Here is a 144,179-nt window from a genome sequence, read left to right as displayed (position 1 = left end):
ATGTTCATTGCAGCATGATTCACAGTAGTCAAGTCATGGAAATTTGGTCAATAGGTGCCCTTCAACAAATGAATAGGTTATGAATATATGACAAATCTGGACAGTGGGATATTATTCACCCATAAAAAAGGAAATCCTGCCATTTTCAACAAGATAAATGAACTTTGAGGGCATTATACAAAGTGAAATAAGTCAGACAGAAAAAATACATGTTATATAATCTGTACTAGAAAGAAAAAAACACTAGTGGAAACAGAGTAGATGGTGATTGCCAGGGGCAAGAGGGTGAGACAGTGAGGGAAAGAAGTGAAGGTGGTCAAAGAGTACAAACCTGATGTTATAAGATGAATAAGTTCGGGGATCTAATGCATACATCAGTGATTATAGTTAACAATTTGGATTGTATACTTGAAAGTTGCTAAGAGAGCATATTTTAAAAGTTCTCACCACACACACCAGAAATGCCATGTGAGGTGGTAGATGTGTTCACTAACCTTATTGTGGTAATTACTTCACAATTTATATGTATATCAGATCAATACTTTGTACATCTTAGACTTGCACAATGTTATATGCCATTTATATCTCAATAATTCTGGAAAAAATGAAACACTCAAAAATGTTTTAAAAATAAAGCCACTTAAGGGACACCTGGGTGGCTCAGCAGTTGAGCATCTGCCTTCAGCTCCGGGTATGATCCTGGGTGTAGGGATCGAGTTCCACATGGGGCTCCCTGCGAGGAGCCTGCTTCTCCCTCTACCTATGTCTCTGCCTCTCTCTCTGTGTCTTTTATGAATAAATAATTAAAATATTAAAAAAATAAATAAAGCTGCTTATTGGCCCTAGATGAGGGAGAAAAATTGAACATACCCTGAAACACAAGTCAGGCATCAGGAATCCTGGAATTACTTACACCCAGACAGATGGATATCTAAAATGCTCATAGTAAGTAAGAATTTTAGTATCTTCTATTCAATAAAGTTTTAAGTTTATAATGGGACTAATGTATGTTTTTTTCTGAAGTCTGAGAGCCGGATTCTTAAATCCAGTTAAAGTACTTTGAAGTCTCCGGAGTATACATACTATGCAAGCACAAATGTCTTTCCCTGAGTAACAACATCTGCTCAGAAAGAGATAAATCATGTCATGTATAAGACCTTTAAATGAGTGGAAATTGATATAAACAGATATCATTGTAAAAACATAGAGCATTGCCATAATGTCACAATTTATTAGAATTGCTTTATGATTTATTCTCATAAAAACAATTGTAAACTTAAGGAAGATGTTAATTAACAAGACAGACTTAAATACATGTTAGATAACTAGATTAGAAAAAACAAATATGGAATCCTGAAAAAAATGCTTTTGATTGAATTATTTTATTTATTTGATTAAAAGTATTAGGACATGAAGTTTGAGGCAAGTGACATTAACCAGCAGAATCTTTCTCTATAGGACAAATGTGTTAACAGTACACTTATTTCTAGTCATTTTACTTTTGTTTTGACTTTTTATTTTTTAATACCTGGAAAATCTCAGGAGCACATTCATGCAACTGTGCAAATGGGAACTCAAATATAAGACTCAAAATGTAAAGAGGAAAAAACATAGATCTTATCTAGTTTCAGAAATGTTTTTCACTCATTTCAAAATACTTATTCCCAGCTTAGTGGAAGCCATTATCTCCCTGCTAAATATATTTTTAAGTTAAAAACAATAAGGAAAGAAAATATGGTTTCAATAATCTCGTATAGAATTGTGCCCAAGACTTTCTTTGTAGTTTATTCTAAATAACAATGAGGACAGTGTCCAGAGCCTGGGAATTATTTTGCCATCATTGACACATCATCACACCATGTGTAACTGGAAAATACTAACAATTTCAATGTGAGAATGTGAACATTTGTACTTTGAAACTTCTTTCCTTTTTTGTTTTATTTTTGTTTTGCTATTTTTTTGTTTCTTGTTAGAATCCTTAATATAAGATCTACTTTCTTAACAGATGTGTAAGTATACATTATTGTTATCTCCAGGCACAGTGTTACATATCAGATCTCTAGAACTTATTCATCTTGCCTAACTAAATTCTATACACATTGATTAATAAACCCATTTACTCCTTACCCCAACCCTTAGGAATCACCATTCCCTGCTTTTATGAGTTTGACTATTTTAGATATATCATAAAGTGGAATCAGAAATTGGATGTACACTTGGTGGGAGTGCAAAATGGCACAGCTGCCATGGAAAATAGTATGGGTTCCTTGGAAAATCAAAAATAGAACTAACATAGGATCCAAGAATCCTACTTCTAAGAATTTCTCCAAAAGAATTAAAATCAAGATCTCAAAAAAGATATTCAGATATTCAGTGTTCATTGCAGAATTACTTACAACAGCCAAGATGCGGAAACAACCATCACCAGATGAACGGATAAAGAAAATGTGGTGTATACATGAAATGCAATATTATCCAGCCTTAAAATAGAGGAAAATCCCGTACTGTGTGACAACATGGATGAACCCTGAAGATGTTATGCTAAGTAAAGTAAGCCAGTCATAAACTTCCCTTTTTTACAGAAAGTTTCCATCTCTTTCCCCTCCCTCTCCCCACCTCTACTCGTTTCTTTTCTACTTCTCTCTTCAGGTCCCAAGTCCTTCTCCTACAGGGCAATTAAAGTTTTGCTTAGAATGCAAGGCCAACAGATGCCCAAGTGCTAGCACTGTACTACCTGCCCCAATTCTGTTGTAACTTTCTCAAAGGCAGTGCAGTTGAACACAGGAGCAGTGCCTGGGAGTCAGGAGAAGTTCTTTTCATACCATCACTGCTCTGTGTTCCCTGAGTGACTTTAGCCATTTGAATACTAATGAGATTTAACAGGAGAATCAAAGACATCTTCCAGTTCCTAACATCTCAAAGTCCAGTGTTTCTAAGACCAACAGGACTTCACAATGTAGAAACCTAAAGCTTATGGTGGAGCTCCTAGGGCCAAGTAAAGTCTGGGACTTCGCATCCTAGTAAGGAAGGAAGAACTAGAAATGGAGGCAGAAAAGGGTAGAATGGCACCAAAGACACAAGCCAGCCTAACCACTTTGAATGAAGGAGGTCATGAGGGGAAGGGAAGAGAAGGAAACCAAAGACCCAGAGGGAAAGGAGGCAGTTAGAGACAGCTTGGCTTCTTTCCAGGTTCAGGAAATTCAGGAAACACAGTTAAGGTTTGTAAAGAGTTTCTAAATAAAAATGTGAGATATAGAAAGTGTAAGAGGAGGAATATGTGGAGAAGTTCAGAGACCCAGCCTGGAGAAAATACTTGTAGTGCAAGAGGGGATTAGCATGAGATGCCACCAATTTAATTCAAGTCACAGCCTGGAATTTTAAGTGTCTTGAACTCATGTATTCATTAAACAAATGATATCATGCATTCAGGGGTCACTCTGGATCCACCATTGTACATGGTCCAGGAACAGGATAGTGAACAGAGTCATGTGTGTTTACCCTGAAAATGTTCCCTAACAATGTCTCCTCACTTCTGTAAGGACCTCAGTAAAATGCTAAAGATTGCACAACACAGAAGGTTTTACTGGCTGAAGCCTAAGCCTAAACATAAGGACATTATTAACAACTAACAGAAACAATGAATAGGAAGGCATTTTCCTCCCCGCTCTGAGCCTTATACCTGGTGATACTCCGTGGGGCAGAAAGATGAATTATTGCGGTGTAGTCAGTTGTAACTGGGTAGAATTCATTCATGAGTGTGCCCAGAACACTTTCCCACAGAAAACAAGCCTCTCTGACTCTGTAAGCTTCCCTTTCTGGCATTAGAATCTTCCAGTGGCACAAACTGCACTTACAATACAATCACAGATGCTTGTGATTCTCTTATTACTTTCAGAACTTCTTTTTTTAACATATTTTATTTATTTATTCATGAGAGACACAGAGAGAGAGAGAGGCAGAGACACAGGCAGAAGGAGAAGCAGGCTCCATGCTCAACCTGGGGTCTCCAGGATCACGCCCTGGGCTGAAGGCAGAGCTAAACCGCTGAGCCACCGGGGCTGCCCTTTTCAGAACTTTTTAAAGGCTAAGACTAAATGACCAAATGCTAAAGAGAAGAAAGGAATTATTGGTGGCAGCTTGACATCTATAAATTCAACACAGGAAATTTTAATAATTTAAGATGTTTACTTGCAGAACTCTCAGGTTAAACTACTTCAAATTTGGCAACTTTAATTCCCTTTCCAAAAGAAAAGGGAAATATTTTACTTGTGGACTACCTCAGTGAAAACAAAAACCAAAAGACCCCACCACTCCCCAAGTCCCCACCCTCATTACCTATCATCCACACTAGCTGTTGGAAGAGACTCAAATGTTCAGTGAATTCTGTTAGCGATGCCCACCTCTTGAGATAATCATGGACATAATTCTCTTAAACCAATTTCTTTTAGATTTCAGAGACTGCATATCCTGGCACCTAACAACTGTGGGAGTCTCCTAAGCAGCCTTATCACTAATCCTAGCCACCTCTATCATAATACACTTACTAAACCCAATAGGTAAAAAGCAACTTTTACTACATCTCTACCTTAAAACATATGTGCACACCGGGTAACCATATTGATTTATGATTATGTGCTTATGCTTCAGACAAATAGTGCAGCTGCATCTTTCCATAAAAAACACTCAGGAATACAGAGAAAATTTTATTTCAGTCAGCATTGCCTTGAAAATCTCCAAAGGAGATTGATAACATATAACTTTGGAAGCTAAATTATTAATGGTTGACACAGGCTAAATAAAATGTGAAATCAGGGGGAAAGCCTACAGTGAAGTCAAGTTTATAGGAAGTATTATCAAATTAAGAGAAAAGTACAGTATCAATAATTCAACACCTGGTAGATTAAACATGCAACCCACACCTGCAAGAAAAATCATACCTGGTTTTTACGTTTTAGGGTTTTCGAAAATGATTTTTTTTATTTGAAAAAGCAGCAGGGATATGTCTGTCTTAATCTGTTCCTCCTACTCTGGAATTAAAGAGAATAAGAAGGGAGAAATGGTGAATTTCAGAGATACCAAGAAGGTCATTTTCTCTCTCAAGAGGGCACTAGCTTTGCTAAAAATCAGATAGAAAGATTGAAATGTACAGAAAATTCTGACTTTCTACCCTAAAATAGAAATAATCATTTTGTTAGAAATAGTACAATCATTTTTAGATCTTTAAAGAGTGGGCTCTGGAAGGAAAACATGAAAAGTGAAGTATAAACATTAAATATAAATATTACAACATTTTTGAAAAATTCCTTCCTAGACATCCAAGGCCAATACATACTATGCTCTCCTCCCACTCTGCTTACACTGGGACTGAGACCAGACAATGTACAAAAGTGAAGGCACAAGTGAGCAGCTTGGTCCTACTGCGTGGGCTAAACCCCCTCCACACACACACTGAGTCTTCACAGTAGGTTCCCCATGAACTGACGGTCACTCTATATTCTTCTGTGGACAGGGCCACCACAGCAAATGGCTTAGGGCCTCAGTGAAAACAGTTTTTTCCACTCTTCAGCCAGTACACACTGTGTAAATACCTGAATACCAGTTTCCTATCAATATGTGGCATAGTTGATCTCTCGGCCTGTCTGAATGACCAGGCCAGGAATGTTCACTGCCTTCCATCAGCTCTGATCAGAGTCACTAGCTTTATGCCCCCCTGGAATTAGGAATTCTGCTCCAGCTTCTTCTTGCTTTGTATTTGCCTAAGACGTGTCCCGTATCACCTCCATGACTCTAAACTCCTATATCAGAGCCATTGGGATTATATTCTTATTAAAATAAATGCTGAACGAATGACTATATTCCTTTCAGCAGCCTTATACCTACAACTGGAATATTTAGCAGTCACTCAAGGACCAAAATAAGAGAGGTGATTGGTATCTGCTTGTCCCTCTCTGGGCTTCAGTTTCCTTGTCTTAACAGGAAAGAGGTTGAATTGGACACTTGAATGTTCTGAGCATGGCTCCTCCCTTCTACTTGGTACCTCTCAGCCTTACACACCAGGAAGCCTCACCTGCTTGTAGCTCCCCAACTACATCACACTGCCCCATACTTCCAAGCAAATGCTAATGTGGCTCCCCTGCTGGATGCACCCCAGCCCACTGAAGATGCCATCCTCCACCTCTTATAGCCTTGTCCATAATCCATACTTTTATGACTCAGCTCAGACATCAAACCATTCTAGAAATTTAATCTCTTCCCCTCTTCCAGCGTTAGTGCTCTCAGTCTGGATTTTGGCTCCTCTTCCAAATTCTCATAATATACTGAGTATGTTTTAGTCATAACGTGTGCCATCTATGTAATTGCTTTCTTGTACACCTGCATTAGACTGTCATCTTCTGGGCAGCCGTCTTATTCATGTGTGCATTCTTGGCACTCAGAAAACTTCCTGGAGGAAGGTTAGAACCAATGTCAATTAGAGGAACTGAAAGGAAAGCAATAATGAGAAAAGATATAAATCACACTGTGTCTATTCAAATGCTTTACTTAACACTAGTCTCAGACTATGAGGATGGTTCTCATCTGTTAGAGCAGTGCCTGTTACATAGAAGGAACTCAATGGATATTTATTTAGTGGATGACAGAGGACTTTCTAATAGTTATCCTGGATGCTGGCATTGTCCTCTTCTTGGAGGAAAAACTGGTATTTAACAAAAACACATGCGCGCACACACACACACACACACACACACACACACACACACATCTTTTGCATGAATGAAGACTCTACCTTGGTAAGGATAAAACTCAACACTAAAATTTACCCTAAACAAAGTGAGGAAACTTCTGTATAGGTCAATTGTTCTAGAAAATCACCCCTGTTTCTGGAAAACCAGAAAGGGAAAACACAGCCGTTAGTTACAGATTATTAAGGAATTGAAGTATTACTCATCTGAGTGCAAAACACCATTAATAACTGTTATAATCGTTACACTCTGAAATTTTAATATGTTGATATACTGAGTTAAATAAAATATTTTGTTAAAGTTAATTGCACTTTTTATTTTACTTTTTTAAAAATTTTTTTTATTTTTTTATTTTTTAATTTTTATTTATTTATGATAGTCACACACAGAGAGGCAGAGACACAGGCAGAAGGGAGAAGCAGGCTCCATGCACCGGGAGCCCGACACGGGATTCGATCCCGGGTCTCCAGGATCGCGCCCTGAGCCAAAGGCAGGCGCCAAACCGCTGCGCCACCCAGGGATCCCTATTTTACTTTTTTAATTCGAAACGTTAGAAGTACCTGTGTCTCACATTCTTTTTCCATACGATAGCACTGGTCTAAGACCTGGTAAACATTTCTTATTCTTTATTTCCTTATACTATTTCATTTTTGGTAACAAAGCTTTGGAATTCATGACAACAGAATCCTCATTTAAAGAACTACTCTGTCACCTTTCCAAACTAACTCAACCAAATCCTATTCATTCAAAACCGTGCCATCTACAGTGAGAAAACAGTAACAGCTCTGGACGTAATTTTATTCTGTGAGCCTGGCACAGCTAGTTTCTCTCTGGCTCATATTTACAATGAAACAAACATGTAGGAAAGGCATCAACTGTTTTTGTAAGTGACACTAGCACTTTTCATTGGCTATATCTTAAAAGAGAATTATTAGTTAAGAATATCCTGCTTAATTGTTCTTAAGACACCAAAAGTTAATGCTGGCCATTTTGGTTAATTATGTATTGCCTGCATATGTATGTATGTAGTTGTGCATGTGCATGCATGACTCTGCATGCACGCATATACTCATACTCATTTTCACTCCAAACATAAAGCATTCTTTCTGTGAAATGTGATTCTAGACACTTTTGATAATATCCATCTTTTTGACTTTCCATATTTTCCAATTTTTCGGTAGAATAAGGAAAAGAAGGAAGAAGTAGAGAAAGAATAATAGGGAGGGGGGAACAGAGGAAAGGAAGGGGGAAGAGAGAAATGTCTCAGAGTTACTCCTTTTAGCAAAGAAATGTCAGTCAGGATAAAAGCCCTTCTGTCAGATAGCTTGGGGGAAGCATCTAGGAAAGTTCAGTAATGCACTTGCAGGATCACACATGCCCTGTCTCATACCTCTTACTAAAGACATTTTCCCCTGGAAGGAATGGATGGCATAGCATGCAGTAAAGGCCATGTTTCCCTTTACATTCATTCAATACAAAAGCTGTTTAGGAGTCCTCTAATATTGCCTAACCTAAAGTCCAGCTGGAGACTCCTTTTTGACACTGATTTTAAAGCTGATTCCTCAGGTCAGCCTTCAGATGCTCAAAGGCAATAATTTTAAAAAGAACAACAGAATTAATAACCGAGTTCTGCTTCATTTCTTCCTACCAGCAGGTACACAGAGATTATTTTATGGCCATTGAACATCACTGCTTTCAAGAATGATATTTGCATACATGTATTTCAGGTTTCAAAAAAACGCACTTGATGTCAGAGACCCCATTGTGCATGATGACCTATTTCTGGACTAACCATCTCAATACAAAAGACAGATTTACATTCTGAGGATCTTACCAACACAAGACCAGACCCGTGGGCTGAGTACTTCTTTAGGTTGATTGATGGCCTTTTGCCACTCTACCTTATAGGCCGTGACCATTTGAAACTTCAAAATAGATGCAGTCAAACATAACAGGCTCTCCTGTTCAATGAAGCAGAGAGACAGGACTGGAAGTCAACCATTTCTTTCAGAAAAAGAAAATGTTCTGTCCAGACTAATCCTTCAGATTTTCAAACCTTCTGACATGATGCATGCACAGTGCATACAAAAGTATCTGTGATGAATGCAGATAAAACAACTAACAACATTTCTTCTATACTAAAATATACAAATTGTAAAAATTAATAATCCAGTCTATTCTTTTAACTCGATAATTACTCATAATTAATTATTCTAAATAAAGAATTGTATTCCAAAATTCAGGGATTTGTTGCAATGTTGTTTACAATCTTTAAAAATAGAGAATTGGTTAGTAAATTATAACAAAGTAATGAAACACTATGAAATAATTAAAAATCACATTTTAGATTGGTTAAAACATATATGGATAATATGTCACATGAAAAGGGGTTTCCAATTTGTATATCAATTTCATATCAAATATATGTATCAAAAAAATATATGTATCAGTAGATTTACAGATTTAATGAGACTATGAATACAGACAGAAACGGATATAGCAAAACAGGACACTAAAATTCTACTCCTAAAAATGTTAGTAGTGGAATTATGAGAGGCTTTTTTTAGTTCTCATACATGTTACTATATTTTCTCCCAAATTCCTGAAGTAATATGCAAAGTTTATATAAGAAAAATATTCATAATTACAGTCTACATAAATTTCTATCTCAATATATACCTGTGTTTATTGAGTGTTAGCATCTTCTACTAATGTTTAAGAAATATTCAATCACAGTATTGTTTAATTCTATAATTAAGCACATGTATTACTATAATACATTTTTCATGTTTCAGGTGGCCTAAGCTCCAAAGGGCTAAGAGGTCAAGGCCTTGTTTGGATGAAGTATCAGCAGAGGGCTGCCTGGGGTTACAGAGCAGATGACAAAAGATGCCAGCCATGCTTTTTATTAAGCTTAGAAGTTCCTTAGGCTGCAGGGCTTATGAAAATTACAGTATCTAAATAAATTTAAGTTTTCAATTACCATTAACAAGCAGATAACTCTTAATCACAATTTGATGAAGGATGAATAAACTGGCCACTTCCAGGAATGTGCTTTTCAGCAGGCGTAGATTTAAAGAAGTAGAAGAAATGATGAAAGTTGTCCAGGAAGAAATTACTTCCCCGATGCATCTCTTTTTTCTCTCATCCCAGTAAGCATGTCAGAAATGGGAAATGGCTAAAAATGCCAGATTAACATCTTTCCAATATATCAGAAGATAGATCAGAAAGTTTATAGCTGCAGGATAACTTATCCTACCTTAGTAATGGCCATGAAGCAATAAGGGCCTTCCTTGGTTGGAGTGTAACTTTACAAGTCTTTGACAAATTCCAAACATATTTCATGTTTTACCAATGAGAATTATAATTTATGAGGCTCTAAAATTTAAACACAGGATATCTGGGTTTTTTTTTAATTATTTATACTTTTTAGAGAGAGAGAGAGAGAGTGCACAAGCAGGGGAGGGAGGTGCAAAGTGAGAAGGAGAGAGAGAATCCCAAGCAGGCTCCATACCCAGCAAAGAACCACATGAGGCACTGGATCCCATGACCCTGAGATCACGACCTGAGCAGAAATTGAGAGTTGGACCCTTAACCCACTCAGCCATCCAGGTGCCCCAGGACCTTTTATATTGACTTTGGGGCTTTTTGTAAGAATTGCTTGTCATTCTCCATTTGAATACCCCATTTCTGAAACATTCTACAACCTCTTCTATCCTGCTCCGTGCCCTGGGAGCAATCCACAGAGGACATCATCAGGGTTCCCTTGCTGACTTGTTTCCAAGTGGTTTCAGCCAGTGAATGACATCACCCAAAGGTCAAAAGACAGAGGAGAGAGATCAGGGTATTTACTTCCTATCTGTCCTGTACTCTAGAAGTAGCTATACACTTTTATAACTATAGCTGCCATAAGGTGGCCCTTCTCCCATGGTTTCAGCTCTTACAGCAATTCTCTGTGTCCCTTTGCTCTAGGATTGTCAGCAATTTTTTTCTAGTGCTAATTTCTCAGGGCCTAATCACGCCTTCTGGAAGTGGAAGGTCTTACTAATTTATACCAATAGATATTATATATAATAATATGCACATATATCAATATATATTCTTATAATATAAATGTATTATATTTATATATATAGATATATATATAAGGGAGTAAGCGAGGCCTATATTGTATATTATAAATATGATGTGTATTATATTACCTTATATTAATATCATATAAATCTCATATATTCTTATATTCATATAAAAAGCATTATGGAATATATTCTAATAGTGTTAGATCAAGGAGTGAACTCTTTGGGATTTATCATGTTAGCACACCTTGCAGGGGGAGTGGCTCTGTTTAATTAGTTGAAGCCTGTTTCCCATAGTGACCTGAAAGCAATGAGTTGAGACATGGAAACTTCTCTAGCATATTATAATTCCAGGAAACTGGAAGCTAAAATAGAAATGTGGAAGTGGACCTCTAATGTGCAAGATTTGTAGCTACTTCCTAACCTTACCCCATAACGAAGCAAAAAGAAACACATTGATAAAAGGCATCAGCATACCTGAACTTCTCTGTATGGCTGTCCTATGCAGCCTTGAGATAATGATGAGAGATTTTGCTATTGACTGGGGTGTTCTAATTTCAATGAGAATAATGACAGCACAGGGTGGCAGAGACCCAGTTGTAAAGCTAAGCTATCAGAGACAGGGGGATCCTGGGTGGCTCAGCGGTTTAGTGCCTGCCTTTGGCTCAGGGCATGATCCTGGAGTTCCAGGATCGAGTCCCACGTCAGGCTCCCTGCATGGAGCCTGTTTCTCTCTCTGCCTGTGTCTCTGCCTCTTTCTCTCTGTGTCTCTCATGAATAAATAAATTTTTAAAAAATCTTTAAACTATCAGAGACAAAGTTGGTCCCATTAGCATAACACACCACAATAAAGATGTGGCAGTCAGGGTATACTGACACTTGGAAAAGTGTTTGGATTTATTATTGGTTCTTTATTAATTAAAGAGATGGATGACTTTCTAAGGTATTCTTTGATTAATATAATCTGGAAATCACTATGTCTGATGACCAAAACAAAACAAAACAAAAAACTGAGGTGCTGGTATGAATCAACACCCAGATTCTAGACCAGTCAGTTAGCATATTGTCAGCCCCTTGAGTGAAGAGATAGTCAGGGAGCCGCTAAGGATAGACCCAAACATACTGTAAATTTTCTTCAGTTCTTTTTCAGAGAAACCTGCAGCCATTTAAAAGGGAGACTATGGGAGGAGAGATGCCCAGATCTTCAGGGTATTAGCTATTACCTCAGAAATGTTAGTCCTAGGGGACACAAACCACATGGTGATCAAAAGGTTCTAGTAGGGCTTTCAGAAATGGAGTCTTGCCCTAAATTTGTCTCACAGAGTGTTCTGCAGGCTCACAGACCCACTCTGTGTTCATTTCCCTCATTTCTGAACATGTAATTGGAATAAATATGCTTAGAACTGGCATAGTTACCACACTGAACACTTGACCTATGGAGTAAGGACTAGTGTGGTAGGAAGGACCAAGTGAAATCTTCTGGAAGCATCTGCTCCACCTCTGGACAAAATAATAAGCCAAAAGTAACACTGCATTTCTGAAGAAATAGCAGAGTTTAGTGTTACTATAAAAGACATTAAAGATGCAAGAATGATGAAACCTACTAGCACTTTAAAAAAGGACTGTGTTATTATAAATAATAATTTATATGTTTGTGATTACAGATATATTTATTAAGAAAACCCCTGGCACCTGTTATGCAGATATTGACTTGGTATATCCTCTTTTTATTCAATTCCAATAAATCAGAATAAATTAGAAGCAGTTTGCCTTCACCTGGTACAGACAGCAATACACCCTGATTGGTTATGACAACTCTCCTCTACCATTATATAGTTGACAGAGATCCTGATCATCTGATCCAGTATGTTAATAAATATGAATAGCAACAGGAAATAGTGTAATAGCCGAGGTACCATGGTGTAAGAATGAGAATGAGAACGAGAAAACCCATGAAATTCAGCCACCTTCTCTATTTCTTCATTTGACAAAAATATCAGAAGCCTGTCCGATTCTTGGACAAATGTGAAAAATATCACACACTGGCACAAAAAGCAAATGCAAAAAATACAAGACCCTGGAAATGTGTGGGAGGCACTATGGAAGTCAATGTGGGAAGTGCACATAGCACACACAGACCAATCTGGCCACTGATTGGCCCTGTGATCTTAGCAAGTTTCTTCCTTTCTCTGAGCCAAGTTATCCTCATCTTTATGGAGAGAATAAAAACCCCTGTAGTTTAATGCTGATGTCAGGATTAAATGGAATGGAAAAGCAACATCATATAGAGGGTAAGAGGGCAGGCCCCTGATATCAAACATCTGGACTTCTCTCCTGACTCCATCTCTTACTAGCTGTGTAACTCTGGGCAGATTACTCAACCTCTCATCATAGTTCCTTCATCTGTAAAATGGACAATGGTAGCATTTATCTTTAAGGTTCTGGTAAGGATTACATGAGTTGGTCCATGAGAACTCTGATTTCAATGCCTCACACATCCCTAATGTTCAATAAATGTCAGCTATGAAGTTGTCGATGATCTTGATAATGAACAAGAATAAAAATAAGGACTATTGAAGTGCTCAAAACATAAAAGAGGCTTTTTCATGTATAACTCTTCCCATAATTCAGTGATCCACATCCTCAACCGCCCTTTGAGATTAAGACTTCAACGTAAGAAAAATGATAGCACATACCAACAGAATTGTAAAGACATTCATATAGAAATTATACTCTCTGCCAGTCTAGTCAGAACCTAAGGTAATCAGATATGTTTATATTTTTTCAGGGTTCATCATGCCCTAAGCCAATTCATCTCAAATTTTTCCAGAAATAATGCAACTATTTCATTTTTTTGAGACTGTTAGAAGTCTATTCAATACTTTTACTATAAAACTCTGCCCTAAATATCAAATCCAGTAGCTAAAGCATCACCAAGCCTTTCTGTAGGGTTTGATGACAAGTGAGAAAGATCTGTCCAGACCCATGAAAAATCACTATTTTACTAAACAATATATTTCATATACCACCCTCAGACACTATGGAGGGAAGAAACTGACAGCTCTATGTAGCATGATTTAAGCATTCCAGAGATGTTGGCTTTATCATGAAACATAAATTTCTTGGCACTTTCATATTACTTTTTTATGTTGTAATATATTCAGAGAAAAATAACATGACAGACTGGACAATAATATATCATACACACAAAAACACACATATAAACACACTTCCTGCCCTCTCGTGTGTGTGTGTGTGTGTATTGTGTGTGTGTGTATATACTAGTATATACATATATATGTGTGTATATACACACTTGGAAGAGCTCATAGTCCATTATTGCACCTAGGTAATAATGCTGAAACTGAAAATATACTTTTATCTTTGTGATAAATCACAAGAGAAGAGTGGCTTTTTAAATAGTGATACCTCAAAATGAAAAAAATGAATACATATTTGTCCTAGGGAAAAAGTATGTATATGTGTATATATATCTGTCTCGATTATTACCAAAAGAGCCTTGTTCTTCTCTTCTTTTTGTATATTTCCTTATAATCAGGTTTTCCTTACATGCCTGCCTTGCTGTGCAAAAATATATGAGCCAAAGTAATACCAGTGGTTCTCAAATTAGAATGTCTTGGAGGAGAAGGTTGTTTTAACACAGATTCTTACACATGACTCCAAAAGATTCTGACTCAGCAGGTCTGGGGTCAAACCTGAGGATTTGGATTTCTAACCAGTTTCCATGTAATGCTGATGCCACTAGTCAAGGCACCACAATTTAAGAACCAGCAATGTAGAATGATCACCAGCCTTACTTAGAGTCATGGAATCAGGGTCCTGTCTCAGCTTTCCTGTGTGACCAGAGGCACATTACTTAATATTCTTGGAGCACAGTTTCTCAATAGTGAAATGATAAGTTTGCAGTAGATGAACATCAAGATCTCTTTCAACACCAAAGATCCATGAATGTTATACTTTCATTGTGGCCTCTGACCCAGGTAAGTTTCCACATCCTACTAGGGAAATGCTCCTCCATCACACTTCGGAATTGTTTTCTTGGGGGACACTTGGGTGGCTCAGCAGTTGAGCGTCTGTCTGGCTCAGGTCGTGATCCTGGGATTTCAGGATCGAGTCCCACATCAGGCTCCCTGTGAGGAGCCTGCTTCTCCCTCTGCCTGTGTCTCTGCTTCTCTCTGTGTCTCTCATGAATAAATAAATAAAATCTTTAGAAAAGGGGGGGGGATTGTTTTCTTGGGATCAGTCTCCAGCAGTGGCTTGCAAAGGTGTTCAGAAGGAACAAGAGCAATTAAATACACCTATTTCTATTTCCTATTTCTAAAAAGTAAAATGTTTTGCAACTCTCTGACTCCTTTTCATATACTTAGCAGAGAAGGGTATATACTGCAGGCTTTGGTTTCAAATGGCCAGTCCTTCTATTAACAATCAGAAGCAATATCCTAAAGATCCCCTTTTCTGTGCTGGGAGATGTTTGGTTTGAGAATAACAGACAAGCACTCTCTGTGCAGCAGCAAACCAGCTCAGGGAAGGTGTTCAGTTTCAGAGTCCCCAATTTCTTATACCTCATTGATTTCACATCCAGAGGGCACTCACGACTCTCCTGCATTGTCCAGTACAGCTGCACCCTATGCAGTCATAAATTACAAGTTTACCTATAATAATCCAATCAAATCAAGTAGTTCTGCTAAAGCATTTTTAGATAAGAATTTATCATATAGCATCCCTCAACAGTCTCTCTGGAATTATCCAGCTAGGAAATCCCACCAATGTGTTAATAGAGATTTGTTTCAGGTAAAAAAAAAAAAAAAAAAAAAAAAAAAAAAAGCTGCTGAGACAGGGACCTTGGGAACAAGCTTCTATGCACCCAGGGTATCCTTGATGTCTGCTACAGCTGTTCTTGCAGAGCAGAGTATGGACCAAGGAGGTAATCCAGACCAGTTCAAACTGATGGGAGACAGGATGGCACAGAATTTAACCTTTTATGGACCTTATTCCTCATTTTAATGCTAAAACACACACCCAGAGGTGGAGACTTAATATGCAAATGAGACTGAAGCACGTTCTGTCAACTGCACCTGCAGACCTATTTTTCTGGGACTCCCTGACCCTGCATGCTAAATCATCTCTCTTTCCTGGTCCCTTTAAAACTTGCCCTGGCTATTGTTCCATGAGCCAGTCTGATAACTTTGTGTGACTGTGTCACCATTCGGCTGCAGCTGTTATTACCCCAACAAAGCTTTGCCTGTGCCTTTAAATTTGGGGTCCAGCACCATCTTTGCCATTGCTGGGTCCAAGGACTCGAGTCCAGTAACACTATGAGAGTGGAGAGACTGAGTTACAGACCCACTACTGATTCTTTCCCACTACTTCCCACCATACGCAAAGATCAATTCCAGATGAATTGTAGATCTAAATGTGAAAAATAAAACAGAGAGCTTTAGATGACCTAGGCAAAGATTTCTCACCCAAGATACACACTGAAAAAAAACCCACTGATTATAAAAGAAAAACTAATAAATTAGTTTGCATTAAAATCGGTAACTTCCATTCATCTGGAAAGACACTGTTAAGACAATAAAAAAGCAAGCCACAGGGTTGGGAACAATATGGGCAGTACATATCTGCAACAAAAGATGTCAAATCCAGAATATATTTTTATTTTTACTTTGTAAAAGATTTTATTTATTTGAGAGAGAGTGATCAAGAAACAGGTAGAGGAGGAGGGAAAGGTACAGGCAGACTTGTGGGGCTTGATCTCAAGTCCCTAAGATCATGACCTGAGCAAAAGCAAGAGTTGGCTACTTAACCAACTAAGCCACTCAAATGCCCTCAGAATATATTTTTTAAATGAACTGTTAAAAAAATAAATAAATAAATAAATAAATAAATAAATAAATAAATAAACTGTTAATAATTTAATAGGAAAAAGAGAAACCGTTTTATAAGCCAAAAAAAGGGAGGGGGGCTGTTCTTAAAACAGACTCTTTTCCACAGAGGGTATCCAAATGGCCAATAACTATATATACAAAAGAGCTCAACTTCATTATCAGGGAAATGTAAATTAAACATAAAACATAAACATAAAATAGCTTTTCCACCCACCAGAATGGTCAGAATATAAAAGATGAAAAATACCATGAATTGGTGAGTCTTATATGGAGCAGCTAGAGCTCCTGAACATTGCTGGGAGTATATATGAAAGGACCACTATGGAAAATTGGCAGGATTTCATAAAGTAGAAAATATGCCTGTACTATAGCCCACCAAACCCACATCTATGTACACAGTTAACTTAAATAAATACATATGTGCACTAAAATAAGTGGACTGGACTATTCATAAAAGTGCTAGCACTATTTGTAGTAGGCATTAACTGAAAACAACCCAAAAGTCCAGACATGAACTGAATAACTACGTTTCAATATATTCATAGCATGGAATATAGTCAGAAATAAAAATGAACAAATTATAACTAAACACAACATAGAAGAACCCCCCCCAAATACAAACTGAGTGAAAGAAGGTAGACACAAAACCTGTCATCTATTTAATCTATTTTTATTTCAAAACCAGAAAAAAATCAATCTATGGTGTAAGAGTACAGAATGGTAGTTATGTTTTGGAGGTGGGAGCAACAAGACAGAGAGGATATGACTTGAAGGAGCTGAGAAAGACTTCTGAAATGCTAGTAATATTCTGTTTCTTGATCTGTATGTCAGTGACACTGAGACATTTCCTTTGAAATCCACTGAACTGTATACCTTTCAAAATTCTATAAAAATTTACTAAAGAATGCAAACACTGAATTTTAATGTATTTATTTTTTTAAAGATTTTATTTATGTATTCATGAGAGACACAGAGAGAGAGGCAAAGACATAGGCATAGGGAGAAGCAGGCTTCCTGCAGGCAGTCTGAAGCAGGACTCAATCCCAGGACCCTGGGATCACAACCTGAGCCAAAGGCAGATGCTCAACCACTGAGCCACCCAGGCATCCTAGAATTTTAATGTATTTAGATGAAGTCTATACTGTCTAGACCACTGTGATCCCCAACTCTGTTGTCCTGCCCTGGATCTGCCTCACAGTTAACTCCTGGTCCCTGAGGCATTTAAATTTGAGTCATGGGATAAGTTAGCTAAGGTATCTTGGCCCTTTCTCACCTCCTTAATCTTGTATTATATATCCAATACACAGATATTATTTTCACATCAACTTCTTAAAAACAAACAAACCAAAAGTACTTTTTTCATCTCTGGGTGGGCAAAGCTATGAAATGGGACATGGTCATCCTGTTGGCTGAAGCTTTGATTTAAATTTTGTGAGAGGTTATTCACATAAAATACCAACCCACTGTGTATATTCTTCTATCACATGATGCTGGAGAAAATTGCTGAAAATACAGCCCAAAGTTTCTCAGGTCACCAGGTGGTTCCTGAAATCCATGTGTACATTAACATTCATTTAGCAATTTCAAACAGACAAGATGAGAACAGAAGCAGACATGCCTTGGTTGACTAAGCAAACATCAACATCTGAAGTAGTAGCACAATGAGGCCCCAGAGTGAGCATCTGACTCCATATGAATGTTCCAGATATGATCTGTGACTTCATGGCCCATGCATGTCAAGCTTTCACTCTGGAGAAGGGGTCTGGACATCTTCCTATAACTGAGCATGTGTCTCTACCTGAACTATATTCCTGGCCTTAACGTTTCAGGGTCTTGGTTAAGAGTACAAATGGAGGCTCCTATATCAAAAGTCTAAATATTTCAAAATTATACATCAATCAGGCCTAGCCACATTTCTACATGGTTCTCATGGCTTGGTTCCTGAGGATTGTCCTTGTGACCTAGAAACCAGAGGAGCCATGGTGTCCCTCTGCTGCCTGAGAAGTTGAGGGTGGATGTGGAAGGGGTTACCTGGAGTGGAATGGATGAAAAGCCACCACAGGACCAGGACTCAATGACTGTACTAGCCTAGCTTAAGGATTAACAACATGGTGAACCTCCTCCATGAACCAGTCAGTAGATTTCCCTTCACCATGCCTCATTTTTCAGACGAGGAATTTCCAGGCAATTCTAAGTGCCACTCAAAACCACATGCTTTGAACAGTTGAAGGAAGGAACTCAATTATACAGGGTCCCAATCTCTCTAGACTTCCACTTAGTGTGATCTAGGATAGTCAAGTTTCAAAAATCTAGCAACTCTTTCTTAATTTCCAAAGAAAGAAGCTGCAATTTTCTCCTCCCACTGGAATCACTCAGGATCATCTAGCCCTGCATTCTGAGTTTGGAGGAATAATCTCAACCAGTTATCCAGCTTTCAAAATGTGTATTAACAAAAACAGGAAAAAAAATATCTAAGTATAAGAGGAATTTGCTCAGGGGCTGTCTGATGGCTTACAGAATGGATGGGAGGAACAAAGAAGGTGGCAAGAAAACAAAGTCATTCATAAGAACCATCTGATGAAAGTTTTAGTCTTTGTCCCATGCTGTTAATAATCCCATTAACAGAATAAAGGAGAAAAATATAAACATCCCTACAGCTGCATAAAAATAACGTGATGAAATTCAAAACCAATTCACAATTTAAAATAAAAATATTTCTAAGAATAAAAGGGAACTGGGTAACTTTATAAAGGATAACTACCAAAACTCAGAGGCAAGCAGCATTCATAAAAGAAAAATTTTGTATTTAAAATTAGTAATCAAAAACTTCCCAACAAAGAAAAGTCCAGGATTCACTGGTGAATACTACCAAACATTAAAAGGGGTAATTCTGGTGCACCTGGGTGGCTCAATAGTTGAGTGTCTGCCTTCAGCTCAGGTTATGATCCTAGGATCCTCCCCTTCAGGGAGCCTGCTTCTCCCTCTGCCTATGTCTCTGCCTGTCTCTGTGTGTCTTTCATGAATAAATAAATGAAATCTTTTTATAAATAAATAAATAAATAAATAAATAAATAAATAATAAATAAATAAATAAATAAGGTAATCCCAATCCTCCTCAAATTTTTCCAAAAAAAAAAAAGAAGAGGAGGGAGGAACATTTCCAAACTCATTTTACCAGGCCAGCACTACCCTAATACCAAAGCCAGAAAAGGACACTCTACCAGAATAGAAAATAACAGACCAAAATCCATAATAAATATAGATGCAAAAATTCTCAATAAAATACTTGCAAGCCAAATCCAGCAGCACATTTAGAGGATCATTCGCCATGATCATGTGGGATTTATCCCTGGGATGCAGAGATAGTTTAATATATGCAACAATCAATGTGAACACTATATTAATAAAATGAAAGAAAAAAAATCATATCATCTGAGTAGGTGCAGAAAAGCATTTGATAAAATTTAACATCCGTTCATGACAAAAACCCTTAACAAATTAGATATAGAAGGGATGTACCTCAACACAATAAAGGGAAGCCCACAGCTAACATCATAATCAGTGGTGAAAGACTGAAAACCCTTCCTCTAAGATCAGGAAGAGGACAAGAATGCCCATTCTCACCACTGTTATTCAACATAGGACTGGAAGTTCTCACCTCAACAATTGGGCAAGAGTAGGAAATAAAAGGCTGTCCTTGATATGAATGTTGGTGATGATTTTGGGGATATGATACCCAAAGTACAAGCAACAAAATCAAAAATAAATAAGTGAGACTATATCAAACTGAAATCTTCTGCACAGCAAAAATACACAATCTACAAAATGAAAAACAACCTACAGAATGGAGAAAATATTCACAAACCATATACCTAATAAGGGTTTAATATCCAAAATATGCAAAGAACTTCTACAATTCAATAGCAAATCATCATCATCATCCAACTGAAATGGGCAAGGAACATCAACAGATATTTTCCAAAGAAGATTTATAATTGCCAACAGGTACATGAAATGATGATGCTCAATATAGTTGATTATCAGGGAGATGCAAATCAAAATCACAATGAGATATCATTTCATATGTGTTGGACTACCTATCATCCTGATGAGGATGAGGAGAAAAAGGAAACTTCGTTGGTGGGAACATAAATTGATGCAGGCACTGTGGAAAACTAAAAATTAAAAATAAAACTACCATATGATCCAGTAATTTCACTTCTAAAAATATATCCAAAATACTATCTGCATCTCTGTGTTCTTAGCAGCATTACTGACAACAGCCAAGACACGGAAACAACCTAAGTATCTATCAACAGATGAATGGATAAAGAAGATGTAGTATATATATATTCACAAAATATTATTCAGTCAAAAAAAAAAAATCATGGGTGAGCTTTGAAGGCATTACATTAAGTAAAATAAATCACAGAGGGATCCCTGGGTGGCACAGCAGTTTGGCGCCTGCCTTTGGCCCAGGGCGCGATCCTGGAGACCTGGGATCGAATCCCACGTCGGGCTCCCGGTGCATGGAGCCTGCTTCTCCCTCTGCCTATGTCTCTGCCCCTCTCTCTCTCTCTCTCTCTCTCTGTGACTATCATAAATAAATAAAAATTTAAAAAAATAATAAATCACAGGAAAGACAAACACTGTATGATCTCGCTTGTTTGTGGACTCCAAACACAAACTCATAGAAAAAGAGATCAGGTTTGTAGTCACCAGGGCAAAGAGGGAGGAAATTTGGATGAGGTGGTCACAAGGTACAAACTTCCTGTTAGAAAATAAATAAAATCCTCAGGATGTAAATGCACAACATTATGACTATAGTTAGCACCACTGTATGGCATATATGAAAATTGTTAAGAGAATATGTCTGAAGAGTTCTCATCACAAGGAAAAAAACATTTTTTGTATCTATATGAGATGATAGGTGTTAACTGAACATGTGATCATTTCACAATATACTTAAATAAAATCATTATGTTGAACACCTTAAACTTACACAGTACTGTGTGGCAATTATAGCTCAATAAACTATTTTTTTAAAAAGACAACATTAGGGACATCTGAGTGGCTAAGTTGGTTAAGAGTCCAACTTTTGATTTCAGCTCAGATTTGATCTCAGGGTCATGAGATCAAGTGCTACATTGGGCACCACACTCATCACATCATAGAGTTTGCTTAAGATTCTCTCTCCTTCTCCCTATGCCCCTACTCCCACTCCTGCACTCTTTCTCTAAAAAAAAAAAAAAAAAAAGACAATATTAATATCTAGTGTGTATGTATATATATGTACATATGCCTATCTACAATGGTTTTATATATATATGCCTATAAATAATACTGATAGTTTGTCTTCAAAGGTAAATACTTCAAATGTCAAGTGCTTTGCAAATACTAGTTTATAATGTTTATGCTTCGGTTAGCATTCTAAGAACAATCACGGCATGTTGGTAGGTTCCTAAAATTAAGAGAAGCATCTTTCTCAGTGCAGATATTCTTAGTACAATAGGGTCTGTTAGCTTCTGATCAAAACGTTACTTTTTTTCTGCCTAATAGCTAGATGACTTTAATTGTTTAAATATCTGAATTACACACAGTTTGTTGGAGTTTATTTGAAGTTTCAATCTGCATGTGATAATTCTGCTCTTTGGAGATACTCAAGCAGATCCACTTCATCCTTCATATTATGGTTCTTTTTTTTTTGCAAACACAGGAGGGTTTATTTACAAGCTCGAGCTTGGGTCCAAGTATACCCGATACCTTGGACCCCCGAGGTGGGCTTCAGCTTACTTTTAAGGGCTGGTCTAGGAGACCTCCAGAAGGGGTGGAGGAATTTCTCAAGTTCTGTTTACATTCTGATATGGGGCTTTCCAGCGCATTGAGCTCTGTTCTCATTCTAATAGGGGCTTCCTGCCCTTGGCTTGGGCTCTGTTCTTATTCTAATATGGGGCTTTCTAGGGTGTTAAGCTGTAAGCTGTTTTCTTCCTGTAACTGAATAATGTAAACTTCAGCTCTTATTCACAGGGGCCTGGGATGGTTGTACTTGTGCTAACGCTGAACTTAAAGTGGAATGGCCTTAACTTTCTCAGCCTCCACATTTCCCCCTCTCAGAGGAACCTAAGGAAGGACCCAATCATGGGTCCAGATTGCTCTCAGAGTGAGCCAGGGGGAATGATTAAACCAGGATTCCACCAACCTTGTTGCTGTTCTCGCTCCCATTTACATTTCAGTGAAGAAGCAACATCCTACGTTTAAGGCAGCACATAACCCACCCCCCAACCTTTGTTGTAAGAAGACTAAGTCTAATCCCCTTCTTCTATTTTGAAGGACAACCTCAGACTAGGGAGTCTTGGAGGTGGGAAATAAGTGAGAACGGCGCAGTCTTAGCTTTAGGGGATTGTCCTTGTCCGGTTGACTTTTCCATTCTGGAACAAAGTCCCTGAGAACGAACGGGCATGTGGGTGTAGTGGACCCAGGGAGTAATCCCTTCGACCTTGAGAATGGTGGGAGTGGTCAGGATCACGATGGAAGGTCCCTTCCAGCGAGGTTGAAGTGTCTGGTGTTGGTATCTCCGCACGTACACCCAGTCACCTGGCCGATATCGATGGGGGTCCGGGGGTGGCCCAGTCTCATAGAGGGCCTCAGCTTAGGCCACACCTGCTCATGGGTTCATTGTAACATTTGGAGGGAGAAAAGAAGTTGGTGATCATCAAATTCAGCAAGCGCCTCAGATTTTAAATTGGGGATAACAGGTGGAGGAAGACCGAACATGATCTCGTAGGGAGTCAGTCCCATCTTATATGGGGAATTCCTCACCCTACATAGGGCGAAGGGGAGGAGAGTCACCCAGTCCCCGCCAGTCTCCAGGGCTAATTTAGTTAAGGTCTCCTTTAATGTTCTGTTCATCCTCTCTACCTGTCCTGAGCTCTGGGGCCTATATGCACAATGTAATTTCCAATCTGCCCCAAGTACTAGTGCCACTCCCTGTGTTACCTTAGAGACGAATCCTGGGCCGTTGTCTGATCCAATTTTAACAGGAAAACCATACCTCGGTAAGATGTCTTCCAGCAGTTTCTTGGTCACAGTCTGTGCCGTTTCCTGTTTGGTGGGAAATGCCTCCGTCCATCCTGAAAAAGTATCTACAAACACTACTAAATACCTGTATCTGTATTTTCCAGGTTTTACCTCAGTTAAGTCCACTTCCCAGTAGGATCCTGGCGGTCCCCTCAGAGCCGGGTGCCCAGGTTAGATCCATGGGTGGTGACATTAGTTAATTGGCATGCGTGGCAGCTTGCCACAATCTGCTCAATCTTTGCATGTCGTATGAGGTCTTCCACCTTCCTTGTCCCCATGTGAGTACTCCGATGTATTTTGGATAGGACTCGCCGTCCCAGTTCCTCTGGCAGGATGATGCTGGAGTCTGCGGCCCTCCACCAGCCACGCAAGCAATGGGTCATAGGCAAGTGTTTGATCCAGTGTAAGTCCGCATCAGTATAGTTGGGGGTGTTGGGCAGGGTCGGTGCCCCCAGATCGGGTAGCGTGGTTGTTAAGACCTGGGTCACCAAAAGGGTCGCCTCCTTTGCTTTTAAGTCAGCTAGCCAGTTTCCCCTGGCTACTGGTGTGTCTGCCTTTTGATGCCCCGGACAGTGGATGACGGCTGGGGCCTTGGGCAGCCAGAGGGCCCTCAGGAGTTCGAGAATCTCCGTTTGGTTTTTAACAGTCTTTCCCTCTGCGGTCAGGAGCCCTCTCTCCCTGTAAAGGGCTCCATGGATGTGAGCGGTGGCGAAGGCGTACCTGCTGTCGGTGTAGATGTTTATTCGTTTACCTTCCCCCATGGTCAGAGCCTTGGCCAGTGCGGTCAGTTCTGCCCATTGAGCCCACCTTCCAGCTGCCAGTGGCTCCGCCCAGATGGTCTCCGTTTCCATGGTTACAGCTGCTCCGGAGTATCTGACTCCTTCTTGGACAAAATTGCTGCCGACGTGTACCACCAGGTGACGTCTGCATTCGGCAGTGGCTGGTCCTGGAGATCAGCTCTGATTTCGTGCACCTGTGCCAAAATTTCTAGACAGTCATGCAGAGGGGTGTCCCAGTCTGGGTTAGGGAGACGAGAGGCATGGGGTATTGGCGGACCCTGACAGGGTCTGCCCCTAGCTTTAGTTCTATGTATATGGCCGGTCAGTGCCCGGACAACCCAGTTCCCCCAGCTTCTGCCCATGCTTGGGGAAATTCCTGCAGCCAACGGTCAATGTCAGTCATTGGGGTTGAGGGCATTTGGTGGAGACGATATTTGTCTCCTAAACTCAGGACAAGCACCTGAATCGGGTGCCCTTCCTTGTTTAGGACTTTTGCCCCTTAGGGGTAGAAGCAAATTTGTGCCCCCATCCTGGTGAGCAAATCCCAACCTAACAATGGGTAGGGACACTCAGGGATGACCATGAAGGAGTGGGATACCCAGCCCATGCCGAGATCCACAGTTCTTCGGGTAGTCCATGAGTACTGTTTGGTGCCCGTGGCCCCTTGCACCCATGAAGTCTTGTTTGGCAATTTCCCTTGGGGATGTAATAAAGCCAAATGTTTTGCCCCAGTGTCCACTAGGAATTCAACAGGTTGCCCCTCCGCTTTAAGAGTTACCCTGGGCTCGGGGAGGGGTGCCAAACCCCAAATCCCCTAATCGTCCCAAGTTCTCCATTTGCGAGATCTTGGCAGGGGCCTTAGATCTTTTGTTAGGGCAGTTTTTCACCCAATGGCCCTCTTCTTTGCAATAAGCACATTGGTTTTTGTTCAGCTTAGGGCACTCCCGACAGGGACCAGGGCCATCCTCCTTACCTGTCCCTGAAGCCAGCTTCTTGAGGTGACTCCGTCTTTCCTTCAGCCGAGTTGTGCACTTTGGGGGGTAAAAAGGGTTTTAGCCAAGGAGGGGAATTCTGGATCATGTCCTGCCAGGCCAGGATGTTGGGCACCAGGTCAGGATGGCCATCCAGTTTGTCCCTGAAGATCACGGCCTTAACCTGTAAGATAATAGGTAGGTGGAAAGTTCCTTCTCGGGGCCATCCCACATCAAAGGTTGGCCATTCTGATCTGCAATAAATTTGAAATCTCCCTCTCCTTATGTAAACAGTTATGACAGTTAACAAAGACACAGTAACACAGACAAATACACAAACAGTTAACAAGGACATAGTAGCACAGACAAACGTTCCAGTGCGGCCGTGGAGACAAAACAGACAATAACCCGAAGGGCAGGCAGCCGGCCCTCCTTACAGATGAGCACCTCCTTCCTCCTTACAGACGAGGACCTCGTCCCCCTTACAGACGAGGACCCCCACCCTCCTTACAGATGAGGACCTCGTCCTCCAGGCGGGGGCAAGGGACGTCTCCTCAAGACCCCTGGTCGATGGCCCGCCAGCACATCCGCCTAAGCCAATGCCTACCCAATACAGATTGGAATTCCTACAGGTAAAAGTACAGTTTAGAGCTCTCAGAAAATATGCACGCAAAACGTGGGAAAAGTTGAGTGCACTCACCACACATGAAACCCTCTGGATGGGGTCCTGGGGATTTCTCGGATCCCGGACAAGCCCCCAAATGTTGTGCCCAAGATTGAAACCACCGAGGAGCCGACACCAATGCAAACACACGAGGGTTTATTTACAAGCTCGAGCTTGGGTCCAAGTATACCCGACACAGCGGAGCAGGGACTTGGACCCATATTATGGTTCTTAAAATATTTGAAGATATTAAGTTCCCCCACTTGACCCCCTTCATCAGAGATTTTGCTTATAGCAACTTTGTTGCAGGTCAAGTCTATAAATTTGTTGTTCAGGCATAGTGCCAGCTTTTACTAATTATTGACCTTGTTACTCTGGACATGATCCTTGAATTCCCTGAACTAGAGAAAAGCAAAATGGTGTAGAGGCTGAAAACAGACACTGCAATGACAGGATCTGGATTTGAATCCTAACCCTACCTCTTGTTAGTTGAGAATTACTGAACACCACTCTACCTCTAAAGTTTCTTCACCAATAAAATATATGTAAGAATAACACCGATATCAAATACTTCTTGAGAGGCTTATCAGACATACCCATGTAAAATGTTTATCCAGTGACTGCAACATGAAAGCACTCACAATGACTTGCTGTCAAACATTTTATTCTTTTAACGATAATTATTTGTATGCAGAATTTTTAGTGACTGATTATTCATTTAACAATTCCTAACAATGAGATAATTTTGCAGTTTTGTGATTTTAATTTAACAGTGCAGTAAATACCTTTGTACATAAGCCTAAGTCTCTAAGGTTTGTTTCCAGATATGTAACAACCAGTTCAACGAGCTTAAACTCATTAAGTCTCATACTGCTCAATTGTTTTAAAAAATAAGACACCAATTTCCCCTGCCATCAGCAATGGGTGAGTTATGACCATTTAACTGCATCTTCAGTAGTATTCAGTTGCTAATTTTTTAAGTATTTGCTGAGATTTAGGAGCCTATCATTCTTTTTTAGATAGAAATAACTCAAATTTCTTGTAATACTTTAAATATATATTATATATATAAATATACATATGTGTATGTATGTACACACACACACATATTATACGGGTATATATCTTTGACCACCTGTAATCTCATACCCCAACCTTATTTAACTATATGGCAACTATTTGCCTTTAAAAAACCTTAAAAATCTGTTGAAATTCCTTTAGCAAATTCTTTTCTGGAGACATTCTTCTATATATTATCTAGAATTTAATTTATATAATTATATTATATAATTATATATATTTAATTTATATAATTTCTAGAATTCCTATCTTCTTTGGATTAAGGCAGAGGAACCCTTGAAATTACAGCTACAAGTGATGTGTATATATTGATAACCCTCTAAGATAATTCTGAAGTGATTTTACCTCTCCTTCCCTCAGACAACGTGGCCTAAATTAAACAGATTCTTATTAAAATACATATATTGCACATAGTATTAAATATACACATGACATACACTACATAAAAATACTTAACCATGCAAGTTACCAATTAAAACTCAGGCAGAGTATCATTATACATTGTGTGTCCTAAAAATGGATTAAAAGCAAAGTATATGTAAAATTTTTTATTGATTCATAGTATACTCATTGAAAAGTCAGTAGGGAAATGCAAATCAAAACTACATGACATACGACTTCACACTCACTAGGACAGCTATAATTTTTAGAATGGAAAATAACAAGTGTTGGCACAGATGTGGAGAAATTCGAACTCTTCTACATTGCTGCTGGGGAAGTAAAATGTGCAGCCACTATAGAAAATTGTTTGACAGTTCTTCAAAAAGTTTAGCACAAAATTACCTTATGATCTAGCCATTCCCTTCCTAGGCATATACCTAAAATACTTGAAAACAGGTACTCAAACAAATACTTCTTCGCAAATGTTTATACCAAACCTAGTCACTTAACCAAAAGGTACAAACGAAGCAAATGGCCATCAGTGGATGAATGCATAAACAAATGCTGCATATACATACAATGCAATATTTTTCAGCCATAAAAAGGAATAAAATACTGATACATATCATGATGTAAATAAACATCTAAAAACATTATGCTAAACAGAAGAAGCCAGACACAAAATATCACATAGAAGGACAATCATCATATGGTTTCACTCATACAGGGAATATAAGAAATAATGAAAGTGGGGATCCCTGGGTGGCTCAGTGGTTTAGCGCCTGCCTTTGGCCCAGGGCATAATCCTGGAGTCCTGGGATTGAATCCCGCATCAGTCTCCCTGCATGGAGCCTGCTTCTCCCTCTGCCTGTGTTTCTGCCTCTCTCTCTCTCTCTCTCTCTCTCTCTCTCGGTGTGTCTCTCATGAATGAATAAATAAATAAAATCTTTAAAAATAAATAAATAAATAAGTAAATAAATAAATAAATAGTGAAAGGGATTATAAGGGAAAGGAGGGAAAATGAGTTGGAAAAATTAGAGAGGGAGACAAAACATAAGAGACTCCTAACTCTGGGAAATGAACAAAGGGTTATGGAAGGGGAGGCAGATGGGAGGATGGGGTGACTGGGTGACTGGCATTGAGGAGGGCATTTGATGGGATGAGCACTGGGTGTTATACTATATGTTGGCAAATCAAACTTCAATAAAAAAAAAGAATTATATGATTCTAATTATATGAAATAGCTCAAGTAGTTAAATCTATACAGGCAGAAAGCAAATTGGAGGTTACCAGGAGCTGCTGGCAGAAGGGAATTGGGAATGACAGCTTATGTTGGGGGAGGTCATTGAAAGGACATGACCACGGGTTGACTGGTGAGCTGGCCCTCAGAGCTCCTCACGCCCTCCCCGTCCTTGGAATGTGGGTTCTGCTTGCCTTTTCCACTCCCAGAGGCTGCTCCAAGTACACAGCCTTGAGCTAGTGATATGGTGTTGAGAACACCTGCACAGTACATGTGACTGAACCTATTAAGGTTTCTATTTAACTTGTAAGATTCAGTAAGCAGGCAGGTGAGGGTATCCATTTGTCTTGCTGTTGCCCAAGGCAAACCTCTCTTGTAAGTCCCCTTTGCTTATTAAAACTGCCACCCACCAACCAACCTGGAGTGACCTGCCTCTTTCTTAGTTCTCTCCTTGCCCTCTGAGTATGGGGGCCAGTTTCAGATTATACACAGGAAGCTGCTAAAAGGGTTGGGAACAGACACCTGAATGGATATAGAGTTTCTTTTTGGAATGACAAAAGTGTTCTGAAATTAGATGGTAGTGATGGTTGCACAACATTGTAGAATGTACTAAATGCCACTGAATTGTTCACCTTAAAATGGTTCATTTTATGTCATGTGAATTTCAATTTAAAAATTTTTTATTTTAATTAAAAATAATTTTTATCAATTTCTTAAATTTAACCAAGGAGGTGAAAGACTCATACTCTGAAAACCATAAGACACTGATGAAAGAAACTGAAGATGGGACAAAAAGATATCCCATGTTCATAATTTTTAATTCAAAAAATTCAAAAATTACAGAGAAAAGATGATGTATGTCCTGTTAAAGGTAAACATGATTCTCAACAAAAAATATGGTGTCCCTTGTGACACCAGGATCTATATCTTCCCCCCATAGTTTGTCCTGTAATTCTATAATCTTAAAATTATTGAAAAGTCAAAAAAATAAATAATCCAATGTCAATTTCACACTTTTATTTTTCAGTGTTCAGTTAATTTATGGTAATAATTTGTAAAAAGTACAAAAAGAAGGGCATCCTGAAGCTTGCAGGGTGCGGAAGGGATAACACAATGACAAAAATTCCAATTTTGTTGAAAAAGAGAATACTCTTCCCAGAAATGCATTTCATCAGAAAAATTTATTCAGATACATACTTTTTCCTTAAACTGAATTACTCTAAAATGTTTCCCAATATGTAGAAGAGAAAGAAAGTCACTGGCAGAACAAAGATCCTACTCTACATTTGACAAACATACTGAGAAAATGTATTTATTATTTGGCATGATTTATAATGTTCTCAATGTTCAATTAGTAAATATATTTGGAGCTACATGCATATTTGTATCCTGTTCTGCTTCCGTGAATTTCTAATGACTGAAAAATGCATCAGGTGACACCACCCTCAGTAGGGGCAACTTTGCATATGATGTTACACCTTTGGAACTGGAGAGAAAACCGATTTGAAATGATCTCTTTCTCAATTATTTGTAGATTTCTGCAGATTATAATCATATATCTATATATTTGACAAAACCACAAATTTGTACATCTCAAAGTGTCAAATACATTGCCACAAAAATTAACATTTTTGTTAAATTAACAAAGTTAGTATTGTCCATACAATTTATTTAGCTGAACAGAATACATTGAGAGAATAATAAATTATTTCTCCAACATACTATATAACTATTAAGACTAGAGCTTTAGGAATCCATGAAAAGTAATTACATTTTCAATACCACAGTTGGACCAGAGATGCAGTAAATTAATAGTTCCCAAAAGCTAATCAGTGTTGAAGATACTATTTCCATTTCTTCAAGAAGATAATCAGTTTTCTCTTCCTATCTTAAAGTCTTTCATAATTTAATCCCTTCAGTAGACCATTAACTGAGCAAATATTCACGACAAATATTCATGCAAGTGTCTTAACTCATAACCTCTCCCCAAAAGAAGAAAGGAAAAGCAGTTCTTTTTTTTTTTAAGATTTATTTATTTATTTATTTATTTATTTATGATAGACATAGAGAGAAGAGAGAAAGAGAGGCAGAGACACAGGAGGAGGGAGAAGCAGGCTCCATGCTGAGAGCCCGACATCAGGACTCGATCCCGGGACTCCAGGATCGCGCCCTGGGCCAAAGGCAGGTGCTAAACCGCTGAGCCACCCAGGGATCCCCCAGGTGAAGCAGTTCTAACAGCAAAATCAACTGTTATGTTCCACAGGGGAAAGCTTTTTTACTTTTTTTTTTAAGATTTTTTATTATTTTAGAGAGAGCACAGCAGGGAGGGGCAGAGGGAGAGGAAGAGAGAGAATTCCAAGCAGATCCTGCAGACTGTGGAGCCCAACACAAGGCTCAATCTCACGACTCTGAGATCATGACCTAAGCCAGAATCCAGCATCCAGTTTAACTGACTGAGCCACCCAGACACCCCAAGGGGAAAGGTTTTTTACATCTTCAACAAACAGACCTAGGCAGACATCAACTTTATAACGACAAAATACGCAGTAAGTGTGCAGGTCTTAACTTTTGTTTTAACACCTGAATAATGTTTTTCTCTTTCTTGCTAATAAGTTAATAAGTCAGTGTTTGTGAGTCAAAGCCGCTCTGTCAACAGTATTAATCTGAGTTAGCCTTTAACAATTTACTGAATAATACAAGAAAGAATAGTAATAGGATTTGCAGGCTTTATTGAAAGCTTTGTAGTACCCCTAAAATAGATCATGTTTACAATGTACATAAAACAGGAGAGGGAACACAGACAGAGGATCTATCAGTTTCCTGAGCAGGTGATTATGGATTATATGAATAAAATACTGCTTTTTGAACTTTGGAGACTCAAAGCCATCAGTTCAGCACTCCAGGTAAAAATAATATTAATAAGCATATATATTGCTTACTTTGTTCTGGGCACTACTAGAAGTGTTTTACATATAAGTCACTTGACCCTTTGAAACAATTTGCCAAAAGTTGGTGTAAATCTTAACAAGAATCCATGACACTGAGCACAGAAAGACTAAGAAACCTCCCCAAGGTCTTAATTAATAAATGGAAGAGTAATCTGTGTACCCAGGGCACTTAGCTTCACAGATGGTGCTCTAATAGGCTTTGATCTACAGTTTCTTAATCAAGAGCTAAATTTTAGGGGCACCTGGGTGGCTCAGCAGTTAAGAGTCTGACTTCCACTCAGGTCATGATCCTGGAGTCCCAGGATCGAGTCCCACCTTGGGCTCCCTGCATGGAGCCTGCTTCTCCCTCTGTCTGTGTCTCTGCCTCTCTCTCTCTCTGTCTCTCATGAATAAATAAAATCTTAAAAAAAAAGAACTATATTTTAGAAAGAGATAAAGAAGCCATGACTCTGTCCCAAAGGTTTAACTGAAGTTGTGGTTTGGGATGGTATCCAGGAGTCTTGCAAAATAGAGGACTGAGAGACATATTCATATAGAATTTTAATAATTAACTCTGCACAATTTTTTTTTAAATACAGGATGCTAGGAAGCATTGGGTATAAAGAGTAAAATCAGCAATTAAACAGAAATTTAACTAAGAACCAGGTGAGGGGTACAACACCTGAAGCTCTAGAGACTGTTCTAACCTCCTCACCCTCAATGACAGCCATAAATTTGTCTCAACAAATTCCTGCCCACTGACTCCAATATTCTTTCCCTGGAAATATACGCACATACACAGGGAAATGGGGTACCTATGATTTTGGCACAGACCTTCTGATTCCCTAAAATAGACTTTCTCCTCAACCAGGTTGGGGAAGAAAGAGATGGATGTGTTTGCCTCAAGGGGCAGAGGACATGAGCTGCAATTGTTGCAAGTTCATGTCTGAGGGTGCCATTGAGGCCCTTTAGTACAATATGTGAGGCTCCCATCAAAGGTTGTCACTGTAATGAATAATGGATCGTTGGCTTTTATTTGCCCATTTATACCCACTCATTCACACTCTTACTAGTTGTTTGCAGAAGCCATGTGGGGAAGCAGGACCACTAAAATTTGTAGTCACCAAGGACAGCAGAGCTGGGACTTGTATTGTAGCTGGGGGCAAGTATCAGCATCTGGTGGAGGCAGAACAAAGCCATTTGATGCAAAGTGCTCCTCTGAATCCGTAGTTCCAGACTGTAAGCCAACCCAAGACACAGCCTCCATCTACCTTCAAAAGCTCTGAAGAATCAGGAGTATTCCTCACCTGTTCCCCACCCATTAGTCACATAAACACATGTGTCTAAGTCAGATTCTTTGTTTCTATAGCTGAAGCTCCATCTAGTGTACACCTGCTGTGCCCTTGCACAGTGTCCCCGGGACTTGGCTCTGGGTTCTACTGACTTGACTTTAACTGAGATCAATGTGCTGCCTCTTGTCCCTGATTCATCAGGGAAGCCTTCCAGATTTCAGAAATCTCTCTGGTACCTGCCCACCATGAGGACACAGGAATACGTGGGGATGCTCAATACACATTCATCACACACACACACACACACACACACACACACACACACACACACACAAATGGCTCAGTGTTTGGGATCTTCAGACTGAAGGCTCTAAATAAAGCGATTATTTCATAGAGTAGACACCCAGGTGAGATATGATCTGGAACACAATGTTCACCTTCACAAGTTCGTCAATAAAATCTAACTTGAAGTCTCCCCAGCGGAATAAAAGACATTTGAAGAATAGTTGTGTTCTATAATACTATTTTGCTGTGGCAGCAGACTACAGCTACTACCAGTGATGGAGAGCTTGACCTCAGGAGGGTGACAGACCAGGATTCAAATATCAGCCTTGTCTCTTTATTAGGTGAATGACTTAAGCTCTCTAAGTCATAGATTCATTGTAAAACAGGTACTTTTTACACTTGTTACTTAAGAATTAAGACAAGAACTTCTAAAAACCTCAGCACAGGTTATGCCATTAATAAATGATACCTACTGCATTGTTAATATCAATAAGCAAAGCAGCCTGATTTGGAGAAATTTCTATCATTTAGTGAAAACATCTAATTACAAAGTCCTCGTGTCAGGGCCATTGGGACACCTGATAGCAATAAAGGGAGAGCTAACTGTAGAGGCCTCTGAAGCTCTCAGCAGCTAGCAGGGCTACTGTGAATTACACAATTCCCATTGCAGCACCATTAGAAGACTCACAAAGGAAAGGTTGGATGGGGTAAATGCCCACAGAGCACAGCTGCATATTAACTTCACAATATAATTGAACTGAAAGGCTATTTAATTCAAGAACAAGTTTCAATGTCACATATATTGCATATATTAAAACAAACTAACAAACCTTGGCTTCTATTCTGTATAATAGCTTCCTGGGGTCCAGCTGGAGGGGTGGTTCCTGAACACTGACTCAGGACAAACCAGAAGGAGTCAAGGCTGTCAGGCAGCCCTGGACAAGGGCCAGAAACTAATATACCTAGGCAAGTTCTCATTCATCAGGGCTTTGTCCTGGGAGCTCAGGTTCATCCTGTTGGGTTGGCCCATCCTCCCATGCAGCTCTCTGGGCCTTGGAGCACCTTGGGGGGAAAGCGACCCAGGGGAGAAAGCTGTATTCAGAGTTTGGGCCAGCTGTGAGATGGATCTGACCCAGGGCAGGACAGGGCTCCACTTGCCAAAGCCCAGAGGTTCTGAGTCTCTGAGTATCTTCCTCAACTACAACATTGCAAGTCAGTGCTTTAGGACTGCCTCAACCCAATGTCTAACTCTAACTATGATTTTGATGGGTCATCTATCCTGACACTAACTTTATTTTAAAATCAATAAAACAGTGGTAACACTAGTATCTGTTTTGAATTTCAAACCAAATAAGACAAGAATGCTGGAAAATATTAACTATGTATGAAACATGATAATTATAATTACAGCTGTCAAGCACAGGAGGCCCCACACATCTCTGTATTGTCCAACAGGTTACCTATACTTTAAGATGCTTCTCCACACAGTAGCTCACCTCAACCTCACCTCACCTCAACCCTGAGAGTGTCCCAAGCAGGTCAGCATCCTCAACCTCACCAGTACTCTAACACTCTGGACTCTGCAAGAATGTGCAGGCTCCTCATAACTCCTCCTGACATGGCCTCCATGATCCCTCCTTCCTCCTCTCCTTTCTGTGATGGTCCTGGTAAGTGTCCTCTTTGGGCACCTTCATTCTCCTTATACTTCTTTCCTGATTCCCAGGAGACAACCACCTCCATCACTCCCATTCACCCTTGGGACTTATGAATCAGTGTCCCCAAAGCAAGGCACCTTCCTAACATCCAGAAAATGCCCCCTTCATGTGTCCACTTTTCTGAAGGCTCCTCACAATGACACACCCCCAACCCCAGCCCTCTCACACACCAGGATGCTTCATGGAGCCTCTCCATCCAGACCATTGTCTCCCACTTTCTAAACTTAGCTGACATATGCTTTTTCTCTCTAGCTGGAGAATTACCACCTCCAGCAGACACCCTTCAGGTCAGCTCTAACTGCCTTAGGATTTTTTCCATCATGTCATCGATATACCTTTCCATACATATCATTTATCACTTTTATACAATGTTGTAAAGTGTTTACTCCATTTTCATCTTAAAGAACTAGGAATAGAATTCAGGGAAATCTATCAAGATACATAGCAAAAGTTTTTTCTTTACTTGTGCTAATCCCTCACCAAAACATAGCATTTCCTTCATTCTATTATGAATGTATTACTAAAAGTATCTGTGACTTTGTCTTGAACAGAAAACGTTTTTCTTATTCCTTTACAGTTATAAAATATTATTTATGTTTATGACTACTTCTAAATGATGGTAGTTCTCATAGACCTGCATCTAGATCTTATTTAATATGTTAACAGAGAAGCATTTAGATTGCTATGTTCAGCACATTTGTTTTTGAAATATTTTTCCAGTTTTATTGAGACAAAATTGACATACAGAGAAATGGTTTGACTTACATATGTTGTGAAATTATTATCACAGTGAGGTTAGTTAACACCCATTATCTCATGGATACAAAAAAAAAAGGGAAAAAGGAAGACAGAAACAAAGAATGAAAGAAAGAAAGAAGAAAGGAAGGGAAAAAATATTTTGTCTTTGTGATAAGGACTTTTAGGATTCACTTGTTTAACAACTTTCATAAATACCATACCACAGTGTTAACTATAGTCACCATGCTGTATATTACATTCCTAGTACTTATTTATCATATAAATGGAAATTTGTACCTGTGACCACTTTCACCTAATGCTAAAGGTAGTTCTTTGAGTGGAAGCAAAGAGGTGCTACTTAACATCATAAAAACATAAGGTATCAATGAGATCACTTGTAATTGTATTTTCCTGTGTGACTTCTCTTACTTGTCATAATTCCCTCGAACACTTCTTATAAGGCAAGTCTAGAACTGATGAACTCCATCAGCTATTGTTTGTTCAGGAAAGTCCTTATCCTTCCTTTGTTTTGGAAGGACAGCTTTGCCTATTATATGATTCTTGATTGACGGGTTGTTTGGGGTCTTTAAATACCTTGAATACATGCTCCCATTCTCTCCTGGCCTGAAATGTTTCTGTTGAGGAATTTATCTTATGATAGATTATGGAAGTTCCCTTATATTTAATTTCTCTGTTTTCTCTTGCTGCTTTCAGAATTCATTCTTTTTGACCTTTGAGGATTTTCCTCTGATGTGTCCAATGTAGCCCTATTTTGGATTCAGCCTATTTGGAGTCCTTTGGACATCATGCGACTAGATATGCATTCTCTCCCCAGGTTTGGGAAATTTTCATCCAGTATTGCTTTAAATACAATTTCTGTCCCTTTTTCTTTCTCTTCTCCTTTTGAAATTCCCATACTACAAGTGTTGTTCCTTTCAATCATGTTCCATAAGGCCCATAGACATCCTTCAATCTTGGTCATTCCTTTTTCTTTTTGCTCCTTTAACTGAAAATTTCAAATGCCCTATCTTCTACATCACTGGTGCTTTCTTCTGCATCATTGAATCTGGATGTTGACACTCTCAGTTGAATTCTTCAGTTCACTCATTGTGTTTTCAGCTTTAAGATTTCTGTGAGGTTTTTTTTTTTTTAATTCTTTGTGAATCTCTCATTTTTTTCATGCATTGTTTTCCTAAATTTGTTTGGTGTGTTTCTGTAATTCACTGAATTTTAAGACGATAATTCTGAATTATTTGGCTAACAGTTCATATATCAAATTTCTTTAGGATCAGTTATTGGAACTTTGTTAGTTTCTTTTGATGCTGTCCTGTTTGTTTTATTTTTTTATTTTTTTTACTTTTTTAATAATAAATTTATTTTTTATTGGTGTTCAATTTGCCAACATACAGAATAACACCCAGTGCTCATCCCGTCAAGTGCTCCCCTCAGTGCCCGCCACCCAGTCACCCCCACCCCCCGCCCTCCTCCCCTTCCTCCACCCCTAGTTCATTTCCCAGAGTTAGGAGTCTCTCATGTTCTGTCTCCCTTTCTGATATTTCCTGCCCATTTCTTCTCCCTTCCCTTCTATTCCCTTTCACTATTATTTATATTCCCCAAATGAATGAGACCATATAATGTTTGTCCTTCTCCGATTGACTTATTTCACTCAGCATAATACCCTCCAGTTCCATCTACGTTGAAGCAAATGGTGGGTATTTGTCATTTCTAATGGCTGAGTAATATTCCATTGTATACATAAACCACATCTTCTTTATCCATTCATCTTTCGATGGACACTGAGGCTCCTTCCACAGTTTGGCTATTGTGGCCATTGCTGCTAGAAACATCGGGGTGCAGGTGTCCCGGCGTTTCACTGCACCTGTATCTTTGGGGTAAATCCCCAACAGGGCAATTGTTGGGTCGTAGGGCAGGTCTCTTTTTAACTCTTTGAGGAACCTCCACACAGTTTTCCAGAGTGGCTGCACCATTTCACATTCCCACCAACAGTGTAAGAGGCTTCCCTTTTCTCCACATCCTCTCAACATTTGTGGTTTCCTGCCTTGTTAATTTTCCCCATTCTCACTGGTGTGAGGTGGTATCTCATTGTGGTTTTGATCTGTATTTCCCTGATGGCAAGTGATGCAGAGCATTTTCTCATGTGCGTGTTGGTCATGTCTATGCCCCAAGATTGCTAGAACTCATACAGCAGTTTGGCAGTGTGACAGGATACAAAATCAATGCCCAGAAGTCAGTGGCATTTCTACACACTAACAGTGAGACTGAAGAAAGATAAATTAAGGAGTCAATCCCATTTACAATTGCAACCAAAAGCATAAGATACTTAGGAATAAACCTAACCAAAGAGGTAAAGAATCTATACCCTAAAAACTATAGAACACTTCTGAAAGAAATTGAGGAAGACACAAAGAGATGGAAAAATATTCCATGCTCATGGATTGGAAGAATTAATATTGTGAAAATGTCAATGTTACCCAGGGCAATTTACACATTCAATGCAATCCCTATCAAAATACCATGGACTTTCTTCAGAGAGTTAGAACAAATTATTTTAAGATTTGTGTGGAATCAGAAAAGACCCCGAATAGCCAGGGGAATTTTAAAAAAGAAAACCATATCTGGGGGCATCACAATGCCAGATTTCAGGTTGAACTACAAAGCTGTGGTCATCAAGACAGTGTGGTACTGGCACAAAAACAGACACATAGATCAATGGAACAGGATAGAGAATCCAGAAGTGGACCCTCAACTTTATGGTCAACTAATATTCGACAAAGGAGGAAAGACTACCCACTGGAAAAAAGGCAGTCTCTTCAATAAATGGTGCTGGAGAAATTGGACATCCACATGCAGAAGAATGAAACTGGAGCATTCTCTTACACCATAGTTGAAAGATCTAAATATGAGACAAGAATCCATCAAAATCCTAGAGGAGAACACAGGCAACACCTTTTTTGAACTTGGCCATAGTAACTTCTTGCAAGGTACATCTATGAAGGCAAGGGAAACAGAAGCAAAAATGAACTATTGTAATTTATCAGGATATAAACTTCTACACAGCAAAAGAAACTGTCAACAAAACCAAAAGACAGCCTACAGGATGGATATCTTCCTACAGGAAGATATTTGCAAATGACATATCAGAGAAAGGGCTAGTATCCAAGATCTATAAAGATCTTATTAAACTCAACATCCAAGGAACAAACAATCCAATCATGAAATGGGCAAAAGACATGAACAAAAATCTCACCAAAGAAGACATACACATAGCCAACAAGCACATGAGAAAATGCTCCACATCACTGGCCATCAGAGAAATACAAATCAAAACCACAATGAGATACCACCTCACACCAGTGAGAATGGGGAAAATTAACAAGACAGGAAACAATAAATGTTGGAGAGGATGTGGAGAAAGGGGAACCCTCTTGCACTGTTGGTGGGAATGCAAACTGGTGCAGCCACTCTGGAAAACTGTGTGGAGGTTCCTCAAAAAGTAAAAAATAGAGCTACCCTATGACCCAACAATTGCACTACTGGGTATTTACCCCAAAGATACAGAAGCAGTGAAAAACTGTGACACCTGCACTCCAATGTGTATAACAGCAATGTCCACAATAGCCAAACTGTGGAAGGAGCCTCCGTGTCCATCGAAAGATGAATGGATAAAGAAGCTGTGGTCTATGTATACAATGGAATGTTACTCAGCCATTAGAAAGGACGAAGACCCACCATTGGCTTTGACATGGATGGAACTGGAGGGTATTATGCTGAGTGAAGTAATTCAATTGGAAAAGGACAATCATCATATGGTTTCACTCATAGGTGGAATATAAGAAATAGTGAAAGGGATAAGGAGGGAAAATGGGTGGGAAGAATTAGAGAGGGAGACAAAACATGAGAGCCTCCTAATTCTGGAAAATAAACAAAGGGTTTTGGAAGAGGAAGTGGGAAGGGGGAAAGGGTTAGGGTAACTGGGTGATGGGCACTTGATGGGATGAGCACTGGGTGTTATACTTTATGTTGGCAAATTGAACTTCAATAAAAACAAAACAAAAAAAAAAGGCAAAAAATATAAAGTATACATATTGTGATTTCCTGAATGAGAAGGCATAAGCCACCCACACAGCACTGGCAGGCAGCTCCTTCAGCATCTGAGTTCCCACCCTGGGGAAATGAAAACCCTAGAGTCATTTAGATTGAAGGTGCAGTTCCAGTACACCTTCATGAAGGAAGTAAACCTAGAGATCTCAAAAATGAAGGAGCATAATGAGCCAGGAAGGGGCATTCCTCCATCCCAGGTTACTACCAAGCAGAAGATGGAAAGCAGGGTAGGAGGCTCTTATTACTTACAAGGTGGGTGGGGTGGAGGTCACTGACTTTTGTGGGTTAGTATTACTAATATAATACTAAGTATTTTGTATTTTATTTTATTTTATTTCATTTTATTCTTCTAAGTGTTTATTTTAAAAGGTGCTTTGGGAAAAATAAAGCAGGATTTAGGAATGGGATCCTAAACCCAGGTCCTTATCTGAATTTCAGACCCTAGGTGTATAAGCAGGTTGTCATACTGTGAAATGCCTGGGCAGCAACTCGAAAGAGCTGTTTTCTCATCACAGCAGGGCTGTTGGATGGGCTACCTGGTTCCTCTGTAGATCTGGTTAAGTTTCCTGGTCCAGCAGGCTGTAGGCTGTATTCATCAATGAGTGGGGCTATGAATTAGTTTCTCTGCCCACCCATAGTGGAAGAACCAGCTGCAGGGCCAAAAGGCTCTTTGTGGTGTTAAATCAGGGTGACCTGTGCCCAAGTTCCCTGAATGAACAGAGCCACTGACTTTGCTTTGCACATTATCGTGCCTATCTGCTTGATAGTCCATTTAAACATTGCTAGGCTATGTAGCTTTTCAAGTGTTCTGTTCTGTTCAGGCTTTGTAATTGGGAAGGGCTAGGAGCTTTACCTAGCAGTGAGCAGGGTTAAGACTCAGCTACTTTGCCTGGGCAGAGAAGGAGAACCTTCTGTTTCCAATACTGGCTTTGTTCTAGGGCAATCAACTGTATTTGCCATGCTTGAGCATTGCTGGGCTGCAGCACGTCCAGGTATTCTTGCCAGTCTTTCTGGTTGGATGCAGCCAAGAGCTACATCCATTAATGGGCTGGGCTATGACTCAGCTCCCTTTCTTGTATGGAGCATACCATGTTCCCAAGCTAGCAAGGTTCTGTTTGAAGACCTAAAACAGGCAGACCTGCAGCCTTCCAAGTTCCCTAGTCAGATGGAACCATTGACTTGATTCAGCAGATGAGAAAGAAGCTGGTTGAGATTATTCCTTAGGCTCTGTCGGTATGAACTTGGTCTACCAAGATCTGAGTACTAGTTGTTGTGAACCTCTGCCTTCTTCATAATAACCACATTCCAGTGATCAAACCCTGCCAATTCCTCTGCAAGCCTCATGAGGTAAAACCAAAGTAGGGGCTCCCAAGGAATGACTCACCATGCTGAGGGAGCTGGATATCCACCCTGGGCTATTTTTCCCCACTGGAGGACCAACAGGCTCAGGAAAGACCTCTCCCCATGATACAATGCCAACCTGGAGGAGGGGCTCTTACCCTTCTGATGTGGTCTGTCATGGTCTCTGTGGTGCAGGTGATGCTTCATCATCACCTTCATGCTGTAGAATTCTCTCCATGCTGTCTTGTCTGTGAATATTTGTTAGTTGTTCTTCTCATAAGGAAGTTGACATCAGGAACAATCTATGTTGCTATCTTGGTGATGTAGGCAGAATGCTCATGTACACATTTTAACAACTATTTCCAAAGGATGGGGGCTTGAAGGCCTCTGATCCCTTCACTTACTTGCCCAGAGCAAAAATTGTTGGTACATTAAACCCTAATCACTATTCCGTTTACTAAATAGAAGTATAGAAAACTAAGTCAGAGAATCTCTCAACAAATAAAATCCTTAAGAGATTGGCAAGCCACACATTCTCCGCCTGTTCTGCAGTACGTGACATATAGGAGAGGCATACAGATGGGGGTGTACCTTGTTTGTTTAATTATAATTATTATAGTCTGTTACCTTCATTTCCTTCCTGTGAAAAATGGGAACATAGTTATACACAATGGCAGAGGATCATGGGATGCTTACTAGTAGCCTGGCAAAGTGTAGATCCTCAGTAAATAAGAAGTTAGGAAATAAATCCTTAGGAAAAAGTAAGACTGACTTCTGGCTCCTAGATCTTGACAATCTAGATTATTTGATCAGCGCCCACTTTAAGTTCAGGGAAATTTATAACAAGTATCTCTGCAAATGAATAGCTAGACTCCTGGTTTCCAGTTCTGCCTGTAAGGAGTTTGGAAACTGCCACTCCCTTTTAACAAATAGAAACCTGAACAGACTGAACAATCAACAACTCTTCTTGGATCCATAAAATAGGCAAGGACACAGGGAAAACTTCTGCCTCAGGTGAGACTCACAGCAGTAACCACCGTGAGAATCAGTGCCAGAGTAGGAAAACTGGAATTGAAACTGGTAAGTTACTGGACGCTCAGTGTGGATAAGCCTGAGAGTTAAAAAGTCCAAAGACCCAGCTGGGGGGAAGGTGGAGTATGCAATATTGTGAGATTTACCACCAAGAGCTCAACCAAGTTCTCACAGTATAGATCAGAAAAAATCCCCTTGTGCTTTCAGCAGGAAAAGTGGAAATAGGAAACATTTTGAAATACATCAGAGTATTCTGTTCCTCTTAATAAGTTCTGTACTCAGGGGAAACTAGTGAACCAGAACCTAATCTGCTGGGATTACGGCAGAGCCTAACCTACCTAGGGAAAGAAAATACCCATATCTAGTCCACTCTGGCCACCAAGCCCCACTTAAGAGGGGAGGAAAACTGAGAAATGAATAATTAACCTCAAAGGGTTTATGTTCCAAGAATATAGAAAAAAAAAAAAAACCACAATGGCAACTGTACAATATGCTTCTGAATCTGCCCCAGTTGGGAGAAGAAGGGGGTGTGGAGAGGAGATTCAGAGTCACTACTTGTTTTCATCATCTAGACCAGCACTTCTCTAACTTTAAGGTGTGTTGAACCCCAAAGAATCTCATTAAAATGTGAGCTCTGATGTAGTAAATGAGACAGGTCAAGATTCTACATTTCCCAATAATCTCCAAAGTGGCTAACTTTGAGTAGCAAGGCTAAAGGCTTGGGTTTTAATCACTATACAGACAAAGGAGATGAGGCCTTAGGCCCAAGCAGTCCAGAGTTCAGAATTGAAACCCCTACATAGTACTAGAATTCTTTAAAAATGTGCACACTCAGTGAAAGGGTGGGCTAGTGGGAAAAAGTCTTACCAGCACAAAGAAATGGCTAACTATCTGTAGATTCCTTGTTATGTCTTTAACTTCTTTGATTTCTTGGCTTTCTCAATTTCAATCTTGATATCATTCCTCAATGATTAAGTTCTGAAATTCCAATAAGTGCCCCCTTGATTTTTACCCTAGTGATGTAAAATCTATCAACTATTTTTTTTTTGCCTCTCCTAACGGTCTAAGTTGCTTGCTAATTAAAGATTTTTATATCCATGACTTTTTGCATCTCCCTTTTGTTTAAAGTTAATATCATCAACAATAAGTTATTCAGCAAGTGATAAAGTTTGCTTAACATTTGCTATGTGCTGATATTGTCCTAATTTCCTTGTACAATTTACTCATTTTTAGCAACCCTATGAGAAACAATAAATATTAGTCCCATTTACAGATAAGAAAACCTAGCCTTGGAGAGCTATGGAGGACTTCAGTGTCCTGTTAAACATGGAAGCAGCTTGAAGGTTATCACTCCCATCAGCATAAAGACAAAGCTGAACAAACTAAAAATCTACCACTCTTCCTAGAATCATCAAAGAATTGAGGTCAGAGGGAAAAGTGCTACATCAAAACTGGACAGACAAGTCAATACCAACGATTATAGCTTAACGGCAACAAAGGCTCAGGAGCAGGAACTGCCGCAGGAGCCAAACTGAAGTGGAAAGCTTAAACAATAATTGCTCAATAACCAGAGGCTCAGTGTGGACAATAGCAATAGTTAAGACCTCAAGGAAGCCCAGGTTTAGAAAAATACCCCCAAACTCATATGAATTTTACCTCCAGGTACCAACATATCAGGTCTTCACAGTGAAGACTGCAGAAAAGCTCCTGTGGTTGGGGGGGCGGGGGGGGATGACTCTTTTGAAATATGCTTCTCAGAGCTCTCTGTTCTTTACAAAGTCCTGCCCTCATAGGAGACTATTTCTCCAGAGCCTACCCAGGATGGAAAGTTGAAAATACCCAGCTCCAGCCACTCCACCCATTCACATGGGGACAAAGAAATCCTTAGCTACAACCCCTATAGCCTTTCTGCCTCCTCTAAGGAAGTAAGGAGGAGGTTGAGAAGCACTTAAAAAGGTCACTGGAAGTTTCACAAAAAACTGAGACCTAATTATAGATATATAGAACACTTCCCCTCTTCCAACATTTCACTACCACCTTAGTTGGGTTTCTGTATAAACACAGGATATTAGAGCTAAAAGAACTACAAGCCTTAGACTCTATTCAAGGAGTCTCTAAGAAAAAGCAAAGACAATGGAAAAGATAGAAATGAAGACACTATATGAAACTGAAGTCTCCATTAAACTCAGCCACACTCCTAGCCAGATAAACATAAAACCTCACATTAACATGCTACTTACAATAGTTCCTTTTACCTAATACATCATGTCCAATTTTCAACAAAAATTTCCAAGGCATACAAAAGACAAAAACCACAGTCTGAAGAGAGTAAGTAAGTTTCAGAACCAGATCAGATATGGCAAAAATTCTGGAATTATCAGACTGAGAATTTAAAATAATTGTGGTTAAGGGGCTCCTAGCTGGCTCAGCCAGTTAAGCCTCCAACTCTTGATTTCAGGTCATAATCTTAGGGTTGTGAGATCAAGCCCCATGTCAGGCTCTGTGCTCAGTAGGGAGTCTGCTTGAGCTTTTCTCTCTCTCCCTCTCCCTCTACCTGCACCCACTCTGCTTGTTCTCTCACACACACAAATAAATAAATCTTTAAAAAATAAATAAAATAAAATAAAATAAAATAAAAGTGAGCAACATGCAAGAACAGATGGGCAATGTAAGCAGAGAGATGAAACTCTAAGAAAGAATCAAATACTAGAAATCTAAAATTAAAGATGAATAGCTAAGAGAAGTCAATCAGACATTTGAACACAAATCTGGCTAATTGTAAAGAAAAAACATAACCATCAAATGCTAGAGTCTAACCCTCTTTTGAAAGTTTAAGTGAAGGGTGCTCCATCTGCTGGCACCTGAAGAGATGACACAGTGCAGAACAACTGAAGGATCCCACTCTTGGTAAGTTTGCAGACTGCTATGATCTAGAATTTATCATTATATTTCTGCATAAGTTGCGTATTCTAATAACAAAATTTATACTGAATGACAGATGCCTTATTTTTCTGTTTCAGATGGCTCAAATCTCATAAACAAAAACCAGACAGATTTGGTTTTTTTTTTTTTTCCTTCTGTGCTAAGTGAAAGGTTCAGTTCATTGGTGTGGAAGATGCCTTCCAGAACCAAAGCCCAGTAACCATAGACCTAGCCCCAGTAGCAAGAGCTATTGTATCTGAGCACAGAGATCAAACAACTCTCCAGGCATCCAGAGATGCTCCACCCTCTCATTAGTGCCTTAGTAGAATCAGGTTCCAGCCTCTGTCCTGACAACATCTGAGAAAAGGCTTCCAAGTGAGAAAAATATAGAAGAAATCCAACTAATAGAACAAAAAAGAAGAGGAAGTGAACTGAAGGAATTTTAGGGCTTTAAGCATATACTTCTTCACCACAAGTCCTACTGTAGTGTCTTAAAAACCTCTTTACTAGCTCTGTGCAATTCAGCCCTTTTTCCTGTTTATTGTAAAAATTGTTTTTAAAAGAATTTTAAGCTCTTTTAGGGAATATGCATGCATTCATCCAAACCACTTTCCTTGTTCTAAGAAAATATTAAGATAGCATTGGCTCAGACTGTGCACATGGAATCCCCATGGTGTGTGGATGAGGTGCAAAGATCTTTCTGACCCAAACCTATCATTTTTGTAAAAAAAGCATGATAGCCACTTACACATAGCTCATGTTTCTTTGAGAAAAGGCAGGGACAAAGATGTGTTACAGGGACAGGAATTTCTTGGAAAATGCAAGGGCAAGAGGTCTCAAACAGCTGACTGTCCATGCCCTTCTCTGAAAAGCTGACAGTTATCTTTTTTATTTGTTTCTCACAGTTATTTACACTTTTTAATTGGATAAATTTTAATATATAAAAGTGTAGTTAAGAAATTTAAAATTCACCCACAATCCCCACACCTAAATATAAGCATCATCAATATTTGGCAACAATTATTCCAACAACTTCTCTAAGGATACAGAAAGCTAGCAGAAGAGCTACAAATAGATACAATCTTTATTCAACATTTAGTGAGTATCTATGATGAGGTAGTCACTGTGTTAGGCACTGGAGAAGAGATTTAGTAGAAAAGAGAGCCAAGAGTTTGCCCCAAATAGTTTACTTTAGCAATAATAAATTAACAAATGCATATGATATGTCAAGAGTTAATAAGGAAAAAAGAATAAGCAGAGATTAAAATAAATGAGGGTAAAGCAGTGTTCTAAGCCAAAACAAAAGACAAACAAAACATTTCATCCAGAAGTCCTAAGATTGGAGTGTGCAGTGTCCCAAAATAGCCAGAAGGCCAGGGTAGCTGGAGCAGAGCAAGCAGAGGGGAAAGATGTGTGAGGGAAGGTCAGGCAGCATAGCAGCTAGGCACACAATATCATGAGCACCCTGAGGGCCTTGACTTTTACTCAGAGTGAAAACAAAGTCACCAGAAGTTTTTAAGCAGAGGAAAGACATAAATTGACATATATTTTCACAATTATTTCTCTTGTTGCATGACAAATAGCTATAAGGAGCAAGGGTGGGGCAAGGTGATAGGTCTTGAGGCTATTCCAATTCAGGAGAGAAATACTGGAGACTTGATGGGAAGTGACCATGTGATCATTTGTAAATATATTCGGGCAATATTTTGGGAAGAAAAGAATCTACCAGGGAACACTAATATACCTCCAGCCTCAGAAACACCTGAGGATTTGACTAGCAGTTAAATTCTTTACAACACTAAATTAAAGAATGTAGAAAAGCTTAACAGATTCCAGACAAGTGAAAGTTTTGCTGCGATCACTATGTACTGAGCGCAATATCAGACTGCATTATACTGACTTCAGAACAGTTATTTGTATAACTGATAAATTTTGAGACACAGCTACACTGATGAATGGATATAAATCACATGCAAAGTATTAAAGCTAAGGAACCCCAGAACTTACGGCTTCACTGAGCTGAAGTAGAACACATCTACTTACTCAGTCTCATTTCTCATGACAACACACACCCATGCATAATGACTGGGATCCTTGGAAACTTCCCAGGAATACAAGACTTTACTATGTGGCATCTGTGTATACTCTGTCTGTCCTGTGTTGTTTCTTAAGGCTTAGAAAACTTGGTACTTGGAAAGTCTTTTGTGTCTTGTGACTTTCTCAGCCTGAATAAGAACTTCTTTGATTTTATAGGTAGACTGGACAGTTTGATGATGGATTGGATGCAGGGTATGAGCAAAGAAGAGGAGTCAAGAATGGCTCCAGGATGGAGAAACATTTTTCACTCAAGTGGATGTCAAAAGAAAGCCAGAGCAGCAATACTTAGATCAGACAAACTGAACTTTAAAACAAAGACTATAACAAGAGATAAAGAAAGCTACTATTTCATAATAAAAGAGACAATCCAACAAGAAGATATAACAATTGTAAATATTGTGCACCAAAAAAAGAAGCACCCAAATATATAAAACAATAATAAACAGAAAGAAACTCATTGATAATAATACAAAAATAATAGGGGACTTTAACATCCCACTTCAGCAATGGACAGATCATCTAAGCTGAAAATCAACAAGGAAACAATGACTTTGAGTGACACGCTGGATCTGATGGACTTAACATATATTCAGAATACTTCATTCCAAACCAGTAGAATACACCTTATTTTCAAGTACACATAGAACATTATCCAGAATAGATCATATACTGGGTCACAGCTCAGTCCTCAACCACTACAAAAAGACTAACACCATACCACACATATTTTCAGAACACAATGCTATGAAACTTGAAGTCAACTACAAAAAAAAACTTTGGAAAGACCACAAATACATGAAGGTTAAAAACATCTTACTAAAGAGTGAATGGATTAACCAGGAAATTAAAGAAGAAAGAAAAAATACATGGAAGCAAATGAAAATGAAAACAAGACAGTCCAGAACCTTTGGAATGCAGCAAAGGCAATCATTGGAGAAAAATATATTGCAACACAGGCTTATCTCAAAAAAACAAGAAAAGTCTCAAATACACAAATTAACCTTACACCTGAAGAAGCTAGAAAAAGAACAACAAATGAAGCCTAAAGCCAGCAGAACACAGGAAACAATAAAGATTAATTGCAGAAATAAATTATATAGAAACTTAAAAAAAAAAAAAACAATAGAACAGGTCAATGAAACTAGAAGCTGGTTCTTTAAAAATTTAACAAAATTAATAAACCTCTAGCCAGACTTAACAAAAAGAAAAGAGGAAGGATTCCAATAAATAAAATCATAAATAAGAGAGGGGAAATAATAATCTATACCACAGAAATACAATTATAAGAAAATATTATGAAAAATTATATGTCAACAAATTGAACAGCTTAGAAGAAATGGATAAATTCCTAGAAACATATAAACTACAAAACTGAAATGGAAAGAAATAGAACATTTGAACAGAACAATAACCACAAAAAAAATGGAATCAGTAATCAAAAAATTCCCAATACAAAAGTCCAGGACCAGATGACTTCACAGGTGAATTCTACCAAACATTTAAAGAAGGAGTAATACCTATTCTTCTCAAACTATTCCAAAAAAATAAAATAAGAAGGAAAACTTTCAAATTCATTCTGAGGCCAGTGTTACCCTGATACCAAAACCACTAAAAACAAGAACTACAGGCCAATATTTTTGATGAACATGGGTGCAAAATTTCTTAATGAAATACTAGCAAACCAAATCAAAAAATACATTTAAAAAAGTATTCACCACAGTCACCTGAGATTTATTCCTGGGTTGCAAGTGTGGTTCAATATTTACAGATCAATCAACATTATACACCATATTAATTTTTTAAGTATAAAAAAAACATATGATCCTCTCAGTTGATACAAAAAAAGCATTTAACAAAGCACAACATCTATTCATGTTAAAACCTTCAATAAAGAAGGTTTAGAGGGGACATACCTCAACATAATAAAGGCCATATATGAAAAACCCACAGCTAGTATCATCCTCAATGAGGAAAATCTGAGAGCTTTTCCTCTAAGGGATATCCACTCTCACACTGTTATTTAACACAATATTGGAAGTCCTATCCACAGCAATCAGATTACAAAAAGAAATAAAAGGCATCCACATCAGCAAGGAAGAAGTCAAACTTTTACTGTTTGCAGATGACATGTTATTCTGTATAGAAAACCCCAAGACTCCACCAAAAATGTACTAGAAGTGACGCATGAATTCAGTGAAGTCTCAGGATACAAAATCAACATACAGAAATCTGTTGCATTTCTATACACTAATAATGAAGCAGCAAAAAGAGAAATCAAGGAATCAATCTCACCTACAATTACACCAAATACAATAAGATATATAAGAATAAACCTAACCAGAGAGGTGAAAGACCTTTACTCTGAAAACTAAAAAATACTGATGAAAGATATTGAAATGACACAAAGAACTGTAAAGACATTCCATACTTATGGATCAGAAGACTATTATTAAAATGTCTATAGTACCCAAAACAATCTACACATTCAATGCAATCTCTGTCAAAACACTAACAGCATTTTTTACAGAGCTAAAACAAAAAAAAAAAATCCTAAAATTTGTATGGAAACAAAAAAGACCCCAAATGTCCAAAGCAACCTTGAACAAGAAAAGCAAAGTTGGAAGCATCACAATTCTAGACTTCAAATTATGTTACAAAGCTGTAGTAATCAAAACAGTATAGTACTGGCACAAAAACAGACACATAGATCAATGGAACAGAACAGAAAATCCAGAAATGAACCATAACTATATGGCCACTTAATCTTCAACAAGGTAGTAAAGACTATCCAATGGGGAGGAGACAGTCTGTTCAACAAATGATGTTGGGAAAACTGCACAGTAACATGCAAAGGAATGAAACTGGACCCCTTTCTTACATCATGCACAAAAATAAATTCAAAATAGGTGAAAGATCTAAAAGTGAGACATGAAACCATAACAATCCTACAGAACACAGGCAGTAACCTCTTTGACATCAACCATAGTATCTTCTTTCTAGATGTGTCTCCTGAAGCAAAGGAAACAAAAACAAAAAACAAACTATTGGGACTTCATCAAAATAAAAGGATTTGGCACAGCAAAGGAAATAATCAACAAAACTAAAAGACAACAAGCAGAATGGGATAGGATATTTGCAAATGAAATACATGATAAGAGGTTAGCATCTAAAATGTATAAAGAACTTATAAAACTCAACACCCCAAAAATGAATAATCTAATTTTAAAAATGACCAGAGAGATGCCTGGGTGGCTCAGCAGTAGAGCGTCTGCATTTAGCTCAGGGACTGATCTCGGATTCCAAAGATCAAGTCCCACATCGGGCTCCTTGCATGGAGCCTGCTTTTCCTCCCTCTGCCTGTGTCTCTGCCTCTCTCTCTGTGTCTCTCATGAATAAATAAAATATTTAAAAATTTAAAAATAAAAAATAAGCAGAGACATGAATAGATGTTTTTCCAAAAAAAGACATCCCAATGGCCAATAAACACATGAAAAGATGCTCAATATCTCTCATCATCAGGGAAATACAAATCAAAGTACAATGAGATATTTCCTCACATCTGTCATAATGACTAAAATCAACAACATAAGAACAAGTTGGTGAGGATGTGGAGAAAGGGGAACACTCGTGTACTGATGGTGGGAATGCAAAGTGGTGTAGCCACCGTGAAAACAGTATGGAGTATCCTCAAAAAGTTAAAAATAGAGCTACCTGACAATCCAGCAATTGCACTACTAGATTTTTACCCAAAGAATCCAAAAATACTAATTCAAAGAGATACAAGCAGCTCAGTATTTACAGCAACATTATCTATAATAGTCAAATTATGGAAACAGCCTAAGTGTCCATTAATAGATGAATGGATAAAGAAGATATGATACATATATAATATATATATATAATGAAATATTACTCAGCCATAAAAAAGAATGAAGTTTCGTCATTTGCAACATGATAGAGCTAGAGAGGATAATGCAAAGTGATATAAGTCAGTCAGAGACAAATGCCATATGATTTCACTTGTATATAGAACTTAAGAAACAAAACAACTGAGCAAAGGGGAAAAAAAGAGAAGCAAACCAAGAAACAGATTCTTAACTATTGAGAACAAACACTGATGGTTACCAGAGGGGAGGTTGGTGAGGGGAATAGGTTAAATAAGTTATGGGGATTAAGAATTACATTTGCTGTGATGTATGGAATTATTGAATCACTATATTGTACACCTGAAATTTATGTTACACTGTTTGTTAACCTAACTGGAATTTAAACAAAAAGAAAAAAATAAGGAACGGCTCCAAGTTTTTGGAAATGAGCAGCTAAAAGTACAAAGTTGAGATTCACAAATACAAGAAAGATTCAAGAGGGATAGGGGAAACGAGGGATGCAAATCACGAGTTCAGATCGGGATGTGTTAAACTCGACACTTACTATACATCCCAGGGGAGTTGCCCAGTAGTAGCACTGGATATATGAAAACGGAGTTCAGAAGAGAGAAGGTATTTCATATTGAGTGCTTAGGTACTTGAATATTTAAATGTCAGGAAGAAGAAAATCAGTAAAGAAACTAGGAAGGAAAAAAAAAAAAAAAGAAACTAGGAAGGAATGGCCATTGAGAACAGGTGACAACATAACCTAAGAACTAAAGAAGGAGATTCAACAAGGAGGTTTCTCTGAGGTTATCTCTGTCAAATACTGCTGATTGTTTAAGAAAATGACCAAGAGCTAAATGGCCTACCTAACTACTAGAAATTGCTAGGTGAAGTCATAGACAATACTTGAAGAGAATGGTGAGAATAGATGGAATGTCACAAAATTGGGATTTTACTGCACCACAAAATGTACTATTTATGTCCATTGTTCAACTGAAGTGAAACTAGAGGGCTTGCTGAGCTTGAAGAGGATGTTTGTCACAGTTAGTAACAGTTATTTTAAAGTCAACCAGTAAAGTCAAGAAACAAGATTACAACAAACACTGAGCAGTTGGAGTTTTCGCTATTAATTACATATTCATTTTTTGTAAGTCAATTTTTGTTGGGTTTATTACTGATTTTGTAATAGAAAAGGATATAACACCTACTTCTTTACTTTTAACTGTAGTTCTTACAGTTACTTAGTCTGGAGTCTTTACATAAATGAAGTAATAATGATCAATACCTTTTACCATGGAGCCACCATACTCAATTTAAATTGATTTGCTGAATTTAATCATCAAAGAGTGTTGTTTGGTTTATTTGTTTTGTATTTTTGTTCTGTTTTCATTTTTAAAGAAAGGTTCAAAGCTAAATTTCCTGAGTTCCTCTATGCTTAATCATTTTGTTTCTTTTGTTTTTGTTTTTTTTTTTGTTTGTTTCTTTTTTTTTTCTTTTGTTTTTGAAATGCAAGATGACTTCACCATCAAGAAGAATGAAATCTTGCCATTGCAATGATGTGGATGGAGCTAGAGAGTATTATGCTAAGTGAAATAACTCGGTTAGAGACAAATACCATATGATTTCACTCATATGTGCAATTTAAGAAACAAAACAGATGAATATAGGAAAAGAAAGAAAAGAGAGAGAGAGGGGGGCAAACCATAAGAGACACTTAACTATAGAGAACAACTTGAGGGTTGCTGGAAGGGAAGTGAATGAGGGATGTGCTGAATGGGTGATGAGTGCTAAAGTGGGCACTTGTTATGATGAGCACTGGGTGTTACATGTAAATGATGAATCATGAAATTATATTCCTGAAACCAATATTACACTATATGTTAACGAACTAGAATTTAAATAAAAATTTGAAACAACAAAAGAAATGCAAGATGGCTTCATACAAAAAAATTTTTGCTGCATTTTCTTCCTTTTAAAGTTTTATAGACATTACTCCTTTACTTTCTGGAACTAAGTATTAGAATGAGAAAATCTAATACCAGCCCAATTTTTCTTTTCTCCAAAAGACTTGTTTCTCCTGACTGGTATCTACTTAGTTCATTCTTTATTTTTGACATTTGGTAATTTTATTAAGATACTAGTAGATATTGTTCTATCATGCTCCTCTCTGACCCCTCTCTAGATAATGCCTCATCTCAACTGAACATGTTTGTTTCTTGAGAATAGCATGCACCTGGTCACACTTCATACCTGGAAAATATTTCACTTTCATCTCCATAAAACAAATTCATCCTCCACGTTTCAGCCCAAATGTTGCTTCCTCTAGCAAAACTACCCTGACTCCACTCTCAATGTTTCGTGCCCCTGCTATGTGCATTGCCAAAACATGGTGCTTCCATTTTCATGATATTCCTCTCACTTTGTGCAATTACTTTTTCATTGTCTGTCTTGTTCATATATTCTGTGAAGGCAATGACCTTGTGCACCTTGCCACCCATTCATCCTCAGTGTCTTTCATAGGCCTATTATACATCTAAGTTTGCACAGAGTAGGTCCGTCAAAGTATCTGTTGATTGGAGGAGTGAACTCACAAAACTATTAGTACATTTTGAGTCCATAGTAATTACTAGGACCTTTACTTACCTTTCTGTCTTGAAAATGTTAATTGAAACTAAAAATGTTCTTTACGTCATTGAAAACAATTGAAATTAGTTAGCTGGCATTATCAGTAAAGATCAACATTACCTCAAAATTGAACAGACTTGTTATGGCTAACTCATTTTCATTTATAAATAAGGGTAAATTATAGGGTATCTGTTTCTTACTTCAAAAATATCAAATGCCTTTGGATAACAATATACATATGTTTACTTTAGCCTCCTCAAAAAATGTTTATACATTATTAGAACATATAAAATTTACATTCTTCTAGGTCTAATCTAAAATTTACATTCTTCTAACTCTAATCCCAAATTTATTTGGTCTTAATACTACTATTAATGAGATTCAAGATTCACATCTAATTCTTTTCCAGTTTTTTTTTTTCAATTATATTTTCAGTAACTAAATATATTCTAGAAGATTTCTCAAGAGGGTCTAAGGACAGAAAATGCTTACCACTTTTCATCTAATGATCTAACCTCCACTGAAATATTGTTTTACCCTTTGCACATCATGGTCCATAACTTTAGACCCAACCATCTTTATCCTTCAGGTGAAAGGATAAAGGTGGTTAACCTCTCTTAGGGAACTAGCTGTGCTCCCTACAGACCTTCCACACAGACTCCCTTGGATTATCTGATTTAATTATGCTTGTTGATGCTTCATTTAAAAACAAAACAAAACAAACTAAATTTCAGAAGTTTCCAAGTGGGCTATGCTATTAGAAACTTCAGTTAACCACTCACATCTAAGCTTACTGAAATTAAACAGTTCAGATGGCTAACTTACTTGCCTTAGGTCAAATCGACCAAATGACAAAAGACAAAAGAGTGCATATTTAAACTGAAAGGAGATATATGATTTGGGGCCAAGTCTACATCTTCAAAATGCTTCAGAAACAAGAAAGAATACCTGACTTCTGCGGGAACTACTATTAAATGGATGGCAAGTTAAGGAATATCAATATGCTTTGCTATTGCCCAAGATGATAGTCATAATTCAAGTGGAGTTTTTCCAAAAATGTTCAATAAGATTAACTGTAAGAGCAGAGATATATTGGCCTTGATACTGAAGGGACATGGGTGGATAATATAAGTGTCTTGCAAAAGTTTACCTGTCAATGAGGCCATCTCAGCAAGATTATAGAAAAAGGACACAGACTGGAATCCAAACATCTAGACCCCTTTGAATGCAAATGAGCTGTGAATACAGGCACTCACTGTTGTTTATTCTTGGGGTGGACTGAGGCTTCTACTTACTGAAGGAGAGCTGTGGCTGTAATGGTAGAAGGAAATCTTGATTTTGTATTCCCCATTACAGGTGTCCCAACCTCCCTATCCAACAATAGGGGCATGCATTTCACTGATCTCGTTTTTCTTTTTCTTTTTTTTTTTTTTGAGTATGGCATTGCCATTTATTTTATTTATTTATTTATTTATTTTTTTTTTTTAATTTATTTTTTTTATTGGTGTTCAATTTACTAACATACAGAATAACACCCAGTGCCCGTCACCCATTCACTCCCACCCCCCGCCCTCCTCCCCTTCTACCACCCCTAGTTCGTTTCCCAGAGTTAGCAGTCTTTATGTTCTGTCTCCCTTTCTGATATTTCCCACACATTTCTTCTCCCTTCCCTTATTTTCCCCTTCACTATTATTTATATTCCCCAAATGAATGAGAACATATAATGTTTGTCCTTCTCTGACTGACTTACTTCACTCAGCATAATACCCTCCAGTTCCATCCACGTTGAAGCAAATGGTGGGTATTTGTCATTTCTAATAGCTGAGTAATATTCCATTGTATACATAAACCACATCTTCTTTATCCATTCATCTTTCGTTGGACACCGAGGCTCCTTCCACAGTTTGGCTATCGTGGCCATTGCTGCTAGAAACATCGGGGTGCAGGTGTCCCGGCGTTTCATTGCATTTGTATCTTTGGGGTAAATCCCCAACAGTGCAATTGCTGGGTCGTAGGGCAGGTATATTTTTAACTGTTTGAGGAACCTCCACACAGTTTTCCAGAGTGGCTGCACCAGTTCACATTCCCACCAACAGTGTAAGAGGGTTCCCTTTTCTCCGCATCCTCTCCAACATTTGTTGTTTCCTGCCTTGTTAATTTTCCCCATTCTCACTGGTGTGAGGTGGTATCTCATTGTAGTTTTCATTTGTATTTCCCTGATGGCAAGTGATGCAGAGCATTTTCTCATATGCATGTTGGCCATGTCTATGTCTTCCTCTGTGAGATTTCTGTTCATGTCTTTTGCCCATTTCATGATTGGATTGTTTGTTTCTTTGGTGTTGAGTTTAATAAGTTCTTTATAGATCTTGGAAACTAGCCCTTTATCTGATATGTCATTTGCAAATATCTTCTCCCATTCTGTAGGTTGTCTTTGAGTTTTGTTGATTGTATCCTTTGCTGTGCAAAAGCTTCTTATCTTGATGAAGTCCCAATAGTTCATTTTTGCTTTTGTTTCTTTTGCCTTCGTGGATGTATCTTGCAAGAAGTTACTATGGCCGAGTTCAAAAAGGGTGTTGCCTGTGTTCTTCTCTAGGATTTTGATGGAATCTTGTCTCACATTTAGATCTTTCATCCATTTTGAGTTTATCTTTGTGTATGGTGAAAGAGAGTGGTCTAGTTTCATTCTTCTGCATGTGGATGTCCAATTTTCCCAGCACCATTTATTGAAGAGACTGTCTTTCTTCCAATGGATAGTCTTTCCTCCTTTATCGAATATTAGTTGCCCATAAAGTTCAGGGTCCACTTCTGGATTCTCTATTCTGTTCCACTGATCTATGTGTCTGTTTTTGTGCCAGTACCACACTGTCTTGATGACCACAGCTTTGTAGTACAACCTGAAATCTGGCATTGTGATGCCCCCAGATATGGTTTTCTTTTTTAAAATTCCCCTGGCTATTCGGGGTCTTTTCTGATTCCACACAAATCTTAAAATAATTTGTTCTAACTCTCTGAAGAAAGTCCATGGTATTTTGATAGGGATTGCGTTAAACGTGTATATTGCCCTGGGTAACATTGACATTTTCACAATATTAATTCTGCCAATCCATGAGCATGGAATATTTTTCCATCTCTTTGTGTCTTCCTCAATTTCTTTCAGAAGTGTTCTATAGTTTTGAGGGTATAGATCCTTTACATCTTTGGTGAGGTTTATTCCTAGGTATCTTATGCTTTTGGGTGCAATTGTAAATGGGATTGACTCCTTAATTTCTCTTTCTTCAGTCTCATTGTTAGTGTATAGAAATGCCACTGACTTCTGGGCATTGATTTTGTATCCTGCCACGCTACCGAATTGCTGTATGAGTTCTAGCAATCTTGGGGTGGAGACTTTTGGGTTTTCTATGTAGAGTATCATGTCATCGGCGAAGAGGGAGAGTTTGACTTCTTCTTTGCCAATTTGAATGCCTTTAATGTCTTTTTGTTGTCTGATTGCTGAGGCTAGGACTTCCAGTACTATGTTGAATAGCAGTGGTGAGAGTGGACATCCCTGTCTTGTTCCTGATCTTAGGGGAAAGGCTCCCAGTGCTTCCCCATTGAGAATGATATTTGCTGTGGGCTTTTCGTAGATGGCTTTTAAGATGTCGAGGAATGTTCCCTCTATCCCTACACTCTGAAGAGTTTTGATCAGGAATGGATGCTGTATTTTGTCAAATGCTTTCTCTGCATCCAATGAGAGGATCATATGGTTCTTGGTTTTTCTCTTGCTGATATGATGAATCACATTGATTGTTTTACGGGTGTTGAACCAGCCTTGTGTCCCAGGGATAAATCCTACTTGGTCATGGTGAATAATTTTCTTAATGTACTGTTGGATCCTATTGGCCAGTATCTTGTTGAGAATTTTTGCATCCATGTTCATCAGGGATATTGGTCTGTAATTCTCCTTTTTGGCGGGGTCTTTGTCTGGCTTTGGAATTAAGGTGATGCTGGCTTCATAGAACGAATTTGGAAGTACTCCATCTCTTTCTATCTTTCCAAACAGCTTTAGGAGAATAGGTATGATTTCTTCTTTAAACGTTTGATAAAATTCTCCTGGGAAGCCATCTGGCCCTGGACTTTTGTGTCTTGGGAGGTTTTTGATGACTGCTTCAATTTCCTCCCTGGTTATTGGCCTGTTCAGGTTTTCTATTTCTTCCTGTTCCAGTTTTGGTAGTTTGTGGCTTTCCAGGAATGCGTCCATTTCTTCTAGATTGCCTAATTTATTGGCGTAGAGCTGTTCATAATATGTTTTTAAAATCGTTTGTATTTCCTTGGTGTTGGTAGTGATCTCTCCTTTCTCATTCATGATTTTATTAATTTGAGTCTTCTCTCTCTTCTTTTTAATAAGGCTGGCTAATGGTTTATCTATCTTATTAATTCTTTCAAAGAACCAACTCCTGGTTCTGTTGATCTGTTCCACAGTTCTTCTGGTCTCGATTTCGTTGAGTTCTGCTCGAATCTTTATTAACTCCCTTCTTCTCTTGGGTGTAGGATCTATTTGCTGTTTTTTCTCTAGCTCCTTTATGTGTAAGGTTAGCTTTTGTATTTGAGTTCTTTCCAGTTTTTGAATGGATGCTTGTATTGCGATGTATTTCCCCCTTAGGACTGCCTTTGCTGCATCCCAAAGATTTTGAACGGTTGTATCTTCATTCTCATTAGTTTCCATGAAGCTTTTTAATTCTTCCTTAATTTCCTGGTTGACCCTTTTATCTTTTAGCAGGATGGTCCTTAACCTCCACGTGTTTGAGGTCCTTCCAAACTTCTTGTTGTGATTTAGTTCTAATTTCAAGGCATTATGGTCCGAGAATATGCAGGGGACAATCCCAATCTTTTGGTATCGGTTCAGACCCGATTTGTGACCCAATATGTGGTCTATTCTGGAGAAAGTTCCATGTGCGCTTGAGAAGAATGTGTATTCGGTTGAGTTTGGATGTAAAGTTCTGTAGATATCTGTGAAATCCATCTGGTCCAGTGTATCATTTAAAGCTCTCGTTTCTTTGGAGATGTTTTGCTTAGAAGACCTATCGAGTATAGAAAGAGCTAGATTGAAGTCACCAAGTATAAGTGTATTATTATCTAAGTATTTCTTCACTTTGGTTAATAATTGATTTATATATTTGGCAGCTCCCACATTCGGAGCATATATATTGAGGATTGTTAAGTCCTCTTGTTGAATAGATCCTTTAAGTATGATATAGTGTCCCTCTTCATCTCTCACTACAGTCTTTGGGGTAAATTTTAGTTTATCTGATATAAGGATGGCTACCCCTGCTTTCTTTTGAGGACCATTCGAATGGTAAATGGTTCTCCAACCTTTTATTTTCAGGCTGTAGGTGTCCTTCTGTCTAAAATGAGTCTCTTGTAGACAGCAAATAGATGGGTCCTGCTTTTTTATCCAGTCTGAAACCCTGCGCCTTTTGATGGGGTCATTAAGCCCGTTCACATTCAGAGTTACTATTGAGAGATATGAGTTTAGTGTCATCATGATATCTACTCAGTCTTTGTTTTTGTGGACTGTTCCACTGAACTTCTTCTTAAAGGGGAGTTTTAAGAGTCCCCCTTAAAATTTCTTGCAGAGCTGGTTTGGAGGTCACATATTCTTTTAGTTGCTGCCTGTCTTGGAAGCTCTTTATCTCTCCTTCCATTTTGAATGAGAGCCTTGCTGGATAAAGTATTCTTGGTTGCATGTTCTTCTCATTTAGGACCCTGAATATATCCTGCCAGCCCTTTCTGGCCTGCCAGGTCTCTGTGGAGAGGTCTGCTGTTACCCTAATACTCCTCCCCATAAAAGTCAGGGATTTCTTGTCTCTTGCTGCTTTAAGGATCTTCTCCTTATCTTTGGAATTTGCAAGCTTCACAATTAAATGTCGAGGTGTTGAACGGTTTTTATTGATTTTAGGGGGGGATCTCTCTATTTCCTGGATCTGAATGCCTGTTTCCCTTCCCAGATTAGGAAAGTTTTCAGCTAGAATTTGTTCAAATACATATTCTGGCCCTCTGTCCCTTTCGGCGCCCTCGGGAACCCCAATTAAACGTAGGTTTTTCTTCCTCAGGCTGTCGTTTATTTCCCTTAATCTATCTTCATGGTCTTTTAATTGTTTGTCTCTTTTTTCCTCAGTTTCCCTCTTTGCTATCAACTTGTCTTCTAGGTCACTCACTCGTTCTTCCACCTCGTTAACCCTCGTCGTTAGGACTTCTAGTTTGGATTGCATCTCATTCAATTGATTTTTAATTTCTGCCTGATTAGCTCTAAATTCTGCAGTCATGAAGTCTCTTGAGTCCTTTATACTTTTTTCTAGAGCCACCAGTAGCTGTATAATAGTGCTTCTGAATTGGCTTTCTGACATTGAATTGTAATCCAGATTTTGTAACTCTGTGGGAGAGAGGACTGTTTCTGATTCTTTCTTTTGAGGTGAGGTTTTCCTTCTAGTCATTTTGCTCAGTGCAGAGTGGCCAAAAGCAAATTGTATTGGGAAAAAGAGAAAAAGAGAGGAGAGAAAGAAGGAAAGAAAAGAGAAAGAGAAAAAAAAAGGGAAGAAAAGAAAAAAAACGAGAAAAAAAAAAAGAAGAAAAAGAGAAAGAAAAAGAAAGGAGAAAAAAAAGGGGGTGGGGGAAGGAAACAAATCAAAAAGCAAAACAAAACAAAAACAAAAACAAAAAACAAAAAACAAAAACAAAAAAAAAAGAAAACCACAGGGGAGTATCTTCTGATTCTGTGTTCTTTAAGTCCCTTGGCTTCTCCTGGAAGTTGTCCGTCTAGCTGATCTTCTGGGGGAGGGGCCTGTTGTGCTGATTTTCAGGTGTTAGCAGTTGGGGGAGCTGCTGTGCCCCTGCCTGGTGCAGGGCTCAGTGGGGGTTGTTTACCCCGTGAGGCCGCAGGAGGAACAGCCCCAGTGGCGGGGCAGCTCTGGAAACCTGGATTCAGCTCCGGCAGGAACTCCGGAGCTCTCCGTCTGCAGGGCCTGGAGGCTCCGGGGCGGGGCCGCTGATCTGCTCAGCTGGGGCAGGAGCGTCCTCGCTGTCCTGGGCCCTCCCGGCCTCTGCCTGTCCCGGGGGAGGCCGGATCCTGGGCTGTGTCCCGGCGCCCTGTGCTCCGGAGCCTGCGCTGGTGGATTCGCGCTCCCGGGCCGCGCAGCCCCCTCCGCGGAGCCGCCGCCCGAGCCCCTCCGAGCTGCTCCTGGAACCGCGCAGCCCCCTCCGCACGGAGCCTCTTCCTCTGCCCGAGCCCCTCCGAGCTGCTCCCGGGGCCGCGCAGCCCCCTCCGCGGAGCCGCCCCCGAGCCCCTTCAGCTGCTCCGGGTCCCGCCGGGTCCCGCCGTGCGCGCTGCAGCCCTTAGGGAGCTCGGCGCACTCTCCTGGGCGCGCAGTTGCTGTTACTGTCCCCGGGAGCCCGAGGGCATCCTCGCCCTCCTGGTTCCTGCTCCAACTCCCCGCGAGCCCCTTTCCGCCGGGAAGGTCGGTGCAGCTCCTGCTCCTCCGGGACGGGGCTCTCCTGTCCTGGGGACACTCGCCCCGGCCTCAGCCCGGCTCCTCGCGGGGCCCCTCCCCCTTGGAGGCCTTTGTTCCTTTATTTCTTTTTCCCCGTCTTCCTACCTTGATAGAAGCGCGAACTCTTCTCACTGTAGCATTCCAGCTGGTCTCTCTTTAAATCTCAGGCCGAATTCATAGATTTTCAGGATAATTTGAAGGTTTTCTAGGTAGTTTGGTGGAGACAGGTGATTTGGAGACCCTGCTCTTCCGCCGTCTTGCTCCTCCCCCCCACTGATCTCGTTTTTAAAGAGCTTTGTGAAGTTTTACATTTTACTCAAACTCCACTGTCCTCATCATCCCCAAAGTGCAGGAAAAATAAAGAGAACTAATGGAATTTTAGACATATAATTATCAAAGGTCTTAAAAACCCGTGAACTTCCAAGGTCCAAAGTAATGCCAGGCTTGATGGCAATCATATCAGTCTTCTGCGGAACACACAGGCTACCTCCTTCTGAGTTAAGAACTGGCTTCCTCACCTCCGAGATTCCTTCCAATACTGGAAGGATTATAAACTTATATCACTATGAGGTACCTATTTATATGCTTGACTCATTTTTCTTTAGGGTTTTTTCTTGTTTCTTTGGAGACATTCTCTTATTATTGTGCATGTCAGTTTCAGACACAGCAAATGTGCCTTCCCATTCTGCCTCCATTCTGTTAAGTCTATCATTAGAGCCTAAGGCTAACCAAGGATCTTTAACTGTGTTGTAGTAAAATCCACCCAATTTTCACATGACAACTTGTGTTTAATAAATGTATAGCAAATCATGAAGATATTTCCTTGCATTTTATCCTATTGGTTTCTGTGGTTAATATTTTAGACTTTAATACATTTGGAATTTATTTTTATGTATTCTATGAAATACTTTATTTCTCGATATATATACTGAGGAATTTGGCCCAAATTGGTTACAAAATAATGCCTTCCTGCCACTCATATTCATAAAGTCACCACTCTTACCTATAAATTCCTCATCACTACATGGGTAAAGAATTTCATTCCATTGATCTACCTGTCTTTCCAGCTCCAGTAACACACAATTTTTATTGTTGTGACTTTAAAATAGTTCCTAATATCTGGTAAGAAGATTGATTTCTGATTTGTTTTTCTTTCCTCAATTGTTTTATCTGTCCACATTCCTTTATTGTTCTACATAAGTTTTAAAATCAGCTTGTCAAGTTTACCTCAAAATCCTTTTGAAATTTTTATTAAGGTTGCAATCTGTGGATTAACTTAGGGAAAACTGACAGTTTTATCCAGGGTTTTCTTTAAGTCCTGAAAGTTTAAATCATTCTTTATAATCATTCATGCATTCTTCATGTATATTATTTGATTTTCATTATATTTTAAGATTTATATCTCTATGAAAAGCACTATTTATTGGAGTGCTCATGATATATCAACAACTTAGAAATAACTTATTGGTATTGTTCTTTTTATTTATGAGTTCTCGCTGTATTTTTTCTCATTTTTGGAAAAGAACAAGTGTTATCTCTCTTTTATCTCTTTTTTTTTCCTCATCTAACTCATTTTTTTTCTGGACATTAGTACCATGTTGGCCAGTAGCAATTATAGCAGGCATCCAAGTCTTGTTGCAGATCCTAAAGGAAATGCATCTAGACTTTCTTCATTAATCAGATATTTTATTTTTTTGCAAATGGGCTATACCAAGTTGAAATTTTCTTCTAAACTTGGTTTCTGAAACTTTAGTTTCTGAAAGGCTTTTGTTGTTATCATTGTTCTTATTGTTGTTGCTTAATCATACACAAATGGTAAACTTTTTGCCATGATAAAAATACTCAGTTCATGATTGTGGTAAATCACTTTGATAGATTTGTCTAAGGTTGAATTATTATTCTTAAATGAGTTATAAATTTTTAGTATGCTATTAGATTCAATTAACTAACATCTTCTTTAGGATTTCCATGTCTGGAAATTTCCATGTCTGGTTCCTAAATACATTTGTGCTAAGTTTAGAATAAAGTTTGCTAGATTCAGAATTTCTGTCATGAAAGAAAGATGACACAAACATAAGTTTCAGGTGGTTAAATAAAACCCTGTAGATCTGAATTTGAAATGGAAATGCCAATGTGAACTAATCAAATATTTTCTCCTCAAAAGCTACGTATTCTTAACCATGACCAGTGAAAAAGCCTAGAAACCAATGAACATGATGGAAATGAGAATGCTTAGGCATTTTAAGGCTCCCTAGTCCCTTCCCTGCTAAGGAGAAGTGAGGGCTCCTTGAAGGTAAGGCTGATTGCTAGTCTGGGATGAGAATGTCCCAAATGAGCCTGCAACTTTTTGTCATGACACATAGCATGTGAAAAGACTCAGGAACCAACCTGAAGAAACTTCCACTACCAAAGATGGGGTAATTTGGCAATCAATAAATATATCTGCGGGATCCCTGGGTGGCGCAGCGGTTTGGCGCCTGCCTTTGGCCCAGGGCGCGATCCTGGAGACCCGGGATCGAATCCCACGTCGGGCTCCCGGTGCATGGAGCCTGCTTCTCCCTCTGCCTGTGTCTCTGCCTCTCTCCCTCTCTCTTGGTAACTATCATAAATAAATAAAAAAAAAATTTAAAAAAAAATAAGTATATCTGCAATTTATTAACACACATTACACATATTTAAATTTATTTGTCTTAATGAGAATGACATGTATGGAAGCAAAAAAGTGACATTTTGTCCTGCTTCCAATACAACTAACAACTGTGCACATACCGCATTCAAAAACAAACAAACAAAATTGTAAACTTTAAAATGAAATGAATGAAAGGCCTTTGTAACTGGCTGCTCCAATGGCAGAGGAGCAGGGCACCCTAGTTTCATCTGGTCCCCAGAATTCAACTAGATAGCTGTCCAAACATTCTGAACACCGATGAACTCAACCTGAGATCCAAACAAGAATTGCTACAATTCTACAAATAGAATAGTGACCACTTTTTGCATGGCAGGAGATGCAAAGAAGTGAATCTGAGGCGACAGATTGGAAGATAGACTGAGGGAGGAGGGAGCCTCCATAAGCCTGCTACCAGAAAGTGATATAGCAGCTGAGCATAAAACTAGAACATCTAGAAGTGTGCTTTAGTGAGGGATGTCCCTGACTGAAAAACACTCAGGCAGCAATGCTGGGCAGAATTCTAGGTGGGACAGTGTGGTGTCAGGATTGGGGTTACAGAAAGAATGGTGGTGCCTGAGTGCAGCGGAGTTCCCAAGCATAGGAGCAGGGAACAGGCTATGATCAACAAGCCCAGGTGTGGGTTTTCAGCTTAGTGTTGCCATAAACCCCAAGCCCCAGAACAATCTGGCAACTGCTCTCCTAGTGCAGACAGAAACCAGGGAGACAAAGGTGATTGACTGCTTTTCCCTGCACTGAAGAGTGGAGGCCACCATCCATTGCTCAGCTCTTGGGCTGGAGATTTGGTCACCACCATTTTTTTTTTGTCTTTCTTTTTTTATATATATATAAATTTATTTTATATTGGTGTTCAATTTGCCAACATATAGAATAACACCCAGTGCTCATCCCGTCAAGTGCCCACCTCAGTGCCCGTCACTCAGTGACCCCCAACCCCTGCCACCATTTTTATTTTCATCCTGTAAAGTGGTGTGGAAAGCCTTTAGGGAACAAAAGCCACATAGAGCAATCCAGAGCCACTTATAGTGAGCATGGCCCCCTGGTAAGGGCAGTGCAAATCTGCCCAGGTAAGGGCACCTGAAAATCAGTGTGACAGACCCCTCTCTCAGAAGACCAGCAGGAACATCTGGCTAATATCAAGTATACCATTCACACAGAATGCAAAACTCCACCATTGGGGAAAATAGTATATAGGATTCAAGGATTTTTTTCTCATGATTCTTTAATTTTTTCATTTAAAATCTCTTTTTTCTTATTACTCTTTTTTCTTCTTCCAACTAGTTTCTTATTTTATCAACTCTTAAATTCTTTTTTAATTTTCATTTTTACATTTACATTTTACATATATTATTAATTTTTGGCTTCCTTTCATTTTATTCAATTCAATTCTCATTGCATTTCATTACAAAATGTTATTTTTGTATATGTATAAGTTTGTTTTTCCTTATAATTTTGGGATCTAGTTTCTTCTAACAAACAGACCAAAATACACACAGGACATAATGTATTATCCTGTTCTGCCCACCTGTTTGATTATATTCTCTTTTTTCCTTTTTTATATTTTTCTTTTTCGGTTTTTGATCTCTTCTGATTTGTGGAGGTACACATTGCTGCTATATGGTTGATATTTTTGGATTTTGTTCTCTTGTTCATCTCTTCTTCTCTGAACAAACTGATAAGATGAAAAAACTCACCCCAGAGAAAAGAGAGTGCTAACTGCCAGAGACACAATAAACATAGATATTAGTAAAATTTTGGAGCTAGAATTCAGAATAATGATTATAAAGATATGAACTGGGCTTGAAAAAACTATAGAAGACACTAGAAAATCCCTTTCTGGAGAAATAAAGGAACTAAAATCTAATCAGGTCAAAATAAAGGACATTACTGAGATGCAATAAAAACTTAAGGTTCTAACTGCTAGGATAAGTGAATCAGAAGAGAGAATCAGTGACATAGATAAAATGGTGGAGAATAAAGAAAATGAAGAAAAGAAAGATAAACAACTACTGGATCACAAAGGCAGGGATCAAGAGATCAGCGACACCCTAAAGAGAAACAATATTAGATTAATTGCGGTCCCAGAGGAAGAAGTGGGCGCGGGGAGGGCCAGAAGGTATATTTGAGCAAGTGGTAGCTGAGAATTTCCCTAATCTGGGGAAAAGCACAGGCATTCAAGTCCAGGAGACCCAGAGAACCCCCCATCAAAATCAATTAAACTAGGTCAACATTTCAACCAAGTCTCAGAGACAAAGAGAAAATGCAGAAGGCAGCTCAGTCAAGAGGTCCATAACCTACAAGGGCAGAAACATTAGACTCACAATAGATCTATCCACAGAGACCTGGCAGGTCAGAAAGGATAGGGTGCTGAATAAGAAAAATAAGTAGACAAGAATACTTTATCCAGTAAGGCTGTCATTCAAAACAGAAGGAGAGAATTTAAAAAAACAAAAACAAAAACAAAACAAAACAAAAAAAACACTATCAGAACAAACAGAAACTAAAAGAATTTGTGATCACTAAACCAGCCCTGCAATAAATATTGAAGGAGATCCTTTAAGCAAAGAGAGAGCCCAAAAGTAACACAGACCAGAGAGGAACAGAAACAATATATACAGAAAAAGTGACTTTACAGATAATACAATGGCACTAAATTCATATCTTTCATTAGTTACTCTGAATGTGAATGGTCTAAGTGCTCCAATCAAATAACACAGGGCACCAAGTTAGGTAAAAAAGCAAGAACAATCGATGTGCTGTCAGCAAGAGATCCACTTTAGACCTAAAGACACATCCAGATTCAAAGTAAGGGGGTGGAGGATTGAGAACCATTTATCATGCTAATGGTCCTCAAAAGAAAGCTGAGGTAGCAATCCTTATATCAGATAAACTAGATTTTAAACCAAAGACTGTAATAAGAGACGGGGAAGGACACTATATCATAATTAAAGGATCTACTCAACAAGAAGTTATAAATATTTATGCTCCTAACTTGGGAATAGCCAATTATATAAACCAATTAATAACCAAAGAAAAGAAATATTGATAATAATACAATAAAAGTAGGAGATGTTAACACCCCACTCACAGCAATGGACAGATAATTTAAGTGGAAAATAAACAAGGAAACAAGGGATTCAAATGACACACCGGACCAGATGAACTTCACAATATGTACAGAACATTCTATCCTAAAGCAACAGAATACATATTCTTCTTGAGTGCACATGGAACATTCCCCAGAAGAGATCACATATTGGGTCACAAATCCTGTTTCAGTCAGTACCAAAATATTGGGCTCATTCCCTGCATATTTTCAACAATACTTTGAAACTGGAACAAATCACAAGAAAATTTGGAAGGAACTCAAATACATGGAGGTTAAAGGGCATCCTACTAAAGAATGAATGGGTCAACCAAGAAATTAAGGAAGAATTTTTAAAATTCACAACAACAAAAAAAGAAAGCATAACTGTTCAAAATCTTTGCGATGTAGAAAAGGTGATCCTACCAGGGAGTACATAGCAATACAAGCATTTCTCAAGAAACAAAAAAATTTCAAATGCACAACCTAACCTTACATGTAAAGGAGCTGGAGAAAAAACACCAAATAAAGTTTAAGCCAAGTAGGAGAAGAGAATTAATAAAGATTAGAGCAGAAATCAATGAAATAGACCAAAAGAATCATACATAGAACAATTCAATTAAACTAGGAGCTGATTCTTTGAAAATTAATAATATTGATAAACCCCTAGCCAGACTTATCAAAAATAAAAGAGAAAGGACCCAAATAAATAAAAGCATGAATGAAGGATAAGAGATCACAACCAATACCTAAGAAATATGAATAATTATAAGAACATATTATGAGCAACTATATGTCAACAAATTAGGCAATCTAGAAGAAATGGATGCATTCCAGAAACACAGAAACTACCAAATCTCAAACAGGAAGAAATAGAAAATAACCACCAAATAAATTGAAGCAGTAATAAAAAATATCCCAACAAACAAAAGTCCAGGGCTAGTTGTCTTCCCATGGGAATTCCACCAAACAAGAATTACTACCTATTCTTCTGAAGCTGTTTCAAAAAGTAGAAATGGAGGGAAAACTTCCAAACTCTTTCTAAGAGTCCAGCATTACCTTGATCCCCAAACCAGAAAAGATACCACCAAAAAGGAGAATTACAGACCAATATCCTGATGAACATGGATACAAAAATTCTCGCCAAGATACTAGTCCATAGGATCCAAGAGTACATTACAAAGATTATTCACCATGACCAAGTGGGATTTATTCCTGGGTTGCAAGGGTGATTCAACCTCTGCAAATCAATCAATATGATACACTACATTAATAAATAAAGGTAAGAACCATATGATCCTCTCAATAGATGCAGAAAAGCACTTGACATAATCAGCATCTTTTCTTGATTAAAACTCTTCACACACACACATACAAAAACTCTTCACAGTGTAGGGATAGAACAAACATAACTCAGTATCATAAAATCCATCTATGAAAATCCCACAGCAAATATCATTCTCAACAGGGAAAAACTGAGAGCTTTTCCCCTAAGGTCAGGAACACGACAGGGATGTCCATTCTCATCACTGTTGTTCAACATAGTACTAGAAGTCCTAGTCTCAGCAATCAGACAAGACAAAAAAAAATAAAAGGCAAAGAAGAAGAGGCGAAGAAGAAGCCAAACTCTCACTCTTTACAGATGACATGATACTCTATGTGGAAAACTCAAAAGAGTCCACCTCAAAATTGCTAGACCTCATATAGGACTTTAGCAATGTCACAGGATATAAAATCAATGCACAGAAATCAGCTGCATTTCTGTACACTAACAATGAGACAGAAGAAATAGAAATCAAGGAATCGATCCCACTTAAATTGCACCAAAACCATGATACCTAGGAATAAACTTAACCAAAAAGGTAAAGGATCTGTACTCTAAAGTCTATAAAACACTCATGAAAGAAATTGAGGAATACACAAAGAAATGGAAAAACATTTCATGATCATGGATTGGAAGAACAAATATTGTTAAATGTCTATTCTTGCCAGAGCAATCTATACATTCAATGCAATCTCTATCAAGATATCATCAATGTTTTTTGCAGAGCTGGACCAAATAATCCTAAAATTTTTATGGAATCAGAAAAGACTCTGAATAGCCAAAAGAAAGTTGAAAAACAGAACCAAAGCTGGAGGCATCACAATTCCAGACTAAGCTGTATTACAAAACTATAATTCACAAGACAGTATGGTACTGGCACAAAAACAGACACATTGATCAATGGAACAGAATAGAGAACCCAGAAATGGACCCTCAACGTTATGGTCAACTCCTCTTCAACAAAGCAGGAAAGAATATCCACTGGAGAAAAGACCATGTCTTCAACAAATTTTGCTGGGAAAATTGGACAGTCATGTGCAGAAGAATGAAAGTGGACCATTTTCTTACAACACACACACACACAAACCCTGAAAATGGATGAAAGACCTAAATGTGAGACAGGAATCCATCAAAATCCTAGAGAAGAACACAGGCAGCAACCTCTTTGACCTCAGCCACAGTCCCTGGCTAGACATGTCCCCAAAGACAAAGGAAACAAAAGCAAAAATGAACTATTGGGACTTCATCAAGATAAAAAGCTTCTGAACAGCAAAGGAAACAGTCAACAAAACCAAAAGACAGCCTACAGATTGGCAGAGGATTTTTACAAATGCTTTATCAGATAATGGGTTAGTATACAAACTCTATAAAGAAATTATCAAACTCAACACCCAAAGAACAAATAATCCAATTAAGAAATGGACTGAAGACGTGAACAGACATTTTTCCAAAAAAGACATGCAAATGGCCAATAGACACATGAGAAAATGTTCTGCATCACTTGCCATCAGGGAAATACAAATCAAAACCACAATGTGATATCACCTCACACCAGTAAGAATGGTGAAAATTAACAAGTCAGGAAACAGCAGATTGGTGAGGATGGAGAAAAGGGAACCCTCTTACACTGTTGGTAGGAATGCAAGCTGGTGCAGCCACTCTGGGAAACAGTATGGAGTTTCCTCAAAAACTTAAAAATACAGCTACCCTAGGACCCAGCAATTGCACTACTAGGAACAGCAATATACCCCAAAGATACAAATGTAGTGATCCTAAGGGACATCTGCACACCAATGTTCATAGCAGCAATGTTCACAATAACCAAACCATGGAAAAAGCCCAGATTTCCATGAGATTAATGGATAAAGATGATGTGGTGTGTATGTGTATGTATACAGAGCAATTCCTATATATATATTATATATAGGAATATTACTCAGCCATCAAAAAATGAAATCTTGCCATTTGCAACAACGTGGATGGAACTAGAATGTATTATGCTGAGCAAAATAAGCCAATCAGAGAAATAATTATCATATCATTTCACTCAAATGTGGAATTTAAGATACAAAACAGAGGAGCATAGAGGAAGGGAGAGAAAAGTAGAATATGATGTAATCAGAGAGGGAAACAAACTATGAGACTCAACCACAGAAAACAAACTGATGGTTGCTAGAGGGAGTTGGAGGAATGGGTAACAGGGGAAGGGCATTAAGGAGGGCACATGATGTAATGAACACTGGGTGTTATATACAACAGGTGAATCACTGAACTCTAACCCAGAAATTAATAATACATTTGTGTTAATTAATCAAAGTTAAAAATTTTTTAAAAGACCACATAATTTAATGTTTTGAAAGAGGATGGAGTCCCTTTGTCAATATCATCAAAATAAATGTGAGATAAAATCTATAATTTCCAAGCCAGACCTTATGATCTTATTCTGCAATTTACCCAAAGTCAAGTAAGGGTATCAAAACATATAATAGGGTGCACCTGTGTGTCCAGTGGTTGAGCAACTGCCTTTGCTTCAGGGCATGATCCTGGGGTCCTTGGAGCGAGTATCACATCAGGCTCCCTGTGGAGAGCCTGCTTTTCCCTCTGCCTGTGTCTCTTCCTCTCTCTGTGTCTCTCATGAATAAATAAACAAAATCTTTTAAAAAACTTATAATAATGTTCTACATTTGGACATGAAACTATTGGACATTCATATTGATCAATAAAGCAAGATTGGCATTTGGGGTAGAATAATTTCAAGAAAAATAAAACCTGTGTTCACCCTTAAATGTGTACATATAGGTACAGCTTTATTCAAAATAGCTCCACAGTGGAAACAATTCAACTGTCCACCAATAGATGAATGAATAAACAAATTGCCCTGTATCTATCTATAAAATTGAGTTCTCACCAATGGAAAAAAAATACTACAAATAAGCACATTAACATGGCTGAGTTCCAAAATCATGATATTGCATGAAAGATGTCAGACACATGAGTAATATATATATTGTATGGTTCCATTTATATGAAATTCCAGAATGCATAAAACCAATTTGTAGTGACACGAAATAGACTAGCAGTTGCTTAAGCCAGAAGAGGAGGGATATTTGCCTACAAATGGACACAATATTCTAAACCTGACTACAGTAATGGTCACTTGGGTGTGTACATTTGTCAAAATTCATCAAACAATACATTTTAAATGGGTTCATTCTCTTCCATGTAAGTTTTACACCAATAAAGCTTATTTCAAAAAACTATGAGTCCATAATGACAGCAGAAAAAGAAAAAAGGAATAAAAATGTATTTGGCACTATTGAAGATAACTATTATTCATGTCTTACCCTAAAAATGAGTAACTAAAGAAAAGAATTTGGAGGAATTGTAGTTCTTTCCCAATTAATGGGGGAAGTTCTTGATGGAGGATTTACCTAGTAAATAGAGAAGAAATGATAGGATTAAAAACTTAACATCTCGCAAGCCACAAAAAAATTAGCTCAGGCAGTGTCAGGCATTCTGCTAAGTGAAATAAGCCAGACACAAAAAGACAAATACTATATGGTTTCACCCATATGTAGAATCTGAAAAAAAAAAAAAAAAAAGTTTAACTCATAGAAACAGGGAGGAAGTGGTGGTTGCCAGAGGCTGGGGGATGAAATGTATTGATATTAGCTACTTACTCTCAAATGGTTCCATCAAACACAACAAATAAATAAAAGATGATGGCTAGATATATGTGGATTATGATAGATAGATGAATAGACTAGATAGATTCAGACAGATAAAAGAGAGGCTGAAGCCTACAGAGCAAAACGATTTTCAAAATTTGAATGTTTTGAGTGTGCTTTATACTAGGTTTCCAAGTTTTCTGTGAGTTTAAATTTTTTTTTCACAATAAAAGGTAAAGGGGGATCCCTGGGTGGCGCAGCGGTTTAGCGCCTGCCTTTGGCCCGGGGTGCGATCCTGGAAACCCAGGATCGAATCCCACGTCGGACTCCCGGTGCATGGAGCCTGCTTCTCCCTCTGCCTATGTCTCTGCCTCTCTCTCTCTCTGTGACTATCATAAATAATAAATAAAAAAATTAAAAAAAAAAACAATAAAAGGTAAAGGTATTCTAAGTCCTCCCCCAGGAAATTCTGTGACCACCTCATACCTAAGGGGAAATCTAATACAACAGAATGTTTCCTTCCTGCCTTTACAACCTCATCTAATTCCCAATTCGATTTAAAATAAATTTCCACCTCTCATACTCCTGTCTTTCTTCAAAATATTCGATTACTTAGGATGAAAATCCAGCAGACTAAAGAACTATTTCTAATGTTTTCAGGCACAACCTGGATACAGGAAATTTTAGACATGATTCCTAATGATGGCAATGTGGCAAAATGCAAACAAGCAACCTCTACTGAAGACATCCTTTTACTGAATTAGAATTCCCCTATGAAGAAACACCTGGTGAGCAATACGCAGCAAGATTGAAAAGGCTCTGACCACAAGGTAACCAAACAACTCACAGGGCCTCAGAAAGGGGGTCCTTTTTGGAGGTCTGGGAGAGCCTATTTCCTTCTTATAACCCAACTTATCTGCAGTTTAAGAAGTCAAGCTCTGGGTTTGGCACCAGCAGCATCTCCTTGTGTTCTTAGGTAATGACCTCTATCTTACTAACAAGTTACTCTTTCTACTTCTTTCCTTTCTGATTCCTAATGAATTGATGGAGAGTGCTCTCCTCTTTTTTTTCCTATTTCCTGTGTTTAGATCAGTGAAAGGACCAGAAATTGGTTTTGAACTATTGTAAAAGGATGGGAATGATGATTCCTAAAGGAAAAAAAGAAGGAGCAGGAAAAGAGGAGAGGCATATATTATGGACTTTCACAGAATTCACTGAGGGAGCTAAAGAACTGTCCTAAAAGTCTAAACACCCAGAAAATAAGATAAAATAAAGAAATATTTACTTGAAAATAGGAAGAAAGGGATGGTCTACACATCTTTTTGAATATACAGCTATGGTCTCCTAGGGAAAAAATAAATAAAACAAAATCACTCTTTAACCTAAGACAAATGTGATTTCAAGGACTTCCCACAAGTAATAGGAATAGATGAAAAATATGAATTGTGGAATGCCTAGCTAGCTGAGTCAGAAGAATCTGTGACTCTTACTCTTGGGGTCATGAGTTCAAGCCCCACATTGGGTGTAGAGATTACTTAAATGAATGAATGAATGAATGAATGAATATGAATTGTTTTTCTAGATATGGCTACAGCTCTTGAAATGCCTCACTATGAATATTAAAAACACTTTCTTTCACATCAAATACCATCATCTTTCTGGAAATAAAACTGCAAGTTAAAAATTCTGATCTTTCAAATTTCTCTTAGCTTGATATAAATGATGGAACTGAAGGTATTTTCAAGATCACATTTTCCTAGACCTAAGTCCTTAAAACCAAGGATTATATGAATTGAAATCTGTGGATATCCATTTTACTAAAATTCTGTTTCCTTTGACCCTATTTCATGATAACTCCTTTGCCAAAGTTTCCAAAATAATTTGTATTGTTATAAATGAGAATAGATGAGGAGTTAGAATCAATGGAAACACTTTTTAAAGTAAAACCTGTTTGCCTTGCTCTGCCAAAATATTAAAGGATCTTTTCCTAGCCTCAGAAGCAAAAGTGTAGGATAAGCTTCTCTTAGAGGGTTTCCTGCATCCATAAACCACCCAGCTGGATGGATTCAGACCTGTCATCATTTTTATCTCCTTTGCCTCCATATCTGGCACCTCACAGAGTCCAGTTTGTTCCTTAACACCTCTCCAATCAACCCCGTAAACACATCACTAGCAGCTTTACTCATGTCAGGGCACTCTTTGCCTTCCAGTTGTCTGCCTGCATTTCATCTTGACCCTTCCAACCTTTCTTTTCTGTAGTCAGTAATATTTGTAAAATACAAATCTGACCAAGGCATTTCTCTACTTTAGAGATGGATTAAAGATTGAATTCCAAGTTTTTCATATGACTTTCAAGGCCATTGGCAGCCTGGGCCCTGTTTCAGCCATTCCATTCTTGGCTACAATCATCCTTTAACTCACAATGCTTCCCCACACCCTGGATCTTTTCATATGCTATTCATCTGACTCACACCCCCTCTCATCTTTACCTGGATAATAATTCCTACTTCTCTTCGGATCTTTACATAGACACTGCCTACTCTTGGAAGCTTCCTTTGACCACCCAGGGCTGGATAAGTTTCACATATATATTGACTTAAACGTGGGTATGTTTGTCCTATCATTGTATTCATGCATTGTCGTTTTCTCTTTTCTCTTTTCTTGCCTGTCTCGACTATGAGTTCTTTCCTTTCTTGACTGACTTCCTTGAAGGAAAGGACTAAGCCGGGCACATAGTTGGAGCTTACTTGTTTGCTCAGGCATTTATGATTGCATGAACAATCATAAATTCTCAATCAGCAGATTGCCATGCCACTCTCCTTATTTTGCCTGGATTCCCTGGGTGAAGCCAAAAGCAACCCAACTAAGAAAACAATTATATATTAGCAAAAACACTCTAATTCTTGAGAAACACTGTCTGAGACATTCCTCAGTGAAGATTCTTGTCAATATATCCAGGTTCTCTGGGTATAATGGAGGAAGCTAGACTCAATGCCCAATTTTCTCTGTTTCAGACCTGACCCCATTGAATAATAACATATATTAATAAGAAAATCCCTCAAATTCTCTAAATTTCAGTTACTTCACCAGTTAGAGGAGGAGAGTGTCCTTTCTCTTCTTACCTATCCTTAACATTTATAGGAGTCAAATAAGATAGTATGTGCAAATGTTTTCTCCTTCCCCAATTGTGAAGCTTTAAAATTCCTGTTCACCTGTCAACATACATCTGAGACTCATCATTTCATGATTCCTCCGCTGAATGCCTAGGAATGCTCTGTCACTTCTTCCTTTTGTGAGTACTTGGCATGTTATTTTCGAATCATAATTTTACAGTACTGTGCTAACATCTTGTTCATCCTCCTACTATATAACCATTCTAAGCATAGGGCTGTTTCCTTGTCTCTATGCTCCACATGTCCCTCAAAGCAGCAGGGTCAACAAGATGGAATCTGTTTATTCAATTACTATTCTTAATTAATAAATGACTAAAATTTATAAATTATTACGTATTTATAAGGTGTACTTAATCACTGTGTTGGAAAAGTCTTCTATAGTTTTGTCTTTCCTTTATGACTTCCTTTCCTCTCATTGATTTCCTCTCATTGAAATCCCAAGGATTGCCTAATATCTAACTACTACTTTCACAGGATGACCTCATTAATGTCTGACTCTCAGAGCTTTGGAGGAGTTTTGTGAGAAATTCACACCTGGAAAAGTGGAGTGCAAATTGCTTTTGTGGTATTTTGTCTTTCAGGAGATTCTAACAATGAAGGGCCCCTGGAATCCTAGGAGAGAATGCCACTGAATGCTATCCTGAGCAACCAGGTCCTATCTTGGGGAAATAGAGACTGGGGAAGCCAGATAGAAGAGATTTTTTTTTCTAAAATTGGATGCAAATGTAAATCAAGGTCAGTGCAGGGACTAAGGTAAAAATCTCCAAATTCTGGAGTTGAATTTTAAAAATTAACTTCAAAACTATGGAGAACTTATTTCAAATGAACTAAGGAGACTTATTTCAAATGGAAAGATCTACAGCAACAGAAGGTAATTCTAAGACTTCATGCCAATTTGATCTAACTGTGTTATTGAGCTGCAGACCCACTGTATACAGCCATAAAAGTTTCACACTGCACAACCACAGAGAGTGCCATTCCCATAGACCATATGTGCAATCTTATATGTCTTCTCTAGCAGGGTTTTCAAATTAGCATTAACAGTTGTGGCCTCTCATCTTCAATATTAAGATCACATCTGGGCAGCTTAGGAAACTAGTGAACACTTTAGGGATATACCTGTCAAAAAAGCAATTGACCAGAATTGGAAGGTGTCAAAACAGACTGAAAGGATCCTAAAACCTCCACAGAAGAAGATATCTCAGGGATACAACACTGTTTAGACAGAAGAGACTAGAGGGTTACATGGGTGATTTAGGATTTAAGGCCTGTACGTACCTTCTTCACATACAACTTTAAAGTAGAAACAAGTTTATAATATGTCATTACATTTTATATTGCAATGGAAAGAACTGAGACAAATGGATGGATCTCTGCTCCACATACTGAGTATCTCTCCAATAAGTATAGTTCCTATAAAGGAAATGACTAGTTTTTAATATTGAGAGTGCCCAGTCTTTGGGCTTCCCTGAGTAAGCATCTGTCAGTATACTGGGCAAAGGACGGCTTTCAAGCAGAAAGTAGAACCAGATGACCCTTAACTGTCATCAAAGACAAAAATAATACATTGTCAAAAAAATCAAGATAACAGTATCTCAGAGCCCCTAATGACAATCCATTTATCTGATTAAATTTAATTAAATGTCCAAATCAGGAAGTATTTGCATTGCCCCCACAATTCATTATAGTCAAGCCTGACCATTATGACCAACACATTATAGCCAACCCTTATCCTGACCAACCCTTTCTCTTGAGGGAAAGAAAAAGACCAAAATGAAAGTACTTCCTCAACGCAATTTGTAATAAAACAGAAATCTATGGAAACATAAATTAAAAATAGTCCCTATCAATTATGTCACTCAGGTGAATTAAGAGAGAAGACTCTGTCAAAACAACTTCTCTAGAAGCAAATATGATGAAAGAAGGCAGACAGCTAATGATAAGAAAAATTACAAAGCTAGATAAGACTCCAATTGAGTACATTTCCCAATATTTATGCAGAGAATTTTTGAGAATAGTCACGGAAGAAGGATGCATGGGAGGGAGAAGGTATCCAAGACTTCTCTTATGATTATCCTCAAGTCCTGTGTTATGATAGCTCCACATGTCAATTTGCCTGGTCTATGGACCCAGTTAGTTAGCCAACCAATCTGGGTGTTTCTGTGAAGGTATCTTATAGATCTTATGAACACCTACATCAGGTAACTTTAAGTCAAGTTTACCCTCAGTAATGTGAGTGGGCCTCATCCAGTCAACTGAAAGCTTAAGAGCAAAAATTTAGGATTACCAGATAAGATGGATTCTGCCTCAAGACTGCAATATTAAATCCTGCCTGCATTTCCAGCCTGCCAGCTTGTCCCATGAATTTCAGACTTTCTAGCCCTCACAATTGCAGGAAGCAATTCTTTAAAATACACACACACACACACACACACACGTCATCTCCTATTGATTCTATTTCTTTGAAGAGTTCTGACTGATACATGTATCAGTCAACATGATGCATGAGGGCTGTAGTCAGCCACAAACATACTTCTCTGTTCATACTGACTTAGAAAAGAACGTTTCAGCTACTTGCCTTCTTGTTCTGTAGACTCTTTAATCTCTGAACAAAGTTTCACGTCTACTTTACACAATGCTTACAAACATAGCAAACATCCAATATTAAGATTACTTTTTTATAATTAGTCATATTGTAATATATACTATACATAACATATACATAATATGCTAATATAGTTTTTATAATTATTGTGCAGAGCCAACATCAGGAAGCTGCCACTTGTACCAATCCATCTGGTACACTATAATATCACCGGAATGAACTAAAAGTATGGTACTAGCTAACTAAGTTTCCATTCATCCCCCTATGATGTGTGAATGAAAATCTTTAAAACTAGTGAAAGAAAACCAATCCCATATTTGCCAAGTAGGCAAAGCGCATTCATCATAATAAAAGTTATCCTCAGTGGTATCTCTCTCTCTCTCTCTTTGTTGTACCTCTTTCTGATTAATCAACTGTGCATTGCAAAGCACAGCCATGAGGTGAGAGCCACAGGAGGACCCTTGCTCTAACGCTGAGCTGCCAGATTCAGTAATGGATCTGAAACTAAGTACCGTTAACCAGGAACAGGCGAAGTATTTCATTATTAAAATTGTATGAGACCCACAAAATGGTCTATGTGGACAAAGTCACATATGATAAATGCATATGATGAATCTCCACCTTAAACTGTAAAGATGGATACAGCTTTTCTTAGTCGCAACTACCTGTCCTTCACTAAATAAGCTGAATAAAAGTGTTAGAAGCTTATTTCAAAGAGATGCCAATTTTTTTTTTAAAAAAAAAAGATTTTATTTGAGAGAAAGCACATGAGCAGGGGGAGGAGCAGAGAGAGAGACATGTTGACTCCCCGTCAAGATCTGAGCCAAAGGCAGACGCTTAGCAGACAGAGCCACACAGGCGTCCCCTAGCCACACTTTAAATACTTTGTTGTCAAGGGCCATTTCTATCACTGCAGAAAGTTCTATCAGATGGTGCTATGTGAGATCTGACAGGAGGGGGAATTCAGTACTTCACAAATCAGCACACAACAGCAGCTCAGCTGAAAGGTCTCACATTTATTACTGAACCAACCTACTGGTATAGAGGCATAGTAACAGAGAAAATCATTCTCTTGATAAGACATGTCTATTGGCCAGGTAGGAAGGATGTTTCCATATTGATAAGATAGGAACATGTGATCTCCATGTGGCTTAAATATGTGTGCCAATTATGTTTGCTATTTCATGATGTGCGATGCTTCCTCACAGACCCAGTTTGGTTCTTCTCCAGTGTCTCCTCTTGGAATTGTACCTGATTTTATTACCAGTTTTCATCCGAATCCACTGGGGAATAGGACAATTCTGCTTTTGTTTCTTGGCCAGGAATCGCTTGATTCTGAAAGTCTTGTGAGAAGACATGGCGATCACAGTCAACCACACGCAACCAGGATGGCGGCGGAAAGGAGAGAGCGAGATGCCAAATTAACCGCATTGCTTTGGGTTTAGCCCTGGTATTGAGATCTAACGGTGCTCTTACCTCCTCTAGTGGTTCATGGCTCCTGGTATGACCACATGAAAGGGTGGCAGGCTGAAAGAGCAAGCACCAGATTCTCTCTCTCTCTCTCTCTCTCTCTCTCAGACGTGAAAAAGATTAAGTGCCACTAACTGTCATTGATCAGACCCAGCAAAGCCTCCTGACAATTACTCCATACCAGAACCCGTCTTTTAAATTAGCCAACCTCTTCTTCTTTTTCCCCTCTTCATAACATTTTTCACTATGGCCAGAATCCAAAATGTGAGATCCACCAGCTCTTGGAATTTTTAGAGAAAATCTTATCAGAGGATGTTATAAATAAGAACATCCACCATAAAAAAATAAATAACTTTTAAAAAAGAACATCCACCATACCTCATCTGATGTCATGAACAAAATCCCATGGCAAGCCAATCTACCTTCACACATAAATGATTTCACCATCTGCAGAATTCTTAAGGAAAAGTTGGTGGCATTTCTTTTAACTCAATTCTGAAAAATATTCTGCCCTGCAAGTCAAAAATAATTGTAAACTTAATTTTCAGGAAGAAGTGCTATCTTTCAATCACAGTAAGAATCTCTACCCCCTTCATCCTGCCTTTTTGGCAAAAGCCCAGGCCCATGCTTCTCAGACTTGATCTATAGCAGGGACCCTAGAGGGCTTACTGAACACTGACTACTGGCCTACCCCAGAGATTCTGACTCAATAAGTCCAGAAGGGTCAAAGTATCTGCCTTTTGAACAAGTTTCCAGGTGCTACTGCTGCTGCTGCTGCTGCTGCTGGACACTTTGAGAACTTCTGTCCTTCATAAACATTAAGACCCAACTCAAGCATCACCTCATCTCTTGCATGTCTTGCATCCTCTGGGCAGCTATGGTTACTTTCCTTGCTGGGTCCATCAATATTTTTGTTCAGAGCTCATTTAGCCCCCAGCATGTAGCCTCATAACTATTTATTTTCATGCCCATCTCCATGCAAAGACTATGGATTGTCCAGAAGAGAGTGTCAAGCTCAGTTTTGTTCCACTAGCACCTAACACAATACCTCACATACCACAGGAACTCAGTGAACATCAGCTGGATGAATGAGCAAATGAGTGTATGAATGGATATACAAATGAGATATTATTTCTGTCCTCAAGAGGTTAACAGGCTCTTAACTATTACTGAATTAGTAGAAGGTCAGAGTTCTATAAGGGGGCTATGACAAGTGGGTCCCAAATACAGTCCACCTGCCTGAGACAAAATTAACTAGAAAAGCCTAGCTTCTGTGATGCCATTCCTAAAGATTTTAATTCCTTGGTTAAAGTTAGAATCTAGAATTCCATAGTACTGTCAAGCCCTTCTGGTTAAACAGCTTGCAGAGGGGTGGGAAACCACTAGAAAGAATTTAAAGAAATAATTAACCAGTTCTGCATTGGTTGGACTGCCAAGGTACACTGCTCTCTAAATGCCACCTGTGAGGAATGAATTATATTAGATTTCATCCAGTAAGAAACATCTAAGAAGGCAATACTGCCTTGTAAAGTATTTCACTGTTCCTGAGGGAATGAAATAGGTAGGGCTGAGGAAGTCTGCAATAGTAACAAGCTGTGGACTTCAAGTTAGATGGCATCACAGAGCCAATAGTGGACAAGAGGCAGAACAATACAGTCCAGGTGGGCACCTTTGTGGGACCTGCAGAACTTGAAAAAAAGGAGCATGATGTACCTTGTGCCATGCGATGGGAAGGTCAGGCTGGGTGAAGCTGAGAGATTGCCTGTGAATTTCTTTGCTGTCCTTCAGGGATGCCTAGAGGTTTAAAGAGCCATCTAACCTGGCCTTAAGTAAGAAATTTGGCAAGCTTATAAAAAGATGGTAAGGAACATACAGACCTTCTGCAGAGAGATCTGGAAAGAACTAGAAAACAGGAGACTATGATAAATACACTGCCCTTTATCATATTGAGCAAGGAGGTGTGTATGGAATGTGAAGCTTATTAGCATTCAGTCTCTTTCCCCCAAGAGGTATGGCTAGTTTGGCATAGTAATAAAACATAACTTAAAATACTGATCTGCTCCAGCAAATGAAATGAGTAGAGAGAAGTGGCTGAGCATTGTGAGAATTTTTTTTTCCAAAATTTTTTTTAACTTTTATTTATTTATGATAGTCACAGAGAGAGAGAGAGAGAGGCAGAGACACAGGCAGAGGGAAAAGCAGGCTCCATGCACCCGGAGTCTGACTTGGGATTCGATCCCGGGTCTCCAGGATCGCGCCCTGGGCCAAAGGCAGACGCTAAACCACTGCGCCACCCAGGGATCCCAGAATTTTTTAAAATATATGTGTGCTGTTTTGTACATAACAGATAAAGCAAGAGCAATCATACGATGCATTTACGTGTATAATCTTTTTATTTATTTATTTTTTATTGGTGTTCAATTTACCAACATACAGAATAACCCCCAGTGCCCGTCACCCAGTCACTCCCACCCCCCGCCCTCCTCCCCTTCCACCACCCCTAGTTCGTTTCCCAGAGTTAGCAGTCTTTACGTTCTGTCTCCCTTTCTGATATTTCCCACACATTTCTTCTCCCTTCCCTTATATTCCCTTTCACTATTATTTATATTCCCCACATGAATGAGAACATATAATGTTTGTCCTTCTCCGACTGACTTACTTCACTCAGCATAACACCCTCCAGTTCCATCCACGTTGAAGCAAATGGTGGGTATTTGTCGTTTCTATTGGCTGAGTAATATTCCATTGTATACATAGACCACATCTTCTTTATCCATTCGTCTTTCGATGGACACCGAGGCTCCTCCCACAGTTTGGCTATTGTGGCCATTGCTGCTATAAACATCGTGTATAATCTAAAGTGTATTTCACAACAAAAGAGATAAATCTCATGAGTTCTCTTATTAAGAGAAGGGACAATGCGTAGGCATAGAGCTTTCAACTCCACTGTCATATTTATGGATATACAACTTGCAAAAGAAAAGAGTTGATAAATAGGTTTTATAATCACAATTTTAAATAGCAACCACTCCATGTATCTGATCTACAAACTGAGATTTGGGGTGAAAGCATGTGCATTGTCATTTCTCATAATTAGCTTGAGTCGCTCTAGTAATAAGTATAATCTCAGATTCACTATACATTTGGTGTTTCAACTATGCTTCAGTGAGGAGCTGACTTTTCATTTAACCAAGGAAAACTGTCCCATTTGAGGAGAAGCCACTGAGAGGGTTTATTGACCAGGAGCTGCCATCTGGGCAGAAGGCCTCAGAGAAACAGAGGCTGCAAGGAAAGTATCAAAAGGGAGGAATTTAGAGTTTTAAACTCAGAAATAAAACCAGAGAAATCTAAAAAGACACCTCAATCTCCATTTCAAAAGGTAATCAGGAACAACATACAGAGACTTCAATGCACAGAACAACATGTGCTTGTGATTGCTGCTCCATTTGATTGTAGTAGTGAGACAGTGCTTTGTTCCTCACCCCAAGCAAAAGAAAACCAGGAGGAGTATGTCCCATTCTCTAGCCAACTTAGAGGATGTCTTTAAGAAAGGAAAGCAAAAAAAAAAAAAAAAAAAAAAGGAAAGCAGCGAGGCTCCAGAGACTGCTATAAGAAGAGAGGATGGAGGGTGTCCTGGCTGGTTTCCCTATCAGGTATCACTGCCTCTACCAACCCTGTAACCCAAACCCCTAAAATACCCTCTCAGAGTATTTCCACTATAACTCCTTAAAGGCAGAGTAAAAATAGAGTCATCTATCATCTCTGAATTGGACTTAAAACCTGGTTACTGGAACTAGTAGACTTTGAAATCTGAGAAGTGAGAAGACATAATGAATAAAGAGCCCTGGGGACTAAGTCATGGTCCACATCCAAAGTAGACCTCAAAAAAGAAGAGACACTGAAGGAAAAATGAATCCAGTTTTCCTACTGGGAAATCATTTCTCTGCTAATTGAAAATCAATTGAATGGTATTAGTAAAAACATTTCCTGTGTTATCACTTGGACTCCTTGAATGCTCATTACCTGCTTTCTTCAAGGAGTGGATTATACCTGCATGGCCCTGCAGGTATTAAGGGTGCAGTACTGAGATTCAGGTGTGTGCCAGGGCTAATGTACTTGGGGCAAAGCATATTGGTTATGTGGTGCCAAGAACTGGGAAGAACTGAGAATCCCTTGATGAAATCCCTTGATGAGGGTATGAACAAAGTTGCCATGTACTTCTTGTTCATGGAGGGTTTGAGCTACTCTTTATCCTTCAGCACCATGTCTTGGCCGCAAGCTGGGGAGACCTAACAGAGTTGATAGATATGTGGATATGCTGGATCACCTCCCATAGAGGCTTCCCCAGGGATGTTCCCACCTGGAGTGTAGAAGAGGACCAGTTTTCCCACACTTTTCCCTCCAATGGGCCTTATCATCACCCCTTAGTTTTTGATAATCTGATAGCCAATAGATTTTACTCATTTTCATTTTGTGTGATTTGTTTTGTTATTGGTATTATGTACCATTCATGCTTTAGAGTTTTGTGTGTGGGAGGGGGGTTTGCAAGTATGCGTTTGTGTGTGTGTGTGTGTGTGTGTGTGACTGATTTCCCTGTTTCATACTATTGTTACCTCTATTGTTTTGAGGTGTTCATACTTTTTCTTACTGGTTTATAAGGTATGGATATGTTTATATATTATATATCTGCATGTATATGTATATATTTAATTTCTCCCAAAGTTCTTCATTTATATTTAACTTGGTTTATGCTTTTTTTGTCATGCAGATATTTTTCTATTTTCTCAAATTTTTAGGATTTGTAATCAAATCCTACATTTATTTCCTTTTATGGTTTTTGATATTCATTTCAAGATTAACAAGGCATTAGGGACACGTGGCTGGCTCAGTCAGTGGAGCATGCAACTTTTGATCTTGGGGTCATAAGTTTGAGCTCTACACGGGGTATAGAGATTACTTAAAAATAAAATCTTTTAAAAAAAAGAGAGAGAGATTTGGAAAGCATTCATCCATCTCTAAGGACACTTGCAGGTTAAATCTTAAATGTGTCCATAATCATATATAGCATGACGTAGGGATCTAAATTAATTTTTCCCCAATTTTCCAAACATTAACCAAGTAACACATTATTTCCCACTAATTTGAGATTCTACATTCTTTCTGAAGCGATGATTACATATATTCTCTTACACTAATCTGCTTATCTATGATAATGCCAACCTATAAGAATAAAATTATCACTTCCCTTATTTTTGTTTTATAAGTTGATTTAGAATATTTTTCAAAATTAAAGAAGTTGTAATTTCATTGAAACTGCATTATAGAATAATTTTATATTCTTGCTTAAATTAAATCTTCACTTTCACAAACAGAATATAATTGCACATATTTACATTTTATAGAATTTTCTTCCTCTAATAATTTTTATATTGATATGAACATATTTTGTGAATTTTTTTATTTTTCACTTTCTTTGTTGTCTTGAAAAGGATCTTCTTTCCTTTTTTGTTTTTAACTTTTTTCTTTAGTACTAGCATCAAAAAAAGTCATTGATTATATGCGTATATTTTATACATGGGTGTGCATGTGTGTGTATGTGCATGTGTGCATGCATATAGTGATCACTTTACCAAATTTTTGTTAGCTCTGTTTCTGGTTAGTTTTCTTAGGTTTTCTTTGTATGTCAGTATCTTCTGGGCACTCCCAGAAGTGGATATGAGGCAATAATTTGAATATAAATGGTTTCCCTGGTAGATGAGGAGATTCCCACCAGAAAAGTGGGTGTGATTCAGGGAGGGAGAGGGAGACCATGTGAGCTAGCCCAGATTCATAGAGGGCCACTAAATGAGCATGCCACAAAGAATCTCTAAGAAATCCTGAAAAGCACTGTTAAAGGAGGTCATAGAGAAGATGTGATTGCTGGTTGGCCCTGACAGTTGGAGTCTCCCAAGCTCTAGACATACTCCTCTCTGCCTCCAGTATATGGTACCAATTCTTTCATCAAGGTAATCAGGTTGATTACACCTGGCAACATAGTTATTCATTTTTGGCTACTGTTCCACAGTCATGAAGAGGCAAAACTGGCCAGGGCAATAACAATAACTTTAAATTTAGTTGTACTTTTATCAAGTCCCTTTCAGAAATGTTCTTCCTCTGGGGACTAGGAACTCTGGTCCAGCAGTCTGAAGTGGATGTTGTGAATCCTTTATGGTGGGCATTGTAGGAGACACAGACACAGAGGTCCACACACTTTATTCCCATGTGCATAGATCCATTCACATTGCTCTGCCCCAGATCTCCAAATTTCCAGTATTTAATCTTGCTCCTCCAAGACACTGGTCAACCTGTGGCCCATTTTATTCTGCCCAGAAGTCCGTGTATATTCTCAGCTCAGGACAGTTTTGCCTCCACACAAATGATGCTCAGAGCTCTGCTCACTGAGAATTCTTTACCTCATTATAGTCTTACACCATCCCAGTGATATGGAAATAGCCTATGACTGGATCTCAACAACATAAGGAACACACAGACTACAAATCCATCCTAATTCACATCTTTACTCCATCAGCTGGTCATATGGAACTCTTCACAAGGTGATAAGAATGAGCAGGAGAGAAGATGAGACGACAGAAGAAAGTGTTGAGAATCTATTCATGAAACTGATGCCTTCTGGATCTGCTCAGGTCTGATCCTAAATGTCCATTTCTAATAAACAATGGATTGCTGCTTATGCAACTTTATGATATGATGGGTCTGACAGTACCTAGTTCGTGGTGAGCAGTTCTGCCTTCATAGTCACTTGACCTTTCAAGAACTGGTGCTTATGAGGGGGGTACTTGACGGGATGAGCACTGGGTATTATTCTGTATGTTGGTAAATTGAACACCAATAAAAAATAAATTTATTTTAAAAATAAATAAATAAATAAATAAATAAATAAAGAACTGGTGCTTAATCTGCTACCACTGAGTATGCTGTGCCATGGGCTGGTCTTCAGATAACAGCTCTCTACTGTAAACAACAAGATCTTGCTCCAGAGCCATAGGAGTGTGCACTGTGGATTTCTTAGTGGGACTTACCAGAAGCTCCACAGAGCATCTTTATCTTCCCTGGAAACAAAGACTATTTTCCTCTTCTTCTAAAACAGTGGTTCTTAATTGGGAGTGAGTTCCCCTTCCCCCAGGGGATATTCAATAGTCTGGAGAAATTTTTGATTATCACAGCTGGGGAGACACTACTGACATCTAATGGGCAGAGGCTAGGGATGCTATTAAATACCCTACAGTGCATTCAGTGATCCTCCTTCCCCTCAAAATATCACATGGATTGAATTGAGAAAACCTGCTTCTTGGGGTATCATTTTGTAGCTGTGAGGGGTCATCCCAGCAGCAGCAGAGTAAGACTGGCTCCAGACCACCTTGTCAGGATGTTAAATTTGGAATCATGGGAGAGTGTCCTCATGATTTAACTCTTTTCTAGTTCTATAGCCTGCCCACCAGGCCCCAGTCAAACACACTTTATATCCACTCCCAAGTTATCTACCACTTCCTGGCCTCGTCCTTCAACGCTTCTTATGTACAATCCTTTTCCCCCAGAAACAGGATATACCTTTCCCAATTGAGCCATAATGTGACCAATTTTGTAATACCAGAGTGTTTCAGGAAAGTACAAAGACTTGAGGTTCTCAGGATATTCCAGGTCTGAGTTTCTATGCTTCCTGATATTAGCAAAGCCCTGTCACATCTGACACAGAGAACAAAGGCAAATAGATAAATGTAGATAAAATTACATTTCCTTACAACTTACAGCCTATTGACAAATACTTGAGACAGGCAGAGCATGACATTCTTCCAGGAACTCCCAACTCTCTTAATATTAATGTTTTGCTAGAGGCAAAAAACAATCTTAGCCTGACAATGGCAAGGCCTCTGGGATCCTTGTAAATCTTCTTTAATGTATGAAAATCCTTTTGGAAATTTCCTTTGCTTCTCCCCATCATCCCACCAACTTAATAGTATATAATCAATCCCTCTTCATAATCCTAAGGCCACTCTTTCTGTCCATGGGTCCTGTCCCCATGCTTAAATAAATAAATAAATAAATAACCTTTCTTGCACTGACAACATCTCAAGAATTCTTTCTTGATTGTTTGCTCCTGGACCTCACATCAAATCCCACCAACACCTGCACATTAAATCTGCCATGTCGTTCTGCCACACTCACGATTAAATCCTTAGTGTACTTTTCTGCAGTGTTCTTTCTAGAAAAGATAGATGGCAGTCTTTTTGAATGCTGCCAAGGAAGATGTCTTACTCCACAACAGGCCCTGAATTGGCAGCTGGCAAACTTGGGCCTTCACTCTATCCCTTCAGCATGTCACTGGCATTTAACAACAAACCACCAACCCTGTGGTCCTTAAAGTCACTACTGCCATTCGCAGTTGATGCTTGCATCTATCCAGAAAATCTACATATATTTTGAATTTCTCACATATGCAATCATTAACCACAAATGAATATGAGAAAAAAATCCCATTTACAATAGCAACAAAAAGTAAAATACTTAGGAATTAATATAATAAAAAGATAAATAACATGTTCATTATCAATAGAATATATCCAAAGAATATGATGTGATATATGTGGGCTAATGGCAGCTGTTTTTGTATAAACTTGTTGAATCAATATGGTTGTACACCTGAAACTAACATAACATTATGTGTCAGTTATACTCAAATATTAAATATATGTGTGTGTGTGTGTGTGTGTGTGTGTGTGTGACAATAATATATATCATGTTCTTGAAAGGCAAAACAATGTAAAAATGTTAATGGTACCAGCTGGGTGGCTCAGTGGTCAGGCATCTGCCTTTGGCTCAGGTTGTGATCCCAGGGTCCTAGGATCAAGTCCTGCAACAGACTCCCCACAGGGAGCCTGCTTCTCCCTCTGCCTATGTCTCTGCCTCTCTCTGTGTCTCTCATAAATAAATAGATAACATCTTTTTTTTTAAATGTATTATGAGCAACTATATGCCAACAAATTAGGCAATCTGGAAGCAATGGATGCATTACAGAAACACAGAAACTACTAAAACTAAAAAAAGAAGACATAGAGAACATGAAAACACCCCTAACCAGGAAGGAAATTGAAGTGGGAATCAAAAATCTCCCAACAAAAATCTCCCAACAAGGGACACCTGGGTGGCTCAGTGGTTGAGCATCTGCCTTTGGCTCAGGGCATGATCCTAGATTCCCAGGATTGAGTCCCACATCTGGCTCCTTGCATGGAGCCTCCTTTTTTCCTCTACCTACGTGTCTGCCTCTCTCTGTGTCTCTCATGAATAAATAAATTAAATCTTTTTTTAAAAAGTCTCCCAACAAACAAGATTCCAAAGCCAGATGGCTTCCCAGGATAATTGTACCAAATATTTATAGAAGAACTAATATCTATTCTTCTGAAGCTGTTTCAAAAAATAGAAATGGAGGGAAAACTTCTAGACTCTTTCTATGAGGCCAGCATTACCCTGATCCCAAAAACCAAAAGACCCACTAAAAAAGAAAATTACAGACCAATATCTTGAAGAACATGGATGCAAAAATTCTCATCAAGATACTAGCCAATAGGATCCAACAGTATATTAAGAGGATTATTCATCATGACCAAGTTGGATTTATCCCCGGAATGCAAAGGGGGTTCAACATTGATAAAACAATCAACGTGATAGATCACATCAATAAAAGAAAAGACAAGGGCAGCCCAGGTGGCTCAGTGGTTTAGCGCCGCCTTCAGCCCAGGGCGTGATCCTGGAGACCCAGGATCGAGTCCCACATCAGGCTCCCTGCATGGAGTCTGCTTCTCCCTCGGCCCGTGTCTCTGCCTCCGTGTGTGTGTGTGTGTGTGTGTGTGTGTCTTTCATTAATAAATAAATAAAATCAGAAAGAAAGAAAGAAAGAAAGAAAGAAAGAAAGAAAGAAAGAAAGAAAGAAAGAAAAAGACAAGAACCATATGATCCTCTCAATAGATGCAGAGAAAGGGATCCCTGGGTGGCGCAGTGGTTTGGCGCCTGCCTTTGGCCCAGGGCGCGATCCTGGAGACCCGGGATCGAATCCCACATCAGGCTCCGGGTGCATGGAGCCTGCTTCTCCCTCTGCCTGTGTCTCTACCTCTCTCTCTCTCTCTCTCTGTGACTATCATAAATAAATAAAAATTAAAAAAAAAATAAAAATAAAAAAGACTGTCTGTTAAAAAAAAAAATAGATGCAGAGAAAGCATTTGAACAAAATATAGCATCCATTCTTGATTAAAGCACTTCAAAGTATAGAGATAGAGGGAACATACCTCAATATCATAAAAGCCATCTATGAAAAGCCCACAGTGAATATCATTCTCAATAGGGAAAAACTGAGAGCTTTCCCCCTAAGATCAGGAACATGACAGAGATGTCCACTTTCACCACTATTGTTCAACACAGTACTAGAAGTCCTAGCCTCAGCAATCAGATAGCAAAAAGAAATAAAAGGCATTCAAACTGGCAAAGAAGAAGTCCAAATCTCCCTCTTCGCAGATGACATGATACTGTATGTAGAAAACCCAAAAGACTCCACCCCAAGATTGCTAGAACTCAAATAGCAATTCAGCCCTGTGGCAGGATACAAAATCAATCCATAGAAATCAGTAGCATTTCTATACACTGACAATGAGACTGAAGAGAAATTAACAATCCCATTTACAATCCCATTTACAATTGCACCAAAAACCATAAGATACCTAGGAATAAACCTAACCAAAGAGGTAAAGGATCTATAGCTAAAAACTACAGAACACATCTTAATGAAATTGAGGAAGACACAAAGAAATGGAAAAACGTAAAAAAAATAAATAAATAAATAAATAATAAAAAATAAATAAAAATAAATAAAAAAAAAGAAATGGAAAAACGTTCCATGCTCATGGATTAGAAGAATAAATATTGTGAAAATGTCCATGCTACCCAGGCAATATACATGTTCAAGGCAATCCCTAACAAAATACCATGGACTTTCTTCTCAGAGTGGGAACAAATAATCTTAAGATTTGTAAGGAATCAGAAAAGACCCCCAATAGCCAGAGGAATATTGAAAAAAGAAAACCAATGCCGAGGGCATCACAAGGCTGGATTTCAAACTGTATTCCAAAGCTGTGATCATCAAGACAGTGTGGTACTGGCACAAAAACAGACACATAGATCAATGGAACAGAATAGAGAACCCAAAAATGGGCCCTCAATTCTATGGTCAACTAATAGTCAACAAAGCAGGAAAGAATATCCACTGGAAAAAGGACAGTGTCTTTAAGAAATGGTGCTGAGGAAATTGGACAGCCACGTGCAGAAGAATGAAACTGGAACTTTCTCTTACCATACACAAAGATAAGCTCAAAATGGTTGAAAGATCTAAATGTGAGACAAGAATCCATCAAAATCCTAGAGGAGAACACAGGCAACACCCTTTTTGAACTTGGACATATAACTTCTTACAAGATATATCTATGAAGGCAAAGGAAACAAAAGCAAAAATGAACTATTGTGACTTAATCAGGATAAAAAGCTTCTGCACAGCAAAAGAAACTGTCAACAAAACTAAAAGACAACCTACGAATGGGAGAAGATATTTGCAAATAACGTATCAGACAAAGGGCTAGTATCCAAGATCTATAAGGACCTTATTAAACTCAACATCCAAGAAACAAAAAATACAATCATGAACTGGGCAGAAGATATGAACAGAAATTTCACCAAAGAACACATACACATAGCCAACAAGCACATGAGAAAATGCTCTGCATCATGCCATCAGGGAAATACAAATCAAAACTACAATGAGATACCACTTCACACCAATGAGAATGGCAAAAGTTAACAAGACAGGAAACAACAAATGTTGGAGAGGATGTGGAAAAAGAGGGAACCATCTTACACTGTTGGTGCAGTCACTCTGGAAAACAGTGTGGAGGTTCCTCAAAAAGTCAAAAATAGAGCTACTATATGACCCAGCAATTGCACTACTGAGTATTTACCCCAAAGATACAGAAGCAGTGAAATGCCAGAACACCTGCACCCCAATGTTCATAGCAGAAATGTCCACAATAGCCAAACTGTGGAAGGAGCCTCAAAGTCCTTCAACAGATGAATGGATAAAGAAGAGATGGTCTATATATACAATGGAATATTACTCAGCCATTAGAAAGGACAAAGGCCCACCATTTGCTTCGACATGGATGGAACTGGAGGGTACTATGCTGAGTGAAGTAAGTCAATCAGAGAAGGACAATCATCGTGTGGTTTCACTCATATGGGGAATATAAGAAATAATGAAAGGGATTATAAGGGAAAGGATGGGAACCTACTGGGAAAAATTAGAGAGGGAGACAAACCATGAGGGACTCCTAACTCTGGGAAATAAACAAAGGGTTGCAGAAGGGGAAGTGCATGGGGGTTGGGTAACTGGGTGATGGACACTGAGGAGGGCATTTGATGGGATGAGCACTGGATGTTATACTATATATTGGCCAACTGAACTTAAATAAAAACAAATATAAGAAAATTAATTAATTAATTAATTAATTTAGAAAACAAAAAATAGAAATGGAAGAAAAACTTCTAAACTCTTTCTATGAGACCAGCATTACCTTGATCCCAAACTGGACAAGATACCATCAAAAAAATTACAGAATAATATCCCTGATGAACATGGATACCAAATTCTCACCAAGATACTAGCCAATAGGATCCAGGAGTACATTAAAGGATTATTCACCATGACCAAGTGGGATTTATTCCTCGGCTGCAGGGACGGTTCAACATCTACAAATCAATCAATATGCTACACCACATTAATAAAAGAAAGGATAAGAATCATATGATCTTCTTAATAGATGTAGAAAAAGCATTTGACAAAATAGTGTCCTTTCTGGATTAAAACCCTCCACAATGTATAAGTAAAGGGAACATATCTCAATATCATAAAAGCCATCTATGAAAAACCCACAGCTAATATCATCTTCAATGGAGAAAAAGTTTAGAGCTTTTCCTCTAAGGTTAGGAACACAACAGGGATGTCCACTCTCACCACTGTTATTCAACATAGTACTGGAAGTCCTGGCCTCAGCAATCAGAAAACAACAAGAAATAAAAAGAATCCAAATCAGCAAATAAGTCAACTTTCACTCTTCATAGAAGACATGATACTCTAGGTAGAAAACTCCAAAGACTCCACCCCAAAATTGTTAGAACTCATACAGCAATTCAGCAATGTCACAGGATATAAAATCAACACATAAAAATCAGTTGCATTTTATACACTAACAATGAGATAAAAGAAAGAGAAATCAAGGAATTGATCCCATTTACAACTACACCAAAAACCATGTAATATCTAGGAATAAACCTAACCAAAGAGGTAAAAGATATATACTCTGAAAACTGTAGAACACTTATGAAAGAAACTGAGGGAGACCCAGAGAGATGAAAAAATATTCCATGCTCATGGATTGGAAGAACAAATATTGTTAAAATGTCTATGCTAGGGAAGCCTGGGTGGCTCAGCGGTTTAGTGCTGCCTTCAGCCCAGGGCATGATCCTGGAGACTCAGAATCAAGTCCCACATCAGGCTCCCTGCATGGAGCCTGCTTCTCCCTCTGCCTGTCTCTCTCTCTCTCTCTCTCTCTCTCTCATAAATAAATAAATCTTTTTAAAAAAATCTATGCTATCCAAAGCAGTCTACATGTACATTCAATGCTATCCCTACCAAAATAACACTAGCATTTTTCACAGAGCTGGAACAAAGAATTCAGAAATTTGTATAAACCAGAAAAGATCCTTAATAGCCAGTTATGTTGAAAAAGAAAACCAAAGATGGAGGCATCACAATTGCAGACTGCAAGCTCTACTACAAAGCTATAATCCTCAAGACAGTACGGCACTGACACAAAAACAGACACATTGATCAATGGAAGAGAACCCAGAAATGGACCCTCAATTCTATGGTCAACTAATCTTTGACAAAATAGGAAAGAATATCCAACTGAAAAAAGACAGTCTCTTCAACAAATGGTATTGGGACAACTGTTCAGCTACATGAGAAGATGAAACTGGACCATTTCCTTACTGCATACACAAAAATAAATTCAAAATAGATGAAAGACCTGTGAGACAGGAATCCATCAAAATCCTAGAGAACACAGGCAACGACCTCTTGGACCTCAGCTACAGCAGCTCCTTGCTAGACATGTGTCCAGAGGCAAAGGAAAAAAAACAAAAATGAACTATTGGGACTTAATCTGAATAAAAAACTTTTGCATGGCAAAGGAAACAATCGACAAAGCTAACAGACAACACACAGAATGGGAGAAGATTTTTGCAAATGTCATATCAGATAAAAGGCTAGTATCGAAAATCTATAAAGAACTTATGAAACTTACCACCCAAACAACAAAAAATCCAGTCAAGAAACGGGCAGAAGACATGAACTGACATTTCTCCAAAAAAGACATACAAATGGCTGACAGACAAATGAAAAAATGCTCCACAATGCATTTGAAGCATTGCTCATCATCAGGAAAATACAAATCAAAACCACAATGAGATACCATCTCACACATATCGGAATAGCTAAAATTAACAATTCAGGAAACAGCAGATGTTGACTAGGATGTAGAGAAAGGGGAACCCTCTTACACTGTTGGTGGGAATGCAAACTGGTGCAGCCACTCTGGAAAACAATATGGAGGGTCCTCTAGAAGTCAAAAATAGAGCTACCCTAGGACCCAGCAATTGCACAGGTATTTATTCCACAGAATACAAAAAGAGTGATTTGAAGGGGAACATGCACCCCAATGCTTATAGCATCAATGCACACAATGGCTAAAATATGGAAAAAGCCCAGAAGCCCAGGGACAGATGAATGGATAAAGAAGAAGTGGTATATATGTGCAACGGAATATCACTCAGCCATCAAAAAGAATGAAATCTTGCCATCTGCAATGACATGGATGGAACTAGAGGGTTTAATGCCAAGCAAAGTAAGTCAGTTAGAGAAAACCAAATACTATATGACTTCATTCATAGTGGAATTTAAATAACAAAATATTTGAACATAGGGGAAAGGAAGGAATATAAAATAAGATAAAAATGGAGAGGGAGGCAAACAATAAAAGACTCTTAACTATAGGGAATAAACTGAGGGTTACTGTGGGGAGGTTAGCAGTGGAATGGGGTGTCTGAATTAGAGGCATTAGGGAGAGCACTTGATGTGGTGAGCTCTGTGTGTTATATACATGAGTCACTGAACTCACTGAACTCTACCCTGAAGGAAGTAATGAAGTATATGTTAACTAACTTGAATTTAAATTTAAAAAAATCAGGGGCTAACACTTGAACCAAATAAGGCTGACATCTTACCAAAGTCTTCCCATTAAATGAATAGATTCCAGGGGGAGCTGGGTGGCTCAGTTGGTTAAGCATTTGCTTAACCAGTGCTCAGTTGGTTAAGCATCTGCCTTCAGCTCAGGTTATAATCCCAGGGTCCTGGGTTTGAGCCCCATATCAGGCTCCCTGTTCAGCAGGGAGCCTGCTTCTCCCTCTCCCTCTGCCTGCAGCTCACCCTGCTTGTGCATGCTCATGCTCTCTCTCTCTCTCTCAAATAAATAAATAATCTTTAAAAAAAATTGTTTAAATAAAATAAAATGAATAGATTCCTAATGAATCAATGATTTAAAAGCAAAAAGAAATTAAAGAATTACTTTGAATCTCAGAATAAAGAAGCTCTTGCAAAGCAGAGCACAAAACCCAGAAGCCATAAAGGAAAATATTGACAAATTTAAGTATGGATATATTTATATACATTAACTACCAGAGAAACAGGCCACAAAGTTAAAAGACAAATGATAACTGGGGTATTGAAATACATGTGCAAATATTTGGTTTCTTATATGTAAATGGCTTCTATTCAAACAGGGTACGTTTCTCCTCATAAACTAATAAATATCACAATGTTGGAGAATACCCAGTGCAGAAGGGGTATGAGGAAGCAGATAGATGCTCATCCTGTAGTGGGAGTGTACTTCTTTTCTTGGAGGAAATTTGACTGTATCTATCAAAACTTTAAATGTACATTTCCCTGCCCTACAATTTTGCAGTGCAGATCTGATCATGAAACTTTCCAAAACGTATGTCCAGAAAAACTCTCTACAGCCTAGGGGACTGCTTAAATAAACTATAAGTGTATCTTTCCAATGGAATAGAGTAGTCACGCAAAAGAGTGAATGAGAAGGAACATCTGTAGGCACTCAAATCAAAAGCTACATGAGCTTTACTAAGCTTAGAAAAGCAAGATACAGGGGCACCTGAGGGACTCAGTCAGTTAAGGGTCTGACTTTTGATTTTGGCTCAGGTCATGACCTCAGAGTCATGAGGTCAAGCTCCAGGTTGGGTTCCATGCTCAGTGGGGAGTGTGCTGGAGATTCTCTCTCCCTCTCCCTCTGCCCCTCCCCCCTAATAAATAAAATTGTTTTAAAAAGCAAAGTACAGAGCAGTGTGTTTAGGATGATCTCTTCTGGATAAACAAGATAAAATAGAGAAATAAAACAGAGGTGATTGATAGATAAAGGATAAAAAATAGATAGTACACCTACACACATATTTGTGTAACCTTTTATTGGAAAGATACATTAGAAAACATTGACAATTGTTTACCTTTGGAAAAAAGAGCTGAGAGTAGAAACAGAGGGAAGAAAGACTACTTTCCAACCTATCTTGTCTTTGTGTTTTTTTGTTTTTGTTTTTAAATATTTTATTTATTTATTCATGAGAGACACAGAGAGAGACAGAGAGAGACAGAGAGAAAAGCAGAGACACAGGCAGAGGGAGAAGCAGGCTCCATGCAGGGAGCCTGACGTGGGACCCGATCCGGGTCTCCAGGATCAAGCCCTGGGCTGAAGGCGGCGCTAAACCGCTGAGCCACTGGGGCTGCCCCATGCCTTTGTGTTTTTAAATTTTTTCTTACTTTCAGTTTTGAATTAATGTTAACAAGTTAATAGGTCATGGAATTATGTTAACTTTGATTTTCTTCCTATACTTTAGAGATTTTTTTGAACTGAATAAATACCATTAGTTTTAAGCCCATCAAGCCATCAGGTTTCTTTAAAAAAAAAAAAAATTTACTTATTCATGAGAGACACACACAGAGAGGAAGAGACATAGGCAGAGAGAGAAGTAGGCTCCCTCCAGGGAGCCTGATGTGGGACTCAGTCCCAGGACCCTGGGATCACGACCTGAGCTAAAGGCAGATGCTCAACCGCTGAGCCATCCAGGTGTCCCAAGCCATCAAGTTTCTATATAAATGTAGTTATTCATTCAGTAAATACATACAGATTGGCTACAATGTGCCAGGCACTGTTCAGTGACTGGGGACACAGAGTCATCAAGTCACATCTCTGCTTTTGAGAAGCTTATGATCTTTTTGGTGAGAGAGATGCTCATTCAGAGATTTACTGACAACATTATATCACGAAGTGTCATGGAGGTTCAGATCAAGGGATGACCCTACATCTCCTGTTCACCCAGGAAACAACAAGTTTAAATCCATTATCCTGTGAGAATTGCTAAAATTAAACCCTTTACTCCACTAGGTGATAGATTATACAGTCACCTGAGGAGAGGGGCAAAAAACAGTGTAGAGCAGGGGACAGAGGTCAAGGAGGACCACCACAGGTCAAGCTTACCACCAAGGAGGTGAGAAGCTTCAGCTGAGTCTTGAGGAATATCCATAGTAGCTTGCTGGGCTGATACACAAAATACCATAGACTGAGTGATTCAAACAACAGAATTTATCTTCTCATAGTTCTGGAGGTTAGAAATCCAAGATCAAGGTGTTGCCAGGTTTGGTTTCTCCTGAGGCGTCTCTCCTTGGCTTACAAATTGCTGCCATCTTGCTGTGTCCTCACATGGTCTCTCCGTGTGCTCTCTGCCCTAATCAACCCTCTTATAAGGACATGAGTCAGACTAGATTAGAGTCCACCCTAACGACTTCACTTTAACTACTCAAAGACCTCATCTCCAAATATACATTCTGAAATACTAAGGTTTAGGACTTCAAGATAAGAATTTAGGGAAACACAATTCAACTCATAACAAGATCCTGGCCAAAAGCTAAGTTGGGAGGTAGTCCAGGCAAAGGCAACTGTAACTTGCTAAAGATTGCAATGGAAGTATCATTTTCTCTTGACCTTTAACAAATGTGTCTGAATTTCTTTCTAGACTCTCTTTTGAGCTGACTAGTTCCCAGCTACACGTTCCAAGAATGGTTACAAGCTGAGGGCCAGACACTCCAAGCCACTCAGGAGAGACTAGTTGCACTCATTTTCCTACTTGGTTAGGAAAAAGTCCTAACTATAGCTTTGCTGGGAAAAGTCTCCATGTCAGTCATGAGTTTCCAAGCAGCCAAGCCTGATTTGGTTCCAGTTCAACTCCGGAGCGAGATTCACATGCTTTTGCCCCACCCAGCCTCCTAACTTGGCAATCATGAGTCTTCCCTTAAGGAGACGTGAATTCTCTGAAAATACCAACGCCCCAGCATGCCTAGCTGGCTCAGCGGTTGGGCCGGCCTTTGGCCCAGGGTGGGATCCCCAGTTGCTGGATCAAGTCCCACATCAGGCTCCTTGAGAGGAACCTGCTTCTCCCTCTGCCTGTGTCTCTGCCTCTCTCTGTATATGTCTCTCATGAATAGATAAATAAAATATTTAAAATACCAACATCCCGTAGAACACCTTCAGGACCCATCTCAACTAACTCCCTCTCTATACACTGTCCTGTGACCTCCTATCCCAACCAGGACAAAGAACAGACTCTGGGGACATGCAGATGGGTCATGGCCCCTATCTCAGGAAGTTCATTAATTAAAGAAGAATCTATTAAAGAAATACACATTGAGGTAGTAAGTTTCCCGGGCGTGGGACTCCATCACTAGAAAAGTTTACTTTTCTCCCCTAAAATTTTTTGTTTTGTTTCATTTTGGTCTCAAATACAAACTTACCTAAAATTATAGTCCTATCCCTTTCTGAAAGTTGAGTTTCACTCAACTGCATTTTTCTTCTTCACCTGGAAGGAAGGAAGAAGTCAGTGGGCAGCCAGGACAAGCCCATTATCCACAGATCAAATGTGTTCACAGGCTCCAACATGCCCTCTACTTCCTCATAATCAGGTAAATAATTCTTTAATCCTCTTGTTTTTAAGCCCACCAATGATGAAATCATGTGATATCTCACAAGTAACTAGTGAGTCTAACTTTCTATGAAAATGCTTCTTTTGTGGACAGAAATTAATTCAGGTGTCCAAATAGTAAGTCAATACACCCCAACAGGTGTGTTCACTAAAAAGGTGCCAACAGGTAAGGCAGCTGGGATCTGTGACTGGTTTTTTTCCCCATGGATGCCACAGGTCTGTAATAGCATTAACCAGAGTACATGTTCCCATAACTGTTGCCAAAACCTATACTCCAGAATGAGTCTATAAAGTGAACGCCTTTGTAACATTATTCCAAAGCTGAACAAATTCCAATAAGTAATTATGTGACTGCAGAAGAGTTTCTGAAATTCTCTTCCTCTTTGGCATTCCTGTGTCCTACCAACCATTTTCCAACAGCAGTCAGTGTGCTCCCTGTCTGGTGTAAATCACAGCTCTGGTTTTTAGCAAGGGACTCAAACCCTTCAAAGGGGTCCTCTTAATTTAGAATAAAACCCACACTTGCTTTCAGTCCCAAAATCTGCTTAACCTGATCACCATCTACTTTTTGATCTTGCCCCAGGTCAGTACACTGGAGCCTTCTATTGGCTCAGAAGCAGGTAATGCCCTGAGTCTTAGGACCTGCTGCTCTGTCGGCCTGCTATTCCCTTGTCAAGGCTCTTGGCTAGCCTGGCTTCCTTCCCGCCTGAATTCCACCACCTCCAAGAGCACTTCCATGACTCTCAGCTCTTTATCATGTCATGACCTCATTGCTCTTTATCATGGCTTTTCTTATTTCTTCATAGCATAGCACCTGCTACAATCTTGTTTATCATTTTGTTGTTATCTGTCTCCCTGTACCAGATGTGAAGCTTCATCGCATTCAGGAGATGCCTAGCATATGGAAGTTATTTAGTAACTATCTGTTGGACAATGGATCGATGCATGGATGGACAAATAAGGACCATTTATCTACCTAAGAGTTCAGACAAAAGACTCCATAGTTTTCTAGTTCTGAACTATCTAAGTTCCTATACTCTGTATTTCCCTACATGGTACCCACAAACCCACTTACTATTTAAATTATTATAGTCCAGATGTGAACAGCAGTCCAGCCTTCGCTGGTCACTTCTCCCTGAGGATTCATTCTGCCATCCTTCCCATTGGCTAGTTCAGTTAGAAGTCCTGAGGCATTTCTACATGGGTAGCAGAAGCAATTATTAAGTTTTATTTGTGGTTCACAATTGAACACATCATCCAGATAACTGTGATTTAAGTTCTGGGTGTGGGCCTCAAGAGTTGATGAATATTAACAGTGTTGTTGAAAGTTCAGAACATAAAATTTCCAGAAATTGCCAATCCTTGTAAAGAGAGGTATATGATTTCTACCGTCTCACTCTTTTCTCCCCAGAACAAACAGAAACAAACAGATTTCATAAACTGAAATCAAATATATAGTATATTAGAATTTAGTTTTATAGTTCAGAGCAAGGATCTTCAGTAAACACTTGGCTTACCTATCTTAGTAGGTAAGATAATTGGTTTAACATATAGAACCTTAAAGTATGGTTTATTTAGACAGTTATGTTTACCACTCTAATTTCATAATCTAATCTAATTTTATAACATAAAGTCATTGCTTGAAAATGTGGAGAATTCAATGGATCTAATATATCCCATTCTGTCTGTTCAATGTGAGCATCTTGGCACTGAACTGTAATGATCACCTTTACACTTGAAACTTCTCTTTCCACTGTGGTAAGAACAGTATAGTGACCAAGAAGCTTTGAACCTCAACTTCCTGGCCAAAGATAGGATTCTGGGGGGTTATTTAAGCTCTGTTAGACTTAGGTTCCTTATCTGTAAAATAGGAAAAACGATAGTATCTCTCTGGCATGATTATGGTCAGAACTTTAAAATTATAATAATACAAGTAAAGCACTTCGAAATTGAGCCTAATATATATTAGCCTTTAATAAGTGTTAGCTCCTTATTGTTTGACTTAATTCATTTGGGGGTTCAGTTTCCTTACACGGTAATTTCTGTAAGTGGGCAAATATTAAGTTTTGAAAATATCAGAAAAAATGCAATTTAAACTGAGTGAAATAAAATCAGAAACAAATGTAGCTATCACTTTGTGAAGTAAATAAAAGCAAAGAGATTTTTTTAAATGTGTAAGATAACCCTGCAGTGTGTCCAGAAGGATATTTTATGACTATAGAATTGTGTGAGGCACCCAGGGAGTCCAATGAAACAAACAAAACAAAATAAAAATGCTTAGTTTGCAATTATCAATGAATGGAATTCTAAACAAAGAAAATCCACTGCATTTTTAACTTTTGGCATATCCTATCAGAGCATTATGTACACTATAAACCAGGGATGGCAAATAGGTTTCATCTTTTAGCCTACTACTATCAATGGCAAGTAATGGAAGTGACTCTTTGGAACATTGTTTAAGGAGGATTCTGAGGACACATCAGAGTTCATTGGAAAGAATTCCTTCATCAGTTTTCAAAGTACACTACAAGTACAGGAGGAAAAGTGACACTGTGCATGCCACAAAATTACTCCTCCTTATAATTCCAAATTTGCAATTCCAAAATAGTTTGCCAGTGTCAGAAAATGTATAGTCACAAAGCAAAAACAGTTTGGAACCAAAGGTCTGTGTTGTCAGTGAGATCTGCTGGAGATAATCACCAGAGCTTTCATTGGTTATTTCCTTCACCACCTCTTTCCATTGTGAAGCATAGATATAGCCTGATCCTTGACCTACCTTAAGCAGATCCTATATCAAGGGAACCAAGGCACAGGATCAATGTAAGTCCTGCTCCACCGGCCCTCCTGATCTGTGGCACACTTCTGAAGCTTTGAAATCACAAAGCATCCTGGAGAAAACACCTAAAGCAAACAGAAAGGAAAGATCAAGGTCTCATTAAACTACTCAGCTGGAATCTTGTGAGTATTTCCTGAAAGTCCTTATATGAAATCACCAGATTAGTTTCCCTCTAGAACAGAGAGCAAGGTCGGGAAGATGGGAAAAAAGTCTCTTAAGCTCATAAAGGAAAAATAGGGGATCCCTGGGTGGCACAGCATTTTGGCGCCTGCCTTTGGCCCAGGGCGCGATCCTGGAGACCCGGGATCGAATCCCACATCGGGCTCCCGGTGCATGGAGCCTGCTTCTCCCTCTGCCTGTGTCTCTGCCTCTCTCTCTCTCTCTGTAACTATCATAAATAAATAAAAAAATTTAAAAAAAAAAAAAGGAAAAATATGTTTTTCAAAGATCTGAAGGAGAAAACAATTTTAGTCCCATATTCCCAAGGCCTCTGTCCATTGATCATATGGTGGCCTTACTGAATTAAAGTATAACTCTTTCCTCAAAGTTAAGTTAAATTCCCCCTGAGCATACTATTGCTAGGTCCTTTGCCTCCTCCAGGTGGGAGACACTACTGCTCCACCTCCATGGAGTAAGGCTTCCAATCTGAGTCTGTCAGATAACTGTGGCCATCCTTTAAAAAAAAAAAAAAAAAATGAGAGACACGGAGACAGAGAGAGAGAGGCAGAGACACAGGCAGAGGGAGAAGCAGGCTCCATGCAAGGAGCCCGACGATCCCAGGTCTCCAGGATCACACTCCAGGCTGAAGGCGGCACTAAACTGCTAAGCCACCTGGGCTGCCCAACTGTGGCCATCCTAAAACAGGGGTCAGACCAACCAAGGACAGTCAGATCCCAGGTTCTCTGCCAAGAGTATCATCCTTGAGCCAGATTTCCCTGCTTGTTCACTGCAAGTTGTTTTGAAAAAAAAAAAAAAATCAGGTTCACTGCAAGTTGTTCTGAAAAAAAGGTTCAGCCCAGGCAACTGCAGACACTTTGCTCTGACCTTCTGGAATCACAGAAGGCCCAGAAAGTTCTTTATCAGGAGACTGGAAGGGCAATGGGCAGAAGGAGAGTCCCAGGCATAGAGGAACTTCTGCCCAGGTAGTCGCGACATTCCAAAGCCACAGGAGAAACAGGAGTCGGAGGTTGTACAAGGCATTTTATATTACCTATATCTTGCATAAACCAGGCTCAGAGGTTCTCTGAAAGTTTCACCCTTTACTTCAGTTGACCTGTTACTGAAGCTTCCCACCCCCACCCCAAGATGCCAGAACTTGGGTGGTGAGGACAATCCCTGTGTGCCCAGCATGATTAAGTCAGCAGATTACCCTGTCACCTTCCAGAGCTGAACCTCTCCCTCAAGTGGGCACTCATAGTGTCCTAGAGGGACCTGCCCCCCGCCCCGTAACCTCCTGAAAGCTGCTCTACAGGGCAGTGTGGGCTCCTGAGCCCTTCACCCTGCGTTGGAGCCCCACAAAAGTGCGTGAGGATGTAGTAAAATAGATGCATAGGGAAGCAAGATGCATCCCTGGCCCAGCAGAACACATTCACATTCCACCAGGACAGAGCACCAGCCCCAGAGGTCTGTCGGGGCACTCAAAGGCTAGTGTCCTGGGCAAATCTTGTCACACGCAAACCTTCATTGCCTTAGCTGTGATCAAGGTTGTATCCAAAGGATCTGAAATTCCCTTGGGAACCAGGATGAAAGTTCCACCTTCACCGTGTACAGAAGAGCTGACCCCATGCCAATTCCCTTTTCCCACAAGGAAATCTATAGGCTGGGACTTTGTCTGTAAGTAGCAGTAATGATGATGTACAGTTGGGGTTAGGGGTGGGCAGAAGGCAAGCTGTGATTCGAGAAGAAAAAGATGATTCTTCCTGTTTGATGGGTGGATAAACAATTTCAAAGTCATTTAATGACAAGAATAAAAATCAGGCTCTCACCCTGTGCCAGTTATCAGACCAGCACTAGAGGCACCAAAATGAATAGAATGTTTCCTGGACTGGGAAGTTGAAATGAGTTTGTTTATAGACTTCCAAGGCAAAGTTTGTTTTTGTATGCCATGGAAATTGTTTTCACCAAACTTAATGTGTTTAGATGACCTTTAATTCAGGAAAGAATTTTATTTTTAAATAAATGTGGGTTTTGTTTGACTCAATGTAAGACTTTTAAAAAGTTTAAACATGTGCTCAGGGAGGTGCTTTCTGCCTGTTTACAGAATTACAGGTTTTGTTGGTGTTTGTTTGGGTTTTTTGTTTGTTTGTTTGTTTGTTTGTTTTTACCTAAACCAAAAATAATAGATTAAGGAACTTTCTGTTCCAATAACAAAACAGACAAATTTACTTGAAACTCCTGCCAATGCAAACACCAAGAAACTCCATTACATACAGCAAACATTCTATTAAATGTGGAGCTGAGTATGAAGGAAGAAAAAGGTGCCCAGGAAAAAAGGTTTGGTGTAGCAGAGTACTGGCGCTGGGTGTGCTGGGTCAAATGCCCATCTCACGTTAATGCCTGTGAAGGTCAGGAGTGGAGACCTGTGAGAGCCTGGACACAGTTCCATTGTGAACTTGGGTCCCTCAGAGCACTCTGGAGAAAACTGGTCTCAGTACTAGGAAATAGTGAAGAAATTTAACTATGTCATTCTGGGTTGTGGATGAAAAAGAAGTGTCCCCTCAGAATTTATAACTATGAATCTGTGCTACAGATCAAATTACATGACCCACTTGGCTCAGGAACCCCCAACACAATAACTTAATAGAAAAACCAATCACAAATTAGTAATACCACTGGGCCACCTGGCAGGAACACAACCAAAACCTCAACCAGACCAGAGAAGACTCGGACACATGTCCCCACAGAAAATGATCTCAGACGCAAAATTACACCCTCACTTAGAAAGAACCAGCAGAAAGCACAGACAGCATATGAAGATTGCTTAGAACTTCAGGTAATAAGAATAGAAAGCCATCAATACCTTAGAGTATAGGTTGGGCACAGCCGAAGAGACTTGTATGTTTAGAGAAGTAAATACCCCAAACAGGCCTTTAGCAGCAGAACATCTTTTTTAAAAGCTAGACAAAATGTTTTTTAAATATATCTTTTAAAATGTATTGTGAAGCCAGCAAAACTTCAAGTAAAAATCCACAACCCTGAACGCTCCCCAGGAGGATCGGGGTGGTGGGGGGAAGGTGTCTGATGCTGAGCTCTGGCTCTGACAGCCAGGGAGAGGGGCTAGGAAAGGAAGCCCAGCGCCCTGCAGGAAGGGGAGCCTGGCAAGAGGCAGAACTTCAGGAAAAGCTCATCCTGAGAAGACGGGAGGCAAGGGACCTCCTCATCTTGGCCTGGGGACCGGGGAGGGGGGAGAAATCTCCCCACTCATGAAAAAATCACCAGCTGGTCATCACCCATGTTAGAAGCCCACACTCACAGTATCTAGATGTCAGAAAAACAAGTGAGACTTTTGTTTTCCTCCAATATTTTTATTTAAAAAAATTTTAAACTACATAGAAATTTTTTAAATAGTGCAAAGAATACCTGTAAATGTTCCCCTAGATGACCTAGTAAGATTATGCTGCACCTTCCCCAGCCCCCCTACATACATGTATCTGTGTACATACACACTGTGTATATATACGAACTAATGTATATATTATTTTAAAGAAACATCAGAATGTAAGTTGAGGTCACTGTTACACTCCCCACCCCACCCCAACGTACTTCAGCTGATATTTCCTAAAATGAGGACGTTCTCCTCTCTCATCATAACACTGCTGGACGTACAGTCTGTGCAAATTTCCCAACTGACCCAAGAATGTCCTCTAAAGCTGCTTTTTGCCCTATTCAGAATTCAGTGAAGTTCCTTGCATTACATTTTGTTCCGTCTCTTTCGTCTCTTACAGCCTGGGACAGTACCCCTGGCCCAAACATTTTCTTTCTTTTGCTATATATTTCCCTAATGTTGATTGGTTTGAAGAACTCAGGCTAGTTGTCTCACAGAACATCCCCATTGTGGTTGTATCCAATCATTTCTTCATGATCAAATGGAAGTTCAAACATTATTACCAGAAAATGCCCCACGTCCTGCTTCTGACATCTTGCTGCATCACAGCTGGCATATAATGCAGGTCATCCTGCTGTCAGGGTCGCTAACTGACAGTTGGTAGAGGTGACTCCCCTCCAGGTCTCTTCATTAGAAAGCATCTTCCCCTCTGTAATTTGCTGTGACTGGATGCTTCGAAACTGTGTGACTATCCCATTTCTCTCAACATTGTATCCAGTGGTGTTCAACTTCCACTGGTGCTGTCTTTAGATCTATCATTTCTTTTACATTTGTTAGCTGTATTCTTCCATAGAGATCAGCTGAAATGCTTAAAAAGCAGACACACAGCCCAGCAAAGCAAACAAAAATGTTTCCTGGAGGAACTTACCTTCCAAATAGAGCTAAAGAAGTCCCACATATAAAGTGTTACTGATTGTAAATTGCGCTGAGAAGGCAGAGCAAGTGTATTGAGCTATAACCTGCTGAATGAAGAGGTGCAAGCCACCCACACAGGGGCAACAGGTACCTTCCTCAACATCTGAGCTCCCTCTTTGGGCAAGTGAAAACTTTGGAGTCATTTTGATTAAAGATCCAGTTTCAATGCACCCAAACAAAGAGAGTAAAGCCACAAGACTTATTATTTAGAGATCCCAGAAGGGAGGTGTTGCAATGAGCTGGGGGAAGGGCAGTCTTCAGGCCCAGGTCACCAGCAAGCAGTGGATTGAGAGCAGGGGAGCAAGCACCTCCTAATTACAAGGAGGTCGAGATGGAGGTCACTGGTTGTGGGCTTAACTCTAAGTAGTTATTTTAGAAGATGCCTGGGGGAAATGAACCAGGAAATTATGGTGCCAATCCTAAACTCAGGTCCTAGTCTGAATTCTAGATCTTGGGTGTGAGCAGGGCTGTCATACTGTAAAATGCCTAGGCAGCAAATCAAAATAGCTGTTTTCTCATTGCAACTGACCCCGCGATCCCTTGGCATTAGTCTTTATGGAAAATCATGGGCACTGCCCAGGCAGCAGAGATAATAAAAGCCACTAAAAAAATAAAAATAAAAAAAAAATAAAAGCCACTAAAAGGGAGGGATTGGTCACCCAGTATATGAAACATGTGAGCAAAGCATAAATGTCAATCAGTAGTATCATTGAACAAACCACAGTTTGAAATCCTGTCACACCATTCCCTTCATTTATTGAAGTCCAGCCAACAAAATAAGTCAGAGTCTTTGGATAAGGTTAAAGTAGATTTGATAACTAGGGTGAGATTATGGAATACTTGTAACCGTTGAGTTGTCTGAATTTGTCCAGAATCATCGATATATATATATGCAGCACGTGGTAGTCTTTATAGCACATACACCTTCTTGCTGTGTCGATAAGGAATCTAAAGCCAACCGTCTGTACTAAGAAATCACTAAGGAGTGACTAACGAACAAGATGATTAGAGGCTTCACAGGAAGATCATGGAGCCCTGTATGGTGACTGATGGGGAAGGGTCCCCTTGGGGTGTGTAGGAAGGTGACTCTGCAGCTTTGATCCTGTAAAGGTGCTGTGGTGGTGGTGGTATCTGCAGCCAGGGAAGGGTCCTCTCAACAGAAATTAAATTCACTAACTCCTAGTAGGATGCATGATGAGGACCAATCTAACAAGAGTGGTGAGAGTAAGCCATTGAGTAAAGGGTTTTGGGGGCGGGGGTGGGGGGGCACAAGGTTGTAAAACTGGACACATACCTGGCTTTCTAAAGCTTAAAGTCACAGTAGAGAGGAGCCTGCCTCACAGTCAAGCGGCAAGCAAGGAGGCTTGGGGTAAACATAGCTAGCTCTGGAAAACACCACTCAAGGGGGTTACCAGCAGGGAATTATGATAAGTAAGAGTTCAGTTCACAACCAAGCTGGAGAGTGTTCACCATCATCAGCTGTCATGCATTGCTGGGTGCCATCTCTGCTACAGGCAAAGGTCCCAGAGGTACCATTCAAGATGAGGCTGTGTCATGGGTGAGGACACTGCCACATCTTGAATCCTCGCTGTCCATGTGGTCATGTCTCAGATTGCCATGCCATCATGGGCCTGGGTGTCATCATCTCCAGCATTGCCACAGATGAAGGAACCATCCCAGAGGAGGGTGACTCAGGAGGGGCACTGAGAGGCCAAAAGGTCTCATGGATTCAAGATGCCCTGATTAAGGTTTGCTTGCACTGCCAGGAGCATTTACTGGTATCACAAATTCTCAGTAAAGTTTGGGGGCCCCCAGAGATGCACCTCACAAATGACTGAATAGTACTCTCTTCCAAGGCATGAGTCTATCATTGAACAGAACCATTTGAAGCACCTGGATAGCCTTGATCTAAAGAAAATTGTGTGATATGCTCCCAGCAGTTTAAGGAGTGGCCTGGTTGGTAGTACCAGAGATGCATCTGAACTGCATAAACCTATCAGCCAATTAGGATTGAAATTAGGGCAGTGTAATGGCCTGTTTCTGGAGGCCAGGATGCTCGTGACCAAATCGGGCAGGGCTGGTGGCCTTTAAGCATTTGTGCCAGGGGTCCCTTAAATGTGAGAGAGAAAGCTTGACTCATCAGCTAGTATCCACATCTGGTGTCATCTCAGGCTCAAACCCTGAAGGGCTGACTTCAAACACTAGCCATGCCCCAACCCTGGGTGCAATTGCAAACGAGTGGCTGTGCTGTTTCAGCTTTTCCAGGGACAGGAGAAGCACCACCACCCAGACGGCACAGTACAAGAGGCAGCAGTGAACATTTGCATTTTATAGTTTTCAAGCCTACACACTGACTGCCCCATGTGGAGATTTACTCTGGGGCTGTTGTGGGTTGGCAACCCACTGGTGGCCTCCTCCAAGGTGGAGTAGGGCCAACTATTGTGACTGTTGCACCACACTGCCATCTTCTAATGTTGCTGGTGTCAGCCAACCTGAGGGCCTCTTTCCCCCTTTTAAGGATCCACACTCTTCTGTTGGTTGCTCTGGGTGCAACTGTCTCCACTTCCTATGGGGAGGTGTGATTAGGAGGAATGAGCCATCCACTAAGGCCACTACACTTTGGAATTTCAGCTGGAATTTGCATATCAAGTGGGTAGGTGTGGTCCAGCAGCAGAGGGGTCTTCGTTTTTCTAATGGGCCAGGACTGTCTATAACCAGGGGGTGATCACTAACCAGGTATCCCCCATTGGGTCACTAATGAATATTGGAAGGAGAGATGATGTACATTTTATTTTATTTTATTATTTTTTATTTATTTATTTTGAGACAGAGCTAGAGAGCATACACAAGCAGGGGGAGGAGCAATGGGATAGGGAGAGAGAATCTCCAGCAGAGTCCACACTGAGCACAGAGCCTGAGGCAGGACTCAATCTCACGACTCTGAAATCATGACCTGAGCCTCAATCAAGAGCAGAGTGCTTAACGACTGAGCCACCCAGGTGCCCCATGATTGACATTTTAAATTGGTAAGGGACTCAAAATTGTTGGGAAACTTGTAAATAATCTCCTCCCATAAGATGAAGGCAGCAGATTCCCCTCTGATAGCAATCAGGCAGCACAGCCAAGCAAGCCCAGTTGATGTAAGGAAAGTGGTAGCCACGTGGCCAAAAGTTTAAATTGTCACTGCAGCAAGGAAGCCCGTTTAAGAGTCCATGTACTGTCCTGGAACTTAAGGAGCAGGGATTTTAAAAGACCACTGAGGGGTTCAGTAATGCCAGAGGCCTACTGTGGTAGGGGAGGTGAAAGTTCCATTGGACATCCTGCAGGAGAGCCTAGGGCCGTGTTAAACGGGCAGTAAGATGAGATCCTTGAGCTGAGTCAGTGGTGCCAAGGAGGGCTGAATGGGGGCAGGACGGACTTAGGAAAGAAAAACGATCTGTCCTGGTGGGTGTAGCCAGCAGTAGGCTGGGAAATGTATCTACACACATAATAGTGAAGCAGATAGTGCCAGTGACAGAGGCAGTGGTCTATGAAATCAAAGGGCCAGTGGCTGAAAGGGTGCCCCCCCCCCCCTTGCAGCATGACCAGTTTCCAGTGTTTGGGTTAGGAGTGTTATTTGCAATTCAGAACAATGTATTTGCAAGGGCTACCACAAGTGTGGTGCCCTGCAGTAGGCCCAGACCAGTGTGGCAACAGCTCCCTCGTGACCTGGAGATGTGGGAGCAATACGGAGTGTGGGAGTGGTAACCAAGAAAGGCCAGAATGGTGGAGCTGAGGAGTCCTGGATTAACACGGGATATGGGGAGCCTGCAGAGTGGTTGGTAGGGTCAGAGGTTGAGAGCCCAAATGGCTGGTGACCCAGATTAGAGGAAAGGCATATGCCTTGTGGTTAAGCATAGCCTTTGTGTGGTCATTTGTATGCACTGAAACCTGGGTAACTTCCTTGGCAATGGTTCCTGGGCAATGTCCCTCCCAAATAGGACGGCCTTGAACATGAAAATCATCCAGCTGCCATTGACCTGACCAAACTGGAGACAGTTAACAACTGTCCATGAGCCAAAAAAAACCCTAGACCAGAGGCTTATCATGGAAACCTCCTCTACACACTCATTTGTACCACCCCCAGCTCAATAAACTGAGCCGCCCCACATGCCATCTTTGATAAGCATGGCGCTGCCGGCAGGATAACACACTGCCACTCTCTTTCCAACTGGAAAGGGAATTCATAAAATAAAAGGGAGGGCTGGGGAAATCACATAGACTACAGCCAGAGAAGCAGAGCAAAGGAAAATATGGAGAGGCTAAGAGATACGAAGACAGAATCAGAACGTCAGACATAAAGCCAGTTAGTTCCACAAGGTAAGAACAAAGACAGTGGGAGAAAGACAATATGTGAAATACTCTATGAAACTTACAAATACTTGATATCAAAAAGTACAAGTTCCAGGCAAGGTAAATAAGAATAAATACAATCTTAGATATTGTCCCAGAAACTTGAGAACACCAGATAAAATACTATTTTGCAAAGTAGGGAAGAAAAACATGTTAGAAGGAAAAAAAAAAAAGAACTATTTAAGAGACTGGATTTCTTAATGGCAGAAAGAAACCAGTAAACAATAAAATGAGTAAGCCTAGGAAAATGTATACCAGGAAAAAACACTATCTAAAGAGTAGCTACCATAGTGGCCATTGGTATCAGACACACAAAACTTTAAGAAAATAGCAGTATCAGAAATAAAGGTGGCGTTTCATAATAATAGAAGGAAAAATTTACTCAGAAGGTTAAACTTTTGAGCTAGTATGCACTCATTAGCAGATTCAAAGTATAAAGAATTAAAATTGAGAGAAACACAAGAAGAAATTGGCAAATTTTATAATCTTAGTAGCTATTCTATTCCATAAATGTTGAATCAGACAAAATAGAGTAAAGCTATTGAAGACTGTTAATAACACAAATAACATACGCAAGCAGAGAAATGAATAGATGAGCAGAGTTCATTGAATATTGACTCACAGTACAATCATGAGAATAAATCAGCCAGAGCTATTCAAATGCTCTCCTGCTTAGGCATAATACCATTAAACAGTTTGTAGTCAAAGTTCCCCAACTGTCTCAAGAGTATCTTGTTTTACAGTTTTTTTTTTCTTTATTTATTTATGATAGTCACACAGAGAGAGAGAGAGAGAGAGAGAGAGAGAGGCAGAGACATAGGCAGAGGGAGAAGCAGGCTCCACACCGGGAGCCCGATGTGGGATTCGATCCCGGGTCTCCAGGATCGCGCCCTGGGCCAAAGGCAGGCGCCAAACCGCTGCGCCACCCAGGGATCCCTGTTTTACAGTGTTTTTAAATCGAGATCTAATCAAGTTTCAATCAAAGCATCTGGTTATTTCTCTTTAGCCTCCTTTATTCTAGAACAGTCTCCCAGCCTCTGTTTTTTTTTTTTTTTTAAGATTTCTTTTTTTTTTTTTTTTTTTATGATAGTCACACAGAGAGAGAGAGAGAGAGAGGCAGAGACATAGGCAGAGGGAGAAGCAGGCTCCATGCACCAGGAGCCCGACGTGGGATTCGATCCCGGGTCTCCAGGATCACGCCCTGGGCCAAAGGCAGGCGCTAAACCACTGCGCCACCCAGGGATCCCTAGCCTCTGTTTTTGATGACCTCTGCTTCCATCATCCCAGTCCCTTTTTCTGAGTCTGATCCCCTTGCCTCTCTCATGCAGGACCTTGTGATTATATCAGGCCCACCTGAATCATCAGGAATAATCTCCCCACCTCAAGACTCTAAACTCTAAAATCCCTTTTCCCATGTAAGGTGACATATGCATAAGCTCCAGGGATTAAGATGTAGATATTTGGGGGCCACTCCATTCTCTCCAGTGCTGTGGGATTGCAGATGAAGTTAGTGAAAGGCCTGCTTTCTGCTCAGACATCAAGATAAATGAAATGTGTTCCTCTGTGCAGACACATGGATATCATGCTAATCCTTGGCAATAGCATTCAACCGCAGCCTCCCAGCCCCCCAGTGCAGCACTGGAGGGGTCAGGCCTGGGTTGTAGGAGCTGCACCAGTCTCCTTTGGGGGAAGAGGTGGGGACTTGAGTCATATTTCTGGTCTCAGGGCTCTACCTAGTTCCATTCACAAAATTCTACAAAGAATTGTGGATTGACACAAAGGAGATGAATAACAGGTGTACACTTTCCAAACTTAAAACATCAGTTCTTTATATACTCTGTGCTATGTGACTTGAAACAGGCGGCATCTATTTTTTTCCTCGGAGAGACATGAATAACCTGATTCCTTCCCTGCAAAAACATGTTGCATAAAGTGTAAATAGAGATGTATGAGGTTGATGTGCTGTATGGTAACAATATATGGTCAAAGCACAGTGAAGTTACATTTTAGTGTCTAGAAGAATAAATTGGACATTGATTAGCCAGGGGCAAGGGCATAGATACACAAAGGCAGGGTTGTGAAAGGTTGAAGACCACTCAAGAAATGGAAGTAAGTCCAGTGTGGGTCCAGCACAGGACATGATGGAGAGAAAGAATGATGGCACATGAAAAAGGATCTCCATTGGGACCAGATTTTCTCTTCCTTGTGGCCATGTTTGGAATCACTGGTACAGTCATATTTCTCTACACTTGGAAAAAATGCCATTTTTTAATATCTCAAACTTCTACCCAAACCTGAACAATTTCTAAGAGAACTCAGGCAAAACAGGCATTCCATTTATGAGGAAGCAGTAGCACCAACAGGTGTGGCAGGCAACAATTGCTGACATCTGCTCCACTGGCCTGTTTGAATTTTCCACCATTGGAGTCACTTCTTGAAGTTCACACTATGTCCCATGGCCCTATGAAAGCCAACCTGCCAGACTGGTAACCTGTCAACTTTATTTTTAAACACATCATGAGTGCTGCAAAAAATACGTGCAGCAGGCCTGGGTGTGCCTCAAACAGACTACATATCTGTGAAGCATCCAGTTGGCTTGAACATTCTGGGTGGATAGGAAACATTTTTAGACAAAACATTAATAGATGTATCACAAGGAAGAATGGAAAACTCATTTTAACTTTTTAAAAAGATTTTATTTATTTATTTGAGAGAGAATGAGCAAAAGAGAGAGCATGAGTGGGGGGAACAGCAGAGGGGAGGGAGAAGCAGACTCCCTGCTGAGCAGGGAGCCCAACCAAGGCCTCGATCCCAGGACTCTGAGATCATGACCTGAGCCAAAGGTAGACACGTAACCAATTGAGCCACCCAGGTGCCCCTCATTTTAACTTTTTAATGGACCCTATTTTCTAAAGCAGTTTTAGGTTCACAGCAAAGTTGAGAAGTTGGCACCGAGATTGCCCATACACCCCTCCTCCCACATACCTAGCATCACCACCAAAGACTGCGTTCTGGTTCAAGATGGCAGTGTAGAAAGATCCTGAACTCACCTCCTCTCACAAACCACTGAGTCCACAGTTACAAATGAAACAATTTCTCTATAAGCCCCTAAAGATTGGCTGAGTGACAGCTACACATCGGGCAAATGGGAAGACCAAATTGAAGTGGGTAGGACAGGTTGGAACAAAATCTCACTATAAATCCTACCTTCAGCGCCACATCCCACAACTGAAAGGGAACTCAAAGCCCAGGGCTTCTCCCTAAGGAACAAAGTGTCCATACCTCACATTAGGCACCCCAACTTTTAAGGCATATACCTCAGAGATGAATCTCCAGAACATCTAACTTTGAAAACCAAGGACTATGTCCCAAGACTATGTAGGAAACTGAGAAACAGCTCTTCAGGGGCCCATGCACCCAAACTCCCCCACCTTGGGGCCCGCACAGAGGCAGCAGGTCACACCGAGACTTAAAGCAAAGGAGGCTCACATGTTTAATAATAGTAACAAACAGCAAGTGATGGTGAGGATATGGAGGAAAGGGAGCATGTGCACTGCGGTTGGAAAGGTAAATTGGTACAGCCATTGTGGAAAACCGTATGGAGATTTCTCAAAATATTAAAAATTGATCTACCATATGATCCAGTAACTCCACTTTTGTGTATTTATTGACTTTAAAAAGATTTTATTTATTCGTTTGACAGAGAGAGAGCACAAGCTAGGGGAGCAGCTGGCAGAGGCAGAGGGAGAAGCAGGCTCCCCACTGAGCAGGGAACCCAGTGTAGGGTTCAATCCCAGGACCCTGGGATCATGACCTGAGCCAAAGGCAGACACTTAACTGACTGAGCCACCCAGGTGCTCCCACTTTTGTGTATTTAACCGACTGAGCCACCCAGGTGCCCCCACTTTTGTGTATTTAACGAAGAAAATGAAAACGTAATTCAAAAAATATATGCACTCCCATATTCACTACAAAATTATTTATAATAGCCAAGATATGGAAATAACCTAAGTGTTCTTCAATGAATAAATAGGGGGGATTTGTGATATATATGTATATATTCCATATATACATATATACATATATGTTTATATATATATGGAATATAATAATAATGGAATATTATTTAGCCATAAAATAAGAATAAGGGGCACCTGGCTGGCTCAGTCTGTAATCAGAGTTGTGAGTTCGAGCCCCACATAGGGTATAGAGATTACTTAAAAAAAAAAAAAAAAAGAAAAGAAAAGAAAAAGAAATCTTGCCATTTGCAACAATATGGATAGACCTCAAGGGCATTATGCTAACTGAAGTAAATGTGACAGAGAAAAACAAATACTATAGGATCTCTCTTATATGTGGATTCTAGAAAAAATATGCATTTTTAAAACTAGGCTCATAGATACAGAGAACCGATGGTGGCTGTCACACGTGAGGGGAAGGTATTAGGAGAAATGGGTGAATTATTTTGGTTACATAAAATGAATTTTTAAAAATATCCCCCCACAAAAACAATAAAATAAAAGTTATTATAAAAATTATATCTTAAAAAAGGTAAAGGGCAAGCATGATGGAAGAGGTATGTAAGATACAAAGAAGACCCAATTAAACTTCTGGAAATGAAAAAAAAGAAAACAATTCAAATACAAACAACACTCTGAACAGGAGAAACAGCAGACTGGACACTGTTGAAGAAAAGATTAGTAAACTCGGAGATGTAACAATAGAAATTATTCAAAATGAAGGGGTCTCAGAAAGCAAAAGCATCCTGTAAATGAAATAGTCACAATTTTATTTGACTTTCGGCTAAGGAAAATGTTCATTTAGATATGCAGTTAAATCAGAGGCAACTTAGAGTTTACAGAGTGGACCCCCTCATTTTACAGATAGGAAAGCAAAATTCGGAATTAAGATTAAAACCAGAGTCTTGCACCCCGTAGTAGGTCACAGAGTATCAGGTGCATATGAGTCAATGTTTTCCACTTACAAAGTCTTCTTTAACCTAGTTAACAAAATTCTCATAAATATTTCAAATTGCATTTACTCTCTTTAAAGGCCTCAGTTGTCTGATAATAACAAAAAGAGAAAGAAATTCTAATTACTTCACTAAATCTTACAAATCTAGTAAAATTAAGCTTATGAATTGATTCTTAAATTCTCCTAAACTTTTTTAAATTAGATAAAATCATCTAACCTTTGAACCTAAAATCCCAAGTCTATATACTAAAATACTCAATAACACATTAACTTCTCATTGCAAGGCTCATCTATTGGATATTCCAGTATGTCAAAGTTGCTTCTACATAAAAAGTACTTACGAAATGTGCCAACATTACTCTTAAAATTAGTAATACTGTGGTTTGATTTAATGTGCTACATTTCTACAATAAATGTAAGATTTCAGGAAACAAGCAAAGTTATCTGCGAAGGGAATAGTTATGGTATCCCACGCCTGTGGGGGCTACTCCCCCAAGCAAATTGGGGTTACCTCCTCAGCTGGCGGCTAATTCTCTTCAGCCAGCGATTGGGGGCAGGGAGTCACCCCTAGAGCTGTAGATGCACATGGGGACTTTTATTTAATCCAGACCTGCCACACTGAAACTTCTGCTGGTCATTGTGCTGAAAGGGAACCCTAATATGAGTTTATTTCTGCCCCACCTGCTCTGTGACTTGTGTCAGCTCTAGAGCTATTGATAAATTCACCAACCCACCCGCAGCCTACTTCACTGTTGGGTTGTAGAGGGCCAGCCTAAGTGCTGATTCCATTCTGGCCCCTCTGGTTGCTTCAAACTTGACAAGGGATTGTGAACTCAGTGGTCCTCTGGCCTGGTCCCCTCCTGTCACTCAGGCCTCAGACAGACAGGCTATCTCTAACAAGCCCATCGATACCCATCTGGTCTGGCACATCTTCCAATGTGCTTTTCTCTGAAATATATTTGTGTCTTTACCATCCTGATACCCTGAAAGGAAGCTATTGAGAATGCTTCTGGCTCCCCTGTTTTGACTTCTCTCACTTAAATTAACATTAAGCATAGTAGTGAATGCCCACTACTCTCCTCTCCTAACTTCTCACTCTCTTCTCCTAACCTACACCTCTCCTAACTTCCTCAGAGAATATTTTTCTTGGCAGGAATGACTGTTTTGAGAATTGACCTTTCTTTTAAGCACCTGTCTGTTAAACCTACATAGAAAGATGCCCCTCGAAGAAATGAAAGATCTCCAGCTGGTGGGAAAATACATAAAACCAGAAACCACAGAAGTGAATGGAGTCCTTATGACCAAGATAATAAGTGATAATTGGGACAACATCTGGAATTTCCAAGCAAAATCTGATGATCTCCTCATTGCATCCTATGCAAAGTCAGGTAGGTTTGGGAAACTCACAGTGGGTAAGCTGTAGAGGAATGGTGATGCCTGGAGAGGCCTCCTTATTTTAAAACTGCAAAAAATAAAATAAAATAAAATAAAAAAATAAGATAAAATAAAATAAAATAAAATAAAATAAAATAAAATAAAATAAAATAAAATAAAATAAACTGCAAATTTTCACCAGGGCTGGCCCTGGGAAAACTGAAACCAGACTTGCTTCTGAGCTCCAATTCCCCAGGATCCAAGGTTCTCCTGTTTGTGTAGGTCCCTGATAAAGAAAGAGATTGCCAGATCCTGAATTACAAAGTTATTTAAAAAGCAAAGTCTGAGAAATTACACAAAAGTTCTCACAGTAATCTTGCCGAGTCATTCCTGGTTCCCATCCAGCAATCTGGGAAGTGACCGCACTCTTTGCCCATAAGAAGCATCTCTTAGTGGGGGACACTAACATGGAAATGAGGGCTTTCACCCCAATATAAAACATTCTTGAAGCTTTAACAAGTTTGGAAAAGTTTCTCAATGGCCATTAAACTCCACAAGAGGAACTCTCGGTATTCATTACCAGAAAGATTTCAGAAGAGGGTCCATTTACCATAGTTCTTTGAACCTTCCTTGGAACATTTCTGTCCCCCGTGGCTGGGAAGTCCCTCCTTAGCCTCACTCTGTTCTCATGACTTAGCATTACTTGAACTAAGGCAGGGGCTTCCTGTCAGCAGGGCTCAATTTCTCAAGAATCTCCTTTTCTGTCTCCTTTGCCCTGGATACTTCCTTTGCCCAGAACTGAACTTGGATTTGCATTGCACCTTGGAACAGGAATTTTTTTTCAGCTCACCTTTGAAATTATGCAGTCAATCTCAAAGCCCCTCAGGACATCCCCCAAGTTTCCAGCCTTATCCCTACCTCCCCCACCACCTCTTACCCCCTGGGAACCTATATACACTTCCAATGTGGAAATGTGACTGTCTTTATTCTGGTTCCTGAGGTTCCCCACCTGGGATCCTGAGATGCCCTGACTTCTTAATGCAGATGGATATTCCAGTCCTGCTTCAACTCTTCACTCCAAAGCTATCATCTCAACGGAGCCTTACTGACGCCTTCAGCAGCAAGTTGACTGTCCTCTGAACTCAGGCAGTCCTTTGAATATTCTTTTGCCCTTATTCTATAGTGTTCATCTTCTAGTGATCTGTGTATATGTCATATGTATCAGTGAGCAGCAGGTCTGGCTAAGAGCGAGAGAGACACCAAATACTTTTGATGGGAAAAGGAAAATGGATATTGGTGGACAGTGAGCACAGTCTAGCTCTTTGCCAGCCTATTTGCACTCCTCTTCTGTGTCAGTTAAGAGTCAACTTGGCTACAAGTGTCAGAAAACCCAAAAGAAAAAGCAGCCTGGAGATTAGTAGTCAGGATTAAAATGTTGGCTGCATTGATTATCGAAGACCTTTCTGACTTCCTCCACACATTCCAAAAAGCAGCAAGAGGGTAGGAAAGGAGGAATAAGGTCATGTTCCTCGTCTTGAAAGACAACTTCCCAAAATGACATGGCCACGTCATGCAAGAAAGACTGGAGAATATTACCTTTGAGGCAATTAGCCATATGCCCAGATAAAAATCAAGGATCTATTAATTTGAGAAAGAAAGGAAGAATGAATATAAGCTAGGCAAAAGGTAGTCTCTGTCCCAACTTATCTAATCCAAAAAGATTGTAAACTTGTTAGGACAAGGACAGGGGTTAATTCATCTTTGCATCTTCCTACATGCATTTGATTCAATATTCATTCGTTCAAACTATGTTTACTAGGTACAAAGCCCTGTGTGAGGCACTGGGGATTAAGAGTGAGCTGATTCTGCTTAACATTCAGCATATGTGAATTTTACTGCATACATAAATAATCGAGGAAATGAATTAACTTGTGCAGTGAGTGGATGAAATTAACAATAACCAATACTCTAGGCACAACCTGGACACAAGAAATTGTGGACCTGATCCAAAATGACGGAGATGTGCAGAGGTGCCAGAGGGCCAATACCTTCGACCGGCATCCTTTCATTGAGTGGGCTTTACCCCCACCCCTCAACTCAGGTAAGTTTGCCCAAATAAAACTCATGAAGCTATAACTAAGACCCATGACCACTGTGCTAGGTCAGTTTGCATCTGAAAAGAGAATTATTTCTACAGCCTTCTGGAAAAAATTTCCAAGGGACACCGGGAAAACAGTAAAGGTCAACATACTCCCTTCAACGGAGAAATTAGACTTCCAAATCTCTATTCTAAAATATATGATTGGGTAGCATGACACAGCACATTCTCTACTGGTGACTGGGAATTCAAGACTGATGATGAATGTATAACAGAGAAGGCAGGGTGATGATTCCTAGCATCCTCTTTCATCATGCTCCCTTCTTTTAGAGGATTGTCTTCAAATATATTTATCTATAACCTGTCTACCACCGAATCAAACTAAATTATATATATCATTATCATCAACAATTATACTTCACTTCAAAGATACTAAGAAATATAAGACACAGACAACACCCTTAAAAAGCTTGAAATCAATTAGAAATAAAGGAGATGGGTACACCTGGGTGACTCAGTGGTTGAGCATCTTCCTTTGGCTTTGGGAGTGATCCTGGGATTTTAGAATCGAGTCCCACATTGGGCTTCCCACAGGGAGCCTGCTCCTCCTTCTACCTATGTCTCTGCCTCTCTCTCTGTGTCTCTCATGAATAAATAAATAAAATCTTTTTTAAAAAAAGGAAATAAATGACGTGTTTTTATAAAGTAAATAGTGGCAAATAGTAGCTTTTGTAATAGGAGGTCACCCAGTGCTGAAAAGCCATAGACTTTGGAATCAAACAATTCAGCTTCAAGTATTTTATATAGGGGACACTGAGCAAATTATTAACTCTCAAAACCTAATATTTCTTCATTTGTAAAGGAATATCTATTAAAAACCCCTAATAGATTGAGCCAACTAATCTAGCACATTTAGTTCAAAAAAATTATCTTTTTTCCCATTGAATAACCTTGGCCCCTTTTACAAAATCCATTAACTATGTGTATATGGGAATATTCTGGATTTTCTATTCTGTTCCTTTCCATCATGTGTCAACCTTTATACCAATACCACCCCCTTGGATTACTTTAGCTTTATAAGTTTTGAAATTAGGTAATATAAAAATCTCCAAATTTTTTCTTCTTTATAGAAGTTGCTTTATTTATTTCAGGATCTTTGTTAATTCTAGAATCAAGCCATAAGTTTCTACAAAAATTCTGATATTTGGGTGGGATTGCATTGAATCTATTGATCTATTTGGGGAGGACTATTACTCTTACAAAGTCAGGTTTTCTGATCTGTGAATGTGGTTTATCTCTTCAATTACTTAGGCCTTGTTTAATTTCCCTCACCAGTGTTTTGTACCTTCCACCACTTAAGTCTGGCACATCTCCAATCGAATTTAGCCATAAATATTTTTGTTTTATGCTATTATAAATTGTATTTTTTAGTTTAATTTTTAATTATTTGTGGCTCATATACTGAAATATGATTGATATTTGTATTTGAACCTTGTACCCTGCAAGTGTACTTGTACTAGCTTATTGGTTCTAGTAACTCTTGTACATTCTCTTGGGTTTTCTACATGAACCATCATGTGTTCTGTAAATAAAGAAATTTTTACTTTTTCCTTTCTAGTTTGGATATCTATTATTTCTTTTCCTTATTTTCTTGCACTCCCTGAACCTCCAGTGCAATGTTGAACAGAAATCATAAGAAAAAAAAAGAAATCATGAGAGCAGACATCCTTGTCTTGCTCCTGATCCTAAGGTAAAAAAGCATTCAGGTCTTACCATCAAGTATGATGCTAGCCACACCTTTTTTGTAATGTTATTACAAAATGGCGAGAGTTATTCTTTTCTATGGCTGAGTAATATTCCATTGTGTATATATACACCACAACTTCTTTATCCATTCATCTATTGATAGATACTTGCTCTGCTTCCATAATTTGGCTTTGTAAATGCTTCAATAAATGTAGAAGGACATTTTGATAGGGCTTGCATTAAATCTGTAGATTGCTTTAAGTAGTATGGATATTTTAACATTTTTTCTTCCAATCTATAAACATGGAATATCTTTCTATTTTTTTGTGTTGTCTTCAATTTCTTTCATCAATGTTTTACAGTTTTCAGGGCACAGATCTTTTAGCTCCCTGGTTAAGTTTATTCCTAGGTATTTTATTATTTTGAGCAATTGTGAATCAAATTGCTTTCTTTATTTCTCTTTCTGTTGCTTCATTATTCTTGTATAGAAATGCAACAGATTTCGTACATTGACTTTGTATCCTGTGACCCTACCAAATTTATCAGTTCTAGTAGTTTCTCGATGGAATCCTTAGGTTTTCTATATCGTATCATTCACCTGCAAATGGTGAAAGTGTCACTTCTTCCTTACCAATTTGGATGCCTTTGTGTGCCACTTTTCTGGTTTGCTTTTATTTTTAGTTTTTGTTTTTGTTTTAAAGATTTTAGAGATTTTATTTATTTATTCATGACAGACACAGAGAGAGGCAAAGACACAGGCAGAGGGAGAAGCAAGCTCCCTGCAGGGAGTCTAATGCGGGACTCGATCCCACAACTCTGGCATCACCACCTGAGCCAAAGGCAGAAGCTGAAACCACTGAGCCACCCAGGCGTCCCATTGACTTTTTGTTTTTGTTTAAGAAACTTTTAATTTTCTTCCTAGTGATTGGTTGCCTGTGTATTATTATCCCCTTTTATAAGTACTTAATCCTCTTTTCTCTTACTTAAAGTTTTATTACCTGATCTGCCAGTTTCAAAGGAATTTTTTAATTCTTTCGATTATTTATACAACCACAAATAATCTCACTCTAAATTTTAAGTTGCATTTTTTCTACTTTGTTGGAAACTTTAAGATTTACATGTTGTTCTTCCACCCATCCCCTTACCCTTTTAAATTTTAGTTCTAGTATTAAATATTGTGAAATGCTCATCATCAAGCCTTGTAATAATGCTTTCCTAGTCATCTCTCAGGGAAATTAAACTCACCCTACTAAATTGCTCAGGAATATATATATATATGTATGTATGTGTGTGTGTATATATATGCATATGTATTGTATTCTGTGAGTTCTTGCATTTTTTTAAAGATTTTATGTATGTATTCATGAGAGACATACAGAGAGAAGCAGAAACATAGGCAGAGGGTAGAAGCAGGCTGCCTACAGGCTCCCTACAGGGAGCCTGATGGACTCGATCGCAGGACCCCAGGATCATGACCTGAGCCAAAGGCAGACATTCAACCTTTGAGCCACCCAGTGTCCCCAGTTCTTGCATGTTTTAAACTTTTTTCTATAATCTTGATACTTGAGGCACAACTTGCTTGGGTATATCTTTCATTCACACTTCTTTAAGTTTCTTAAAAATGTTGCTGTGCTGTTTCCTTGCTTTGTATGCTATTTTGGAGAAGCCAGTTTAATTCCCTTGACTTTATGAACCATTTCATCTGGAGACACTAAAGATTTTTTTTCTTAAAACACAATAATTTCACTTTGGTGTATCTCAGAGTTGATCAACAGAAATCAACTTTTTTTTATATATGCATGGTTAAGAAGATGTTGTGAGGGGGCACCTGGGTGCTCAGTCATTTCAGCATCTGCCTTCAGCTCAAGTCATGATCCCGGGGTCCTGGGATCCAGCCCCACATTAGGCTCCCTGCTCAGCAGGGAATCTGCTTCTTCCTCTCTCCCTCTATCCCACCCCCTTGTGCATGCACTCCCTCTCTCCTAAAGGAGAGGGAGAGGCATGCATGATTGTGGCACAGCTTTGTGAGAACCCCATCCACAATGCATGTAGATTCTAGGCACATTGACAGGCTCATTGTAGGGACATTTTGTGGATTGCAGCTTATAATCCAGTGATAAGTCCATTAAAACTATGGTAGGGTGGTGAGAGTATAAACCTGCCAGCCAGATGGGTGTAATTTGGTTATATCAGTAGGGCCACTCAGCCTGGGATATAATTTGAGGTATGGTGTAAGGATGGAATGACTCCTTTAAGCACCGCTCCCACTGGCACCATTTAATATAGAGGAAGATGAGCTCTGGGTCAGAATCCACATCTGGTAGCATGCTAAAAGAAACTCTTCTAATAGGGCCTGCCACCCTTGGTGCCCAGCCATCCCGCAGAACAATTGTGTGCCTGGCTGACTTTTTTCCAGCACAGATATGGTTAGGCTGGAGGGATCTACCAACAACCCTATTACCCAGGCTAGCCACAACGGTGGCACTGCCGTATGTGAAGAACACTGACTCTCTTTCCATGTCAGACACACAGTCCAGGGAGCTTTTCAAGCTGCTAGAGAGGCTGACAGTGGGGATACCACCAGCTGCACCTCCATTATCAGTGGGCAAGAGGTTAAGTGTGAGGGAGACATGTCTTCCTATTATCTGGAAAGCCCTATAATATCAGATTGAGCCCTTTTTCGAGGGTATCATTTTTATTTTAACAGTGAGGTCTTAGGAGCCATGCTGAGCCTCTGCTGGATTGAATCCCTAACCCAGTGCAGGATGGGAACTTGTTGCAAAACAGTGTGGGCTGTGAATGCCTCTGTCTCTAAAAGGGCTCAGGAAGCTGCCAAAATTTGGTGCTCAAGTTGCTTGTGCTAGGCTGCCATGGGGGGCAGATCTTTGATCCAGATCCCCTGGGCAGCCAGATAAAGCTGTGCTCAGTCCAGAGACTCCACGAGGCCTAATCCGATGTCTCCATTGATTCAACTCAGAAGTCTGAACCCAGAGAGACTAAGGACAGAGCCTGCTGTATGCTTGCTAGGCCAGCTACAAGGCAGTTTGGTGAGATTCTCCCAAATGGAAAGAAGCTAGTTTGCATCTAACAGCACAAATAGGCTTTAGTAAAGTGGTGTGTGTAGAATGTGTTGCCCCCAAAAGGTGAAGGAAGACACCTAATATGTGCTGTGCCTGCCAAAATATAATAGGAGGCTTAATTATGAGAGGTTGATGTTTTATAGTGAGAGGGATTTCACAGTTCTCAGCTGCCTCCTGATGCTAAGAAACTTGAAAGAAATGGCTGTTTCTTGGACCTTATGCAGGGTAATGGCCCATCCTCTTTGCTATAAATGTGTTACTACATGTAAGTCTTCTGGATGGCATCCTTAAAGGGCTCTGGAAGGAGAATGTCACTTATATAATACCAAAGGTGGCAGCAAGTTAGTTTGAGTGAATTTAAATCTTGTCTGCATAGGCTATATGTAATGGCAGGAGTACCTAAATAACCCAAGGGCAGCCAAATAAATGTTCAAGGTGCCCTTGAAACTGAAAGCAAATTGAAGTTGGGAGTCTCCCATTGTCGGGACTGATTGAAACACATTGGCTAGATCTAGGACAGCAAAGTAAGGACCCCAAGCTTTTGGGGTAGCACCTACTATCTCTATAATACTGGGAATGGGAACCTTAATGGCAGAAACCATCAAACATAGTTTGAACGAATGGCAGGATGATTAGGGCTGGCCCCTAGGCCCCAAGAGTATAGAGCCAGTGCCTTGGCATGTTGGTACATCTTGACACTGATCAGTGCCCATGCCACCTTTACAAGTGTTTTACATTTAGTGGGAAGCTGGCTACTTTCCTCAGGCACTTTAGTTGGTGCAGGTACCAGGTGCTTAGGTCATTTGTATTAGGTCATTAGATTTTGTACAGTACACACCAGGAGTGGGACCATGTTTCCCCTGGGGCCAGGGAACAAGGTTCCACAGCAGCAAGGTACACAGTGACAGAGGGTCCACAGGCCCCAGCCACTCTTGCCTTTTTGAGGGGCCATGACTTCCCCAGTGAGGGCATCCCTATCATCCAGATTAGAACTCAGAGTCCTAGTGCGTCCTACAGGCACAGCCAATCAAGTCAGGAGAGTCTCCTCTTAGGGGCACTGCGTCTCTATCTGGTCCCACACTTGGGCAAGGTTTACAACTCACATGTTCCCCTCTATTAACTAAGAGCAACAGACCTTGCGAAATTCTTAGCCAGTTGTCCCTAACAGTAAGCAAGTGGGTCTGTGCTAAGAGCTGAGAATCACACTCAAAGTCTAATACTTAGCAAGTGTGTACCCCCCTGGGCATTAATGAAAGGAAAACACATCTACATGCAATTAGCAATACTCTTGAGGTTTGATAGAACTCTGGTTGCTTTTGGGGGAGCTTGTACTTTTGGGATGGGAACTTCAAGCAGCCTCTCTGAATGGACGTATGCAATAGCACAAAGCAGTGCACAAAGTCCAGTAGGCAATGGACTCCTACCACCTGAGAAAGCCAGTTGATAAGCCATTTGCAGCTAAAATGCATTTCTCATTATCAAAGGGAAACTGACTCAGTCTTACCCTGCTTGTGAAGCCAACTGTGACTTTGTTAAGCTAACATTTGTTAAGTAGAGCCCCAGGTGGGCTGGTGAGCCTCAGTTCAAGAAAAGACCACAGGGAATTGAAATAGAGAGGTTTACTACTCCCAGGTCTTGGGGGAAGCACGGGGCATGCCTCAAGGGGCCAAACAGAAAGATGAAGACAGGATGCAGGCAGAGAGACAGGACCTGGGACACATGCCCTTATTAGGGTCCACAGAAGGAAAACTTTGGGGTTCCTGGGCTAAATCCAGATTGGTCAATTCAAACCAAAAGGAGCAGGGTTTAGGTAAACTCTGCAGGGGTCTTATCTAAGGGAGTGCTCAAGGGAAAGGTCCTGGGAGGCAAGGAGACTGTTGATCCCAGGGGTATTGGGGAGTTTCTGCAGGCTGTTGTGCCCCTGGGCATGAGCTGGCAGGAGGGGCAAGGTCAGCTCAAAGCCCCTGCAGGTCACCTAGCCACACAGAATGGATGACAGGGTAGCAATATTATGGAGTAGTTTAGCCAAAATCTCGACAGAGGCAAATTCAAGTCTTCTTTTCCAGAAAGCTTTTTCGGGTTACAGGTTTAAATATTACTTCTATTTCACTGTTTTCATTTTCTTCTCAGGACTGCAGTTTATGTCCAAGTTAGAGCTGCTGTGCCTGTCTTCCAACTCAAACACCTTCTCTCTGACCCTTTTTACTTATTTATTTCCTCACTGCCTGTCTCCTGGTTGTCTCTTTCTTTTTTTCCAACAACTTAGATTAAATTTTCTTTCAAAACTATCCTTCATTGTCAACCTTATGATTTAATCCTCACTTCTTATGTTATTGTGTCTTTTTTCTTATCTTTTTCTCCTGATTTCCATTGAATCTCTTCAATTGTCCCCTTTTTCTCTTTTTTGGGGGAGGGGGTGAGACATCTATTTTGGTTCCTAATTTTCATATTTCTGAGTTATTTGTTCATATTTCCAAATGTTTGTTTGGGATATTTAATTAAGTTTGGAGTGTCACGTTACAATTTTGTTTAGGTTTGTAACTGGGTTTGAGGGTAGCATTTTCATCAGGTTAAAGGTCTTGATTTGCCTTTCCTGGTTTTTATAGCAGTTTTGTATTCATGAGATCTACTTTTTTCTGTTTTTATTAATTTCATTGCCCTAGTTCCTAGTTTGAAACACACTCTTTTCTCTGAGCTGTCCTCTGCCGTGCAGTTTTGCTTACAGGTGGTGTAGTGGTGGGCAGGGAGAAGGAATTAGCATGCCATTTCTTTCACTTCTGCAGGATTTTTAATTTTCTTCCTCATACTTCCTTCTTTCCCGTCACTGCTGGGTCTCTAGGGGTGCTTCCCCTTCTCTATATATCTGATTCTCCACCAGAAGTTGTGCTTCTCCAACCAAGGCTGCCACTCTGCCTCCCTTGTGAGCCCTTCCCCAAATCTGGTGCTGTGTGTGGCCAAATCCCAGCCTGCATTTGGTATTTTAACATTCAGCATTGGGCATTCTGTTTCCAAGGAAGATTTTATCTGTTATCTAATTATCCCTTGCCTCTCTGCTGCTTTCCACAAAGTCTGTTAAGCCTCCCCCTCTATAGCTTTCCACACCCACAGTCTAACAGATTTCCAGTCCTGGCTATCACATTTACTAACTTGAAGAAATTACTTGATCACTGTAAGGCTCAATTTTTCATCTGAAAATATATGCCAGCACAGAGCACAGTGCTGGTGTTTGACTGGTGGCATTGCTATTGGTCTGTAAAGGTTAAAAGAAAGACTGAAGCTATTCCCATGGAACTGTTAGCCTTGTAGAACTGGCCAATAGCCCTCCTCCCTTAAGAGGGATGCCAGCTTTTTTCCAGCTGCCTTTATCTACTTCCCATTGAAGAAACAGAAAAGCCCCAAAGGACAAATATCCAAGTAATTATTGGGGTCAGCAGCCTCAGACCTCCCAGCACATCTTTATCCTCCCACACAAGTACAACCAATAACCAGCAAATAAGGAAAGTACCGTTGCCTGCATGGTTTCTAGTATCTTATTAGTGCTTTCCTCTAGCTGAATGGACAGTAAAGGTGTCATTAGGAGGGGAGCATTTAAACATATAAGCCATAATTTTAGGCAGAGGCAACTATTTGGTAAATCTCATTACAGATATTTAACAAAATAATAATATTGAATTCATAGAGCTGCTTAAAAGTGTTTAGCTAAATGGTGTGGCCTTCTTTCCCAGGTCTGGAGTTGGCCAAGAAAATGCCTTCTCCTAGAACTATGAAGACTCACCTGCCTGTTCAGTTGCTGCCACCTTCCTTCTGGAAAGAAAATTCAAAGGTATGAAAAGCCAACTTTTCAAACCCAGTTTTGGTCAGTATGGACAGACAATGTCTCCATAGAGGTGGAAACAATCAAAGATATTGAAAAATCAATAACCAATGGAGGTATAGGGCAGAGGGTGACATTACTCCCATATTCCCACATACTGCATGCTGGATCCAGCTTTCCTTCCAAATATTATTTCTGGGTACATGCTAAAAGGTTTTCAGACAAAATCATTCTAGTTGGTTGCTGATTAAGCCACAGCCAAAAGAGAGCAAGTGGTAAAACAAAGACACATTTCCTGAAGAAGGCGATCATATTAGTTCAAATCATCTAAGAAGGAAAAAGCCAAGGCCAAGGAAGAGAATTTATTTAGGTAAAACCTGTGGAGGGAAAGGTAGAGCAAGACAAAGGTGGATGGACAACCATAAGACCATGATATTACATTGGCAACCCTTAGAGCATATCTCATGGAGCAAACTCCCAGGAACTTTTACACCTCTATGCTCTCCATTTTCAAAAATTTCCATTTATTTTGACACTTCCAAATTTGGGTTCAATGTGGAATGTACATCGAATATACCAGTATTTCTTTTTGATAACTGCTTCACTGGTGAGTCTTAAAGTCAATGAACTATAGAATATAAATCAAATATTGATTTATACACTTGCCACAAAAAGTGTAGCCATCTAGCAGAATCAAATCAAATGTATCTAGCTTGTATCAGCTAGACATGTCTTCTCTCTGGGAGCAAGGTATTTTAGAAACCCAGACTGAATGGATGCTAAGGAGGGCACTTGATGGGATGAGCACTGGGTATTATACTATATGTTGGCAAATTCAATGTAAATAAAATATTTTTAAAAAAGAAAGAAAGAAACAAAAGAAAGAAAGAGAAAGAAGAAAGAAAGAAAGAAAGAAAGAAAGAAAGAAAGAAAGAAAGAAAGAAAGAAAGAAAGAAAGAAAGAGAAAGAAAGAAAACCCGGACTGAACCCTTACCACTGAAACCGTTAAGAGTCGTCTGTTAGCCAAGATACTCTCTCCTCTGTGCAGTGCTCAGATACACAGTGCAAGTAATTGCTTTTGACTCTCTTCTTTTCTGGACTTCTCTGAGTCACCAGCTCTCCATCTTGCCCATCTCCAAGCAAGGTACAATACAATTGAATAGGATTCCACATATCAAAGCGCTATCCCATTACTTTTTTTAAAAAGATTTTATTTATTTATTCATGAGAGAGAGAGGCAGAGACATAGGCAGAGGGAGAAGTAGGACTTAATTCCAGGACCCCGGGATCACCACTGTGCCACCCAGGGGCCCCACTATCCCATTCCTAGATCTGCTTCCCTGAGATTCTACCCAGGTCACCTTGACTTGTGAAAACTTCCTGCTTTAGTCACACAGATAGATAACTTCACTCATATGTGACTGTTGCTGCTCAAGAAGCAATACTATTACCAAATGATATTGTGGACTCAATGTCAGAATACACAATAACATATTGTTAGTCATCACACTAGCATCTTCTTTTTGTAAAACCAGGCCTCTTAAAAATGTAAAAATCTCAATGACAGCACCTCTTTTTATCTACACAGAACTGTGGATTGAGTAGGAAGTAACATTAGAGAGTTTAGCCCAAGATTTTCATTTTATGATGCAGTGGTAAGCTAAATAACCATCCCCTAAAGATATCCATGTCCTAATCATCAGAAACTGTGACTGCTACCTTATATGGTAAAATGGGCTTTGCAGATGTGATTAAGCTGAAGATCGTGAGATGAGAAGATTATCCTGGACCCTAAATATCAACACAATGATCCTTATAAAAGGGAGGCAAGAGGATAAAAGGAAGACGTAGATGTGACAAATGAAGCCAGGGATTGAGTCAAAACCCGAGGAATGCAGGTGGCCTCCAGATGCTAGCAATTGCAAGGGAAGAGATTCTCCCCTAACCTCACCAAAGGGGACTAGCCCTGCCAACAGCCTGACCTGAGCCTAATGAAATCTAGTGAAATCCCAGAACCATAGGAGAATAAATTTCTTATTGTTTTTTAAGCCACTACACCTGTAGGAATTTGTTACAGCTGCCGCAGAGGACTCACACAGATGGATCAGCAGAAGGTGTATTGGACGTTAGGTCACCCTGGGTCATCTCACTCCCACCACGAGCACACTGAATATGTTCCCTGTCTAGCCAGACTGCCCCTTCACAATTACTCAGCCTTACAAAAAGCCAATAACCAACACAAGCATTAAGAAATACATTTACATTATGACAAGATGGTGCAACTGTGTCACATTTTTTGGTTCCCTATATGCTCTCATAAATATCAGAGAAAAATTGAACAATAGAAAAAGAGGCAGAGAAACATTCCCAGTTCCTGCTCCAAGGCAGCAGTCTGTGGAAAGGCAGTCAGAAAAGCCAGAGCCTGGGTTGATTGCCTGAGAGGAAAATGTTACTGGGTGAGTGGTTCTGTTGGACACAGAAATTCTGTTCAGTAGTGAGACTTAGGAAAATGCTTGAGAAACCCTTTATGTGCTCTTCCTCCCCAGCTCTGCTGAGAATGCACATAGCAGCACAGGTGGGCATGGAAGTCTGGGCAGTGAATGGGAGAAAGGGAATTGCAGGACAAGAAGCCAAGGGGTCAGCTCTCCCCAGCCAGACCACCTCCCTGATTTTCCAATGAGAAGAATCGTCACAAGCAGCTCCAAAGAGAGACTTAGCACTGCCCTCAAAAATCCTACAATCTTGCCACAAATGAAAAGTAGGAGCAATCATTCATCTGTAAGGCTGCAGCTCATTGTATGTAGAGAAGACTAGACTAGTCAGCTAGGAGACTAAACTTTAGCTCCCCCATGCAATAACCTAGCTAGACTCCTTGCTTAATGCAAGCCAAGAAGGACCTATCCTTCATACACTGGAAAATACCACAGTGGCCTCCTTAGCCTCTAGGAATATCAGTGTTAAGGGGACTATAGTATTTATCATGCAAACCAGGATACTTTTGAGGGGGGTGGGGCATGCTCCTAATCATTATCTCAGACCATACATATACAATGGAACTCTGGCTGAGCAAACTGAAAGATGTGATCCTCCTGCTCATAGAAAATGCATGCATGTTCAGTTACTCATATGGGATAATCTAAGATTCTTCTAATAACGCGGTCCTGTGCACTGAGCAAAAGTATTTCTCTGTCTTGTTTTCTGTCTGTCTCAATTCCCTTGCTGGCTGATTTCAGATTATCTATGTGGCTAGAAATGCAAAGGACTGTCTGGTATCCTACTACCATTTCTCAAGAATGTGTAAACTGGTACCTCACCCTGGTACATGGGAGGAGTATATTGAGGCATTCAAAGCTGGAAAATGTGAGTAAAAGGAAATTATGGGTTCATGTTTCCTCATTTATTCTTCACATTTCCTTGTTCACCACTGACATCAGAAAGGAAAGGTTTTTGTTGAATGATCATGGTCATCAAGGTCATGGGAGGATGTGGATGGCACATTCAAACTGGATCATTTGGGGAGAATTTAGCTAAGAGACTCTTTAGAAAGCTATGGGCAGAGTTTAAGGAAATGAACAAGTGACAGTGCAGCATTCTGTGGTGAGCACCAACAGGGAGCCATTGCGTCCTGAGAAAGGACAGAGTCCCTTAACAGTAGCTGAGGCCTTCAATAGGGGAGAGTCCACCACTCTCCCCTAGTGAGCCAATAGGAAGGGCATCAGGGATATAAACACACCCTTCTCACTCCTGCCTCCAAAAGCCTCTCAGTGCCTTCTACTGGCAAATCCCAGGTGGAAGCCTGAGCACAAAAGAGCCCATTGACAGGCACTGAGGGGGGCACTTGGCAGGATGAGCACTGGGTATTATGCTATATGTTGGCAAATTGAACTCCAATTAAAAAAAAAAAAAAAAGAGCCCATTGACATAGTCCCTAGAGGTCAACCTCACGGGGTGGAAGAAGGTGAAGGGCCAACAAAAAATACCCAGTGCACCTCTCTTCTTCCTGGTCACCATTATAGAGAGTAAAGATGTCCAAATATCTGGTAATTATAGATTTTTAAGAATGAAAATCAGCCCACAAGGAGATAGTATTGCATAACTCTAACCTAGACACAATGCAGTGATACCGGGGAAAGAAACCTCATGAGCCCTGGCCACTACACACTATCTCATGTGGTAGTACATTCAAGGGCAGAAATATAAACCAAGGAATCCAGGATACTTTTTATCGTCTCCCTAAATATTAAAAAGTCCTTGTCTTCTGCAAATAGGACTTCTGGCCAGGGTCTGTGTCTTCTTTGTCCCTTTTACTTGAGATATCCATGCTCATTTTGTAAGTTTCAAGTTGATATTGATTCCCCCTTTCTCCTTGTTCCCTCCAGTGCTGTGGGGTTCCTGGTATGACCATGTGAAGGGATGGTGGAATGCGAAAGACCAGCATCCTATTCTCTACCTCTTCTATGAGGACATAAAGGAGGTGAAGTGCAGCACATTCTCCATTAGACCCACTATGTTCTCCAGTGAAGTAAACCACATATGGGACCCTGATGTGTGGACTTGCCCATAGAAGAACCTTCAGTGCAAGTCCTTTCTCTCCATGACACTCTTCCCAACTCAGTTTTATACTCAAAAGTTCTAACTACTTTTCTGCTCTTCTCAATCTTCTTTGCTTCAGTTCACAACTTCCAGAAGATCCTTCTTCCTCAGGAAATGTCACATGCCTTTATAGTCTAATGAATCCTGACACTCATGAACCACATGTCTTCACCTGTGAAATGGGTATCATCTCATTTTGTATCTCACAAAATACTATAAGGATTTATGAGATCACATTTGCAAAGTGCCTAGTTGTGTTCGGTGAATACTCAGGGAGAGTTTCCTTCTCCCCATTCCACACCCCAGACCCACATCACAAATGAAGTTTAATGCATATAAATGTTGGCAGGATTGGTCCCGCATATTGGGACAGAGGACAGATTTCTCCTTTTCTTTTCTTTTTTAAGATTTTATTTATTTATTCATGAGAGACACACACACACAGAGAGAGAGAGAGAGAGAGAGAGAGGCAGGGACACAGGCAGGGGGAAAAGCAGGCTCTACGCAGGGAGCCCAACATGGCACTGGATCCCGGGTCTCCAGGATCATACCCCGAGCTGTAGGCAGCGCTAAACCGCTGAGCCACCTGGGCTGACCGATTTCTCCTTTTCAAGTCATTGGATGAGAAGCATGACAAATTCACTATCATAACCCCAGCAAATAGTGTCCTATAATTATAAACTACTTATGATGCCAATGCCGAGGAATCTAATCAAAAGTGTAACTCCTTGGGGCACGTGGGTGGCTCAGTGGGTTGAGTGTTCAACTTTTGGTTTCAGCTCAGGTCATAATCTCATGGGTCATGGAATTGAGCCCCATGTCTAGTTCCACACTCAGTCGACTGCTTGAGGATTGTCCCCCTCTGTCCTTCCCCCTGCTCTCTCGCTCACTCTCGCTCTCTCTCTCTCAAATGAGTAAATAAATCTTAAAAAAAAAAAAAAAAGAAAAGGAAAAAGGAAAAAGATAAAAAAAAAAAAAGCTATAGCTCCTTTTCTGCAACTCTTTCAACAGAAAGAACCAGTGCATAAGAATTTGTATTTCTGGGTCAACTTAAGATCTTTGTATTCATCCCCTTACTAGCCTCCTACCAAACTCACAGGCTCTTTTGCCATCTTTTATAGCTCAAATACGAGAGTGTCATACCGTACTTCACCAGCAACATTTTTCCATCCTTTATACAACTTTTCCTGATCTCTACCAGGAGTCATAATTGTTCTTTTCTTTCTTCTTCTTTTTTTTTTTTACAATTGTTCTTTTCAACAAATCTCATGGCACTCTCTGTGTGCAAGCAACACGTTTTGCTGTTAGTTATGCTTATATCCATCTCCCTGTTGCAGGGTGAGCCTCCTAAGGGAAGGAATGGCTTTCAAATTTGTGTCATGGCAGCACCTGGGGTGGTATAGTGCCTTGCACATAGTCATCACCTGAGGGATAGTTGTTGAATATATTTGAACTGATTCCTTAATTCATTCCTCTCAAATACTATTGGTCCAAACAGAATATCCTGAAAATCCAAAATTAATTGCTTTGTATAACTGATCTGCATACAGGATCCAAGGCGGGAAATTCAGAAGATTTTGAAGTTCCTGGAGAAAGAAATGCCAGAAGAAATTCTGAATAAAATCATCTATCACACCTCCTTTGATATAATGAAGCAAAATCCGATGGCCAACTATACCACTTGGCCTACCAACCTCATGGACCAATCTATTTCCCCTTTTATGAGGAAAGGTAAGATTTATATTCTCAAATGCCAGCTTGGACTCTGTAGTACCCATGATCTGCTTAGATTTTTCAGTAATGTCTCATGCCCCATTATTCATTCCTTTCAATGACACTACTGCATAATTTTTCAGAGGCAAACTTCCTTTTTTCCCCCCATTCTTGTGCTGGCTCCAAGGATGCGTGCTCCCTCCTCCCTGTACTCTTCTGGCAATTCCTGAGACTTTGCCTTGTTTTAGGGATGCCTGGGGACTGGAAGAACCATTTCACTGTGGCCCAGAATGAAGAATTTGACAAGGACTACCAGAAGAAGATGGCAGGGACTACCCTGACCTTCCGCACAGAGATCTGAGAACAACAGGGGAATCCATCAGTCACGACCTCCTTCCTAGATTTTAGACATTTGAGCCTCATAATCAAGAATACTTAAAACTACCATACCTGTCCTCCAATCCTGAGCTTTCCTACACTATCCATAGATTCTATGCCACTATAATATACTTCATCCAAATGTAATCAGATCCTGGGTAGATGTTTGATGAAATCAAAATCTGGGTAGAAATTTAAAATTATATTATGTGATCATTTGCATAGACACCTCTTTATTGTGTTGCACTAACCTGGGCACCATACAGCGATGCAGGGTAAAGAAAGATTATGATCCCTGACTGCTACACTCTGTCTCATGTGGTAGTAAATTCAAGGGCAGAACTATAAAACAAGGAATCCAGAGTACTTTTTATCATCTCCCTAAATATTTAAAAGCCCCTGTCTTCTGCAAATAGGACTTCTGGCCAGGAGTCATTGTCTTCTTTGCCTCAGTCTCTTTTACTTGAGACATCCCTGCTCATTTTGTAAGTTTCAAGTTGATAGTGATTCCACCCCATCTCTCTTGTTCCCTCCGGTGCTGTGAGGTTCCTGATATGACCATGTGAAGGGATGGTGGGATGCAAAAGACACATGGCATAATCTCATCACTAGCTCACAATAGCCTGACTCCCCAGATGCAGAACTCATGAAAAGAGAGAAATAAAAGTGGAACATCAACCTAAGAGAAAGAAAGTGAATGAGAAGCAGAGGAAGAGAAGTGAACACTAGGAAGAATATATAGGGAGAACCAGAGTTTATCCCTAACCATCAAGAATGAGACACAGAGGATGACCCAGCTCTTGGAAGTACTAGGTTATGAGGCACAGATGGTGCTAGTGAGCTGTGCTTGATTCAGGCGGTCTCAAGTTGGCTATGGTCTCAAGACCAAAGAGAAAAGCGAGAGTGGGTATGAGTGATGAGCAGCGCAGGACAAACAAGGAACAGTTTACTTCTGAGGCCAACTCAAGGCTGGAAGGCAGAAAACAACTTATATTTCAGATGGGCTTCTTAGAGACAAAGGGGACAAATCCTTAAATTGGCCTCCTGTCCCCCAAATAAAACAAAATACAAGCACCACACGCACTTTAAGAAAATCTTAACTACCACATCTCTGGAAGGATCACATTTCATGCTTCTTAAAAAGAGGTTCCTAGCAAAATTGTCAGGACCACCAAATTATTCAGGCACACATATAATCATATTCTGCTTCTTTTTCTTTTTCTTTCATTAAAACCAGTCGCAAGGGGCATCTGGGTGGCTCAGTAGGTTGAGCGGCCGCCTTAGGCTCAGGTCATGATCTCATGCTCCTGGGGTCAAGACCCATATCTGGCTGCTCAGCAGGGATTTTGCTTTTCCCTCTCACTCTCCCTCCATGCTCTCTCTCAAATAAATAAAAAGCAAATGAAAGTTTAAAATAATAAAACTTGTCTCAAGGAAGTGTGTGGAGTCATTTACACAAGTAGCACAAAGATCAGCGTGTTATTTTAAAAGAATGGTGGGAAGGTGCAGCTTGTGCAAGTGGGTGCACCACCTAATCATAAGATACAGGAAAGTAGCAAGTCCACCCAAGAACAAAGAAGGCCATTTGCATTCTTCCACCATTCTGCTTTCTAAGGTAAGCATGAAAATCACGAACCACATGGCAATCCCATGCAGTATCCGTGCAGTGTTGAGGTGCTCTGAGGAAAGACTTGAAGTGAACCACGTGGATACATTTAAAATAAGTTTTATTCTAATTACGCGTTTACACATACACACTCCTGTGTATACCACAGCCGTGCAAGATCACACGTTGTAAATGTTCGTGGCTAAGGGACTTTAAAGCCATGCCCTTGGAGAGCACACAGCATTGGGAAATAGGATTGGATTTGGAACCCTGAAGCTTCAGAACGAGAATCCAAGGATCAGTTCACAGGGTCCAGTGACCTCACCTGGGGTGAGGCCCAGCCTCCCCAAGCCGCCCCAGCCGGCCTCCCCAGCCGCGCCGCAGCGGGCTCCCGGGACCTGGAGCTCGGGGGCCGTGCACGGACGGCGGGGCTGTCTGCAGGGAGCGAGGCGGACTCTCCGGTCTCCGCTCTGTCCCTGCGACAAGCGGTGATGCGGGCGCTGAAGGCAGAGCGGCTAGCAGCTAGCCTGGGGTCCCCTCGCCCCCCACACCCACATCTGATAACCGACAGGGCCAGGGGAGGGCTGCGAAACTGAGCAGAGTCCTTTAGCAAGGGAAGGACTGGGGCAGCAGACCGTCCGCTGCCGCCGAAGGCCCTGCCCGACGGCCCTGGGGACCGAACCGAGATGGTCCACCGCGCGGGGCCGACGCGGGCAGCGCAAGGGCCGCCCCGACCTCCGGACTGGCCTGGCCCTGGGCCGGGTAACCGCCCGCACCTGGCCGTGGCGCGCCTTAGCTCCGGTCCTGCTCCGCGTGCTGGGTGGGAGGCGAAGTTCAATCAGGCGGTCACTGAATTCGGAATCCCGGACCCGCTTGCTAGCTTCGCTGTGCGATTCGCCCACTGCCTGGCCTCGGGGACAGGCCCAGCTCCCCATCCTGCATCTACACACCTCCTGTCACTTCCGCATCTCATTGGTGATACACCTGTGCAGGTTCACCAGTATAAACTCAAGTTCCTCCAAGCCAAAATCTGATGACTAGCTTTCTTCTGAGAGGTTGACTCTTTTTTTTTTTTTTTTTTAATTCATGAGAGATACAGAGAGAGAGAGAGAGAGAGAGGCAGAGACACAGGCAAAGGGAGAAGCAGGCTCCATGCAGGGAGCCCGATGTGGGACTCAATCCCGGGTCTCCAGGATCAGGCCCTGGGCTGAAGGTGGTGCTAAACCGCTTGAGCCACCCGGCCTGCCCTTGAGAGGTTTACTCTTAAGTGGAAAACAACCCATCCCCTTATTGTCAGTGCCCTCCTCCTCTCTTCCCTCTGGGTTGTTGGTCTTGGGTCATGGGGGTTGAAAAACTATGGCCGTTGAGTCAAATTCGTATTCGTCTTGTGTGCCCAGGAGCTGAGAGGGCTTTCCTATTTAAAAAGGTTGTGGCAAAAACATCAACAAAGAAGAAGGGACCTACAAAGAAAGCCTGAAATATCATCGACTACGGAGTCTCTGAGCTGAGTTTCTGCGTCTGCATCAGCTGAGCCAGGACCTTGTGTGAAAGAATCTGGAAGCATCCTGAAGAGCCATATTTGTGAAGACTCAGGCTCCTATATTTGGAACTTGAGCTTCTCCTTCGGCTGCCCAAAGAACAGGAAGAGGCACCTCCTGTTAGGAGTGTGTGCAACCAGGGTGGGGGCCTACCTCCATTTGAGACTTGTGAGGGTAGTACTTCCAGCCATGTAAGTCCAAGGAGGGCTCAGGTCAGTAGGGATGCCCGGTCCTGAGGTGGGGTCTGCTCTGCCAACCCTATCTGGATGTCCCTCTGAGAAGCAGTACACATGTTGCAGGTTCTAGAAGCAGGCAGATGGGCAGAGTCAGGACCCATGGTGGGCATGGACCAGGCTAGCAAGGATTCTAAAGTACAGAGTACAGATTTCAGGCAGTAGCAGGAATAGAGTCCCCAGCCAGAAGAGTGGCTAATGGATAGCTCTCCATGCATTAGGTCACCCCAGTGAACCCCTGCATTACCAGGGTCTTGTGGCTAACCAGTTTCCCAGGAGTAGCCATGGCGGGGGAGGGGGGGGTCACATTAAAGTCCAAAGTTTAGCAGAAAAAGCTGGACTGACTGGCTAGAGTTTAAGTCCACACCGTGCTCAAAACTCCACAGTCCATCATGGCCTTAACCAGGAGGCCACTAGCTCCTTCCTGAGCTCCAGGAAGGTGGAGAACATCCCTGACCACCACCAGGATCAGCAGTGTGGAGCAGGGAAGAGTGGGGATATGCAGAAAGCTGGGCTGGACAAGCTCCCCATACGAGGTTCTGTGCACAGGGTTGGCTGTGACACCCAACAGTAAGCTCATGTGTCCTTCCCGGCACCCTGTGCTCTGAGCCCAGGACACCAGCACAAAACATGTCCCAACACTGCCCCCTCAGGTCCCAGGAAGATGGGTGGTCAGGTTACCACCTTGCTTCCAGAAGCAGCAGAAAGCTGCAATTTCCTGCTACAATTGACCACAGGTTGCCTTGCAAGGCAGAGCATTCTCAGGGCTCTCCAGAAGCCTGTGGTATCCCCTGTTTATGGTTGGTTTCCAAAAGCAGACCCTGGAATGAGGATTCCTGTGCGAGTAACTTATTTCAAAAGTGTTTCTAGGAGAGGATCATTAGAGAGTGGTAGAGAGTGGGGAAGGAAGATGGGGAGGGAGTCTGCACAGTCCCAGCCTCATTCTCAGGGGCTCCAGGAGAGCCCCTCCCAGAGGCAGGGCAGGGAGCTGGGCTTTCATTTCCTACCCTCAGTCCTTCCCTGTGGCTGCCCTGAGATATGTCAGCTCCCAGATTCCTGTGTTCTGAGAGCTTCTGGGGAAAGCCACCCCAGTGCCCAAGGGCAGACTTCCTTCTCTGAAGCAGGCCCAGGCCTATAGGAAGGACACACACAGCTGGAGCCTGAGGCAGAGGCTGGTGGTGCCAGTCCAAGGGAATCTGGGCAGGGCACCAGGAGCACTGCTCCATTTCCAGAGAACTTCAGTGAAGAGGAGCCCACCACTGAATGAAAAGCACACCACTGGGGCAGTGTCACCAAGAACCTTGAGCTCTACATAATTGGAACACTTCATTCTGAAGCTGGGAACTGGGTAGTCGGGGGGGGGGGGGGGGGGACACAGGGTGAGGACAGGGGCTGATAAGTGTGAGGAAGGATCCAGTGGCAGTACATGTGGGATTGGTGTGCCAGCTCAGCGTTATGAACCCTGCCTTGGCCTTTGCCACCCAAGCTGGCAGTGTCTTCAACTGCAGGTGAAAGTCCCTCTTCTTTTTCCCCCACATGCTGCTCCCTGACACATTATGTGTGGCCACTCAGGTGGGAACCTCCTGGAACCTAAGCACACACCCTAGTCCCCTTCCATGGGGCAGAGGGTAGGGGGTCCCGGGAGATACTATACAAGTCCTACTGTGATCAGGGGGACAGAGTCAAGAGTTAAGTCTGAAATGGGGGACTGAGACAAGGCTGCCAGAGAAGATGGCCTGGAGGAACAGGGAGAGGGGACGGGAGGGGTAGGGAAAGTGAGCAGTAGAAAGGATTTGTCTGATGATGGCAAAATTCCTAAATGGATGAGCACCACCTAAACTAAAGGGACAAAATACCGCTTTAGTTTCTGGACATATTAAAGACTTATTAAATACTTAATTTCTGAGAGAAAGCTGAAAAATTTTAAACTTTTCAACTTTCCCCCTTCACATTGAATTTTATAATGAAACCTCTTATTGAGATACGTACATACATAGATGGTAGATAGAGTTACAGAGAAAAAATTTGAAACCGTTTTAAAGTGTATTTGATTGCATGGGCGTTTGTTAATGTCTGCATGCCACGAGATTTCACTATAGGGTTTGCCTAGCACATCAACCCCAGCAAGATGTTCCCGTCTCCCAAAGATTTTCCTTTACAAACAACCTTCAGGCTGGTGTGCAGTTATGTCAAAGAGGGTCTAAATTTCAAATTTATACTTTGAAATCATAAAGCAGTCTGCACACAAAGCTTCATACAGCGAGCCTTGAGGTGATAAAAGACCTTGGATTTCAGCTTTGTTTCCGAAATAGTGTCATAAATGTTGACGGAAGTGGAAGTCCTCCATTTCTCAGGCACCTGACTCATGTTTCTCGCTCACACTCAAGAGAGCATGCTTACACATTAGTCTGTCAACTAATCCCTGTACAAATATTTCTTTTTTTAATTTTATTTATTTATTCATGAGAGACACACACAGAGAGAGGCAAAGACACAGGCAGAGGCAGAAGCAGGCTCCATGCAGGGAGCCCGACGTGGGACTCGATCCTGGGTCTCCAGGATCACGCCCTGGGCTGAAGGTGGTGCGAAACCACTGAGCCCCCCAAATATTTATTAGGAGCTGAGATTCATCACAAGAGAGAGCCTGAAGATGACATGCTTCCATTTGGGTTGGAGGTGGAAACAAGAGAATCATCTAAGGCTCCTTCTGGTCTAGCGTCTGTGAATGTGAAATTCAAATTTGAATATATTCTGCTCCCTTCAAAAACTCCTATCCAATAATTTAAATACCAAGATGTTATGAAATAAATTTAATACTTAAATATCATGGTGTCAATACAGCTTATATTACGAATAAGGGGATGAGAGACGGAAAATATAAACATGATATGTGTACATAAACACAAATATATTCATAACAAAATAAGGAGGAAATTCTTATGACAGTTACCATCTTCATTTCTGTAACTGGCAATGTGGTCATGGCTGGTATTCCTAACTACCTTCTTCGACTCCATATTCTCTTTGCCTTCCGCAGGCTCAACAGGTTGTGGTTCTTTTCCTGGTGGGGTGACCCAAACCTCCATTCCTGAAGGTTCTGGTCCATTAGTAGTACTTCTGGATTATATTGCTGCAGTTTTTCAAAGGCCTTAATCACAGGACATAGTAACAGTAAGAGGTGTTCTAAGGGAAGTGCCATGTTCTAGACTCTTCCTCACCTCTGTTGTGGAGTAGTAGCAAAGCAACTACTTTCTTTACCTGTTGACTCAGAGGCATGAAAAGCCCAATACAGCCTGTAAGTAATCTTAACTTCTAGTTCAATGGTATCATTTTTGAGTCTCCTGGTGGAATCATCCCACCTATTGAGACTGAGGCCTCTAGACCCGTAGATCATAAACTTACAGGAACAGGAAGCAAAACTTTGCTAGTGGGTTTCTAGGTATAACATCCCGTGGTGCCATTATTCCCATTCCCACCCTCTGATTCTAGGACCCATGAATCCTGGCTATGGAAGAAACAGCAGCATCTGCTGAGTGCTGATTCAGAGAATGCACAGCCTCCTGAGGGACCTTGCCCCAGCCTTGCAAGATGTGGCCACCCAGTTAGCACTGTAACTGAATCTTCAGAAGGCTATTCCACAGTTCCATCAAGACAGCTGCTTCAGGATGGTAGGAATGGTAAGACCAGTGAATAGATTCACTTCACTTGCCATGAAATGATCCCCTTGATCAGAAGCAATGCTGTGTGGAATACCTTCGTGATGCAGAAAGCATTCTATAAGTTCATGGATAATAGTTTTGGCAGAAGCAGTGCATCCAAGGAAGGCGAATCATATTGTAACAGCACTCCAAACCAGTCTTAAGCATTACCTTGCTTCAAGCTATGCAGTCCTTGCTTGCTGACCTAAACCCCATAGTTTGTAGCAGAACTATCCTACCTCCCTTGAGATCCTTCAGACCCGTGGCCTTGAGGAACAAAGGACCAGAATATCCAGAAGATAAGGCCTGACCACACTTGAAAACAGCCACCATGACCACAGGGTTCTTAGTAAGAGACACCTGGGAGTCTTGAATCTCTGTACAAGGGGAGGAGTCCAGACTGCCTTGCCAGGACACAGCTCGTTGAGCTGCATGGGATATGCTTTACTGATAGACACCTGGAAGCCTTGATTATTAGCAGAGCAGAGGAATCTGGAAGCCTTGCAAGCACGAATGATTAGCTGCTGAGCATCAGCTTCTCCTGCATGTAGCCCCCTCCCCCATTTCTCACACTTTCCACTGGTTCCCCTACACAGGGAGGACGGTCTTTGGAATGTTAGTCTACCAGCTTCCCAAGTTGCCAGCTTCCTGAATAAAGCAACTTTTGCTTTCCCACCATTACCAGTCTCTCAAGTATTGACCCAATTCAGGCTCCATGCTGGGTGTAGAGCCTGCTTATTAAGATTCTCCTCGCTTTCCTTCTGCCCCTCCCCACCCCCTCTAAGGCAAAAGAAAAAGAGATGGGTGATTATTTGAAGAGATTAATTGTCTTTACTCCAAAATCCGAACGCCTACAATTCACCTATAGGAGCCCATCAAATGCTCCAAAGCATCCTTTTCTGCCGCTACCACTCCAAACACCATTGGATCTGTCAGATCACATGGCCCATGGCAGAGCAGCTTGCACAGCAGCCTGGACCTGTAACTCAGGGTCTTCTCTTATCCTGGGCCCCACTCAGAACTAGCAGCTTCATCAGGTCACTCAGTAAGTGGGCTGGAATAGCACATCCAAATGGGCAATATGTTGCCTACAAATCCAAGGAGGCACACAGGCATCTTTTTTTTTTTTTTTTTTGGTTGTGGGAAGGTCCAGAGGCAACAACTTATCCTTCACCTTAGAAGGAATTCTCGACATGCTCTGCACCACTGGGTTCTAGAAATTTCACAGCAGAAAAAAAATTGAAAAAAAAAAAGAAAGAAAGAAATTTCACAGCAGGAGAAAGCTACTGAATTTTTTTAAAGATTTTATTTATTCATTCATGAGAGACACAGACTGAGAGAGAGAGGCAGAGATACAGGCAGGGGGAGAAGCAGGCTCCTCACAGGGAGCCCAATGCGGGACTCGATCCCCTGACCCAGGATCACACCCTGAGCCAAAGGCAGATGCGCAACTGCTGAGCCACCCAGGCGTCCTGGCTACTGAATTTTTATTGGATTTATTTCCCACCCTCTGACATGCAAGTGTCTTACCAATATGTCTAGAGGAGTGGCTGTTCTTGCTCAATAGTCCAATCAGCATAATATCACCAATGTAACTGATCAGTGTGATGTCTTGTGGAAGGGAAAGGTGGTCAAGGTCCCTGTAGACTAAATATGACATAGGGCTGGAGAGCTGATATCCCCCAGAAGTAGGACAGTGCAGGTGTACTGCCAGCCTTGCCAGCTGAAAGCAAATGTTCTGGTAGTTTTTATGAAGATAAAATATGGAGATAAAAGTATTTGCATGGTCAATAGCCACATACACAGGTACCAGGCACTGTGTTAATTTGCTCAAGTAAGGAAACCACAACACCTGGTACAGCAGCTACAATTAGAATTAATACCTGGTTAAATCCACCATCATGCTCTAAGCTCCAGCTGTCTTCAGCACCAGCCAAATAGGAGAGTTGACTGGGGACCTGGGGGGAATAATCCTTCTAGTCCTTGAAGATAGCATTAATCTCTGCAATGTCTCCATGAATGTGATATTGCTTTAGGTTTACTATTTTCCTGGGTGGAGGTAGTTCTAGTGACTTCCACTTGGCCTTTTCCACAACAGCCCTCACTCCACAAGTCAGGGAATGAACATGAGGATGAATTCTGCCAGCTGCTGAGGATGCCTATTAGGCATACCAGAACTGAGGGAAATAATCACAGTATGGGTGTGAGGACCCACAGAACTGATGTGAGACAGAACTCTGTCAAACAACTAACTTCTATAAGCCCCTACTCTGACTGGAGGACCATGGTAATATTCAGGGTCTCCTGGAATCAGTGTCAATTCAGGGACAGTGTCTAGTAGTCCCTAACAGATCTGATTATTTTCTTTTCTCCAATGCATCATTACCTTGATAAATAAGTGGCTATAGGTCCCTTTCGGGAAGGCTGGAGAAAGAGTAATGGTATATGTTTGATAGTTTATCAGAGTCCCTCCTCAAGAGAACCTGGCCTTCCTTCACTCTGTGATTCCAGGTCTCCAAACTGACACATGTCTCTGAATTGACTGAGGAACCTTAACTTTCTGTTCTGATGAGTGAGGTTAGACTTTGTTTATTTGATCTAGAACTTTTCTGCTTATAAAGTTCAAGTGAGAATTTAACAGGCCACCTGTTCATTTCACTTCTAGAGATACCACAATCAACTAGCTAATGCCATTTGGTCTGTACATGTCAGAGTATTCTAAGCACTCAGCTCTCCTTTATGGTAATTGTGTCAGTGAGCCTTCTTGCTCAACTGTAGACACCAACGGTTAAAACTGGAAATGGAGAAGACAGCTTAACTCATCTCTAACTGAAACCCATTATGCTTATTTCTTATCACACTTTCTTCAGACATTGACAAAGATATTTTGCAATGACTGGACCAGGCTCACCCT

The 144,179-nt window shown here is 40.1% G+C and overlaps 2 protein-coding genes and 1 non-coding gene across 4 annotated transcripts; 1 reads left to right on the top strand and 2 right to left on the bottom strand.

Annotated features, from left to right (window-relative positions):
- Positions 1-78,950: 78,950 nt before the first annotated feature.
- Positions 78,951-79,357, bottom strand: LOC112675068 (60S ribosomal protein L39-like). Its single transcript, XM_035696112.2, has one exon. It carries the CDS (start codon positions 79,305-79,307, stop codon positions 79,152-79,154), a length of 156 nt encoding a protein of 51 aa, XP_035552005.1. The 5' UTR covers positions 79,308-79,357; the 3' UTR covers positions 78,951-79,151.
- Positions 79,358-81,903: 2,546 nt separating this feature from the next.
- On the bottom strand, positions 81,904-101,826 carry LOC118350026 (uncharacterized). The gene is made up of 4 exons (XR_007413527.1): positions 101,450-101,826; positions 99,749-99,869; positions 98,486-98,550; positions 81,904-82,274 (listed from the first exon to the last, which is right to left on the bottom strand). It is a non-coding gene; the product is annotated as an uncharacterized LOC118350026 (transcript).
- SULT1C3 (sulfotransferase family 1C member 3) lies at positions 101,442-135,627 on the top strand. 2 transcript variants are annotated; one of them, XM_025462805.3, is made up of 8 exons: positions 101,442-101,631; positions 116,607-116,782; positions 118,741-118,869; positions 127,418-127,515; positions 130,740-130,866; positions 131,886-131,980; positions 133,650-133,830; positions 134,061-135,627. In XM_025462805.3, exons 2-8 carry the CDS (start codon positions 116,611-116,613, stop codon positions 134,171-134,173), a joined length of 915 nt encoding a protein of 304 aa, XP_025318590.1. In that variant the 5' UTR covers positions 101,442-101,631; positions 116,607-116,610; the 3' UTR covers positions 134,174-135,627. The 2 variants fall into 2 exon arrangements, with proteins under 2 accessions (XP_025318590.1, XP_035552003.1); XM_035696110.2 differs by having other exon boundaries at positions 116,583-116,782.
- The last annotated feature ends 8,552 nt before the right edge of the window (positions 135,628-144,179 follow it).

Source organism: Canis lupus, chromosome 10 (genome assembly GCF_003254725.2).
Source record: "Canis lupus dingo isolate Sandy chromosome 10, ASM325472v2, whole genome shotgun sequence".
NCBI classification, from domain to species: Eukaryota; Metazoa; Chordata; class Mammalia; order Carnivora; family Canidae; genus Canis; species Canis lupus.
The sequence above is the reverse complement of the archived record's forward strand: the minus strand, read 5'-3'. Positions and strand labels throughout refer to the sequence as shown.

Coding starts and splice junctions, on each gene's coding strand:
- LOC112675068 (XM_035696112.2), bottom strand. CDS start 79,307: ATGTCTTCTCACAAGACTTTCAGAATCAAGCGATTCCTGGCCAAGAAA.
- SULT1C3 (XM_025462805.3), top strand. CDS start 116,611: ATGCCCCTCGAAGAAATGAAAGATCTCCAGCTGGTGGGAAAATACATA. Junction 118,870..127,417: donor ACCCCCACCCCTCAACTCAG/GTAAGTTTGCCC, acceptor CTTCTTTCCCAG/GTCTGGAGTTGGCCAAGAAA. Junction 130,867..131,885: donor GGCATTCAAAGCTGGAAAAT/GTGAGTAAAAGG, acceptor TGTTCCCTCCAG/TGCTGTGGGGTTCCTGGTAT.